General features: G+C 42.3%; 3 protein-coding genes across 4 annotated transcripts; all 3 read right to left on the bottom strand.

Annotated features, from left to right (window-relative positions):
• Positions 1-302: 302 nt before the first annotated feature.
• On the bottom strand, positions 303-20016 carry GLIPR2 (GLI pathogenesis related 2). 2 transcript variants are annotated; one of them, XM_036261462.1, is made up of 5 exons: positions 19966-20016; positions 10841-10949; positions 10404-10507; positions 8562-8639; positions 303-1787 (listed from the first exon to the last, which is right to left on the bottom strand). In XM_036261462.1, the coding sequence occupies exons 1-5, from the start codon at positions 19976-19978 to the stop codon at positions 1627-1629; spliced, it is 465 nt and encodes a 154-aa protein (XP_036117355.1). In that variant the 5' UTR covers positions 19979-20016; the 3' UTR covers positions 303-1626. The 2 variants fall into 2 exon arrangements, with proteins under 2 accessions (XP_036117355.1, XP_036117356.1); XM_036261463.1 differs by lacking the exons at positions 8562-8639; positions 10404-10507 and having other exon boundaries at positions 1721-1787.
• A 13784-nt stretch (positions 20017-33800) lies between these two features.
• RECK (reversion inducing cysteine rich protein with kazal motifs) lies at positions 33801-109336 on the bottom strand. The gene is made up of 21 exons (XM_036261847.1): positions 109183-109336; positions 94563-94621; positions 87827-87901; positions 86887-86923; positions 83845-83930; positions 82079-82126; positions 70882-70915; positions 68530-68727; positions 65633-65900; positions 62253-62432; positions 57019-57231; positions 55449-55585; positions 53416-53556; positions 51539-51730; positions 50449-50571; positions 47697-47868; positions 42397-42589; positions 39537-39747; positions 38282-38355; positions 37292-37447; positions 33801-35403 (listed from the first exon to the last, which is right to left on the bottom strand). The coding sequence occupies exons 1-21, from the start codon at positions 109280-109282 to the stop codon at positions 35185-35187; spliced, it is 2916 nt and encodes a 971-aa protein (XP_036117740.1). The 5' UTR covers positions 109283-109336; the 3' UTR covers positions 33801-35184.
• A 27730-nt stretch (positions 109337-137066) lies between these two features.
• Positions 137067-138026, bottom strand: LOC118629757 (olfactory receptor 13C7-like). Its single transcript, XM_036261374.1, has one exon. The coding sequence runs from the start codon at positions 138024-138026 to the stop codon at positions 137067-137069; it is 960 nt and encodes a 319-aa protein (XP_036117267.1).
• Positions 138027-144179: the final 6153 nt, after the last annotated feature.

A 144179-nucleotide genomic window follows, 5' to 3' on the forward strand; every position in this document is an offset into this window, starting at 1 on the left:
TTTCAGTTCTACTGGTAAATTATCTCCATATTTGTTACCAAATTCCTGGTCCACAGCCAGCCCAGAGATTGGCAGCTCTTGGATCACATGTCTACTCTAGTCCAATCAGCTGTGTGATTGTAGGTCACGTGGTTCACAACAAGGTTGCCTTAGGAGCACAGTCTACTGGGGGGAGGTGGGAGGTATTCAGAAGCTTCAGTTACAGGAACTCAGAGTTGTGGATTACCCTAGTCACTGATTCAGAATCGGGTATGAGTCACGGGAGGATAATATTACACAAAAGAAAAAGATTTTATTGTTCTCTCAGTCAATATTCCTGGGTGACATGAAGGGCACAGCATGAGATTATGTTCACAGTGCAACACAGACCTTTAGGAAACATGTTTCAAAGGCTGGCCTGCTCAGACTGGTCTTTAAGCAGGCAACCCCCTAATTCTTGCCCCTATCGTACCACCTAGAGATGCCATGATTTCAGGGACACTCAGCTTGGCATCTGGGTTGGTCCCTCCCACATGGACCATGTGAAATTGTTATTCAGAGGAACTTTGTATAGTTTGAGGCAAAACACTGGACCAAATGAGTGACTCTAAGCCCCCGCATGGATATCTCGCAGGAACATTTGGGCCTGTCACACATTCCAGGAGGGAGCAGCCGCACAGCTGCAGCCACAGCTGCCAGGAACAGCCTGGTCTCCCGCCCTGTGTCTGGGAGAGCAGGGGCTGGAGGGTTTCCTCTGGGGGCCCTGAGTGAGCTCACCCTCACCCGAACACTGACTTCATCCATCCAAGGCCGCTTGGCCAAGAGCCCAGGCAGTGTAAGGGCCTTTCTCTCACAATAGGCCCTGGGCCACCTAGTAAAGTTGGGGGAGGGGTGAGTTTCAGGCCTAGACCAGCTCCCCAGAAATCAAGGGGTACATATTGAGCTATGAAAAGCCAGGGGGTTTTAAGAAAAAAAGATGGGGAGGGGTCAAGGGGTGGTGGTGGCAGCAATACTTTGCTATTTAAAGGCAGAAAAATGCAAGGAAGTGAAGCTTTTTCTCCATTCGTTCTTTGGCAATCCTGTTAGAGAATTCCAGAAGGCATGAAGATGACTTCATGTCTCACAATTGAGAAATCTCAGTAATTCTGTGAAATGGAACCCCTGCCTGCACCATGTTTCTGATGGAAGCTGCTTTATATTTATGTGTTTAAGGCTGTGTTTTATATCACATTTAAATGAGGGTTTAATATTCTTAAATATCTACCACGAGTAGATAACAATGCATGAGGATCACAGGAAATGACATCATCACAGACATTTCAAAAAGTCCAGGGATAATATTATAAGTAAGAAAGGTACAAAAGAAGTTTGCTTTAAAAATAACAAAAACGTTTAAAAATGGATTTTTCCCAGAGTCCAAATAATTGTGGTCTAATCATCAGAGTAAAGGCTTCATTGGCTTATTCCTTTGATAAGAATGAGTTCATGCAAAACTGTATATCCAAGGGTGTGTGCAAGAGACATGCATATGCATCACACCCACAAGCACATACACCCACAAAGACAGACACACAGCTGAGCTTTTGTTGTTCTAGGCACTTCATATCCATGTTCCAAGTCTGCCACCTGCCCATAACATTTGGCAAGTTACTTCTTTGGAGGCAGGACATTTTCTTCAAAGAAACCCTGGTTGATGACATTCCCTGCTGGAAAGTATCTAGCCACCACAAAGGAGGACCCGTCACTTGCAGACGCCTTCCCCACTCCCATCTTCTTTGTATTCTTCCATATCATGGCCGTGAAGTGTCCTGTAGGGGAGCAGGCAAGGGGAGAGGGACACAGGTTAGTGAGCAAAGCCTGGAGAAGGATGCTTCAAGAGATGTTTGAGCTCCTGCACCATCTTGCCAGGCTCAAGGAAGCTTATCTTCACACACCCCAGTCAGAGAAAGGAGACCCAGAACATACCAACTGCCTGATTTTCTATAGCATCAGATCCCCTCAGTCACCACGCTGACTCTACTCACCTGACCACTTTTCAATGCCCAAAGGATTCATGGTCTTCCCAACAATTAGGATGCCACCCTACTCACACCTGCCTCCAACCATCCCCCGAACTGCACTCTTCAAAGTCACCAACGATCTCCATGTTCCTCCCCAATGGTCTTTTTTTTTACTCATCTTACTCGACATCCCAGGAACATTTAATAGGGTTGACTCCTCTCCTTTTCAGAGCACTCCCCTCTTGGTTTCCATGATTCCTCCCATCTCACTGCCTCTACCTCTTCCTCTCGATCTCACTTGTAAACATTGGAGGCCCTGCATGTCTCCAGGCTCAAATCTGGGCTCTCTTTTCTTGCTGCGCTCCTTAGGCAATTTCATTTTCCCCTGGCTCCTAATTTATTTCTCCAGCCCAACTCTCTCCTCTGTGTTCCAAACACATCTACTTGACATTTCCACTTGGATGACTCACAGGCATCTGAAATTTAACCTCATTCTTGACTTTGGTCTGCCCAAAGTTATCCCTCTCCCTACCTTCCCATTTCCTTTAACAGCACTTCTAAGCACGCGATCCTAGCGCAGGTCTGCATTCCTCCCCTACCTCATTTCCCCACAACAACCCATCATTCAATCCTCACAAATCTAACTGTAAAATACATCTGAAGCCCATCCACTCCCAAAACGTTGCTCCCAACCACAAACTTTTCTCACTTGGGCCATTGCAATAGCCCCCTGGGTGGTTCTCCAGCTTCCACTGTTGTCTCCTCCAATTCAATTTCTGCTTAAGTATACAGAGTGATCATTTTGAGACTTAAGTTGCTTCCCTGCTTAAAAATCCTTCTATTGTTTCCAATTGCACCTAGAACAAAAGTGAATGCTTTGGCCCAGTGGCCTCTTTTCCATTCCTTGAACACCCCAGGTCATTTACCAGCGCAGAGACTCTGCACACAACACGCATGGAATACAGTTCTGATGATCAATATCTTGTCCCTTAGGCCTCAGCCTTGATGTCACTTTTCAGAGATACATTTTACAGCCTCTTTGTTTTCCTGAGCACCTCCCTCCTTATCACACCTTTTCCCCCCTTCATAACATTCTTACCATTTGCAATGATAGATTTGACTACTTGCTTATTGCTTGGCTCCTTCACAAGGCTATGAGCCCCATATGGGTAGAGATAAAATTGTTTTATTCACCACAGTATACCCAGTACTCTGGCATAGCCTGCACATGCAAAGTGTAAAATAAACTTTCACTGAATGAGTGAATGAATGAAGGCATTTGAGAGAACCCTCCTGGAGTCAAGTTCTGCTCTCACTGAAAATGCAGGCCTTCTGTGTTTTGAGCTCTTTGAGACCCTAACAATGTTGAGCCTCCTTCAATTCTCTCTGCTCCAAGCCAAACAGCCAGTTCTTTCTCAAGCTACTGCCTGACCATCCAGACACTTCTGTGGCCTGCTGGATCTTCTCAGTATTGGTCTCCCACGTAGGCCGCCTGCTTCATTGATCCTTTCAAGCTGCTAACATGGCTTAACTTCCTAATTCCCTCCCATTTTGGGGTCAAAGAATTGATGCTGTAAGGTGGTCTTTACTTGATGACCATAAATTCTTCTTATCTCCTAGGAGTAAAGATCGGTAGCTCATCTCTCCCGTTTTTTCTCACAGGTGGTTAAGAAAGAAGGAGGGCAACTACTTCATACCCATTAGGATGAATTTTTTTTTTTTAAGGAAACATTTTGGTGAGGATGTAGAGAAATTAGAAAATGTATGCATTGCTTATGGGAATGTAAGTGGTGCAGCTGCTATGGAAGACAGCATGGCAGTTCCTCAAGGAGTGAACTGTGGAATTATCATATGATCCTGCATATTCCACTTCTAAGTATATGCCCAGAAGAATTAAAAGCAGGGACTTAGGTATTTGTACACCAATGTACATACCTGCATTATTCACAATAGACATAAGGGGCAAAAACCTCAATGTCCACCAGTGGGTAAGTGGATAAACAAAATGTTGTATGTGTAGACAATGGAATATTATTCGGTCTTAAAAAGGAATGAAATTCTAACATGCTACAATATGGATGAACTTGAGGACATTGTGCTGAGTGAAATAAGTTAAACACAAAAGGACAAATATGGCATGATTCCACTTAAATAAGGTTCCTAGAACAGTCAAATTCATAGAGACAGAAAATAGTTATTAGGGCTTGAAGTGGGGGGTAGGGAGTTATTGTTTAATGGGTTCAGAATTTCAATATGAAATGATGAAAAAGTTCTGGAGATGAAGAGTAGTGATGGTTGCACAACAATGTAAATGTACTTAGTCCCACTGAGCTATACACTTAAAAGTGGTTAATATAGCCCTGGCTGGTTTGGCTCAGCGGTTAGAGCATTGGCCTGTGGACCAGAGCGACCTGGGTTTGGTTCCTGCTAAGGGCATGTACCTCAGTTGCAGTTTGTCCCCCGCCCCAGTTGGGGCTGTGAGGGTGGCAGCCACTAGATGTGTCTCTCTCACATCGGTGTTTCTCTCTCTCTCTTCCTCCCTCTCTCCTTCCCACTCTATCCAAAGATAAACGCAAAAGTGTCCTCGGGTAAGGATAAAGAATAAATAAAATAAAATAAAATAAAATAAGTGGTTAATATAGTAAATTTTCTGTTAAGTATATTTACCACAAAATTAAAGCAAGAAAGTAAGAGAGAGAGAGAGAGAAAGAGACTGGTATCCACACTTTTCCAATCCTTCAGGGAAGAGGCAATGTTGATATCTCCCATGTGTATCAGATATAGTAAGGACTGAATAAATGTTTGTTGATTAAGTTGTGTTTTTCCCCCTACAGCTGAACTCCATTTTTATAATTTTTTTTTTAATAGTTTTTTCTTTATTGATTTTAGAGAGAGAGGAAGGGAGAGGGAGAGAGAGATGGAAACATCGATGAGAGAGAACATCGACTGGCCACTTCCTGTACGCCCCCCACTGGGGATCTGGCCCACAACCTGGGCATGTGCCCTGACTGGGAATTGAACTGGTGACCTCTTGGTGCATGGGTTGACACTCAACCAGTGCGCCACACCGCCTGAGAATTTTTATAATTCTTAAATTTAGGCATAGTTTATTTATTTGTCTACATCTAAAAATGATTTTCTTTCTGAAAATAACTAAACACTAATCAATAGAGTTAATGTGATACAATCAAAGCAAGAACTAAAAGAAAACAAACATTAAGTATAATTATGCATCTTTTCCACTAATCCTTAACCATTGCCCAAAAAACTCTGATTTTCACCTCCAAATAGAGGAGACACACTCCTTGCCGATTCACTCTGGTCCTTAGGTCTGAGTCACAGCTCCAGGCTTGGGCAGCTTGGCCAGGTGTCACTGCTTCTATGGGCTGTCTTTTCATTAAGGCTCGAGTCCTTTTTCATACAAGCCTTTTCTCTCAAAAGACACATGCTTTGGCCATTGACCCACCCACTCTCTCTGTCACCCAGAAAAAGAGAAAGAGCTGCTGTTTATCCACTGGTTGCCAAGTGCTTACAGACACAGTATGAGCTTCAGCAGCACGAGTGCCTGTGGGAGCCTTTCCCACACAGATGAGACTGTCATCCTTCTGATGGCGGGGAGGGTTCTGTCCGCACAGAGATGACTGAGTATGGTATTCACAGATGAAGGAAAGGACACGACTTCCTCAGCAACCATCAGATACATACTGGTTTCTAGCCCTAACCTACTAACAGCTTCCTTTTTTCTTTTTCTTTTGCTCCCAAATGGATCACATCCTCTTTCCTGCTACAGACCCAAACTTCCTAAAATATACATTTGAAAGCCACATTAAATAAGTTACAGTGTATGTTTGCAAGGGAATAATGTACAAGACTGAGAAAGAATGAGAACACTCTTTTTGTATTGATGTGGAACAATCTCTGCCAATCTGCTGTGTAAAGGAAGCCAGTGCAAAACAGATCATATATCTGACACCAGAGTGTAAAGAAAAACAAACATATTTACCCAAATGCTGGTTTAGACTCAGAACCCTACAGTGATGCACAAGGAACTGGTATCACCAGTTGGGAGGAAAAGTGCCAGAGACCAGGGATGGAAGGAAGACTTTTCACCTTATACAGCTTACAAAATTCATGTCATGTAAAAGTATTACTAATTCAGAACACATAAATGAACAAACCTGCTCATTCAAATAGAATACAACAAACGAATTGCAAGAAAACATTTCCCCCCACTCAGCACATAGCAAAGAATTGTGTTCTTCACCCCCGATGCTGCCAGGACTGGGGTGAGCGGGCAGAGATTACAGGATATTTCAAAGGCCCTTTCACCTGCAACATGAACTCGGATCAGGGGATCCCAGAACAGTGGTGCAGTGCTGGGGAGACTGAGGTGGAGAGATAGGCCTGCAGATCTTTAAGGGTCTTGCAAGCCCTGATTATAACTCCACCCAAATCTGTGCTCCCGTCTTAGGATCAGGCTCTGTCCGTCCCCAGGCACTGCCTACTGGCACTTGGTATGGCCTCGGAGCTACTTGCTCCGGGGTTTTCCTCTTTAGGGGTGGGGGGTATGGGGCAACGGGTGAGCCAGGTGGTCAGTGATCATGGAAAGCTGAGTCCCGTTCCTAGCTCTGACGCTTGCAAGATTTCTGCCTTGGAGCAGGGGCCATGGAAAGAGCATCAGATTGAGGACAGAAGGTATAAAGAAGTCTCTCCCCCTTCCAGGGGCTCAGTGTCCCCCTCTGCAAAACTAGTGCAATGAAGCCCTACCTCCAAAGGGTGTTGCAAGGCTTACGTGTCCGTGGATGGGGAGGTGCTTTGTAACGGTCAAGTGGCCTACACACAGGAGCAAAACTCATAACTTGCTCGGACACATGTCCAATTGCCCGTGAGTCTTGCTCATGGCAAAAACAGATCCAGACACTATAAAATCAAAGGTCTTCTAGACACCGATCTTTAGGAAAAGCACACCAGGTTCTGCCTACACATCCTTAATCTCTGGAAGGAAGTTGCCAGTATTCCTCCTTCACAAATCGAATTTAATTGCCACAGAACCATCAATTCTCCCTCGGGGCCCTGGCAGCAGCCTCCTCATCCCAGGCTTGAGTGCTGAGGAAGAAGCACCTCAGGGGACGTTTCTTGCCCTGCCCCATAGCCCTGCCCCATAGCCCTGCCCCATAGCCCTGCCCACGGTTGCGAGATCCCCTGCCCGAAAGGGTGAGCCGAAAACCACAGGAAACAGCGGCTCGTTCTGAGAACATGTCACTTCCTGTTTCTGAAGAACCCTCCAGAGGTTGGGAGGCCTTAGGTGGCTCCACCCATGGGTGGGATGGGGTTGGGTAGAGGGATAGGGTGGGTAGGGAATCCCTTTTTCCATTTTTCTGGTGCCTTCTGGTCAGAGAAACTCACAGCCCCTTCCAACCTATCCTGGGCTGCTCAAGGTGGATCTGAGTTGGTTCTGAGGAAAGACAGGAGCCTGGGGGGCTAGTGAGGGGCCAGAGGGAGCCCAGAGCTCCAAGCAGTTGCCTGAGACTTTAGTAAGTTTGGCATTTACTGCTCATCGTGGAGGCCTAGGAGAAAGGCCAGTGCCTCCCTGCATCTAAACGCCACCCGTCCCTATCCCTCTGGGACAGGGAAGGACGGAGCATGGACCCAACTTCACACAAACAGTAGTGGGGGTGGGGTGCTGAGGTTAGCTGCAGGCATTCTGCTTACTAAGACTATCTGAACCACAGACTGCAGCTTAAAAGTGAAGGAAGAATGCCGGGGAGGCTGGGAGGCATGGGGTACACGGCAGGAAGGAAGTGGGGTGTGAAGGGAGGAGGGAGTTGAAACCAAGAGAAGAGTGAGCTTGGCCCTTTTCCTGAAGGCCCAGGAAGCCACTGGCAGTTTAATCAGGAGAGCAACATGGGCAGAGAGGGTTTTAGAATGGCCGGGTGCTAGGGAGCAGGCTGGACCGCAGGGCAGCAAGACTAGAAGTAGATGACCCGTTCAGGTGCCGAGCCCCCGCTTCTGGGAGAAGCACTCGGCAGCTGTTAAAATCCACAGCCTCGCCCCACAGGTGCGGCTCAGTGGCTAGCGTCGACCCCTGCACCGAGAGGTCGCCAGCTCTATCCCCCGTCAGGGCGCAGCACATGCCCAGGCTGTGGGCCACATCCCCCGTGGAGGCCATGCAGGAGGCAGCCAACTGACGTTCTCTCTCATCAATGTTTCTACCTCTCTCTCCCTCTCCCTTCCTCTCTAAAATCAATAAAGAAAAAAAACTTCTTTAATAAAATAAAATCCACAGCCTCCTTATGACACACTCCAGTCAGCTGAAGAACCTGGATCTGGTGGGACAGGCATCATCAGCCTGGGAGCTCTTGGAGGGAGGGAGTGTGTGTGTGTGTGTGTGTGTGTGTGTGTGTGTCTCACACGCACTGGGGAAAGAGTTTTGCCCTTAGGGCAAAGTCAAACCAGAGGAATATGGGAGAGGTAAAACAGGAAGAAATGATTGATTTTCAGAGGGTTGGTTCCTCTCCAAAATCAGACACTCAACTGCAACACTGCCCAGGGCCAGGCAACTGGGGCAACCCTGTCACTCACCAGTGCCAGAGTTGAAGCCAGGCTGCTGGAAGTTGTAGTTCTTAATTTCACCGTACCATCTATCAGCCACCTCCTTTCCTGCATGGAAAAGACACTGTTTACAACTCAGCAGCAAAATCAACCTGCTCCCTATTCCTTCCATCTTCTCCCATTAACCCCAAACCACCGATCCCACAATTAGAAGTCTGATGAAGCACCAGTGAGCTGAAACAGAGACTTCTGCCCATGGACATAGCTGGGCTGACGAGATGGCCTTGTTGGGGGTTGGGAAGAGCCCTGGCCTGGGGTCACCTGTATTTGTGTCCCTGCCACTAACTCACTGTGAAATCCTAGGCAAGGCCTTCCCTTCGCTGGGGCTCTGAACAAGAGGGTTAAATGCAATTGTACTTCAAAGACTTCTAATGATGCTCCAAGTTTTCCAGAGACTCTGCCCTCATCCCACCCCAAGTCTGGCTCCTGAAATATCCACAAGAGGAAAGGCAATTGGGCTGGTGGGGCCTGGGTCTCCGCTGTAGGCAGAAGGGTCCTCCCTTGGAGCATCTACTGACCCAGAAGTGTTGACAGGAGGAAACGCACCGCATTTCCTCGGATGCTGCTGGTCGCAGGGTCAGAGCTCAGAGCAGACTTCGAGCTCAGAGCAGCATCTCACACTTTACTGAGTGCACGAATCACCTGGGGCTCTTACTAAAATGCAGATTCTGATTTCAGTAGATCTAGGGTGAGCCTTTGAGTCTGCATCTCTAACAAGTTCCCAGATGCCGCTGCAGGTCCGTGGACCACACTTGGAGTGGCAAGGCCTCTGAGGGCAGTGGCTACACACCGGCCCCGTTTGGGGAGCATTTAAAAATTGCTGACGCCCGGGCCTGCCACAAACTGATTGCATAGGTACCTCTGGAGGAGACCAGGCACTGATATTTTTAAAAAGCACCACAAAAGATCCCATTGTGCAGCCAATGTGGAGAACTACTGCCTTAGAGACCACTTACCCAACCCCTTCTCTGCAGAGATGGGAAAACGGGGGCCAGAGAGGTAGGGACTTGCTCAGCGCTCCATAGGGAGCCAGCGCAAGGCCGAGATGGAACCATGTCTCCTACTGGCTTTTCCCATCCCTGTCCCTCTTTCCCTGGGCCCAACAGGCCCTAAACCAGGCCTGGGGAGGCGGCTGCAGGCTGTGGACTCCTGCCTTCCCCGGGAGCATGCGCACACTTCTCCTGGAGGGCCACAGAGCTGGGAAACCAGAGGACCCCCCCCCCACCAGGAACTCCCAGGATGTGAGGCCGAGGAGGAGGAGTCATTCCAGCACGCTCCAACATTTTTCCTGAAAAGCCACGACAGGGCTGTCAGAGCCAGGAAGCTCAGGATGTCTGGTCGGGGTGGCGGGACTGCCATTCTGGGCTGAGACCTCAGATGAGGAGTTGTCTTTCCCATTATTTTCATTGTTTTCCCATGGAAAAAACTCTATTGCACTTTTCTGATGAAAAAATTAATATAGCACCACCATAAAAAATTTAGAAAAATGTGACAAAAACCAAGTTCTTCTGTAGCTGGGGATGCATGGGTGCCGGCAGGGTCAGGCTGAGGCTACACAGAGATGGTCTGGTCCCCACGCTCCTCCCCAGCTGGGAGCTCTTCCGGGCAGTCTGACTCATCTCTGTGTCCCCGGCCGGCCGGCAGAGAACCTGTGCTGCGCTGCAGTCAGCCCCCGGGGCAGGCCGAGCTCTGGGCCTGTGGCTGCCGCTCAGCTACACCACGGAGGGTGCTGGGGCCCAGGAGAGGCTTGGACGCTGGCGGCCGAGGCTCAGGCAGAAGTCAGAGAAGTCGGGAGCTGAGAAAGCGACCCACCTGTCTGATCGTAGGATGCCCAGGCCAGGTTCTCTCCGCACTGGCCGCGACTGGACTCCGGGCTGTGCTTGAGGATCCTCGTGCTGGCCAGGGCCTCGGAATACCTGCCAGAGACCAGGGTTTTTCCTCAGAGCCCAGGGAAGCCCCAAAGTGTGAGCCCTAAAGGGGTGCGGCCACACTTCCTTCCCTGGCCTCACGGAGGAAACCGGGAGCATCACACCTGCATCTTTTCTGAAACCCCCAAACACCCTACTTTGCAGAGGAGCAAACTGAGGCTCAGGAACAAAGGCACCTGCCTAGGTGAGTGGCAGAGTGGTTCTTCAAGCCTGGCTGTATCTGCCCCCAAAGTTCATGTCCCTTTAGCCACCCTAAGGCCCCTCTGACTGCAGCAGCAGCACTGAGAAGGGCCCGTCACCCCGGGGTGCTGGGGGACTCACTGCTGAGCCTCCTGGTTGAGCTTCTTGCAGAGCTTCAGCGGGGGGACGCCATGCTGCTGCCGGTACTCGTTGTGGGCCTTCAGGACCTCATTATTAAACTGTTTGGAAGCTGCAATGATTTCAAAATGGAGAATGTTTCAGTGCAGGGAAGAGACCCACCAAAAGTATGATTGATGGCAGGCTTTGGAGTAGTGCCCGGTTCACACCTCAGGCCAAATGGTCAGGCGCCCCTTCAGTACCGGAGCCAAATGGACCACTGTGACGCCCTGCCCCACGCCTCTGCTCGTCCTGTCTCTGTCCCTGATGCTGCCCTCTGCCCTCTGCCCAGCTGCACCCCATGGGCTATGCAGGGCCATCTGGGCCTCGTGGGAGATTTGGGTCTTTATCTCTTTATCCAAAGCAACAGGAAGCAACTGACTGGGAGCAGAGGAGTAAGCTGGTGAGACTGGTGTTTCTGAAAGTTCCTGCTGGCTGTGGAGAGGAGGTCGGGCCAGGGGTGCAGAGCAGATGTTTGGGCGGGGGTGAGCAATGGGACTTCTGATTGGATATCTCAGCCGGGACCTATGGTGTGTGGTGGGGACTGGAAAGGACTGGAGGTGGCGCTCAGAGGACAAGCCTGGCGGGCGTGGAGGGGTGCCCACATCGGGCTAGTGAAATCAAGAAGGCAGAGAGACAGGTGAAGAAACGAGGACCAGGGAAGGACGCACTGGGGAAGTGGAATGAGGGGAGAGAGTGGAAAAGATGGTGGTGGTGTTGGGCTCAGAGTTGCACTGAGGGATGAGGTAGAGCCTGTGCCCAGTGGGTCATGATCTTAGAAAGGGCAAGGGCAAGGGGGCTGGGGCTAGGGAGAGAATAAGTGGTGAAGCTAAGGTCAGGCACAGTCAATAGTGGACAGAAGTGACATCAATTTGGACTGAAATGGAACCCCATCCATCCAACATCCTCCACCCATCTCTCCACCATTCATTCATCCATCTGTTGATTTGTCCTCTATCCAGCAGCATCATCCACCCTCTCCCAATTCAGCCATCTGATCATGTGCTCTCTGAGCACCTCTTCTTGCTGGGTCCCACGCTGTGTGCTAGGTGCCCGGAGACAGGTCAGCCACGCCCTGTCCTCAAAGGTCTCAGACAGAGAAGGAAGCCAGCCTGTAAACAGACACTGTGGACAGTGTGCTGGGGCCAAGGTGCTCAGCACAGGTGCAAGGGGAACTTGAAAGGCAACCTAACATGGTCTAGGGAATCAGAAAGGAGGTGCCCCTCGACATGAGACCCCAAAGATGTCAGGACAGCAGCAAGCCAGGCTTAGACTGTGAATAGTTTTCTGTTTGTTTGTTTGTTTGTTTGTTTTTTTTGGTGGCACGTGCCCCTAGCGGGAGCCAAACCCGGGACTCTCTGGTCCGCAGGCTGACGTTCAACCACTGAGCCAAACTGACCAGGGCTAGGCTTAGACTGTGAAGGCATCAGCGACAGCCTTGGGAAGCTGGGAGTGTCCCTCTGTGGAAAGGGGGGAGTTGGGTGAGTAGGAGGGAGGGCTAGAGAACCCTTAAACTGAGCTGGTTCCATCCAGCAGGAGCCTGTCCCCAAGGCCTGGCCGGAAGGGTGTAAACTGGAGAAGCACCGATTCCTTCCAGTGCCCCAGGTCACAGTCACCAGCTGTTCTTCTCTGCTGTCTTTTCACCCCAGAGGCTGAGCAGGTGAGCCAGCAGGGAATCCTCGTCCCCTCTCAGCCAAACCCACCATGTCTCCTGGGTCTTCGAGTCAAATCCCACTAGGCCTCTGAAGGGACCTGAGAGGAAGAACACTAGAACGTGCCCTCAGGAGCTTTGGGCTAGATGCCAACCCAGGGGACACAAAGGTAACTGCCAGTCATGTGGTTGAGCTATCCAAGGGGTTTTTGATAAGCTGAAGAATGAGTGGTACCAACCCTGAGGACTGTGGGGCCCAGCAAGGCAGTTCAGTGAGGTCCAGTTACACTAATGTGGGCAGGACAGGGATCTGGGGGGCAGGGGATGGTGCCAGGGTGTCGGATGTTTTGGTTGACAGGAAGACATGGGGAGGCCCATACTAATGTCCCTTCCAGCTCCTATGTCCCAGGCAAGCATGGTGAGGCACCACTGGAGATGAGTGGGACTGCGTGGCATGGGCAGTGGTGACCACGGTGTATCAGGGAAGGCTCCCTGGAGGAGGTAGGTGGTGAGAAGGCAAAGTGCACAGAAAGGGGGAGGGTGGACAGGATCCAGTGTATCCCAGGGCGGCAAGGGAAGGTGAAGATAAAGGGGATAGGTGCGTAGCTAAGGCGAAGACCATTTTCAGGCACCTGAGTGCTGGGCCAGGTTGCACTGGGCCCGTAGGGCTGGAGGCCCTGCAGTCTCCTTGGCAGAGAGGGACATTTATAAAGCTGCTAAAAACTAGGTCACCGCACTCCCAGAATATGAAGTTAAGAGAAACAAAAGTGAAAGTTCCTATGCTCAACCTAAGTTTGGTGCCCAGAAGCCAAAGCCAGTCATTGTCCCCAGCAGGGCCAGTTCCCTGGGCTACAGTTCCTAGGAGGGGGTCAGGAGAACTTTTTGGTAACCAGGAGGGGAGCCCTTTCTTCTCAACCCTGCTGCGAGGCATGGGTGGGTGTGTGTGTGTGTGTGTGTGTGTGTGTGTGTGTGTGTGTGTGCTGCCACCACACTTCTGCCTGGCCCCAGGAGTCCCCTCCCACCACAGCAGCCAGTCCCAGCCCAGGTGGCTCCTCACAGCAGGGCCTCAGCCTCTGGGAGACAAGATATCACTGGTGACCGCATCCAGCAGGAGGCACACCCCACTTCTATAGAAAAACCCAAAGACAAAGATAAACATAAGGGGAAAAAAAGTCAAAGAAAACCCCCAGCCCTGCATTTGGCGGGGAGAGCCTTCACAGCCAGCCCACAAGGGGGAGAGAGGGGTTATTCCTCAGGAGGGCGGCTCAGGGTGCCAGCCTGGAGCGAGGGAGGTCTTTCCTCTGCAGGTTGGCCAGCCCTGCCGGCGCTGGCCTGTGCGTGATCTCATTTACTTCTCGCCACCTTTTGTGGGAGCTTCTACTACTGTATCCATTTCTTACAATGAGGAAACTGAGGCTCAGGAAGGGAAGTAACCTGCTCACATTCCCACACTGGCTCAGGGGTAAACTGTCCTTAACCCCATGCCACCCCCAAGGGTTGCCAGTCAAAGGAAGTCACAGAGAAGAGACAGAGGGGTTGACCAGACCTAGGAGGAGGGTCAGGCCCAGTGAGGTTGGCAACTGCCTTCAGATCTCTGAGAGGAGAGAAGAGGAAGAAGGAAGAGGAAAGAGGAGAAAAGAACTGAGTTTTCAGACCTGCCTTAGGGGCCCCACAGGAAAATCAGGGGCTGAAGGAATAGAACCTCCAGGGGCAGGTTTGGGGCTCAGGTTAGTGCAGTTAACAGGTGGAAGGAGCTGTCTGGGTGTGGCTCCCTGGGCTGAGGGGCTGAGGGGAGGCAGCAGGGCTGAGGGGCTGAGGGGCTGAAGGAAGGCAGCAGGGCTGAGGGGCTGAGGGGCTGAGGGGAGGCAGCAGGGCTGAGGGGCTGAGGGGAGGCAGCAGGGCTGAGGGGCTGAAGGAAGGCAGCGGGGCTGAGGGGAGGCAGCAGGGCTGAGGGGCTGAGGGGAGGCAGCAGGGCTGAGGGGCTGAGGGGAGGCAGCAGGGCTGAGGGGCTGAAGGGGAGGCAGCAGGGCTGAGGGGAGGCAGCAGGGCTGAGGAGCTGAGGGGAGGCAGCAGGGCTGAGGGGCTGAGGGGAGGCAGCAGGGCTGAGGAGCTGAGGGGAGGCAGCAGGGCTGAGGGGCTGAGGGGAGGCAGCAGGGCTGAGGGGCTGAGGGGAGGCAGCAGGGCTGAGGGGCTGAGGGGCGGCAGCAGGGCTGAGGGGCTGAGGGGAGGCAGCAGGGCTGAGGAGCTGAGGGGAGGCAGCAGGGCTGAGGGGCTGAGGGGAGGCAGCAGGGCTAAGCTATCTCTGCTGAGGGCACAGGCATCTGAACTGGGGCTAAACTGGGGGCTCTTGAAGGTCCTTTGGGGCCTAGGCTTCTAAATGCCAAATAAAGACTCCAAGGCGGTCTGTGCCCCTCCTCCCACCTGGCTGTTGGCTAGGACAGGCTCCTCCCTCAGCATCTGTCCCCTTCAGGGCCGCCTGGGAGAGCCCAGCCTGACTCATTTCTCTCCACACTCCCCACCAAAGAGACCAGGGCAGAATCGCGGAGGGACTCCTTCTGCCTTTTGGCAAGAAGTTGGTTTAAAAAAAAAAAAAAAAAGGGCCAAAATGGAGTCACTTTTGCTAAGCCACCTCACCAATCCAAAACTTAATAACCAACCCAATTGCAGTTTCAGCCTCTCCCGGGAGTGGAATTTTAAACCAATCAGTCAAGAATTTCCTGATCACTAGTGAGACGAACTGCCCGATAAGACCTGCTGCTTCCCTCTAAGTCTAAAGGAGGGTGACCCTGTCTAAAATAATCCACTCTTTTAACTTCTCAGTCTCGCCCTCTTCCTGTCTATGAAAACCTTCGAGTGCCCTTCTAGTTGCTTGAAGCTGTGCCTGCCATGAATTGCTGATTAAAGCCAATTAGAGCTTCAAATTTATTCAGTTGGATATTGTTCTTTACACTGAAAAGTGACCTGGTCCCACCTTTGGGGCAAAACTGGTTTATCAGGAAGAATAAAAATCTGAGAAAAGAGTAGAGCAGCTTCTGTTCTTCCAGCCTGGGTTCCAGGAAATTCAAGAGGCAGACACCAGCTCAGTCCTTGACTAGCCGTGTGATTCTGGACAAGTTGCTTAATCACGCTATGCCTCATGTCCCCCATATAGAAAAATGGGGATAACAGTATCTACTTCACAGCGTTGTTGTAAGAATTAAAAGAATTAATCTATGCCATTGCTTTAGAACAGTTCTGGAACATAGTGAACAGTTATTCAATGTCAATTATAATGATATTATTACTATTGAGCCAAGATCCTTTAGCCTCCGGCTTTGGGAGATACTGCCCTGTCAGATCCCACCCCTGATTTCCACGGGGGTGGGGCTTCTGGTATTTAAATGGATCTTTGATGACCTCTTTCAGTACCTCCTAGCTCAGATATTTGCTGAGTGAATGAGTGAGCAAATGAGGAGGGCCTTCTTCTGGATGAGGAAACTGTAGTCTGGGAGGACATGTGAATTGCACAATTTCACACAGCGAGTCCACTCTTGAGCCAGATCTAAGGACAGCCCTCCTCTGCTCCAAATTTCACATACTTTCCACTTTACATATACTCTCCTCTCCCTAAGCAAAAATGATGGTCAAAGCTAAGAGTTGCTCAACTGCCCACAGGAACAAGGATGTCTCGGAGCATATGCTCCAGGCTGACCATTTGCACACAGATAACAGTAACCTAGGGACCGAAGGAGCCAGGGCAGCCAGTGTCCATTCTCCAGCCCTGCCTGTGGCCACTCAGGCTGCCTGAAGCACTGGGCAAATCCCTGCCCCTCTGGGCAAATCCCTGCCCCTCTGGGCCCCACTTCCCCATCTGTGCGAGAAGGATGACATCTGTGGTTTTCAAAGCGGGGAAACACTTTCTTTGAACTTTTTTCTTTTCAATAAAATCAACAGATGAAAATGGAAGAGCCGGGACTGATGTGGCCCACACAGCCTCACCCTGCAGAGGTGTCAGGGCCCTGCTCAGAAGAAAATTCCTGAGCTAGCTGGTCCCTACATACTTTCTGTTCTGATGGCAGATGGGGGTGGAAGGGATGTTAAGATTCTTAGAGATAATTAGAGGGTGTGGAAAAGTCCCTACTGAGCCAGATCTAGGCTGAGAAGCAGGCAGGGAGCAGGTGACAAGTGGTAGAGGGGAAGCCCACATCTGGGAAGTCAGAGATCTGGGTTCAAATCCCTATTGTCTACTTACTGGTCAAAGTATGAGTGTGGGCATGGCACACAACCTCTATAAATCTACACAATTGATAATAACTAGCTCCAAGCCTGGCATGCATTAGGAGCCTAATAATTTGTAATCACTATATTAGGGACAAGAGGTTCCCACTGAGCCCAAGGTCATTGTCTTTCTCTGCTCCCATCACAACTGCTGCAAACTGAAGTCCATCAAGAAGACCAGGGCTGGGCGATGGACCTGGAAGTCTCTGAACACTGGGCTGAGTGTCTCCTGGAATTAAAGCTGTGTCAGTTGCGTAATAAGTTTTTTGGAAATGCCTACTACCCCAAACAGCTCTGGGGGAAATCTGAAGTTTAAGATTAAAAGAGATTGGCTCAGCCCTGGCCGGTTTGGCTCAACGGTTAGAGCGTCCGCCTGCGGTCCGGAGAGACCAGGGTTCGGTTCCTGCTAAGGGCACGTACCTCGGTTGCAGTTTGTCCCCGGCCCTGGTTGGTCGTGCGGGTGGCGGCCACTCGATGTGTCCCTTTCATGTCGATGTTTCCCTCTCTCTCTCTTCCTCTCTCTCCCTCCCACTCTGTCTGTACAAAAAGTGGAAGAATGTCCTCGGGTGAGGATAAAAAAAAAAAAAAAGAGAGATTGGCTCATATGCAGTGATGAGGAAACTAAGGCACAGAAGAGGCAGGGGCTGGCTCCTTACAACAGTCTTTATGAAACCACAGATGGCTACACGTCTGTGAGTGCTACTGGCCCTGCAGCGCAGACCTCGGGCTGGTGACCTGGAGCTTCAAGGTTGGGCCTGGGTTACCCAGAAAAGTCACTCTCTCGGAGACCCTTAGGGGAGCCAGACACTGTTCTGGGGGCTCACAGTCTTTGGGAGAGATGAATATGGCTATAAGGGAGAGAGACCTGGGCCAGCATTCTGGAAGGTCCTTGGTTGTGTGTGTATATATGTGTGTGTGTGTGTGTGTGTGGGGGGGTGATGGGGTGATGGCACCTACTCCAACCAGCTCTAACCTGCCTCCTGCCACCGTCCCCCTCCTTTGAGACCTGCTTGACTCTGTATCTTCAGCAAGATGCAGAGTCAAGCACCCAAACATACCTTTGACACTTGTCATAAGTCACCAAAGTTGGCTTGAGGTTACCATCTCCAAAACCCATCCTCTCCTCCTCTCCCATCCCTTAGATGCCTCTGTCATCTCTTGCCTGAATAACTGCAGCAACTTCTTCTTGACCCCCAACCTCCTCCTCCCCCCATATGATCCACCCTCCACCCTGGCACAACTCTGGCCCTACTACAGATTAATATATTTCAATGGCACCCCAGGTCTCAGGGATGAAGTCCAAATTCCCAAGACTCTCGGATTTGACCACCTCCTCCAGGAGCCTTCAATAAGCCCCTTTGCCAAGAGGATCTCTCCTTGCCCTGAGCCCCCACTGCTCTTCACCTGCACCTGTCTTGCGGCTCGACTCACTTCCCACCTCCTACTGAAGCCATGTGATCCTGTCTCTCATCCCCAGATTATTTGATTCATTGATTCACTTCACGATCCAAATGAACACTCCTGAGGACAGGGGCCATGCCCTCCACAGCAATGAGTCCACAGTTTGGTACAGCTGGTAGATGGTGGAATGGATGGAAGGAAAGGAGAGATGGATAGATGGATGAATGGATAGAAGAATGAGCACACAGCTGAATATTAGCAGTTCAGAAGAACTGTTTCTTAGGGGGGAAACAACTGATTAAAATGTGACTTTAGAGAATTTTTGGATTTTCTCTCATATCTGCCATGCTCTTGCCCATCACCACCTACCATCATGACTTTTAGCTTCATCACAACTCCTTATGTCACCTTTCCACACTGCGAAGGACCCTGGGGATCATATGGGCCACTCTCATTGTATAGACAGGGAAAGAACCTTGCTCAAGATCACACAGCAAGTGATTAGCACAGCCAGGGCTGAAAGCCAGATCTGTCAGCACAGGTAAGGCAGGCTAAGACCAGTGCCAGGGAAAGCCACTTACTCCCAGCACTGGGACCTCATGAGTCTGGATCTTGAGGACAGATTGAAGAAGGAACCCCGCTTCACCTTCCTCAGGTTGACAACCCAAGGTTCGCGTGAAGCAGGACTTCTGAACTCTGTTCAACAGCTGTTCTGAAGGGTTTGCTGTGAGGCAGTAACCGTGCGAGACAGTCACGGCCCCTGGCTGCCAGGAGTGAGGTGTCCATGGGGGACAGGTCTATGACTGGGTAGTGTCCCAAGCTGATGCTGGGAGGGCTGCAACCAAGAGACCTGCCATCTTTCTAGGGGAGGGGAACATAGAGGTGGTCTCCCAGCCCGGAAGTTGAGTCTAACAAGAATGGGGAAGATTTTCAACCTCAGAAAAGTGGGAGAGGGCTAGTGGTGGTGGTGAAAGGGACCCCAGGAGAAGGGACCAGCCTGCCTGCCTCAGGAGTGGAGGGGAGGGGTGGTGCCCAACTCCCAAGGACCCCTCCTCAGAGCTGCAGAATGTGTCCTCTCTCGCCTGCAGACAGTGGGATGGAAGGTGTTGGGGAGGGACAGGATAAGGTCTGCATTTTAGAAAGTTCACCTGGGACAGCCACGGTGGTGAGAATGGGCAGCCAACAGGTCAGAGCAAAAGGGGAAGCGGGAGTCTGGGCCCTGGCAGAGCCTGACAACCTGGCACACAGCCTGGCACAGAGGGGGCACTAAGTCACAGCGACAGAAGGATGCTCGAGCTCTCCTTAGGAGTTTTGGTTGGAACACGCCGCTCTGCAGTAAAGGATGCTGTCAGTTTGGTGGCTTTTTCCAACTACTGTAACGCTGTCCTCCCGAAACAAAGCAAAAGCCACGCCTGGGCCGGAGGCTGAGCACTAATCCCATCAGCGCCTGAGCCCTCTCTGACGCAATCTCTGGCTCGCGGACAGGGGGTCCCTCCCTCGGTTTCCCCTTCCCTCCCTCTATCCGGCGGCCCGACGGCCACCCCGGCTTCCTGGCGGCCCCGGAAACTGCCCCTGCGACGCCTCGGGGCGCTTCGCCGCGCGCGCCGCTCCGTCCCGCGCTCGGGGTCCCGCGTCGCAGCCGGAGTCGCGTTCCGGCGCGGAGGCGGCCGCCCCGCTCTCGGGAGACCCAGCCCGCGCCCGGGAGGGTGACGGCCAGCATCCCGGAGCCCGTGGCTCCCGAGCCATCCCGCACCCGGCCCGGCCGGCCCCGCGGTCTCACCTGACTTGCCCATGGCCGGCTCGGCACGCTCGGCTCCCGCTGCCTCCGGGCCGCGCGCCGCTGGGGTACCCAGGAGGGGCCGCGGCCGCTGCCCCGCCCCGCGCGGCCCGGCCCCCGCCTTATAAGGCAGCGGCTGCTGCGGGCCAGGCGCCTGGGGCCACCCCGCCGGCTGCCTGGAGGAGGCGCTGCGCGCCCGGCGCTCCGCGAGCCTCCCCACCGGCTCCGGAGAACTTGCCCCACGTAGGGACCCTAGCGACTGCCCAGGACCCTCGCTGTACCCTCTCGGGACTCGAAACCCCGCGCCTCCCTGCAGGTTCCTGTAGCTCCTCAGCAACCCACGCGCTGCAAGGACCGCGGTGCTCGCGGCCTTGGCGTTGAAGGAGCTCTCCTCGCCTCCTCCCACACTCTGCAGCCCTCCCTCCTCCGGTGACACCGGGCTCCGAAGGGCACGTCCGTCCTTTCCCGGGACATACCCTCTGGAGCGAATCCGGTTTGGAGTTGGAGTGCTGGCTCATCTCTGCCCGTTCAAGTCCTACCCATCCCTCAGGGCCTTTTTGTCCCTCAACTTCCGGAGGCCCCGACCTTTCCTGACCTAGGGGGCAGTGGTCAGTACACACCTGACACGGGAATCTTGGTCTCAGTTGTGGTCCCACACCTGTGAGAAGGGCACTAGCATGCAGGCATGGTCTGAGTGTGAGTCCCCAGAGTAACTCCTTTCTGGGGAAGGGGCTCAGTAAGTTCTAATTAAGGAAGCTAATTTAAAAACCTTTCAATATGTGGGCCCTGAACTGAACTGACTTGCTGATTATAGGGCAACAGTAAGGCTGAGCACTACCCTGTTTATTCCTTCACACTGTACCAGGCAAATACTAGATTTTAGCACATTTAGTGTTAGAGTGTTAGAAAGCATGGCCCATCCTGAATCAGAAGGGACTTCTGGTGGTAGGTGGGCATCTAACACCTTATATCCAATTCTCTTTCCCATTTTACCAACAAATCCCAATTGACATGACCAAATGAACCCAGTAGGAAGAATTCTGTAGGGTTGGGGGTTTGGTAGATGAACAAAATGTAACCTTGAGATATGCATTCTCCCGATAGATAAGGTTTGTCTGATGGGTAGGAACTCCACCCTGTCTGAACTGAGTGTATTGTTTATGTATATGTGAATAGATAAGGTTTGCATGTCAAAAGGTTGGAACACCACTCCAAAAGACACAATGGGCAAGAAAGCCCAGGTGTGAATGGGTTGTGTGTGTGTGTGTGTGTGTGTGTGTATCTCCTTTGATGTCTCTCCAGTGAAAAAAGGGAGAGACGAGAGAGACGGGGCTTCGCTATATGGTCAGCAGAGATGCCATCTCAAGGACTTAATTACCTAAAACACCATGTAACCTGGGGAACCACTTTGCAAATAAATTGGGCTGCATCCAGAGATCTGGGGCATTTGCTCCCTTGTGATGCTCCCTCTCGCTCCAAGCACTATCTGTTTGTAGTTCATTGTGTTGCGCCCACCCCCGGCAGGCTGGGAGAGATGGCAGAATTTCATATCATCTCCAGAATCCATGGATTCTGTTTCCATCTTAACCAAAACTTTGAGACCGTGAGGTGGAGACAGTTGAGCACAGGGGAGCCACTCACTGCACACAGAGGGAAGCCCATCAAAGGATCATCACTTACATCTCCTTGTACAGAGGTGAAGGCTGAGGCTAGAGAGGGCCTGAGAGTGGGTGGGGGACAAAATCTGAATTTAGTGGCATCCTTGGAGTCTGTAGACCTAAGAGTTGGCCTTAGCAGCAGGCACATGGAAGGGACAGTTGGCTGAATAGAGTTAGGGTAGTGCCAAAATTGCCCCCAGCAAGGGCTTTGGGCTGGTTGGATGGGGAGTCACTGGCAAGCTGGTCATAGCTGGTGCCCAGGCAGCAGACAGAAACAAGAGAAATGGCAACAAAGGTCAGTCATAAAGAATGTTTGACCCAAATTATCACTTCTTTTTGTTCTATTTTAAGAGCTCTTTACCTATTCTAAGATCATGAAAAGTTTGTTTTCTTCTAGAAGTTTTACAGTTTTAACCTTTTACATTTAGTTCTGGCTCCTACATTCATTTTGATTATGGAGAGTGGTATGAAGCCAGAGTTGTAATTCTCTCTTTCTTGTTTGGCATATGACTATCCAATTGCTCCAGTGCCATTTCTTGTAAAGATCATTCTTTTCCAATTGGCCAGATATATGTGGCTCTCTGTTCTATTTCATTGATATATATCTCTATATCTCTATCTCTATCTATCTCTATCTCTATCTCTATCTCTATCTCTGTCTCTATCTCTATAACTATATATTACACTAATACCACACTGTCTAGATCACTCCAGCTATATATAAGTCTTAAAATTATGTAGTGTAAATTCTACTTGTTTTTTTCTTTTCAAAGTTGTTTTATCTATTTTAGGTCCTTTACATTTTCATATAAATTTTAGAATCAGGTTGTCAGTTATTGTAAGACAAACAGACAAAAAGCCTGCTGGGATTTTGATTGGTATTGCCTTAAATTTATAGATAAACTTGGGGAGAACTGATCTCTTTCTAATATTGAGCTTGCTGATGAATCAGCATAGTGTATCTTTTTATTATATCTTCTTTAATCTCTCTTAGTTATGTTTTTAGAGATGTTGCTCTTTGTTTAGTTTTCTATTCTTGTAATGTCTTTTTCAGATTTAGAAATCAGGGCAATGTTGACCTTATAAAAGAAGTTGATGAGGGTTCTTTCTTCTATTTTCTGGAAGAGTTTGTACAGAATTAGTATTATTTCTTCCATAAACATTTGCTACAAATTATTAATGAAGCCATCTAGGCATGGAGGTGTTTTTGTTTTTTGGGGAGGATAGGGACTTTTAAATAACAAATTCAGCTTTATTAATAGATATAGAACCATTTACATTATCTATTTCTTCTTGAATGAGCTTTGGTAACTTGTATCTTAAAAATAATTAGTCCAGCCCTGGCCGGTTTGGTTCAGCGGTTGGAGTGTCCGCCTGCAGTACAGAGAGACCGGGGTTCGGTTCTCACTAAGGGCACGTACCTCAGTTGCAGTTTGTCCCTGGCCCTAGTTGGTCGTGCGGGTGGCAGCCACTCGATGTGTCCCTTTCACATCGATGTTTCGCTTTCTCTCTTTTCCTCCCCCCCCCCCTGCTCTATCTGAACAAAAAATGGAAAAATGTCCTCAGGTGAGGATTAAAAATAATAATAATAATAATAATAATAATAATAAGTACATTTCATTTATCTAAGTGTGGTGGGATTTATAGACATAAAGTTGTTGCTAGTATTTTGTTGTCTTTTACTGTCTGTATGATGTGTGGTAGTGCCCCTTTATCTGATCTGATATTGCTAATTTGTGTCTTCTAGAGGTTTATCAATACAGTCAATCCTCATTATTTATAGTTTCTGTATTTATGAGTTCGCCTACTTGCTTAAATTTATTTGTAACCCTAAAATCAATACTTTCAATGCTTTGACAGTCATTCAAGGACATGTGCAGAGCAGTGAAAAATTTTTGTTCAACACACTTTTCCAGGTGAGGTTGAAAAGGAAACACTCTTCAGCTCTCATACTGTGTAAACAAAAGACCTTTTCATGGACTATTTAGTGTCATGCTTTTGCATTTTTGTCTTTTTGCGTTGGTGATTTTACTATTTAAAATGGCCTGCAAGTGGCCCTGGCCGGTTTGGCTCAGCGGTTGGGGTGTCGGTCTGTGAACCAGAGTCCCGGGTTTTGCCCCTACTAGGGGCACGTACCAAAAAATAATAATAATGAAATGAAATAAAATAAAATAGCGTGCAAGTGAAGTGTTGACTCCCTTCTACACCTCTGGGTCAACTCTTCCAGATTCAGATTCTGGGACAGGAGCATCTGTTTGGCTGAGCCTGGGGCTCATGCCTCCTTCACACTAGAAAGAGAACAGAGGAATGTCGGCACCCCTTCAGTGTCCATAGTTAGATACGGATCTTCTGTACTCAAAGAGAGCTTTGTCCACATGCTGAGCAGCCAAACACAGCCAATGTCTCCCACACCTCCCTGTTCAGAGGGGGAACTTTGTGTCTGTCCTACATGTTTCCTTAGAATGTTCTATGCTCCATGACTCAGCCCTTCTCAACGTCTAAGCTCTTCCACCATTATGAATTCTTCCCCAAAGTATGGTTTAAGGTACAAACTATGCTTTAAGCCCTTCATGCTTTGTCTCTTAATCTGTAGAGGTTTTTGAAATACAAAATCCATTGTAATAGCTTAATGAGTGGAAGGTCTTGGAAACTAGAAAATCTGGAGAAAGAAAATCTTGCAGAAAATCACCAGGACAAGTCCATGGAGCTAAACTGTTAATAAGCCACTTATTATTCCCCTTCCTAAGAGAGGGGGCTTCTCTGACTCTGTCCAGATCTTAGAAACCAGGAAGGAGAGAAGCTTCATATCTAAGGGCTGAGAAAAATGTGTAGATAATGAGTTATTGTTACTTAATACTTCCTTTATTTTATTTTATTTATTTATATTTTTAATCCTCACCCAAGTATATTTTTCTATTTTATATTCAGATAGAGTGGAAGGGGGAAGGAAAGAGAGAGAGAGAAAGGGTTGGGGGGGAGAGAAACATTGATTGGTTGCCTCCCACATAACCCCGACCAGGGCAGGGGACCAAACTGCAACAGAGGTACATGCCCTTGAGCAGAATCAAACCCATGACTCTTTGGTCCGCAAGCTGATGCTCTAACAGCTGAGCCAAACCAGCCAGGGCTACTTCCTTGATTTTAAAGTGAAGGACGTAAATGAAAATTCCTTCTTATTGGTATCTGTATTGCTATAGACTGAATGTTTTTCTAAAATTTATATGTTGAAACCTAATTCCCAATGTGATGATATTTGGATGAGGGGCATTTAGGAGATGATTAGGTCATGAGGGTGGAGCACTCATGAATGAAATTAGGGCCCTAATAAAAGAGACCCCAGAGAGCTCCCTCTCCCCTTCCCCTCTATGAGGACACAACTAGAATTCAGCAGTCTGCAACCCAGAGGAGGGCTCTCACCAGAGCCCAATCGTGCTGGAATCTCTAGAACTGTGAGAAATAGATTTCTGTCCATTTATAAGCCACCCAGCCTATGATATTTTGTTATAGCAAATAAAACTAAGACATGTATCTTAGAATGCTGAACCTTACATTTACTGACTTATAATAAAAATAACCTATTACCTAATTTGTAGCCTGGAGGGAGAAGACTCTTCCCTGATCTTTGAAAAAAATGTGTATGTGTGTGGGGATATCCCTAAAATGGCCTGAAGCATGATTGATATGGTCACTATAACTTAAATATTACCATACTACTGATTTAAAAAGAGAAAAATAAACTAGGTATTAGACTAAAGGAGCTAGACAAATTGCAAAACAAAATTAAAGAAAAGAACCATAAACAGATATTAAAATCTAGTTAATAAATGTTTAGGAGTGAAATGTATTGATGCTTGCAATTTACTTTGAGATGCATAAAAAATGGATTCAAGTTACTTTGGAACACACAAAATAAGGTGGACAGATAGAAGGAGAGATGGATAAAAGTGATAAAGCAAACACAGCAAAATGTTCATTGTAAAATCTAGAGAGTGAGTATACGGATTTTCACTTTTTGTTTGTAGGTTTAAAATTTCCCATAATAAAGTGTTTAAAAATTAACTGACTAAAGAAATTAATATAAATAAAAGTAAAATATTATACTTTTGAAAACAGAATAGAATTGAAAAATATAGCCTGAGGCTGGAAGACATATTAAATAAATAAATCTCTACAAAATCAAATCAATAAAAATGTCTAGCTTTGCCCTGGCCAGTTTGACTCAGCGGTTATAGCACTGGCCCGTGGTCCAGAGAGATCTGGGTTCGGTTTCCGCTAAGGGCACATACCTTGGTTGCAGTTTGTCCCTGGCCCTGGTTGGGTCATGTGGGAGGCAGCCACTCGATGTGTCTCTTTCACATCGATGTTTCTCTCTCTCTTCTTCTTTCTCCCTCCCACTCTATCTGAACAAAAAATGAAAAAATGTCCTCAGGTGAGGATAAAAAGAAAATTCTAGCTTTGACCAGTTTTACTCAGTGGTTAGAGCATTGGCCCGCGGACTAGAGAGTCCTGGGTTCAGTGTCTGCTAAGGGCACATACCTCTGTTGCGGTTTGTCCCCGGCCCTGGTTGGGGTTGTGCAGGTGGCAACCAGTCGATGTGTCTCTCTCACATCGATGTTTCCCTCTCTCTCTCTTCCTCTCTCCCGCTCTATCTAATGATAAATGCAAAAATGTCCTTGGGTGAGGATAAAAAAAAATGTGTAAAAGGATAACAAACTCAAATGTATCACATTAGTTGCCGACTTTCTCAGCCTGCCAGGAGTCCATGCAACGCAATGAACTACAAACTGACACTGCTTGGAGTGAGAGGGAGCATTGAAGGGAGCAAATGCTCCAGATATCTGGATGCAGCTTGATTTATTTGCAAAGTGGTTCCTTGAGTTACATAGTGTTTTAGGTAATTAAGTACTTGAGATCGAGTCTCTGCTGACCTTACAGCCAAGCCTAGCATACTTCCTGTCCCAGCCTTCTCTTGCTGGTTTCAGTGGAAAGGCATAACAAACACATTCACACTTGGACGATAAGCACATCGGTGCTTTTAGGGTGGCTTTCCAAACCCAACATGCATACCTTATCTAATCTAATGAATTCTATACATTCAGGGCAGCGTTCCAGCCCTTATCATGCATACTTTGATCAATACTTACAGGGGCAGCTTTCCAGCCCAACACGCGTACCATAACTATTCACATGTATACTTTGATCCTTGGCTGGCCAGACCGCGAGAATGCATACCTCAAGGTTACATTTTTTTTTTTTTTTTTTTTTTTATCCTCACCCGAGGATATTTTTCCATTTTTTGTACAGATAGAATGGGAGGGAAAGAGAGGAAGAGAGAGAGAGAAACATCGACGTGAAGGGACACATCGAGTGGCTGCCACCCGCACGACCAACCAGGGCCGGGGACAAACTGCAACCGAAGTACGTGCCCTTAGCGGGAACCGAACCCGGGTCTCTCCAGACCGCAGGCCGACGCTCTAACCGCTGAGCCAAACTGGCCAGGGCTCAAGGTTACATTTTGTAAAACCCCCAACCCTACAATTAGTAATGAAAAGGGGATGTAATCTCTTCTTAGACATGTTCAGAAAAATATCAACAATTCTCCACTAGTAGTTTTTTTGAACTGGGCAGTTTTCTAGAAAAATACAAATTACTATGATTTATTTAAGGTGAGAAAAAATCTAAATGAACTGATATAGCCATAAAGAAAATTAAAAAGAAAAAGATCACTGCTTACCTAAATATAGCTAGACCCAGCAAGGTTTGCAGGCAAGTTCCATCAAATCTTTTGAGAGACAGAAGATTCTGGTACTATTTACATGTTCTGAAGCAGTAATTTTCCACTGGTGTGCTGCAGGAATTTTTAAAACATGCCATACCTGCCCTGGCCAGTTTGGCTCAGGCCCTGGCCAGTTTGGCTCATTGGTTAGAGTGTTGGCCTGCGGACCAAGGAGTCCCAGGTTCGATTCTGGCCAAGGGCACATATCTCAGTTGCGGTTCGTCCCCGGCCCGGTTGGGAGGCAACCAATCGATGTGTCTCTCTCACGTTAATGTTTCTTTCTCTCTCTCTCTCCCTCCCACTCTGTCTGAAGATAAATGTAAAAATATCCCCAGGTGAGGATTAAAAACAAAAACAAAAACAAAACACGCGATACTTGACTATTTACCTGACTTCTTTTTCCTCAGACTGTCAAATAAAAAAATGACAACGGTTAACAACAATAGCCATCTAGTGTGAATGAATTAAAATTAAACCCTTTTTTTGGTCAGATTGGCAAAAATATATATTTTATGGTGTGGTGCAGAATTTTAGTAATTAGTTTGTGTGCCATGAGATGAAAAAGATTGAAAATCGCTGTTCTAAAGCATAGAAAACCTCCCCTGTTCATTTCATGAAGCTGGAATGATCCTGACTAATGGCAAATACAAAAAAAGGCACAGTGCAACATCATTTATAAGTATAAATACCAAAAATCTTAAATAAAATATCAGCAAATTGAATCTAGCAGTGTATTATTCAAATAATATCTCAAGGCCAAATAAAATTTATTTCAAGGGAGTAATGGCTTAGTAAGAAATATATTCAGAACTTATTATATTAGTAAGGCAAAGAAAAAATATAATGTAAATGAATGCTAAAGGTATCTCTGATACACTTCAATATCCGTTACTGAGTTTTGTTTTGTTTTTTACTTTCCCTTAGCAAAGTAAAAAGAAGCTTCCTGAAACAAACAGTAAAACATGTCATACTGACACGTCACGCTTAACAGTAAAACAGTGGGACAGTCCCATTAAAATCAAGAACATAACAAGGTATCTTGCTATCACCACTATTATTCAACATTGTTCTGGGAGTTTTAGCCAATACCAGGACAACTCAAGGAGGGCAGGAGGGCCTGGACTCCCTCTCTAGGTCGGGAGGGGTGGGATTCTCAGGCAGCTGGGGAGAGGCTGGGAAATGTGGGCAGGAGGAAGGGCTGGGAGAGAAGAGGGAGAGGAACCACGGAGGCGGAATGAGGTCTGGAAGGAAGGAGCGGTCAGTGGGACACCTCCAAAACTGTAAACCGCGAGGCCTCCCCCGTCGTGGGCTGTGCACTGGAATGACTGGCACATCGTCACATCTCCCAGTCCTCTTACTTGGCATTGCCCTGGCCTGCTGTGCTGCTATCTTCCTTTTGCCCCACTCCCTTCCCTGAATTGACTCTCCACCCTGCTCTCTGCCCAGAAGGTTGACCTGCAGAGTCACTGCAACAGGCCCCCTTCCTTGGGTTTACACCTGGGTTCGGCAGTGGGACGAGACTCAAGGGAGGAAGGGGCAGGACACGCCTGCTCCACGCAGCGCCTCTCCTGGGGTTCTGAGCCTGCCTCGCCTCTTTGGGCTTGGGGGGGCTGGCAGCCCCGTGTTACAGCTCGCACCCTGCATCTCCTTGTGGTTCCTTACACCTGCTCGCACCTGTGTAATTAGTCCCTTTATTAAGCCTTCTTCAAATTATCCTCAGTTAGGTGGTCCACCTATTTTCCTGCCGGGCCCTGATCAACATAAACACTTACCCACAGCTCAGTAAAGCAACCACTCTCATCTCCAGCAGGTTCCGGGCTCCCACCTGTGAACCATTAGGCAGGGAAGTGCCAACCAACAGACACCCCCAGTTAGGAAACCCTGCTCCTGAACTTCCCCTCCCAGGGTACGAGGTAACTAGCTCTCCGCCAGGTGAACAGGGGGACCCTGTCCCAATTAGATACAGACAGCGGAATGAACAGAGAAGGCTCTAGTAGGATTCTGCACCCACTGGTAGAATCAGAGAGGGGAAGGCGCACTGTGGGAGACTTTTTTCTTTGTTTATACTTCCAGGTATTTGGGGGAATGCATGTGTTATTTTTATAATTAGAAAACAATATAGCTTTGGAAAAATGAAAGAGGTGGAACTGTGGCAAGGGTGTTAAGGGCGTGTGAGGCTTCCTGACTTATCTTTACCCCCACCAGCCTAATTTCCTGAGAACCTAACTCGACCTTAGACTTTACACTTGTTCTCTCTGTGCACCACTTTGCTCTGGGTCAGTGAGAGAACAGGTGAAAAGCCTGCAAGTGCTGGAGAGCTGCATCATCTACTTTATGATGCCTGTTGCTTCGGTCCTGTCTGGTGGTCAGACCCCACCCAGCAAGCCTGCCTTGTCAGTCTGTTGAGCCTATTCCACCGGCCTACCCTTGGTGTCCACCTTCGTGGGGCTCTCCTGCGAGGCTGGCTCCGTCCTTGAGAAGCACTAATCCTGCCCAGCTGCCTTGTGCCAGGGAAAGTCCAGACCTGGCTACAGATGTTGGCTTTGCCCTGACTCACTGCGGGACCTTGGGCTAGTATTTTTGCTCTCTGGGCCTGTTTCCCTCAATGGACAAAGTGGAACCCATTCCCCCCAGCTCCAAGATTGTTGGATGGGGAAGAAATTCCCTAGGAATGCTCCCTCTGCTTTCCCTTCCCCTCCACTCGAGCCCCTCAGCCGCTGAGAGAAGGGGGAAGCTCCTGGCACAGAGCCTCGGGCCCCTTTGAGAAATAGAGCACCCCTTGTGGGAGTGGGAGTTTGATGCCCACGAGCCTGCGGCTGAAGGAAAACCATTAATTAAATCAAATGAAAAATATAATGGATATTCTATGGATTTGGTGTCCAGGTCATTAGTGTTGCTGGCGGGTCTGACTTTCTTCCACAGTGGAGCTGAGACAGACCCAGGCTGACCCTGAGACCCTGAGGGTGGGGACCAGGCCCGGGGAAGCCTGGCACCCGCCTGGCTGTTTCCTCAGTAGAGTCCAGGATGCTCACAGGACAGAGGGAAAGGAAACACAGCCTGATAACAGGTTTGGTAGGTGATCAAGGTCTCTCCTGATGCTGAGGTTTGACACACACGCTTTGTGCACGCAGGGCTATCCAGGTGTTAGTATAGCTGGAAGGGCGAGGGCATCGGCTTTAGATGCCACTCTGGCCTAGCATTCAAAGCCAGCACATCTGCTCTTCCCTGTACCTCCCCTCACCACCCCTTCCCAATGGGTCAGCTCCACGGTTCTACCACTGGGGACCTGGACTCTCCTGCTTCCGAACCTTTGCTCAGGCAGGACCCTCTGCTCAAAATGCCCCTCCTCAAAGCACCTGGCAGAGCCTCCCTATTTCTACCAGGCCCAGCTCAAATCAAACCTTCTCTCAGAAGCCTTCTGTCTTCTTGAAAGACTTTCTCTCTCCTCCTCACACCTCCCACGGCACATTGTCCCGTGGCAGTTAGATCACCTTCCTCCTGCCCCGTGCAGGCACACCGTAACTGAGGCATGCCGCCCAGGAACTCAGTCAACACCAATAGCACTAGAAATGAACATCCCACGGCTTGTATTAACGACGTCCTAATGACGGTCTGAGACTGATGCCAGTAGTGACACCACAGTAAACTCACCGACTCACGGAGAAGTCAGCCTTGTCTGTGTTTGGGGCAGAGAAGACCATACCTCTCATGCCCTCTGCTGTGAGCAATTGGTCACTCATCTAGCCTCAGCTAGAGGAGGCAGAAGAGGCCTTTGCCTTGGGCATGGGGTTGAAGTTTTACAATAACCAGGAAAGAGGCCTGAGAAATGAAGGATGGCTATTTCAGTGATTAGAGGTAAGTGCTGAAGTTACGGAACCAGACAGATGTTGCGGTGGGATTCCACCACCTAGTTGGATACGGGTCCATCTAGCACAGCTGGGGGTGGTCACTGGAAAAATAAAACTGTTTTCATATTTATGCTCTAACAATTTGAGACCGTAAAAGACCTGGTTTTGTCTTAAGGCAGATGCTGTCCGTGGCCTTGGCCTTCTTACTTGCTCTTCGGACTGGGACTGGGCAGCAGTGAGTACAGGGCCTGACTGGCCAGCCTGCTCCCCGGGCCGGTGAGTGGCCTAGGGGTGAGAATATAACCTGATCCTGGCCGTGGAGCTATAAGGAGAGGGATTTCGGAGAGTTTTCTTACCCATAAGAGGCACTGGCAGCAGGAGAGCGCACAGTGGCTCTGGTCCCCTTTCCTCTTGCTTAAAACACTGTGCTGGAAGCTGAGCCAGCCTCCAGGAGGTCATGAGGACAGGGATGCGATCTCTTTGCCATGGACATAAAATGAGGATTTGGGGGCATGAACGACATGCACTGTGTCCCTGGCCTACAGAAAAATGACTCAGGGGAGACCATCCAGGCACAACTGAGTCTTAATTTTGGGTGCTCTGTCCCGGGGCCCCTGGGAAGCTCCCTGAAAGAGCTGAATGAAGCAAGATGTCCAGGAGGCAAACAGCATTCCTCAAGTTGGCCTTTGGCACTGATTTAAATTTTCCGTACTCATTAGTCTCTTCTCTCTGTTGCCATTTTTGCTCTGGGTATAACAATTACTTTATTATGTTCCTTTGAAAAATTCCCTTTTCAATAGGTCAGTCATGCAAAGCACCTCATTGGTGGTGACTGGGCTCTGGTGGCTGTTGGGTACAACACCTCTGGGTGGGAGCCCGGCCCGAGGGCAAGGCATTTGCTGTGTGCTCCCAGGTTGATTGGCACGGGGGCGGGTGGCCTGTTAGAGAGATGTGCATTCCCTAGACTCTCCGGGTAAGAGGATACATCTAGCAGAAGGCTTCTTCTACGAAGTTGTTTCCTGTGAGAAATCCATTCCATCTGGCTTAGGTGGCGCCGAAGCTCCCCTAACTTTTGTTCTCTGCCAGTCATGGTTTGCCTGCATAAGGCGGGAGGAAGGCGATCTAATTGTACAGACAAAGTGACCCATGCCAGGGCTATGACCCTCTTGGGGTCCATTCCTGCCCAATTACTTTCTGTGGACTGGACAGGGAGTGATTTCATGTTCTTCCAGCGTCTTGGGTTCATTACCCGTGGTCATAACAGCGTCTGAATCTTTCTCTGGAATCCACTTCTCAAGAAGTTACATCACCTTCTGAAATGTCCCTTCCTGAAGAACTGCTTTCTCCTGGACTTCTAGGCCCTCACTCCCAGGCCCTGGAAAAATCCTATGGCTACAGAAGCCTCATTTCTTTCTCTCCACAGCCCGTTGTCTCCCACAGGATCTTGATCCAAGGCCTCTAGCAGCCTGACATACTCGGCCGCGGGCAGAATGCCGGAGAGCTATGCAGTGGGGGCTCTCTCCTGCTCTGATGCCGGGAAGCCACTGACACGCTGCCCATAAGGGGCCTGGGTATGCCCACCACGGCAGCTGGCAAGCGAGGAGCACCTGACCTGACATGGGCTTGTGCTGCCCATAACCATCTTCAGAGTTCTCATGACTGTGTCCTCAGAGCAGGACCAACCTTTAGCTCTCTTCCTCGACACATCCAATCCTCCGAACCAAGCATCTCTCTCCTTTCTATTATTTCCTTCCCAAATCATGAAACTTCTACTGCTTTTCTAGTGAAAATTTTAATCAACCTTGGCTGTTGTCTTATCCCAGTGAGAAATAATCTCTGCGGTAGACTGTATTATTGTTCAAAATTCTCATGGTTCCTCCCCCAGCTCTTCCCTCCTCCCCCAACCACTCTCCCCGGAAGATTATACATCACTACATTCTGAACTCACAAGTGGCCATGTGATTTGCTTGGGCTACCAAGACATAGGCAGAAAAGACAGTGTCACTTTTGAGCGGAGACCTAAGGGCCAGGTGTGGGTCTCTGTCTCTTCCCTCCCCTTAGTGAGGACACTGAAATGGGTCCTGGAGTGGAGATGACACAGAGGAGTGCAGCTGACCCACGGGGGCCCTGTGACGGGAGCAAGAGGTGAGCCTCTGCTGCTGTCAGCCCTGGAGGTTAGCTTTAGCTAGATTGATAGAGCCTCTCAGGACCTGATCAATAGGCCCTCCGTCTCCACAGTCCGAAGTTCTCGCTGACCCGGGACAGACCCTGGAGCTGGAATGTCGGGCCCAAGGCAGTGGGACCAGAACTGCCTAGAGTGTTTCTGGGTCTGAAGCTTTCTTGGTCTCTGTACTTGACATTCTGCCACTGCCTGGCCTCTGCTCAGCCTGGGTCAGGCCTGACCAGCTCTGTTCCAGCTGCCCCACCTTCCCAGGGCCTTGGCGTGGAATAGTAACACTCCCACAACTTCTTATTCCAGAGCAAAGGACACAGCTTACCCAAGAGTGAGCAGTGGTTTCATTTTAAATGTCCACATGGCCTGGAAGTACACATAACCATATAAAAATTATTTTTATTAAAATAGAAGAGCTTTCCAATATACTGCACTGAAGACACTTATATAGAAAAAGCAATCAATTGCAACAAACATGCTACATCAGCACTGAGATATTCTGAAAGCTTAAGTGCCCACCTTTAAACAACATTTTGGTATAATAAGCATATCCTTATATATTTCAGAGGGTACATATAATACTGAAAAAATACTTCATATAAAGTCTAAGTTTAGGTGCATATAAAGAAGAAGCATTACATTGAATAGCTTATTTCAAACTGAAACACATTCAGAGTATTCAATTTCTTAGACAACATGCAAACATTTTAACATTTAGATTGACATTTTTAAATATATAAACCATAATTCTTTATAATTCTATATCAGAAAAGAAAGTCAGACAGAACACTTATCTACACTGTGCATGTCACAAAAAGCAAATGTATCTTCATAAACGGAAAGTACTGGGTTAACACACATGATTGTCACTTTACAATATGGCTATTCACCTTCTTCATAATAAAATAGAAAACTCATGTATTATTTACATGAACTACTAATTATTTCATTTTTTTGGCAATTATATAAGTAGCAGCAATTGGTTTAAAGATTGATGTTTAAAAAAATCTAAATTTAACTCAATGAATACCAGAGAATATACATCTGGTTAACATAAAGATGTACAATGTAAGATGCTTTGATGCAATATAGCTTCTCCCTTTCACCAAAGTCACAGACACATGTTCATGACCACTGGGAGACACGTACAGTATGTCATGTGAATGCAATTTAGTTAGCTTGCTTTTGCTTATCACAAGAGATGGGTTCCTGAATTAAGTTTCTGTAAGTTAAGTTTGCCTGATGATCCACATGATAATCCCAAAGATGCTTTCTCTCTATTTCACACTTAAATGGCAGGGGCTCTTCACTGCCCCCAGCTTCTAAACAGAGTAGGTAATTGTCTGTAAACAAATACACAAATACTAGGAGCCCCTTAACACTTACAGGAACTCTGAAAGGAAGTTTCTGTGATACAAAGCCCCCAGTATAGTGAGTTATCTTTCTAAAAAGTGATCATCTCATTTATCAGTAATATTGAATATATTTTAGAGTAAGGTACCATCTAATGATCCAAATGTAAATTGGAATGCAGTGATCCACTAGAAGGAAAAATCTCTTTTCATTAGTATTTGTAAGAACATATTTTAACATTTATAAAAAAACAAAAACCCTACTACTATTGGCAGATTAAAAAAATACTGTGTGGTGAACAGAGGTGACGAGTGCTTTTACTTGGCCACTCTTCGACTACGAACCAGCAGTCCTGCATGCCTTTCACAAGGTAGAAAATCAGACTGAGGAACATCCTGCACTTTTCACACGCAGTCAGTTATGTGTCCAGACTGCGTGCAAGGTAAGGCCTAGGCTGAGGAGGAGGCAGGAGGGCCAGGGAGGTCTGGCCCAGATGCCAGTCGATGGCACACTGCTGGAGACCTGTACCTGGGAAATGATGAGGGCAGAGAGAGGGACATGGGACGCCAGAGTAGGGCTGTCGGAGTTGATAAGGGATTCGATCTTCTCTGCTTCTCTATTGCAGGCCTCAATCTGCAAGAGGAAAATCAGATTCCTTTAACATAAAACCACAGAACCCGTGAAAAGGTCAAGTCATTTCCACATATATTCCAACATAGGAAATACTATGCTTTCACCTTTTCCTTTTCTTAGCCAAAGTAACATTTAATTATAGTCATAATTTATTACGTAAATAATAACAGCATCAATGGAAATCAAATCAGAAGTGAAATGATCTGCAGTGCCACTGCCCTTTCTTCCTTCACAACCCTTTCACTACGTAGCGACATTCAGACATCAGCTTGACGCGGTTAAACAGTCACAGGGGATGGACTTTCAACGCCTGCTTGCACATCAGGAGGAAGGCAACTAGACTGAGTGAGCTTTCTAACGACGGCAGTTCCTAGGCTGCCTGTATTCACCCCCTTCGCTTGAGCCTTCACTACAGTAAACCTCGACTTCGCAGACCTCGATTTAACACACTCTGGATCTAATGGTCAAAAATTCCAGTTCATATGTCATATGTAAAAAGTAACACCCTGTTAATTTTAAAACGCTTTTAACTGCCTGGTGGGTGTGGCTCATTGGCTGAGCGTCGACCCATGTACCAAGAGGTCGCCAGTTCGATTCCCAGTCAGGGCACATGCCCAGGTTGTGGGCCCGACTCCCAGTGGGGGGCATGCGGGAGGAGACCAATCAATGTTTTCTCTCATCGATGTTTCTATATTTCTCTCTCCCTCTCCCTTCCTCTCTCTCTCAAATCAATATAAGAAAAAAATAAAATAAAATAAAATGCTTTTAACCAAGATTTGCTTGTAATTAAATTAACAGGTTATTTTTTCTTATTAATTCACCGTTATTTTTAACAAATTTTAGCAAATAGGCCATATGTTGGAAGAAACACTGTAGTAATCTTGCCAACATAAATAAATATTACCTATCTACAACTATAGTCTACATATTTAAATCCAGGAGTCACCGCTAGTGAACAATGTTCTGCAAATGATTAGCATGTGATCCCCACATCTCATGTGGTAGTTGGTTCCAGTGTCTCCTTGTGACTTTCTACAGCGGTTTTAACTTGTGCCAGCCGGTGTTCAAGGTGTGCTAAACCGTGCCCCAGCCTTGTGCATTTGTTTACTCGTGGTGACTGGTGAATACACCCATTTACTAGACATATTCAGTATAAATTTAAAATGATAATAATACATATAGAAAACTTTTCTGTAAAACTGAACTTTTCATACATACTTAATTTTAATTACACAAATGTGTTTACATAAGTAAAAACAGGTAAACTAACTAATTTGTCAATTTTTTAACATATACATTCAGAAAACCTACTTTATTATATAACGGACTTTTGGCTTTAACGGACACCCCCTTGCCCAAATTTGTCCATCCTGTCAAGGTTTTACTGTACTTTGATGCTGAAACTTTGGATTTCCCTAACTGAGGGTCACCTCACGATTGTGAGGAAGAAAAACTGAGGTCTATAAGACCAGCTCCAGTGGGCTCTTCCTCCCGAGTGGGAGCACAGCCCTTAGGGGACAGAAGTCTATTCTGCTCTATCCCTGTGTGACCTGTGTCACTCCCTCCCCTCCCTGGCCAGCTGCCTTGTCTGTATGATGAGCAGGTGCATTTCATCTCTGCACACTTTGAGTGACAGCATTGCAACCTCTCCCCTCCCCAATTCCTTAGCATTCTGCTGTCAAATGTGTACCTGGCTTCAGCCACCTGCCAAATTGCTCACTGGTACAGCTCTGCCCCTCAGAGAGCCTGGCTTCTCCCTCCTGCCCTGCGGAAATGACTCTACTTCCTCACCACCTGATCCTCCCCATCTGGTTTGTGCTCACCCCCTGCTAAATCCACCAAACTCGAAATTGACAAGATGGCTGTACAGCTGTATGCTGAACCCCACCTGCAAAACTTTTGGATAATGATCAACAGGAATGATCAGGATCACAATTTCTGATTCAATGCTGAAGTATCCAAATACATCACACTGTGGGACAGACACATGCATGCGGATTTTCTGAAGTATATCCAGAACTGTTACTGGCTTTTTGTTCGTGACCTAGAAAGAGAAAAACATTTCTATTACCGAAAAAAAAAAAAAAAAAGAATTCCTTATTACTGCCTAAGCTACCTTGCTACCTTGCCTAAGCCAAGGAGGCTCTTTCGACCGAGGGACCCCTAGGCACAGGGCCCTGCCAGCTGAATTCTAAATCTCCACAGAGTCCATGCCAATGGGGTTTTGCCTGACATGGAGCTCTGTAGCCAAAATAAATACTCTCACCAGAAGTACTTTTTCAAAACTGACAGTTCTGAGTTGAAGGCCATATATGTAATTAAAGTCTTCCGGTGAAAATACAGGTGGTTTAATAAAAATGGAAATAATTTTTGAGGTAGTGACAAGAGTTGGCTGCTACATGTCTGGGAGCCCTGTCTCCACAGCAGTGAGCAGTAAAAGCGATGGTACAGGACAGGAAAAGAGGCAAAACCTCCACGGGACAGTGGCTGGCTCTGGAAGCAGCCCACAGAGGAATGGGACGGTGTGAGGGCTGGTGACCCTGAACCACCCGGCATCTACCAGTCTCTGGCTGCCTGGTTTTTCTCTAGCACTAACTCAGCTTACTGTGCCAGGAGGGGACCTTTCTAGAAGGGGTTGGGCTTTGATGTACAGAGCAAGGTCACCACACAGCCAGGGTGTGGAGGGAAGGAACACAGGAGCCAGACAGCCTAAGTTCAAACCCCAGTTCTACTGGTTATGAGCTGTAAGGCCTTGGGCAAGCTGCTTCTCTGCCAGTTACTTTCTTCATCTAGAAATGGGACAACACATTCTACGCTGTAGGATTACTGAGGCTTATCAATAAAGTTTCAACAATAACTAGTACACAAAGCAGTTTACCTTGGCAATAGTATCCAGTCTTTCTTTGTCAAATAAAACTCTTAACATCCCAGCACATAATGGACAACAAGCACCTGTATAACAGAACCAACCATATCACGTGTGTTCAGAATTAGAAACAAGAATACAAAATGGTGCCATTACCAACCCTTCACTTTGCGCTAAGAGAATTACAGCTGGCCTTCCCGATGACTGCCCTTTAGATATGTGCCCTGACCGACCTGGGCCCCTGCACTGTACACGTTTACCAAAATCCTTCTCCGCCCCTGCTCCACCGTCACCACTTCTCAGGGTGAGGCAGCCGGGCGAGAGGCAGCACAGAGAGAGCTGCCTTTCAGGAGACATGAGCCTAGACCTGCCTCGACACTCACTGTGTGATCCTGGGCTAGTGCTCTCCTGGGCTTTTGATGTCTACCTGCAAAACAAGGGCGCAGGTGTTTCAGGGATTCCTTGGGTGTTAACTCTAATATAATTTAAAAAGCTATTTTAACTGGTAAAAATCAACAACAGAATGTCAGAACATGGTCTCAAGGAGGACAGGGGCTTTGTTTGGCTCACTGCTGTGCCCCCAGTGCCTAGAAGAGTATCTGGAACACAGTGGAAACCCAGTAAATAACTGATGAATTCACGGGTAGAGGAATGAACTTGGTGGACTCCAGACTAATCTGTTCTGCGCAGACTCAGGATAAAGTCTCTTCTGCTGCCTCTGTTTAACTAAAGAGTAACAGACTGTAAGGTAAGCTGTTTTAAAAAACTGTTACCACTTATAATAGTCTAACAAAACTTCCTTCATTATATGCAACTAAAACAATTGAATTGGATTCTAAGGTTAATCTAAGATAACAACTATCTTGTTTCAATTTCAAATGTTTGTGTTCATCAAAATTACTTCAATTATTCATTCATTAATTACTAATTATTTATTAATTTTATGGTAATATATATATTTCAAAGTAAACATTATGCATTTGAACTAATAATCATAATTTTAGTAATTAGATACTGCTTTATCTGTTCATGTATTGGTGTTTGATATAAGACTTTGCTTGAAAAAGTTTGCCATACTGTTTTAAAACCACTGGACCAGGTGATGTCCAAAGTAATCCACAGCTTTTTAAGGTCGACCTTGAGTTATGCATCTAATCAGCACTGGGTAGAGTTAAGACTTTTTGAAAACTTTTAATAAACTAGTTCACTCTCTTGTCCTGAGTCTTCCCAATCCCACCCCTGCCCGCCCCAAATATTGCCAGCCTACCAGGCGGGATGATGGGTTTGCACTCGGCCGCCGAGAGCGCAGGACACTTCACAGCAGCACACTCGGTGACAGAACTGTGCTCTGAGAGGACCCCGACGGCCTGGCAGGGCCCATAGTAATCGACAGCCACGCGGTCCGAGTAGGCAGCGCACACGCTGCTGTAGGTCTCCCCATTGTGCCCACAGACAGGCTCCATGGCTCTGCAGAAGGACTGAGGGCAAATACATCACACTTAGCCTGGAAACCTCTAGGGTGCACTTTTCCTACCAAAAGTACGTAGTAGGTTTCCCTATTTTCAGGAATGAGAAAAGACACAGGTATAAATTCTGAGGACCCTCTTAATTAAACTCCTGAGGTGGGCTAAACATGATGGTGGGGAACAATGGGGCTGTCCCAAAATGAACTGAAGAGATTACCGGTCTCAGCCTTTCTGGGACCTGGTGCTCACTCACGTGAACCAACATGAGGTAAAATTCCCCCTCTCTCATATTTCTTTTTTTTTTTTTATCCTCATCCGAGGACATTCTTCCATTTTTTGTTCAGATAGAGTGGGAGGGAGAGAGAAGAAGAGAGTGAGAGAGAGAAACATCGACGCGAAAGGGACACATCGAGTGGCTGCCACCAACACGACCCAACCAGGGCCGGGGACAAACTGCAACCAAGGTACGTGCCCTTAGCGGGAACCGAACCCGGGTCTCTCAGGACCGCAGGCTGACGTTCTAACCGCTGAGCCAAACCAGCCAGGGCTCTTGTTGTAGCTCACTGTCCTTAGAATCCAACTTGTCTTTAAGCCGCCCTAATTAACAACCTCAGAGACAGCAAGACGAACAATGGGGAATGTTATAGAGGGCTTTAGCCCCATAAAAATTAACCAAGGTTTGACCTTCACTGGGAATTTGAAAAGCAACATCCTTCAAGAAAAGGGAGGACAGAAATGGCCCCAAGGCCAGAGTGTCCTGCATGCTCTGTAAAGAAACTGATAGGGAGAAACTGAAGCTCCCTTTACCCCATAAAACTGTAACTGTTCAACATGTGTGTATTGCACCCGACTGACCGCTGATATCCGTCTCGAATTTGTTAGTTTTTAAAACTTGGATAATGGAATGAATAGCAGGATAGATGTGTGCTGACCCAGTTCACCCAGTTCCCTTTCGCCTCAGCTCCCTCCCACCTCCGTTCCCTCCTGCTTATCGCTAACTGCCTCTGCTTCTGTACACGCAGCTTGCTTGCTCTGCTAAACTCTTGAATGACCGCTGCCCTATATAAGCAACCCTCCCCCTGAGCTCGAGGCTGCAGTTCTCCTCTGTGTAGGTTGGCTGCAGTCCCTGCGCAGGTAATAAAACATCCCCAAAAACTGAAAAATGGAGTCTGAGTGTGGTCGATCTGGGTTACAACACTCTCATATTTCTATTATTCCAGAAGTGCCTGTTTGAAGAAAACATCGGAGGTGCTATCATTTCACCCTGGGTAAGGGGTAAGGAAAAGGAAGAGTGAGGAGATCGGTGGGGCAGACGGACTCTAGCTCCATCGACAAGTAAGGCCTTTGTGAGAGAAAAATTATAGCCAGGAAGAGGGCACGAGGAGGAGGAGACTGGGAGTTCAACAATGCAATCGGAACACAGGCTGTGGGAGAAAACAAGCCTGGGGAGACAAACTGAGGGAGGGATTTTCTCACAATGAAGACCAGGAAATGAGAAGCAATTGTGTCTGGTGTTAGCCGGTTGTGGGCAGGGGATGCTGGCCCCAAAGGTGGGATTCCCTGGGAAAGGGGCCAACACACGGATCAGCGGTGTGTGTGGGAAGCCTGAGTAGGGTTGTCCTTGAGGTTATTTTTTAAACACGAATACAAATTCCACAGCCATAGAAGACCAAAAGATAAACTGATGTATAAAGATATTGTCTTAGAGAAATTTTCTATTACTTTTCAGTACTGTGATAGGGACTCTTCAATTGGAAGAGTATTTGAAAAAGAACTGTTTTCTTGGTAGTTTTAACTTGCATTGTTCCTGATTCACTTTCTAGTGAAGGCACATAGAACTACAGAAAGTGAAAATGGTGCAGATTCGCCCTGGTCCATGTAGCTCAACGGTTAGAGTGTCGGCCCACATACCAAAGGGTCTTGGGTTCAATTTCTGGTCAAGGGTACGTATCTCAGTTGCAGGTGCGATCCTTGACCCCAGTCTTTCTCATATCGATGTTTCTCTCTCTCCCTGTCTCTCCTGCTTTCCCCCTCCCTCCCTCCCTTCTACTCTCTGTAAAAAATCAACGGAAAAAATATCCTTGGGTGAAGATTAACCAAAAAAAAGTGATGCTGATTCATGCCAGTGTGTGAAACTTTAAATTCTTTTCCTATAAGAAGCCACTCTTTTTTCTTGCTTGTACGCTAGATGGGCAAAGGTACACACACTAGCAAGAAAGTCCTCCAGAGCTGGGGAAAAGCCAGTCTTGGGATGGCTCATTTTTAGTAGAGGGTTGAGTTCTCTAGACGGGACGGGATTCATTGAAGAGCCTCGAGTGGTCTTACGCTGATTCACCTGTAAAAGACCAGAAACCAGCCCTGGCCAGTTTGGCTCGGCAGTTAGAGTGTTGGCCCTCAGGTTGGATTTCCCATCAAGGGCATGTACCTGGGTTGCAGGTTCAATCCCCGGCTCCAGTCGGGTTCATGAGGGAGGCAGCCAACTGGTGTGTCTCTCTCACATCAATCTCTCTCTCTCTCTCTCCCTCCCTCCCCTACTCTACTATATCTAAAAAAAAAAAAAAAAATCAATGAAAAAATATCCTTGGGTGAGGATTAACAACAACAACAAAAAGACCAATTTTATGCTCTATGTACTTGGTCTTGTCAGCTAAACAACTGTACCTGGCACGGGCCTTTGTACAAGAGGCTTTTCCCTCTCTGGTACAAAGTGCAGAGATTGCTGTGCTCCATGTGGTTTGTGTCACAAACAGGATCACGGACCTGGTCACAGGTGAGCTGTCGTGGCAAACATTCGTATTGGCTACATCCAAATTTATCAAAAGTCGTCAGGCAGACTTGTGGTTTGGGTATGCATCTGAAAAACACCAATGTGCACCATGAGTCAGGAGGGACTATAGGGGAGGGGGCAGCAAAGCACCCACAAGGCCCAGGAGGTTGAGGAGAGAACAAGAGAGAAATTGAAAATACTTCCTGCCCTGGCCGGTTTGGCTCAGCGGTTAGAGCGTTGGCCTGCGGTCCTGAGAGACCTGGGTTCGGTTCCCGCTAAGGGCGCGTACCTCGGTTGCAGTTTGTCCCCGGCCCTGGTCGGTTGTGTGGGTGGCAGCCACTCGATGTGTTCCTTTCACATCGATGTTTCTCTCTCTCTCTGTTCCTCTCTCTCCCTCCCACTCTACCTGAACAAAAAATGGAAAAATGTCCTCGGGTGAGGATAAAAAAAAAAAAAAAAAAGAAAATACTTCCTGTCCCCAAGAGCTTGTGGAGAGAGGAGAGTCAAGCCCACACAGAGAGTAGGCTATGAGGCAGAAAAGTTCACACAAAATGCTCATGAGGATCAGTTGTTCTGACCGAGGGGCCCGGAGACGCACTGCGAGGAGTGGTCCCTGGCTGGAACCTGGAGGATAAGGGGGGCCGCCCTGGCCTGCCAGGTTGAGGAATCAGACTGCGCAAAGGTGTGCTACTTGTGACTCTGTGGTGTTGGGGAAGGGCAGGTGGTCCTGAGGACAGGCATAAAGGATGCACAGGGTAGAAATGGCATGATGTGAGGCCATCAAGTGGGTTGGGGTCTGATTCTGGAGACCTTGTAGTCAATAATAAATGAAGCATTTTCAGGGGCTTAATATTCAGTTTGGCTAATATGAGTCTATTTTAAGAGACGGCTTCACAATATGTGCTGAAAAATTCAGGTTTCTGTGCTTACAAGGCTGAGGACCTGATGCTGGCTGGTTGCGAACCACTGAGAGAATGTTACTCCATGGAGCTGGGTTTTCCTAGAAACATCTGGACCTTGCTTCATTCTCAATTCCTGAACTTCTTTAGAGGGTTAGGGATGATGATTCTTTTCTTCTTTAGACTTTTCTGCTTCCCTTATTTCTATAATAACCACTTATAAGTAACCTTCTATGGGAAGATACAGCCTATTAAAATGTTTAGCTTTCATTGGCTCTTTGAAGCAACAGGACATACAAATATTAGTCAGTAAAACAAAAGAAGAATATAGTAGCTAGCATTATTTAATTTCAAAGGAAATGACTTCTTTTCAGGGAGGAGCCTCCACCTTCATACTACTATGTATGGTTGCCTTTCCTTAGGGACCTTAAAATTAGAATGCATGTAGTTATGGTTTTAAGGAAATTTAAGACATTTGAAGAGAAATAATGGAAAAGAATATTTAGAACTCAATTATCTATTAACATGAAAGAAATGAGAATCAAGACAATCAGGAGAAATTTGGCAATTTTAGAAAGAAAAACTTTTCAATTTGAATAAAAAGAAATGAGGATCAATAGAAAAAGTTGAGAACTGGGGAGTAAATTAAACATGATCAGGACAGGACAGTCTTGCTTACTGTTGTGACCTACCATTCAGAAAGATGCCTGGTACATCGGTACATACTTTATGAATGAATACTTTTTAATTTTTAAACAATTACTTTTTTTTTTTTTTTTAATCCTCACCCAAGGACATTTTTCCATCTTTTGTACAGATAGAGTGGGAGGGAGAGAGAGGAAGAGAGAGAGAGAAACATCGACGTGAAAGGGACACATCGAGTGGCTGCCACCCGCACGACCAACCAGAGCCGGGGACAAACTGCAACCGAAGTACGTGCCCTTAGCAGGAACCGAACCCGGGTCTCTCCGGACCACAGGCCGACGCTCTAACCACTGAGCCAAACTGGCCAGGGCAACAATTACTTTTTGAACAGATAATAAAAGCCCATGGTGAAACTGAAAAAGTACAAAATGGTAAACAGTGAAAAAATAAGTCTCTCTCCTACTTTTGTGTCCCAGCCATTGAGATCTCTTCACCAGCAGCAACCACTATTACCTATTTCTTACTTATGCTTCCAGAGATTTTTATATAAAAGTAAGCATTTATATATACTGATTCAAAGGGTATGTGCATTTAAAATTTTGGTAGACTTGGCCAAAGTGTCCTCCACAGAGGATACACCAATGCTCCCTCCAACCCCCTCTTGTAAGGAAGCCCCTGTTTCTCTACCTTATATTATCAACCTTTTCATCTTTGTCAGTCAGGTAGATGGAAAATGGTACACAATGGCAGTTTTTTGTGTTTTTTTTTAATCCTCACCCGAGGACATTTTTCCATTTTTTTGTTCAGATAGAGCGGGAAAAAGAGAGAGAGAGAGAGAGAGAGAGAAACATCAATGTGAAAGGGACACATCGAGTGGCTGCCACCCACACAACCGAACTAGGGCCGGGGACAAACTGCAACCGAGGTACGTGCCCTTAGCGGGAACTGAACCGGGTCTCCCTGGACCGCAGACCAACGCTCTAACTGCTGAGCCAAACCGGCCAGGGCCACAATGGCAGTTTTAATTTAATTTACATTTCGCTCAATATGAGGAAGGTTAAGCATTATATTAGATTAGCTAGACATTCATCAAATTCATTTAATTTGGGGGGGGGGGCACCCATCTAGAATACATTTCCTAGGCTCCCTGGCAGGCAGCTGTGGCCAAGTGACTAAATTCTAGACAATGGCATGTGGCTGGAAGTAGAGATGAAAGCCACTTTCAAACCTGGCTCATAAAAGCTTCTCAGGAGCAACCTCCATCATCTCCCTTCTCTCATTTGCTGGCCTGATGCAGAAGATTCAGAGGAGGACTAGGAGGCTGTAGGAGCCCACAGAGTCACTAGATGGAAGGATCCTAAGTCTCTGAATCACCACGTGGAAAGCCACCTGCTGAACACCCAAATCAACCTTTGTTATGCTAAAGTATGATACTTTGAGGTTTGTATACAGTAGCTAGAGTTACTCACCCTAATTAATAAAAGTATCTTTTCTTTCTTTAAAAATTTGTATTTATTGATTTTAGAGAGAGAAAGAGAGAGACAGACAGACAGACAGACATTGTTTTGTTGTTTCACTTATTTATGCATTAATTGGTTGATTCTTGTATGTGCTCTGACCAGGGATTGAACCCACAACCTTGTTGCATTGGGACGAGGCCCTAACCAACTGAGCTACCTGGCCAGGGCTAAAAGCATCTTTTCAAGTGTTTAAGAACTATTTGGCCCTGGCCAGTTTGGCTTAGCGGTTAGAGTGTCGGCCTGTGGTCCAGAGAGACCCGGGTTTGGTTCCTGCTAAGGGCATGTACCTCGGTTGCAGTTTGTCCCCAGCCCTGGTTGGGTCGTGTGGGTGGTAACCACTCGATGTGTCCCTTTCACATTGATGTTTCTCTCTCTCTGTCTCTCTCCTTTCCTCTCTCCTTCCCACTCTATCTGAACAAAAAACAAAAAAATGTCCTCGGGTAAAGATTAAAAAAAAAAGAGAACCATTTGTTATTTCTTTTTCTATGTTTATGTCCTTGGTCCATTTTTGTATTAGGTTATCATTTTTTGCCTATTTTTATATTAGAATGTTGATCTTTTTCATATTGATTTGCACTGACTCGTTTTTCTTTTTTAAATCCTCACCCAAGGATATTTTTCCATTTCTCTTCAGATAGAGTGGGAGGGAGAGAGAAAGAGAAACATCGATGTCAGAGAGACACATTGATTGGTTGCCTCCTGCATGATCTCCACCAGGGACAGAGACCGAACTGCTACCAAGGTATGTGTCCTTGACCGGAATCAAACTGTGACTCTTTGGTCGGTGGGTTGATGCTTTAACCACTGAGAAAACTGGCTAGGGCCTCTTTATATTATAAGGACATCAGCCCTTTCTCTGTGATGTTCTTCTCAGTTTGTCATTTGTTTGTCACCATAAAGAAAATTTTCATTTTTATGTAGCTGCATTTTTCAATCTTTTATGTTGTTTTTAAAACTTTTTTTTAAATTGATTTTTAGAGAGAGAGGAAGGGAGAGGGAGAGAGAGATAGAAACATTGATGAGAGAGAACATTCATTGGCCGCCTCCTGCATGTCCCCTTCTGGGGATTGGGCCTACAACCTGGGCATGTGCCCTGACCGGGAATTGAACCAGTGACCTCTTGATGCGTGGGTTGATGCTCAACAACTGAGCCACACTGGCCGGACCTCCACCAGCATTTTAAGGATGGAGAGGCAATTGCTTATTTTCCACAAAATCCTTCATAAGGAAAGGACTGTGGCACTGGGATGTGTCCTGCTCGGGTTGATGAAGTAGCCAGTAAAAACCAGTCTAGAAGGCTGAAACCTCAGTCAGTAGGGCCCCACCAATCCAGCATTAAGGGTAGGTCCACTATACCCCAAGCTTATGAGGAAACTGCAGAGAAAGGAGCCCCTAAACAAATAATTTCAAATAATACTAAAGTTTCATTTTCCAGACATTTCTCATGTTCAATCCCTACAATGAGGCAGATAATTAAAAGAAAATTTCCCATTACCATTGGGCACAAATAGGTAATTATTAGAATGCATTCATCTCTCTCATCTCGTGTTATCCCTCCTTGCCTCACACTTCCTGTTTCAGTTTTACAAAAGTGCTATAGCTCCCATAGACCACGCACTCTCATGTCCATCAGTCAGATCTCTGCTCTCTCTGCCTTCACTACCAACACCATCTTTCCTCCACTGTAAGCCTTGCTTGCAATGTCCTACTCATCTTTCCAGACAAACATCACATCCTCTAGAGCAGCAGTTCTCAACCTGTGGGTTGCGACCCCTTTGGGGGTCGAACGACCCTTTCACAGGGATCACCTAAGACATAACAGTAGCAAAATTACAGTTATGAAGTAGCTACGAAAATAACTTTATGGTTGGGGGTCACCACAACATGAGGACCTGTATTAAAGGGCCGCAGCATGAGGAAGGTTGAGAACCGCTGCTCTAGAGGCTTTCCCAGACCCCCAATCACACCGCATTTACCAACCAGCTTTACGTGGTTCTTTCTCTCTAGACGCCTAACTCTTCAGGGCACAGACCTTCTGAATTCATCTTTGTATTTTCACTGTCTGGTACACACTAGATGCCTAGTAAGTGCTCGTTTTCGGTTAAAAAGATAAGGAGCCCTTTGACTTACCTTTGGTTTTTTGGGCAGGGGTTAGGATTACACGGATCCTTTGAGATGCATGATCCAAACTCAAACTGATGGTCCTGGAGGCCCACACAGCGGGCAATGCAGGCACTGGGGTAAGTGCGTCCATTCTGCCCACACACGGGGACAAACTGATCTGCACAGTTACAGGGCAGACCTGAGGAGAGGAAACAGTCTCAGTGATGTGTATTTGTACGCTTTCCTTTCCTGATATTTCCTTATTAAGGCAGAGCACTAACAATCACATGAAGGTCTCAAGTTAAAATAGAAATAAAAATTAAGTTTAACAACAGCAACAAAAAAAATCCCTCTAGCCCTGGCCGGTTTGGTTCAGCGGTTAGAGCATCGGCCTGCAGTCCAGAGAGACCCGGGTTTGGTTCCTGCTAAGGGCATGTACCTCGGTTGCTGTTTGTCCCCGCCCCAGTAGGGGTTGTGTGGGTGGCAACCAGTCGATGTGTCTCTCTTGCATTGATGTTTCTCTCTCTCTTTTCCTCCCTCTCTCCTTCCTACTCTATCTGAAATGCAAAAATGTCCTTGGGTAAAGATTAAAAAAAAAAAAAAAATCCCTCTAATCTCTGAGTGCATTTTTAAAGGCAGCAAGTCTCTAAAAAGCCATTTGTCTGAATAATGCCTTTCCTTTGTGCCATTTATTGCCAGATAATTGAGGGCCTCCAAACCTTGATGCCAGGGGTAGAGACCCCTATGAAAAAAGCTATTGGTAGAAAAAATAAAGAATGTTCTTCCCAATCTGGGGCATAAAATCTGTAATTTAGAAGTTTAAAGTCTGGCTTGGGGGATTTCTGGAATGTACCTACCTTAGACTTTAGCTAAGTAGAATATGGACCAAGAAGTACAAGAAGACAAGACAAAGTAGCAAAGGTTATAAACTCCTCATGTAGGTTCCCTCTATCTCCTTTGGGAAGGGGGAGAACAAAGTAAGTTAGGAAATTATTGTAGTTTTGAGACTTACTAATTTTTATGAACATTCCTCTGTGTGTGTGTGTGTCATGTTTGAATTGAGACACTGTCTGGGTCCCAAGAAATGTGGTATATTTTGTGGCCAGTAAAATCTCCTCTTAGAGTCTGCTAGCTAAATAGTCATTAACTTAATTTATCCTAGGACATGAGGGGCTGCACACTACAGGGAAAGGGCTCCTGCTAACTGTAAAGTTTATGTTTCAAAATCACTTTGGTGTAAGCAAATAAATAAATGTCTTCTGGCTAAATCTTTAGTTCGCTCTTCATCCCCACTGAAGTTTCATGATTTCTCTAAGCAGAATGCATTGTCCTCTTCAGAGCACAGCAGGTAAAGGATACTAATAAAGGACAACAACAAAGCAATGAACTGGTGCTTATTAGGGTGGACAGAGGCTAGGGTGGAGTTCATCTTGCCTCTCCTTCCCCATCAGTCTGCTGTTCACTTCTTACTTCTGACCTCCTTTTTATTTCCAATGTGCTGTAGACACAATGTTGGTAAACTATTCTGCTCTCCCCCACCCCACCCCAGGGGAAGAAAAATTAAGTTGCTGCAGCAGCAGCATGAAACAAGGCAAGGGCAGCTACCTGGTTTGTAATTTCCCAGAACCAATGGTACTTCAGATCTGGGAAAAAGCAGAGGCCAGTAGGTACCAGTAGACTGTGCTGTGCTGTTGACAACTATAGCTTCATCTGAAGAAAAGAGCATCTCATCTCACAGGCTTTCGCTTACTGTGAGCTTAAGACCAGTAGCAGAGAGCACAGGAAAGTCAAGAAAGTAGTATTCTTAATTGACTGTTCAGAAAAATTCTTAAGTCTCTTAATTAAAATAATTTCCCAGGTTACCTTCCTGGAGAAATCTCTAAGGAGATGAGAGTAGAAGGAACCTATGTGAGGGGTTTACAGCTTTCGTTCTTTGTCTTATTTGTGGTGTTACCCTTTAACTTTCCAGAAATCCCCCAAGCCAGACTTCAAACATCTAAATTCTAGATTTTATATACCAGACTGGGAGAAACATTGTTTACTTTTCTTACCTATAGCTTAGTTTATAGAGATCTCTACCTTACATGAACCAGTAGGTTAAGGTAGGTCAAGGAAGAAAGTGGTGAGAAAACTTTAGAACAGAAATAAATATAGAAAATATATGGACATTTTAGATTATAATTATAAGGGTAAATGGGATATTTTAGCAGGTAGAAAAGTTCCATTTAACTAAAACCATTCCGCCCTGGCCGATTTGGCTCAGCGGTTAGAGTGTCAGCCTGCGGTCCACAGAGACCCGGGTTTGGTTCCTGCTAAGGGCATGTACCTTGGCTGCAGTTTGTCCCCGGCCCTGGTTGGGTTGTGTGGGTGGCGGCCACTCGATGTGTCCCTTTCACATCGATGTTTCTCTCTCTCTCTCTCTCCCTTCCACTCTATCTGAATAAAAAATGGAAAAATGTCCTCTGGTGAGGATAAAAAAAACAAAAAGGATGATTAACTAAAACCATTCCAATCACTGACCCTGTTCTTTTTACCTGGAATTCCAGAATATTAGTTCTGGAAGGGCCCTAACAAACCATTTAGTTTTAACACCTTCAACTCACAGAAGGGAAAATAGATCCAGAGAGGGAAAGTATCTTTCTCTCATAAATATAGATTATGTATTAATTTTACTGTGTATTTCTGCAGTTAAGGCAAGACCAGAGAAGCTGCCTGGAAGGGAAAATGGGACAAAGGGGTGATGGCCTGCTGAGGACAGCCTCTGAGTGGCCACGGTTACCTGTGAAGGTGCGATGGTCATCTTCTGAACTGTGCTCACTGAGGCACAGGCGGGTAGAACACACCAAATTGCCAGCAAAACAAGAACAAACATTGCAGTCGATATTAAAGGATGTTCCATGACCTGAAGGAAAAAAAATGTTGTTCCATACCATGCATTTATAAATAATCATACATTTAAAATTTAATAGTTTAAAAAGATTTAAAATAGAAGTTCTTAAAAAATGATGTCTGAATATACAAACTAGGGAATTAAATCTGTAGTATTTATATTTTTGTCATTTGTATTTATCCACACCCTGCCCCCATGTCTCCCCAAAGCTCTAATGTGCTGGTCTCACCAGATTGCTCCCTCTTCTCTAAGAATGTTTCTGGCTGCCCTCCTGCTTGAGATGCTCCTCTCCTCTTTCTGGAACTTACTCATCTCTCCAGGACTAGCCCTGATGCCACCTTTGGATCACAGGTTCGCCCAATGCCCTGGTGGAAATGGCTTGCTTCTTGAAGAGCGCTTGGTCTGTTCCTTTTTATGGCTCAAATTCTCTTCCCTCTCATCACAGAAATCATGACCTCAATCCCTCATCTCAGTTTCAGCTCCCTAAGGCTATGCTCTTGTGTCTACAATTGGCATTAATTAGTGAAAGTTTATGGAAGGAATACACTGTTTACCCTCAGATATTTTCTGTGGTACAAAGTACCTATCTGACATTTTTTTTTTCCTTTTAGCTAAGTAGAATATGGACTAAGATATGAATACTTGAATTGCTCTAGGGTGAAAATTGGCAAGCCAAGAGTACTCTTCTTTCAAATAAGATTTCGTAGATAAAACCTAGCATAGTGCATGGTACACAGTAAAAAGTTCAGTAAGTGCTCACTATTATTAGCTATTAGTTCCTTCTTGATAAGGCTTCTAAGAGAGTTCCTTAGAAGACCTAGTGTCATTGTAGCGTATAGTTTGAAAAATACTGCCCTAAAGTATCTGATTTGTAGACTTTACTCTCTGGTGAAAGTCTATTCAATGTTCTTCCTACAAAGTTAAGATTACCAATCTCATCTTAAAAACAAAAAACAAATACATATGGTTCAAGACTTACTTTTTCTTTTTCCTCCAACAATACAAGACTTCTGAAGGTCTATACAGTGCATCTCCATGCAGTTTTCTAAGAGTCCACTATGTCCACATGAGCAAATTTTATAACAACCAACTTCTGAACCTGCAGACGATGGCACCTGGATTAGTGTCCCTTGACGGACGATGAAATCAGAGGCTTCTCCCAATTTGCAACCTGTATAAACAAAAGTTAGCTGAGAGAGATGGTATTGTTCTAGGAAACTATTTTATGCATTAGATACATTTCACATGTCTTATAGGTTCTATGTTGTTTACTAAAGATTATGTAAGATAATTTTCACCAAATTAAGTAACTGTTTTGGTTTACTGGCCAAAAACATATTCTCTCAAACAAAAATTCCATGTTCCATGAGATGGTAATGATTGAGGACCTATATACAATAGTTAGCTATATAGTTCTGTCCACAAATGCTACAAGATTTGTATTTTTTTATTTTAGGGGGTTTATCAAAACTATTTTAAAATCATAGATATTTTAAAAATAGAGTATAAAAACTGATAGTATTTTTAGAATATCTTGGTCAGAAAACTTTTAGTGATGGGATGTAAGCATATCTTATTTATTTATTTTTTATCCTTACCCAAGGACATTTTTGCATTCATCTTCAGATAGAGTGAGAGGGGGAGAGGGAGGAAGAGAGAAAGAGAAAAATCAATGTGAGAGAGACACATCAACTGGCTGCCACCCACACAACCCCAACCAGGGCTGAGGACAAACTGTAACTGAGGTACATGCCCATAGCGGGAACCGAACCTGGGTCTCTCTGGACTGCGGGCTGACGCTCTAATTGCTGAGCCAAACCGGTCAGGGCAGCATACCTTAAATTTTTTAAAAAGTTGAATAACTTGATTGGGCTTAAGGAAAACCCATTAATTTCTAATTTTAACAAGATTTGTTATGACTCTATAGCTGATATATTATGGCATTATACAATTATTATGGATGATCCTTTGAGACATCATGCTTAATGTAATCTTTTTATTTTACACACATTTTAAAATGTTGATTCTAACATGATAAAGAAACATTTTCAACTGGGACATAAATAAAAGGAAGCACAATGCTGCCACAACTATATCTAAAGGGACCCAAAAAGAGATCAAGACTATCAAAATTCTAGGGCATAAAATTTTTCAGCCTTAAAATCATATGCATTTCAGCCCTGGATGGTTTGGCTCAGCAGTTAGAGCATTGACCAGTGGACTGAAGGGTTTCGGGTTCAATTCCCTGTCAAGTGTACCTGGGTTGCACGTTCGATCCCCAGCCCCAGTTGGGGTCATTTGGGAGGCAACCAATCAATGCCTCTCTCTCTCCCTCCCTCCCTTCCACTCTATCTAAAAACCAATGGGAAAATATCCTCAGGTGAAGATTAACAACAACAACACATCATATGCATTTCAATACAACATTAAATTTATGAAATAATTACATACCCCATTGAGAATGCCATTTCTCTATATATTAAAAAGAAAGAAAGAAAAAACACAAACAACATGCAGTACTTATTCTCAAACATTGCAACATGAAAGACAAAATACAAAAAGCGGGCCCAAAGTTCTTTTTTCTTTTGTTGTCAAGAATCCTATAACTCATTATGAGAGTCTGGTTTTGGATCAATATTAGTTTATAATCTAAATGACTATTGAAAATTACATTTATCTTTGTCCTTTTCTGCTTACATAAAGAACATGTTTACTTGGAAAACCCCAAACATCATAAAAAAACATAATTTAGAAAATAAAATTCCTTGTAATCTAATTCCAAAGATAACTCCTATAAAGAAACACCAGCAACACACACCCATATTCATTCCACACCCACACCCACCTACCTCTTACCTTGAACACAAGAGTATGGAAGGCAGGGATCTCCAGATGGACACCCTTTCCGGTTTACCTCACAGAGCTCATTAGCAGGGCAAGGATTGGGGTTACAAGGATGAGTCACCTCCTCTATAATGTTACCTAAAGTACTTGGCCCTGAAAACCCAAAAACAGATCACTTTAACCCAAAAGAGTAACAGAGGTCTATAAATTATCTGAATTAATTATATCTGAAATAAATGGACAGCTGATAAGCATAAAGCAAGGCCCAATTCTAGTAAGCTATTAAAACACTCAAATTTTCTGGTCATTTGTGAATTTAGCACAAACATCCATTTATTCATTTGTTTATTTATTGGGTACATACAATAGGCCCAACAAGGTTCTAGGTACTGGAGATACAGTAGTGAATAACATAGACAAATCTATAACAGACTTTACATTCTGGCCTGGTCAGGAAATGGAGAATAAATAGTGTGTGTGTGTGTTAAATAAAAAGTCACACAGTGATAAGTAAAGTAAGGGGATGGAAAGTGACAGTATATTTTGGATAGGATGGTCAAATAGATGTTTATATTCAAGAGTAATACTTTAGCACATTTAACCATGAATAATAGTATGTTATGGTAAGATGGACTCCATACCATAATTATATTTATTATCTTGTGAAATGGTAACTGAGGAAGTCTCAATATAAAGTATATATGATATTTAAAAGAAGTATTATATTTTAGTGTGTGTGTGTATATTTCCTTCTATACACACACACACACACACACACACACACACACACGACTGCTCTAATAGAGTGAATATTGTGAACACATTCATTTTGCATACTTGATTTTAGGCCAGACTAAGTGAAGTATAAGGGCTCTTGGAGTTTATCTATCTCATCCAGCTCAATCATTTTATAACTAGGGAAGCCGAGGCTCAAAGATGTGGTCTGCTCAAAGTCACAGAGGCCTATGATTCTAGTCTAATGCTTTCTTTTTTTGCTATACTGATCACAAAAGCTAGGGGACATAGTTTGTTGGTCTTGAGAAAATACAGCAGATATTATAAGCAGTAAATCTAGCATCCACTCTCATTTTCTTGTTTACTACTAGAACTCCAATTTTACTTAGGATGGCAATGGGCCCACAGCTAAAAAGATAATCTTCCTCAGTTTCCCTTACAATTAGGGGTGGTTTTCCCTTACACAAGGATATGGTGGCTAGAATTCCAGTAGCCATGTTGTGATGATAAAGTACATAAAGTAATTTTGATGATGGAAGCCAAGCACTAAGGGTGACGGAGAAAGAAAAGGGAACCTGGATTCCTGATGAGGGAACCACCATAACAGCTCTGGACTATTTATTTCTGGGCTTTCTTTTATCTGTTGTTCTGTTATTTGCAGTGGAACTTAAGCCTATCTGACACAGGAAAACAAAGTAGGAGCTGAATTCACTCTCTCCAGACAGCACACGGCACTAACGCCCCCTGGTGGCAGCCTAAACACTCCCCTTACCCTAACCACTTGGTGTGGAGGAGTTCTACTTGGAATCCCCTGGTTTCAGCCATACAGTCAGTCACCTTCTCCCAGGAAGCTCAGATCCAGGATCCCTCGATGAGATATCAACTTATTCTTCTAGCTCTCAGCAGGAGTTTTTGGCAGAGAAAAAAGTTTCATTTTCATGTACTAACCCAGACCATCATTCCTTACTCCTTATTTGGTGGGTAAGTCCAAGCCAATGCCTGGCTCAAGGAAATTCTACTTCCTCATAAATCATGGCAAACAGACAGCAATGATATAGAGCTGGTTATCTGAGAATGCTGGCCCTTGATTTACTGCTTAGAGTTCCTGATTGCAACAGTTTTCTACCTCCTCAGACTGACATAGTTGCTTCTGTTTATATATTTTAAGATGATAATTCTTTCCAAAAAGGCCAAGCAAGTAAGATAACAGCCAACAATTGAGAAAGTACCATTAAACCACATGTTCATCCAAAGCAAACATTAAGGGCAGAGATGAAAGGGAGAAGTATTTGGAAGTTTAAAAATCTTACTGAGGTATGTATCCAAAGGTATACAACTCTCCAGGTCATCTGTAGGTGATAGAAGCTCACAAATACTTTCAGCCGTGTGGTCTTCAGGGAATTTGTTCTGGTCCCCACATTTCTTGAGAATCTCCACACAGTCTGATCTTGAAAAGGAAAATACACACAAATTTAGGCTTGAGGAACCTCCTCAGATTGTCTAGTCAATATCAATTCGGTTTCTGAGGCCTTCTAGAAAGTGAGTTTTAATAACAATGTTCCACAATTGGTTAGGTGTAAGTATGGCAGAAGAGAACAGGAGTCATAGCTTACTTTAGGTTGTACAGCAAATAATGGATTACACTATCAAAGCATCACTAACTTTTTCTTAAGAACCTGAGATCAAAGTCCTTGCTCAAATTTTATACATATACTTAGTGTTTCTACCATCGATGTGGTTTTTCACTGTTTGAAAGGAATTTCACTTAGGCCAGTCTGGTTTGCTCTTTGCGAAATGATACATCCTTTCTCTCAGAACCTTATGTGTACTTGCTTCTTTCTTCCTTCTTTTCTCTTTTAAATATCTCTTTAGCTATCAACATTAAGGTGTTTGGCCTATAACAATGAGGAAGCCCACTACTTTAAATTTTCTGTCTTCAACAAGGATTTGACTCCTATAAGTTTTCAAAGCTAAGAGTCTATAAATTTCCCACCTGTTGAATCTGGCTTGTCACCCAGTGGTTATCCCTAATCAGGTCATCCCCAAGTCATGTCAGAGGACAGATCTGGACTCTGTTTAAGGTTGAAGTAGTCCGTAATTAGTCATTAAGTGCCCAGCAGCATTGAGCCATACACCAATTTACGGGCTGGATATTAACTTGGTTTTGGAAAAGCTTTAAAAAAAAAAGTGTTTGGAGAGCAGCTGACCTTGAACACAATGTAGTTCATGCTTTTGGTTTCACCCACCACAGCAGCTTTCATCTTGACTGTGTCCTAGATCTCCTGAGCAAACCATTCACAAATGTTTACTAGGCACAGGCCCTAACGACTATATTCACTAACTCCTTCACTCATCAAACATGTATGAAATACCTACTGAAATACCTACTATGTGCCAGGATTATGCTAATCCTGAAGAGGAGAAAAAGAGGAAAGAGGATACAAGAAAACAGTAGGTGAGAAGAATAAACTCAAGGAGAGCAATGTCAAACAGAATATAACTATACAAATTGAAATATAAAAACAGACTCATGCAGTGAAGGTACTCAATATATGTTTGCTGAATCAAGTTCCATAAGAGAAGTACAAATAAAGATTGACCGAAATTGTAGTAAGGATAAGCTACTACCAGCTGGAGAAATGTGGGAAGATTCCATAAGGAAGATTGGTATTTGAGAGCGGCTAAGAAGGACAGGTAGTGGACAAACGAAGATGTGGGAAGAAATATCAAGCAGAGGAAGAAAAAGTGGGAAAGCATTTGACCTGCGGGGGTTATGGGCAAAGGAAAGTCATGGGAGAGAAAATTCTTAACAGGCTATGGGTGAAGATCATGGAGGGTCTGAACCAAAACTGTAGGGTCTTTATGATGAAAGAAACTTACTTGCAAATAATACTTCCCCGGGATTTACTATGACAAGGTTTAATCTGTAGTGAACAAGCTATTGCTTTCCACATTTCTGGTTGGCACTTTTTAATGTCAAGAACAGGTATGTTGATAAATGGCATCTTTATGCTTCCTTTTTCCCATAGTTTCATGTCATTCATGGCTCCTTGATCTGACTGAGCATTACAACTCCTGAAAAGCTCTGTTGGCCTGAAGAGAAAGAAAGGCCAGATGGCATCAAGAGACAATTTATTTTCTAGAGAGAAGTGATATGTAAAATCCTGACATACTAATCAGGAAAACCTGATTTCTTTCTTTCTTTTTTTTTTGGTATGTGCCCCGAGCAGGAACCGAACCTGGGATTCTCTGGTCTGCAGACCGATGCTCCAACCACTGAACCAAACCGGCCAGGGCAAAACCTGATTTTTTTAAAGAAGAGAGTATATACAACCCATCAAAAGATACAAGTTTCAAGTGTATGAATATTCAATGCAGACACTATCATTAAGATTCCAATGGCATGTTTTCTTTCTAACACAAATTTTTGTGAAACAGTTAAAAATTTCAAAATACTGTGGATAGGCTATCATCTCTACTCACCCACTTCTTTCATTTCATAAAATAAATAAGCCTAAATTTTATGGGTACAGTTTTATGTGATCTGACAAATGTGTACATCCATATAAACATATCCAAATCAATTCAAGAGTGTTTCTATCATGTCAGGAAGTTCCCTTGTATCCCTGTCCAGTTAGTGTCCTCCCTGCTGACCGCACCCCAGAGGCCACTACCTCTGTTCTTATATTATCATAGACTAGTTTTGCCTATTCTAGAACTTCATATAAATGGATTCATATCATATGTGCCCTTTTGAGTCTAGTGTTTTTAGCTAAAAATCTTTTTCAGATTCACTCATGCTGTTGTGTATAGAAATTGTTTTTTTCTTTTTTATTGTTGAGTAGAATTCCATTAGTAAATGTACCACAATTGCCCTGGTCAGGTAGTTCAGTTGGTTAGAGCATTGTCCTGATATGGCAAGGATATGGGTTCGATCCCCAATGAGGGCACATACAAGAATCAACCAGTGAGTGCATAAATAAGTGGAACAACAAAACCGATGTTTCTATTTCTAAAAAAACAAAAAACAAACAAACAAACCAATAAAAACATTTTAAAATAAAATAAATAAATGAACCACAATTTCTTTATCCTAGTGGTTCTCAAATTATTTGATCTCAGGACCCATTTGCACTCTCAAAATTTTGGGGTTTTCAAAAAGTTTTGTTTATATGGGTTATATCCATTAGTACCTATCACATTATAAATAAAAACTGAAAGATTTAAAAAGTAGATATTGCCCGGCCGGTGTGGCTCAGTGGACAGAGCATCGTCTCATGGACTGAGAGGTCCCAGTTCAATTCCCAGTCAAGGGTTGCAGGCTCGAACCCCAGTGGGGGATGTGCAGGAGGGGGCCAATTAATGTTTCTCTCTCACATAGATCTTTCTATCTCTCTCTCTTCCTCTCTCTCTCAAAAAAATCAATAAAAACATTAAAACAAATTTTTAAGTAGATATTAATTCATCATAAATAACAATAAATCTATTACATGTTAATATAAATAATATTTTTATAAAAATATCATTTTTAAAAAACAACAAAAATTTGTGAAGATTAAGAGTGGTTTACAGTTTTGAAAATCTCTTTAATGTGTTGCTCGATAGGAGACAGCTGGATTTGCATATCTACTCATGTGAGAGAGAGTGAGAAAGGCAAATGACAGTATTATTATAAAAAATTTTTTTAAATATGTTTTTATTGATTTTTTTAGAGAGAAGGGAAGGGACAGAGAGATAGAAACATCAATATGAAAGAGAAACATTGATTGCCTGCCTCCTGCATGCTCCACAACAGGGATGGAGCCTGAAATCCAGGCTTGTACCCTGACTGGGAATCGAACATGGGACAATGCTCAATCCACTGAGCCACACTGGCCAGGGCTATTATAATAGTATTGATCCCACTGGGTTTTGGGGACCATGAACCACACTTTGAGGAACACTGGTTTATTTACTCAGCTGTTTGTAGACATTAAGGTTGTTTCCATTTTCATGGCTGTGAATGGCACTGTTGAGTCATAACTTTCTAGAAACCACCAAACTGTTTTCTAAAGTGGTTATTCCATTTTATGCTCTCATTAGCAATGAATGAAAGTTCCAGTTGCTTTTACGTGCCGTGCTTTCAGTTTTTTACTTGTAGCTATTCTATTAAGTGTGCAGTGGTACCTTACTGGTTTTAATTTGTATTTTGTGTGACTAATATTAATAAACTTTTTCATATACTTAAATGGTTATTATGATGTCTTCTTTGGCAAAGGGTCCTTTTTTGTTGTTGTTTGACTTTTTATTATTATGAGGTAGCAGGAGTTACATATTCTGGATACAAGTCCTTTGTCAAATGTATGTGTGTGTATGTACATGTGTGACATATTGAATATTTTCTCTCAGACTGTGGTTTGCCTTTTCAAATTTTAAATGATGTCTTTCAGTAAACAAAAGTGTTTCCTGTTGAACTCTAATTCATTAATTTTTTTCTTTTATAATTAGTACATTTTGTGTCCTGTGTACAAAATTTTTGCCTATACCAAGGTTAATATCCCTTGTTTTTGTTTTTTTTAATCCTCACCTGAAGACATTTTTGCATTTATCTTCAGGTAGAGCGAAAGGATGAGGCGGGAGAGAGAGAGAAACATCAATGTGAGACACATCAAATGGTCACCACCCACATGACCCCAACCAGGGCCGGGAACAAACTGCAACCGAGGTGTGTGCCCTTAGAAGGAACTGAACCCGGGACTCTCTGGTCTGCAGGCTGACGCTCTATCCGCTGAGCCAAACCGGCCAGGGCCATCCCATGTTTTCTTCTAGAAACTTTATATTTTTAGCTTATTTAAAACATTTTTTTTCTTTATTGATCTTAGAGAGAGAGGAAGGGAAAGGGAAAGAGAGATAGAAACATCAATGAGAGAGAACATTGATTGGCTGCCTCCTGCATGCCCCCCACTGGGGATTGAGCCCGCAACCTGGGCATGTGTCCTGACCAGGAATAGAACCGGCAACCTCTTGGTGCATGGGTTGATGCTCAACCACTGAGCCATACTGGCTGGGCTATTTTTAGTTTTTATGTTTAGTTTTATGACCTATCTTGAATTTTGCAAATGGTATGAGACAGAGGTTGAGATTTTTAAAAATATGATAATTCAATTATTCCAGCATTATTGGTTGAAAGATCTTTCTTTTTGCATTGAATTGCCTTGCTGCCTTTGTTGGAAATTAGTTTACTTTGTGTGGGTCAACTCTTGCCTATTTTGTCCTATTAATCTATTTGTCCAAACTTATGCCAATATCACACTGTTGTAATTTCTGTTGTTTTACAGTAAGTCTTAAAATCAAGTACTGTAAGTTCTCAAATTTGTTCTTTTTTAAAAAGTGTGTTAGCTTTCTAGGTCCTTTGAATTTTCATATGAATTTTAAAATTATCCTGGCAATTTCTATTTTAAAAAGCCTACTGGCATTTTGATTGGGATTATACTGAATCTAGAGATAAATTTCAGGAGAATTACCATCTTAACAATACTGAGTCTTCTAATCCATGAGTGTGGTACTTCTCTCTATTTATTTGCTGTCTTTAATTTCTTTCTAAAGTTTTTTGGTTTTTAGTATAGAATTCTTGCACATCTTTTGTTAAATGTATCCCTAAGTATTTCATGTTTTTTGATGCAATCACATAAATTAGCACTTTTTACTACATTTCATTTCCCAATTATGTGTTGCTAACATACAGAAATACAATAGGCTTTTGTATGTTAACCTTGTATCCTATGGCTTTGTTAAATTCAAGGTATAAGGGGAGTTTGTATGCAGATTTTAAGGCATCTCCTTTTATGGTTCCCTCTTTTCTGGAATTTTCCACCCTGATAGCCCCAACCTTTGCTCTCTTAACTCCTCAGTCCTAGACTGCTGCGTTTTGCTTGAATTCTATATGCAATGTGAGGATACTGAGTGCCCATGAAAGAGAAACTGGATAAATGTGGCTCTCCACTCAGTGTACTTTCTGTCATACGTGAGATGTAGCCCCTCCTGCTTTTGGTCACTTTCCAGTGTCTTCAAAACAATAAGTTTCTAATATCTTATGCAGAGTTCATAGTCGGTATTGGCAGGAGTGTTAGTCTGATACAAACTATTCCACCATTATCAGAATCTAGCATTATGTGCCCAAGTCTAACTTCAAATATTTCATAGATTTCAAATTTGTTCAAGGTTATTAGCTAACATTCTATCACCAATTGTAAAGATATCTCAATTTTCTTCCTCGGAATAATAATCTGAATACTTTTAAGAGGATAGGATGTATGTTAGTTTGAGGTAAACATCCTCTGAACTTCCTTCTGACCCAACTAAATAATTCTCTTCCTTTTTGCCCTCCTGATCAGCTGCAGCTCACAAATCCAGCCTTCTCTTCTTTAGAAAATCTCTCTGTTTTCTCTGATGTGGCATTCTCTCTGCTTCTGGATGCCCCTTTTCTGTTTTCTTCACTGATTCTTCAGCCATTAATTCAGTTCTTGGCCCTTATTTTTCTTACTATACATGATATCTCTGGAAAATACTTATTCAAGTTGCTTTTGTAATTAAAATATTTTGTATGAAATAGGGATTCACTCAGTGGAAACCTCACCCAGTATGAAGGGCTTTCAAAGTAAACTGACTACAAGAGGACAATTGAATTCTAGAAGCTTGAAGTATCCCTAGATCAGAAGGAACTCTCTTATAGTGCTTTCTTTCCCAGAGAGGATTTACCACATGGAATATGGCATTTAAAGATGAGATCATAGTTGGGCTGGTGTGGCTCAGTGGTTGAGCATCGACCCATGAACCAAGAGGTCGCTGGTTCAATTCCTGGTCAGGACACATGCCCAGGTTGTGGGCCCAATCTCCAGTGTGGGGCATGCAGGAGGCAGCCAATTGATGTTCTCTCTCATCGATGTTTCTATCTCTCTCTCCCTCACCCTTGCTCTCTCTCTAAAATCAATAAAGGAAAATAAACAAATAAAGATGAAATCATAAAGAAAGACCATTTCCTTTTAACTTAGCAAAAACAAAATCAGAGTATAGTGGTCTTTTAAGATAACCAATAACAAAATATTTCCATTCCATGTACAGTAATTTGCTCCTACCTGTTGTTAAAATTAGTACAGTAAGTAAGGTTTCTACAGCCCAACTGGCAAGGTTCCCGAACATCTGCTAAACAGGTCAACATGGACACTTCCACTGGATTATATTCACAGAACCGATCAAACTCTTGCCAGCTCTGTGTATTGCCCCAGCTCATGCTATACAGTTTAGTGCACAGTTCTCTGAAACAAAAGCACAAATACAGAAACATATGGATAAGCCAAATGAATAAATATTTGATTTGCATAAAATTCAAACTCTATGAACTTTACTTTAGAATGAATATAAGTGAGAAAATAGTACAAAACCCAAAAGACTAAGATCTATCTCCTAGAATATACAGCCAGAAAAAGTGATCTTTTCCATGAAAGAGTTAACCTTCTTTTATCATCCGTCTCTTTCCTTTTTGTCATTGTTGCTAGAAAGTTCAGTGCTAAACTTAACAGTTAATTATAGTGCTTGTACATCCTTGTTTTTGGCAAAATTATTGCTCTCCAAAGTTTTGATCTCTTTTACCTTTACGTAAAGTAAGTTGAAGTATACAGTTTTAACTTACTTTGATGTATTTCACTATATTTATGTCCCAGTCACAGAAGGCAAAACTGTGACAAGGTCCTCAGACAGTATTACAGATTTAGGGTCACTAGTTTCTCCCTGAAAAACTATCCCCAAACCACTTATATTCCTGAAGATATATCAAGACAGTCTATATATAAAGGCGTATGAAGTCCCAAACTTCTATATACTATTGTAGTTAATACATGACATTCTTATTATCAGTAGTCAGTGATTACAAAGCAACTTAAATATATGTACATAGCTAAAAATAATATCAGTACTATTTCTAAAGTGCTTTTACACATTATATTCATTAGTTTACTTTTTTTAAAATTTCTAAATATAATAAAAATGTAAATACATGTAATACAAAACTTTAATACTACCAAATATGCAAACTCACAAGTAAAAATTTTCCACTCCTGGAACATTTTATTTGACTTTCATAATTACCCCAATAAGTATCTTTACTTTTGTAAGTTTGTTCATTTACTCTGTCAATGTTTATTGAGTGCCTATTTTGTATGAGGCTCTATTTTGTGGATATGCAGTGGTGAATAAGAGACAAGGTCTCTGCTCTCAATGGGGCTTACACATCATGGAGATGAGAAGGTAAGATCAAATTACATTGGGTACCCTGATCTGGAAATTAGTCCTTTCTCTAGTACTTAACATTCTGTATGACTTTGGAGAGATTGTTTAACGTCTCAGAGTTAGTTTTCTATATATAAACAGGAATTATATAAATTGAGATACCAATCATCTTACAAAATTTCATTGGGACAAAATAAGATGGAAGTGAAAGCATTCAGTAAACACAAAACCTTACATCAAGGTAAGAGAGAGCAAACAATGTTTCTTACTGAATTTCTTCTGAGACAACATAGTCATGTCAATCTCCAGTTGACTTTAGGGCATAAACTCTTTCGTGGGCATTCAAAGAATTACTCAAGATCCCTCCCATAAATACACTTATCAATTCTTTCAGCAACCCAATTTCCTTAATTACAGACCAACTTAATGTCTCTTTAAGCCCTTCTGTTAATTTCCTTTGGATATTTTCCATCTCTTGAGCAAAGTTTGATTAGCTAGTCTAGGCAGGTTTTTTTGCTAAAGGTCCACCCAATTTAGAAACCACAGGAAAGATGTTTTCATTCCTGGTATGTCAGATTCATTTCAGGATAGTCTAAAAATATATGGTCCCTTTTCGCCCAGCCAATGTGGCTCAGTGGTAAAGGTCAACCCATACACCAAGAGGTCGCTGGTTCGATTCCCAGTCAGGGCACATGCCCAGGTTGTGAGTCAAATCCCCAGTGGGGGACATGCAGGAGGTAACCAGTTGATGTTCTCTCTCATTGATGTTTCTATCTCTCTCTCCCTCTCCCATCCTCTCTCTCTAAAATCAATAAAGGAAAAAAAAACAAAAAACTAAAAATATATATATGGTCCCTTTTCACCCAAAATATCTCGAATTAAGTAAACTTCTATATCACCTGTGTTCTACCATGACCTTAGTTATCTCCATTTAGTCTTGTCTCTAGCTTGTGTCTCCTCCATCCCATATTTGTACTACTAATTTTGTACCCTTAAATGTATCACCCAAATGAATGCCTATACAGTGCTACCTAAATGTTGGTATAAGTGTGAACCCAGATTATTTACTAATATATACAAAAAGATGGTTAACTTCAAAGTTTCTTAATTCAACAAAGAGAATATCCCTTAGATGTCCTATCAAAGCATCTTCTATTGTAAGCTTACTTAATACCCTCAGGTGTAGAATCCATATTGCACCATTTAAAAATATTTATTGCCCTGCCAATGGTAATCCTCTACACCCCAAAACACAGTGCCGTTAGCACTCAATGTACAAAAACAATGTTTTGTATATAGTAGTCCCTCCTTATCTACAGGGGATACATCCCAAGACCCCCAGTGGATATCGAACCCTATACTACATTATGTTTTGCCTACACATACATACCTAAAATAAAGTTTAATTTATAAATTAGGTATAGTAAGAGATCAGTAATTAATAAAATAATTATACTATAATAAAAGTTATGTAAATGTGGTTTCTCTTAGCAAACAAATATGAATTTCTTTTTTCTTCATAATTTCACTGATGAAAGATTCATTCTTACTGTAGTCCTTAGCAATCTCAGCATTCAATTTTTTTCTTTCCTTATTAAGTCAAGAACTTCTACCTTTTCACTTAAAGGAAACTTTATGGCTTCTCTTTGGCATATCTGAATGGTCAGCATCACTACTCTTGCTTAAGTTGGAGCCAATAAGTAAAATAAGGGCTATTTGAACACAAACACTGCAATACCATGACCATTGATCTGATCACCTAGATGGCTACTAGGTGGCTAAAGGGCAGGGAGTGACCTAGATGACTACTAGGTGGCTAAAGGGCAGGGAGTGTATATAGCCCGAGATGATGGACAAAGGGATGATTCACATCCCGGACAGGACAAAGCAGAATGGACGGAGTGGATGGTGTGAGATATCATCATACTACTCAGAACAGCATACAATTTAAAACATGAATTATTTATTTCTGGAATTTTCCATTTAATATTTTCAGACCATGGTGATCCAGGGTAACTGAAACCATGAAAACCAAAACTGCAGATAAGAGGGGGACTACTGTATACATGATGCTCTATAAATATTTGCTGGATAAAAGAATGAACAATTTTGTATCTTCTATACTCAAGTCTATACAATGCAAGAATATAATAGATACTTGCTAGACTTAAAATCATTAATTAAAGTGCTACTTTCTACTGGTTTTAATAAAGGAAAATGAGATACTGACCTACATGTTGAAGTGTTTGCTTTAGAACAACAATGCAATTTAGCCCCATCAAGGCCTGTAGAGGGAGGAGGATGTAGAGTGACTCCAGGGTGAACAGACTGTGAGCTTTCCAGAAAACACTGCCAAAGAGGATCCTGAGGCAAGGGCTGGGTCTTACAACCCTCGATGAGGCCATCAACAATCTCCATTTCTGTTTTTTTAGACATCAGAATTCTCTTGCAGGCATTTTGGCAAGCATGGTCTTCAGCTCTGTCACAGCAATATAAACCTACATTTTCAGGATATAAGTAGCTTAATTAGCCTGTTTTATGTCATGTACTACTCAAAACAAAAGAACATGGTGGTGTACTGGAAACCATTACATCTCTGAGTCATATGTGAATATCTGCAGTATACAGGGCCTATCAAATTCTCTCTACATTATTTTGCAGTATAGTAAATAAAGGGATTTACTAGGTATACCTTTAGACTAGGTATCTATTACTAGAACACAGCACTATCCCCAATCATGGAATCTCTGGCACCATTCCTGCATAAATAAAAGGTTATCCGATACCTAAGAAGTCATTACATGCAAGATATTTCATGTTCCTGGAAAAGGTATTGTAGATCAAACTGGAATTATTTCATGCTAGAAATGACTTCTTAAAAGGGATTATATCTGGACACAATGAGAAAGAGATGACTAATTTAAAGGCAATAACCACAAACACCATATTTCTTCACACTCTGGGACATAAAACTTTTATATGTCTGTGCAAGTTGATCTAAGTTGTAATTTAAATAATACGACAGCAAACTCTGGCAAGATAAGGTTGTTATCGCCTTTAGTTTTTTACAAAGAATCAGAAAGTTTGCCCTGGCCGGTTTGGCTCAGCGGTTAGAGCGTTGGCCTGCAGTCCAGAGAGACCTGGGTTGGTTCCTGCTAAGGGCACGTGCCTCAGTTGTAGTTTGTCCCTGGCCCTGGTTGGGTCGTGCAAGTGGCAACCACTCGATGTGTCCCTTTCACGTCGATGTTTCTCTCTCTCTCTCTCCCTCCCACTCTATCTGAACAAAAAATGGAAAAATGTCCTTGGGTGAGGATAAAAAAAAAAAAAAAAAAAGAATCAGAAAGTCAAAGATCAATTTCAACTGGTCTGTAGAATTCAGAAGGGCTTCTTTAAAGTAATTTTCCCAGGTGTCTGACTTTTTAAGTAATCTTTTCAGGCATATATTTATAGCTTTCTTTTCTAGATTTCCTATGTATTAGCACAGACATTTGAGATGGTTGTTCTTCTACCCTTAAAAGTCTGCTTTCTTTTCTTCTTTTTTTGAGTTTCTATCAGCTCCAGCAACATCTCTGTATAGACTGTCAGTAAAGACTTTAAAATGAAAGGTTATTTGTGGCAAATGCTTTATCCTCTGATTTTCAACACACAGCCACGCCACAGAATGTCATAAGCCTCAGAGTTCTGCTTTAGATGATGGACAAATAAGGCACATAGCATTGCTTTTGAGTTTACAAAAATAAGTCTTTCAATATCCCAGTATAAATCAAAACACTGGCATCTGGGTTATATATCCTTTAAGTTTTTTGTCAGTTGGCTAATTAGTCAGCTCTTCAAACTTTGAAAACCTCTAAATGAAGAAAATGGACTATAGGATATACAAGTTGACATTTTAAAATACATCAGGGTCTGTTCTCATTTAATGATGCTTTTATTATAAAAGTAGTAACTATTTATTAGTAAATATTCAAACATTACAGATACACATAATATGGAACAAATAGGTATATAACAAAAATGTATCATACTATACATTTAGTTCTACAACTTTCTGTTTTTGCTTATTGTATCTTGAACTTCTTTCTACGTAAACATACTTCTTTCTTTATGTTAGTTGTATATTGTTGCTCTTATACAGATATATAATTTATTTAATCACTTTAATTAATTTATTTTTGTTTTTATTGAGATTTTAGAGAGAGAGGAAGGGAGAGAGAGACACATCGATGTGAGAAAGAAACATCGACCAGCCGCCTCCCGTACGCCCCCCACTAGGGATCAAGCCTGCAACCTGGGCATGCGCCCTGACTGGGAATCGAACTGGGACCTCTCAGTCCATGGAATGGTGCTCAATCCACTGAGCCACATTGGCCAGACTATTTAATCACTTTTAATCTTTTAATCAATACCCTATTGATGGATGTTTGGGTTATTTCTAATTTTTCTCTACTAATACCAGTGGTGTAGCAAAGACCCTTATACGTGTAGATAAATTTTTGCAAACTTGTAAGTTTTGTTGAAGGACAATATATATATTACTAGATTAAAAGGTATAATTGTTTGAACTCTGGCCAGTTTGGCTCAGTGGTTACAGCGTCCGCCCATGGACCAAAGGGTCTGGGTTTGATTCCCAGTCAAGGGCACATACCTGGGTTGCAGGTTCAATCCCTGTCTCTGGTTGGGGTAGTGTGAGAGGCAACCAATCAATGTATCGCTCTTGCATCAATGTTTCTCTTGCCCTCCCTCTCCCTCCCTCCTTTCCATTCTACCTAGAAATCAATGGAAAAATATTCTCAGGTGAGGATTAATAAAAACTAATTAATTAAAAGGTATAATTGTTTAAAATTCTCATGGTTGTAACCCAACTTACCGCCTGCCCCCCTCAAATATCCATACAAATAAATTCTCCCACCTCAGAACAGACTGGCTGTTTCTTCATACCCTTGCCAGCTCCATCTTTCTGGCATATTTTAGCTGTGATAATAATGTCCAATCTGTGAAATCTAAACACCAAAGGTAGTCTGGTGTTTCCCAAATGCTCTAGACTGCAGATATCTATGAGACTTTACTTCCTTTTCACAGGTATTTTACCAAAGATTGAAATGAGAGGATAAAGTCCTTTTTACTTACTATCTGTTGGGTTCCTCATTGGATAAGATTGAGTATAATTGTTCACACAGTGTATTAATTGTGGACTAATAGCGGCACAATAATTTTCCACTGCTTTGATCTGCGACGGACCAGGAGAAGAGTCTGTTCGAAAAATGGCTTGACAGTATTCTCGGCAGTTTGTGTGATGGCCTGCATAACTGCAACAAACTGAGCCCACTGAGGGGGAAAAGGAGACATTGAAATGGAAACAGCTATTTGCAAACAGTAAATCATCATCATCATGATAGAACAACATGTGTCTTTCTGAATTTGGGGAATAAAACCATGCCATAGAAGACAAGTACTTAAAATCAGCACTACTGTAAGCATGGCCACGTAGACAGTCAGGTGCTCACCAGTATAAGAAAGTCACTGTTGGTCAACTTATAGTCCAGTGGTTTTCAGCAGGAGCAATACCATCCCCCTGGGAGAATCTGAATGCATATGGAAATGTTTCTGGTTTTCATGACTTGGGGACCACTGCTGCCATTTAGTGCATGGGGGTCAGGGCTAGTAAACACACTGCAACATACAGGGCAGGCTCACACAGCCAGCGTCTTCCAAAATGCCAACAGCAGCTATGTCGAGAGCCACTGGAACAGTTCTCCACACTAGCTTTGTGGAGATTTATAAATAAAGCAAAACAAAACAAAATAAACAAAAGCAAAATAATAATAATAAAAAACGCACTAAATGTCTTACACTTATAAAATAGGATCAATAAAAACTAAGTGATATCAGGATCAATTCATAAGTTTGATAATTATATAACTGTGTATCTTGAAACAAAAGCCCAAAAGTTCTTTAGTATTTGAACATCTGCAAGAATATGCCTAAATTGAAACAGTTTTTACCTCACAACTGATATAACCTGATTCAATTTTGAAAAATAAAACCCACAGTTGATTCTGGATTTATGTATTTTTAAAAATCAAGAGGACCATTTAAGGTATCTGGGGAGAGCTAGATGAATGGCTGGGGGGTGCAGATGTGGGATTTATAATGGAAAAGAGCAAGAGACATTCACAGAGAGGTTAAGAGGTCTGTGGGAAGCAGAAGGGAGACTAGGTAAAGAGAGGTATGGCAGGAAAAGGGTAAGAGAAAGGCAGGTAGAAAATGTCTGATAATTATTAGCGATGGTTACGGAGAAACCAGAATCAGATTTCTGGCGAATTCCACAGACCAGGGAATGAGCAGGGAATTCAGACAACTTCCAGAAATAATAATAACAATGATAATGACAAAACCATATACAAATGAATTAATCTAGGACTGAATTAATGCAGGACAGGCCTCAGTTTCCTGGGCAAGGACACTGTTTCACACCTATTATGCCACATAAGTTTTTGATTTGTAATTACTACCAAACTTCCTGTGTTCACTGATGAACCATTCATTTGTACGACAAAGAACAATTATCAATGGCTACATTTATCACTATCAAAGTCAATGAGGATAAGGTAGGGGTGTATGGAGGATGCTGAGGACAGAAAAGTGAGAATAGGATAAGGATGCCTATCTTCTGATTCCCCATTATGCTGGCTTCCTCACCAGGGTGGGAAGACATAAGATTATGTGCCAGGGATTATCTGGAAGGGTAGAAGATAAAGTAGAGACAGCTAATGTTTCTTATTATACTTTGATATACCCCACTGCCAACCTAATCTGAACAACTCTTTGTTCCCCGGATGTGTTTCCTATCTCTAACTGTTCTCACTATTCCCTTCATTTGGAAGGCCCTTCCTCCAATTCTCCACTGTTCACATCTTGCCCATCCTTCAAGGCCCAGCTCAGCCACCAACTCCATGAAGTCATGTCTAAATACCCCTACAGGATGAATTGAACCTCCTTCCTCTGAACTCCCACAGCACTTTTACCAGTGATACTATCCCATATCCACCATGTCCCAGAGTTCTTTGTGTACAGGGTGTGTCCCCTGTAGATATGTATTTGCCTGCACAGAGCAACTAATCAGTGAATGTCTGCTGAACAAATGACAGGCAGACCTGGGCAAATGCAACATTGTATCACATGGGAGTGCTTAACTTCTGAAAGATTCTATTTACTCAAGTGGGGCGTGCTCTTCCTCTAACACATCTAGCACTAGTATCTGCTTTGTAAATCTACAATTAGGACATGGGAATGAATGGCCTGAAAATTCCAGAGGAAAGCACCTATCAGAATCCTGCTGGACACTTTCCTTTGGACGGTTCACTAACAGCCTAAATTAAAATGCCAGGGTCTTGGTAATATTTGTAACAGCTAAATCATATTCTGTAAACTATGTTTTGCTCTTTGCACTGCTTGTGTAACCATCAATATTATACTTACTTTCATTTCTGCTAATGCAACTGAAAAGAGCATTCTGTAAATTAAAAACAAACACAAATTAACAATCATACTGGATTTCTAATTTTATTCCACTTAATGGTTATATGGAAATCAGTATATCAAACCATTTAATTATTTTCTAAATCCAAGACTGGAGACAAAGAAGTTACGAGATGGCATCCTGGGGAAAAGGGAAATCATCTTCTAATGCATATTGGAGATCAAGATTGTCACCAGAGCCATAAACTGACCATTCTATGGCAAACCAAGTTTATGTAAAGCTGTACCAATGTGTGTATGTAGAGGAACCTACAATATATTCATCTCAATGATTTCTTGCAGGTATATAAAAAAGCTTCTAGAAAATGATATAATAAAGGACCTTTAGGGAAATATATATTCCATATAACCACGGCATTTTAGAGTTGCAAGGACCTTAGGGGTCATCTCTAATTACTCTCAAATGTGGTGGTACACTAGAATCACCTGGTTTCCTAGGCTTTACCCTAGACTACAGAATCTAAGAGTGAAGCACAAAAATCTAAATTTTAAACAAGGCTTCAAAGATGATTCTTACATAGCCATACTGGGGACAGACTTGGGGAATCCCTCTACCATTTTACAGATGAAGGACCAGTTTTCTCAGTAGGGGAGAAACTGCCTAAGGTCACAGAGCAAGTCAAAAGCAGAGCCTGAGACTCAAATTAGTGTTTATAGAGCTCTAAGAATACTGTTTAGATAATATCACACTGTGTTAAAGTCACTAAGGAAAATAAGAAGTAAAAGAAGACAAAAACAAAAAATTCCTACACAAAATCTTTTGGACATCCAGGGCTTATCGGCTATGATTAATATCACTCACAATTGGAAGAGAATGAATTCTTAAAATAAATGATATGGACATATAATAAAAGGTAAATGGAAATCAAGTGCAACCTTATTGTTGAATAGAGATGATTTTGGCTTTTAAGTTTAGCTAAATCACCAGCTGGCTATGTGATCTGGACTTGTTAAAGGACCAGCTTTACTGTTATTTAAAGCCTAGCTTCAAAAACTCCATCCAAGTGAGTGTGTGAAGCTGTACTGCATTCATGTTTTCCCAATAAATAATATTCTACTGTAGGATAAACTACATAATTTACCATTAAATTTTAAAGTAAAACAAAACAAATACCAAGGTCTTATAGATGAAGGCTAATTAATTTATCCAGTATAAATTATTTGTTAGAGATCTCATCAAGCAGTATAAGAGTAATGAAAAGTAAATATTCTTGGTGTTTTAAAATAATATTTTTATATCTCTCTTCATCCATGATTCTTTGTTTTAGTTTGACTTTTCAGTTACCCATTATAGATAGCCCCCTATTGGGTTCACTGGTTTCAGGAACACTTTCCATAAAATGATCAAAATCAATGTTAAAAAGCAATCTGTTACCAGCTTTCCAGCCCCCTTTGATTGGGTGAATACAATTTTCATTGTTCTTCTCTTTCTAATAGGCTCTTGTTCCTTTTGGTTTTGGGCTTTTTTGACCTTGTACCTGAAGAAATAAACGTGTTATTATCTTGGTGGTCATCCTGGGTTGGATAGCCTGATTTCCATTTTTGACGTTCTCCTAGTTATTCTTAAAGTCTTTAGAGCAGTGTTCTCAACCAGGGTTGACTTTGCCTCCTAGGGGATACTTGGAAACACCTTTGGTTGTCACAGCTAGGGGGAAGGTACTAGCATGCATGGGTAGAGGAGTCCAGAGATGTTGCCAAACACCCTATAATGCACAGAACAGCTCCCCACAACAAAGGATTATCCAGCCCCAAATGTCAATAGTACTAAAGTTGACAAACCCTGCTCTAGAGACTTACAAATTTGTTCAAGCTGGATTAAAAAAAAAATTGACCTTACAAATAAAAGAAATATCACTCTGGGTCAGCCTATGGGATCACTTAGCTTCAGAGAGATGTACTAAAGGACACAAAACCTGAAAAATGTCCGAGATCATCTAATCTAACTCCTTATTTGACAGAAGTCAGAGACAGGCCTAGAAAGGAGAAATACTTATAGACCCTAGCTTTTACCCACACCAAGATGGTAAAGTTTGGTAGAAAGAAACAATACAGCCTACAAGCCTAAAATATTTGTTGTATGATCCTTTACAGAAAAAGTTTGTTGACTCCTGATTTAGAAGGGCACAGCTGTCTCCCTTGATGTCATAGCCAGAGTTCAGAGATGTTCCCTAATTATCTTTCATTTCTCTTAAATTTTATTGATAAACCCTTCACAAATAGATTTACTCTAACTTGCTAAACCACAAACTTTTATATATCCACATGACAGCATCTCTACTGGTAATACTTTTTTTATATCTCTATATTTATCTTTACCAATTATAATGTTTAAAAGAGTGGTCCTTCATTCAAGTATACCAGTATTTGATGAATTCATCAGTTTTCTGTTGCTTACTTTATACTTACTCATCATGATTACACAGACTCTACTCATATCACCTTTTTTTGATAAAAGATTTCTAACTTTAAGTAACTATACCTAAGGTATAAACTACAGGTACCTCTACCTTTCACTGTTTAAACTACTGCTGATTAGTTTGACAGGGCTTAAGATATACACTTAATGAGTTACAGCATTAACTTATAGTTTCCTCATTTCTTAAGATAGCCAATTTTGAGTTCATAGTCAATTAAGTCTTTCAAATGTCTGATCGCCATCTGGTGGCAAAAGCAGGAAGTAACTGAGGGTTTATATTTGTATGTAATAAATATATTATTCTATAGTCTCTTTTGACCTTCTGCCACCAATACTATACCCAATGTGCCTTCTTATAACAGTTCCTTCACCCCACTCATTTTATTCTAGACTAGATCAAAGTTACAGTGTTACTGAGGTAAAGATCTACCATAACCTGAGAGACATGAAGAATACATCAGTATACTGGGAGTTGACAGTGTTCCAAGAGATTTTCAAATTCAAAAACTTTCACTATACAGCTGGACAACATTATTGTGCTAACAGATACAATACAGTAAGTCTTCACTTAACATCATCGATAGGTTCTGTGGCTTTCACAAAAGGATATACAGTGATATTTTACCACAGGCTAATTGATATAAACAAGAGTTAAGTTCCTACAGCATTTCTCATCAACATTATTACAAAACAATGTTGAACAAAATTATGTTATTCAAGGATGTACTATACTCATCCAAAGAATGTCTAATTTATAGACATTTATACAAGGTTTCCACATAAAAGTGCTATTTACTAAGAAAATGCAATTCAGCTGTCCAGAGTGAAAAAAAATCTGTTAAAAAACTCTATCTATAAAAATACTAACTGTAGCACCTTTTTACAGGCAAAAACTTTTTGTTTATCCTTTAAGTCTTACCTGCCCTGTGAAGATTTCCCCATTACCCTGAACAGAGATTTTTCCCTCCAGGCGCCAATATATCTTGTATAGACTTCTAGCAATGTACCTGTCACTGTACTGTAATGAACTATTTGAAGTTTTCTCTTCTCATGAACTAGACTATGAGCTTTTTGTAGATAGTAGCTAAATCCTTTCCTCTTTGTACCTTGAGAATAGCGTCTGATACAAATTCAGTCTATCAGTTTGGTGTGTATAAGTTCAGTGATTGTTGAGTAAATAAATGAATGACAGATGCAGACAACTGAGGCATAGACTCTGCCCCCAGGCACTGAAAGCGTAATATTAAAAAGTGACACGTGGCCTGGCCAGTGTGGTTGAGCTTTGACCCATGTACTAAGAGGTCGCTGGTTCGATTCCTGGTCAGGGTACATGCCCAGGTTGTAGGTCCGATCCCCAATTGGGGGCATGCAGGAGGTGACCAATCAATGTTCTCTCTCATCTATGTTTCTATCTCTCTCCCTCTCTCTTCTTCTCTCTCTAAAAATCAATAAAGAAAAATATGACAAATGCTATAAAAAAGCATGTAAAGGGTTTAGTTGTAGCAATCAATATTATGTGTGTGGAGGCAAGAGAACTGGGCAGGAAAGGTTTTAAATAGAAACCACTTAAGTAAAAATTTGAAGCAAAGGTTGCCAGTTGGATAGGGGTAGTGGTGTGCTGGGATCAGCTTTCAAGAGGGTTGGGGGAGAGTCCAGATTTGCAGTATTTGCTGATGTCTATGGCATTGATATCCCCATCATAGCTGTTTTCAAGTTAAAAACTGGTTTGCAAAATTCCTGCATATTTAACAATCAGTTCTCCCTAACTAGTAGGATGCCAGCTCCATCATATCACAAATGGGCTGTGATAGGATGGTTTCAGAAAGAGGGACTTTCATGTAGAATAAATAGGTTGTACAACTACAATTAACAAAACTCCATAATGGCTCACCTATAGGATAATGTTCATGTTCCTCAGTCTGGTTTACCAAGCTCTTCTCTATCTACTCTGACTCTTCTCTCCCTTATGTAACATAATTTCTGAGATTGACCATTTATTTTATTTAAGGGAGTGACATGACCATATTCGGTCTTTCAAGAGACCACACTAAGAGCAGTGGAAAGAGTAGATAAAAGGAGAAATTAGAGAAGGAAAGCTAGTTGGGTAGCTGTTGCAGTAGTCCAGAAAAGTGGTTTAAAGGCCTAAGCTAAGACAGTAATTGAGGATCTAGAAAATGAGACTGATTTAAGATATATCTTGAAGGCAAATTTTTAGGGCTTGATAGCCAGTTATTTATGAGAGATGGTGAGAAAGAGGAAAAAGTAGATAGTACCTCTTAGGTTTTTAGTTTTTGTGTCTGGGAGGACTGTACTGGAACAACCAAGCAAGACATGTAAAAAAATAAGGTTTGTGTGTGTGTGTGTGTGTGTGTGTGTGTGTGTGGTGTTATATAGTAGATGGGGAGAGGGAAGTGAAAAGTAGAGAAAGAAGGTAGGGAGGGTAACAATCAGTTTGATTGATTTGAAATGCCAGCTGAACGTCAAAAGTACACACACCTAGGAGTGATTCAGGAGTACATAAAAGAAGCTCACCAAGAAGATTCTGGACTTGTCATTATATAGGGGCAATAAAGTTATGAGGGAGTAGATGAGATTGTCTAAGGGGAAAAACCTGGCCATTTAGATAAAACCAGGTCATAACCTAATACAATTGATTAGATATTCCTTTTGGGATTATCTCATTCAGGTGACTTCTCAGAAGAATGGACTAGAGAGAAAATATACTAGCACTGGGAGACTCAATAGGAGTTATTCTCTTCCCCAAACTATAATACAAAATATGACAAAACAAAACAATATATAAATGGAACGTAATCAAGGTTTTATACTTTCTTAAGCCAGTACTGCAGGACCTAATAGGTTTCGCTCTTTTTGGAGCTCATCAGCTGCAGGTAACGGCTCAAATCTGTTCTGATATAGTATACTTATACAGCATTTTGCCACTTACCAAGCCTCCTACTCAGTTTTCTATTTACTATATTGTGACAATTTTCAGAGTTTCCTTAGCATTAACTAAAAGAATCTTTACATTTAGGTCCTTGAAGCCTTTTCTGGGGCAAAGTACCACATTATTTTTTTTCTAAATCCGCCCACAGCTGACTATACCCTCTATTCTTAGAACCACTGCAACAGAGATCCAACCACACTGAGGTGTAAGAGGCCTCTTGCTATCCAGAAAATCCTGCTGCTGCTGACATCCCTGTAATCCTATTTCTAAATGGAGTTATTTTTTCATCCCTTTTCTTTATGCTTCTTGTAGTAAATCTAGAATCAAGGTTAATGTGAGAGAAAATGAAACAGAATAAAATTAATACACAGATATCTTCAAAGCAGAACATTTAATTTGACATTTCTTGAGCATGCACTGTACAGCCCGTGTAGACATATATAAATATGCACTAAACACTGGCATCCGGGGGTAGGTCAAAGTGTATGGCAGGCTACCATATGTGTTACTGGGGAGGGTGGGGGGGGAGAGGAGGACTATATGTACATATTTATTTTTATATGCATAAAGTATCTCTGGTAACTTAAGGAATTGAGTGGTTACAGTACAAGAAATGAAAAAGAGACTTTTATTATAGGATATTTAGAATTCTGAACCATGTGAATAATAAAAAAATAAAATTTAACACATACCCTCACCCTTCTCTTACACATTCAGCTGCATGTTGATAGGACAATGCTGACAGATCTGAGCCTAAAACTCACAAGGCCAACCATCTTTGTTATTGCGCTTCTTAGAGCCTCTTTTTTAACATCCTGAGAGTCTTAATTTTATCTTAGTATCTCAGAGAACCATAGCTCCAGGACAGAACATTATTTTAGTTTTGTTTAGCAATTGTTTAGTTTATAATGTAAATGTCTAAAGATTCAAAATAATTTAGTCCTCACAAAAATATCTCCTACTGACTTTCCTTCACAGTTTCTCATCTTCCTTAATAAAATAACATCAAATAACTGGACTGAAGAAAGCTAGTAAAAAAAAAAAAAGGAGAGAAATGAAAATGACATTTCTGGAAAGAATATAAAGGAAAGCATAAAGAAGAATCTGTGAAAGAAGGAAGAAACAAGTAAAAATGTAAGTCTGATGATAAATTCATAGCATTATATTTCAGTGGGTCATGCAGCAAATCGAAAGGTATTTATATTCATGGCCATCATGTTAACAGAATGGCAGGTAAGGTCTGTCATAAAGGTACAAAATGGGTTTATCCACCTGAAACTAAAATTTGTCTCGTCAGCCATTGCTAGGTCCCTGGAATTCACCATCCTCAGATCATCTTGATGTTTATGATGATGTTCAAGGAAGAAAATAACTATTTGCAGACACTTAAAAATAAAATTACACTACATGTATCACACCTCATGGAAAACATGAGTTCATTTTTACTTTAGTTCTAATCAGCCAATGTGCACTAGTGTGGCTATACTGATGGTTTACAGCCTAAATGAGTTCTGATTGTTGGGCCTATGACATTCCAGTTATTAATATTTTAAGTATCATCCCTGGTTCTGGTGTCACACATTCATGAACCCAGGTGGCCTGACCAATACTTCTAGGTAAGCCAAGGACCAAGCCTATGAAAATGTATGGAAAACCTTAAAATGAGCATTATCATGGCACTTAAACATGTCCATGTCAGAGTTATCAAGCCACTGGTTGATTTTGGTGGCTCCAACCAAACAGGTGTGATTCTGAAAGAAGTACTCTTAAGTACTGAAGGAAGTACTCTTTCATAAGTCAGAATAAGAAAACTGTAGAGTTGGGAGATCATTAGTCAAATTTCCTGTGCACTGCAGAAATCCCCTCCATAATAGGCGAATCTGGTAAGCCTTTGCTTGAACATTTCCAGTAACAGGGAGTTCACTTTTTCTTGGACTATCTCATTTTATTTTGAATACAGATTTGTATTTGGCTCCTTCTCTTCTAGTTCCCTAAAGAAGCAATGTTCAAAGCCTAGCTCTCTACCTTTTTCTAAGTTTTTTTCTTTCACAGAATTTTCTTTCACTCTCAAAGTTCAAAGTTTACTTCACAGTTGACTTTGGGCATGATATCTCTCCTCTTATAGTGCTGTATTCCTAACTACCTCTGAGATATAGGTCTTTTTACAAAGACCTAACACTCAACGTACTTCAATTTCTTTAAACAACCTTCTCAATGTATATGTTATTGTCATTGTGTATTTTCTCTATTTTAAAAACCTCAAAACTACATTATTGTTTTAAACAATCTATGTTGTGACTTACCCACTTTGTACTGTCATCATTCTCTTTTTCTTTTGCATTTCCAATAATCATAACTATTTTAGAACTTCTTTTAGAGAAGGACTTCTTTCTATAAAAGGCCCAGTAATGGCAATTCTCTGTTTTTATTGTCTGAAAATATCTTAATTATGCCCTCTTTTTTGAAATTTTCTTTTTGCTGGACATGGAATTCTAGATTAATAGTTATTTTCTTTCAGAATAGTTTAGGTGTCATTCTCCTGTCTCTGGCTTCCTCTGTTGCTATTGAGAAATCAGCTATTGGTCTCATTTAAAAGTGATGTCCTCTTTTCTGACTGCTTTTAAGATCTCTGGCTATGAAATGTGTCTATAATATATAAATTTTAAAAATCCTGCTAGAGGATTTGGTGGGCTTCTTTAAACACTGAATTTGTTCCATATTTCTTTCTTCTTCCTCTAATATTCCAATTAGAAGACTTTCTCTATCTTCCATTTCCTTAAATTCTTAGCCTGTCCCTATATGCTGCTATTCCATATAATTTCTTCAGTTCTATCTCCCAATCGCTAATAATTGTTTTCTATATTTTCCTGAATATCATCTCCTATATTCAATCTATCATAACAAATTCTGTGAATGGATTCTGCCTTCAAATCTCTGATTTATTCCTGAATACTCAACTCTACTGTTATCACCCTAGTTTGGGCCTTACCTGTTTTTAGTTAAGGGCTGGGGAGATCTAAAATTCAGCCTGCTCACAACTTACACTGCTTTCTAAAATATTGGACTTGTTTTTGTTATGTTGGTCTCCTATTACAGAATCTTCATCATCTCTCTCTACTTAAAAAGGAATTGAGCCCCAAAATATCATCTTTCTAGGATCTGGTCCAACTTTGCCTATATAAGCAGATTCTCAGCCCCAAATAGGTCCATCTTCTTTTTGTCCCCCACCCCCACCCCACCCAAGCCGTGTATATTTTTGCTTACATGATATTGATCCAAATTATACCGATCTGTTCAGGCTGCTCTTTTGCAAAATTTTCCCTGATAATTCCCAACATGCTTACTTTACTTTCTGATTTTCCTGTACCCTGTGTGAATAGTATATATTTTAATTATCTTGACTCAATAGACACTTTAATATGTAAAGCTAAGCTTCAGAATTCTAACCTATGTCTGACTTCAAAGTTTGTGCCTCTCCGTAGTCAATAAATATTTATTGATTTGCACAAGAAACCAGATGCTGTAAAAACAGACATAATAATATCTTACATTTAACTGATTTATCTTAGCTTCACTGGGAAAGAAAACAAAAATATTAAATGGCATTAACATTTTTAATCTTTATTCACGTAAGTAAATTTCTTAGGAAATCCCCACAAAAGGAATTCCGCATCAGCTTACCAGTTAAAGTAAACATTAGCTCCTTTGAATATAATTATTCACTCTCTGAATCTCTAATCAAACTACACAAAATCATCCTTTAGGGTAAATACTAATCCCTATAATAGTAAGCCTAAAGGAATAGTTTACACATCTAGAAGTTCACCCCAGGGACCACTCTAGTATTAAACAAAATATTCTAATAGCCTAGTTTTATAAATCATTCTAATGTTGATAAATAACCAACCCAGTTAAAATAGGTTGCACAATACCGAATTTACCTAATTCACTTTACAATACCCATTACCTCTAGACTAAATTTCAACAATCATCAGAATGACTGTTATTTGGGATTTATAATGCAGAACCCTCTTTCTGTATTAAAGTGCTCTTGTCTCTCTTTTTATTTCTAAATAACATATAAGAAGTCAAACTGAGTCTTGAATCATCTTGAGTAATTTGTAGTTTCAACTTTTTATGTATATAAAATAACCCTCTTTGCATTTTTTTTGAAAATAGGTTCTAATTCTAAGCCAAGTAAGAGAGGATAGACTGAAAAAGTAAACTACTCTTAGTATTTCTCTCATAGGACAGTATTTATCTCTCTTACCTTTCCTGTCCCGTCCTTCATCAAACATACTGGCAGACTTCCTAGGGCAATGCAGAAATCCAGACAAGAGAAGGAAGCACACTAAAGTAATGGAGGACAGGCTACAGAAGATGGACAGTGTCAGACATCATGTGGGAGAAAAGAAGGAATTATCATAGTTAGCCACTTTGTTCAAGAAAAACTAAAACTAGTTATTTCAAAGGTAGAGAAATAAGAAAAAAAAAGATCTTTTACTTTTTCAATAAGAACAGAGGAGAGGTGTAGTTAATTTGGAAGTTTGTCTTCAGAGGACAGATATAAGTTAGCAAACAGTACAAAGAGATGTAAGATAAATAAGATTCTCCAATTTAAAAATATTATATATAATTATAATATATATAATTATAATTATATATAATTATAAGCTTTGAGAAAAGAAAAATTGTATCAGGGCTATAATCTAGAAGCAGTTAAGATTAAGTTGTTCTAGCTTTCTTGTCCAAGAGAACACAGACTATTAAAAGCAACAGGGCTCCAGCCGGGTGGCTCAGTTGGTTGGAGTGCTCTCCCATACACCAAAAGGTTGTGGGTTTGATTCCCAGTCAGGGCACATACGTAGGTTATGGGTTCAATCCCTGGTGGGGGCATGTATAGGAGGCAACCAACTGAAGTCTCTCTCTCACTCTCCCCCTCCTTCCCACCCTCCTTTTCTCTCTCTAAAATCAATGAACATATCCTTGGGTGAAGATTAAAAAAAAAAAAAAAAGCAATAGGAATTCCATTGTTTATATATACAAATGATGAAGTATATACACTTAGGCATCCTTAATTACATGGTCTTATACTACGAAAAACAATAATACCATCACATTTAACCATGGAGTTCTAGAAACAGAACAAAGTAGTCCCAGTGAGAAATCTTTTCACATCAGGAACAATCTTTTGTACATATTTGCATGATATGAAACACCTGACCTACCCCTGACCTAACAGCCTCTCCATCCAGACACCACAGTGCTGGAAGTACCACCATGGGGAGATAGAGTCCTTCAGATTTAATACAGCCTTTGTAGTTAGTACTTTCCCCCTCCAAATGCAAGATTCTAGGAAATTTTGAAGCTATTCACACTAGTGATATGATTTTGTTTCTTTGATTAGAGGTGATTTATAAAAATGGATACCTAGATGGGTAAAGCATAGGAAAAAGGGGAAAAAGAATATGGAACCTAAGAAAAACTATTTTACAACTTTGGATACAACTAGTTTCTTTGTTAAGAAAACATTATAGGTTAAATCCTCTGTATGTGTGATTTAGGCATTTATTTAAATTAATGCTTAATTTCAACAAAAGTCAATTAAAGTCATAACATTTCTAAACAAGTAGATGATTGTTTGTCAAGGCTATAGTTTCTGTAAAGTAAAAATCAATTTATGTAAGAATGAATTCATTTTAAAATTTAAGTGATACTATCCATTTTGATAACATCTGAAGAGTCTATCCAAATTTGTTAAATAAAATACATACCTCATATTCTTTTCTGCAAACTTTGGAAATATCATTTTTTGAAGATGCCTAAATTAGACAACAAATTTCTCTATTAATTGTATTACGCATACTATTCAGCACAGAATAAAAAAGAACAGAAAAATCTTATGCTCAAATATTTGAAAGTTCCTTATATACAACAAACACATTGCATACAATTTCTTTAAAACAACATCAGCCCCAGAACTGGATATGCTAGAACTCCAATCTAACTTTGTACGGCTTTAATCTCACATAATAACACAGTCCTTTTGTTATTTCAGAAACTAGATAACTTTGAAGGAAATGTAAATCAGAAGACTTTTTTTTAAGCTGAATTCCATTCTGCAGCAAATTTTCCTGTGAAGCTCTGCCAGGGTATTTATATTTTGCTTTTTATTTAACTTTTCATATTATAAGTCCTCATACTGACTTTTCCTCAGAAAAAGATCCATATGTAACAGAAGGGGCAACTAAAGAGGGAAAGGCTATGCCTGGCAATTAACAAAAGTTATTTTTATGTAATTCTCTTAATAAGTTAATGGAGATATTTCTCCTTTACAGACAAAGAATCTGATGCTCAGAGACATAGCAAGTTTTGGACACATTTAAGTATGTACTTTCTGTATAAAACAAGCCAAAACAAATCTGCTGAGGGATGGTTATTCTTCCACATGTATCAGTCTCTATTTGGAGATGTAGTTATAGAGTCATGGGCTCTGGTCCCTTGTTCTATTTCCTCCTGTTCTATCACCTAATGAGGCTGGGGAAAGCAGAAGCAGAAGAGCAGGCAACTATTTCATGTCCCCCAGATCTATTACAGTTCCAATCCTCTGCAACTCAGCTTAATCTTAATGCCTTAGAGGACAGCAGCAGATAGCTAGGCTGTATACTACCCAAAGAGTGTTGCAGTGGTATGTATGAAAGAAATGGTGACACTGTATCACATACCCCTGTCCAGAGGACAGTCACTAGAAGAAGAAATGAGAGAAGGCTTTCCAGCTGTGGTTTCAGGTCCACTTAAACTTCCCAGTTAAAGTTTACTCCTACCACTTAGAGTATGAGGAACCAGACCAGTTTTCTGACAAGACTGTGAGGAACCACCATGAAAATACACATAATGAGAAATAACCTAGGAGCCTAACCTGAACTGAACTAGAGATATAACAAATAAAAAAGAAGTCATATTCACTGTAGGAGTCATGCTCACCTTAGGAGTAAAGAAGGGATATAAGAACATGCTCAGGGTAAACCCAGAATGAAAGACAGAAGGAAAGATGAAAGCAAAATAGGCTGACTGTATCAATTGCTCTCATCCACCCCAAATTCATATGACCATTTGGAGTCATTCAGCACTGACTAAGCATGATCATAGGCAAAGTACAAAAGGCCTCAATTCCTATAATATTCTTTTTTTTCCTTTAATAATTTTTTTTTTCAATTACAGTTGATATACAACATTATATCAGTTTCAGGTATAATACAACATAGTGATTATACATTTATATAACTTACGAATATTCTTTCTTTGTGTGGCAGAGAGAAGTTGAGAAAGAATAAGAGAGGGCTAAGGGTCTTACATGCAGCAGACATAACTGAAAAAGTAGCAAGTCTAAAAGGAAGTGTTCTATGCAAGAAATACTAAATTTGCAGCTTTTATGGGTCACCTCTCCAAAGGTACAAGGTGGGCAAGGTTCAAAACATATACACAGCTACAACCCAAACTGCACTCCATGCTTTTTAAGAGCCTGATTGTCCAGTATTACCTGCTTGCATGCCTGTCGACACTCCAAGGTAATAGCCAGTTCACAGCAGCCTAAGCCAACCCAGCCATCAGATTTCTTAAACACACCTTAAAAACAAAATGTTCAAATGTTTTGGTCACAAGCAGTGACAAACATAACAGCATGTCAAATTAGTTCATGGATACCACTAAAAATCAAAGTGGGTGTCTACAGAAAAACTAGCTTAGACACAAGAGCTTCAAAATTATTAAGCCCCTCCCCCTAACCTTATTCCTAATGCTATCAGTCTTCTGAGGGTCCCTCACAGCATAATGATCAGGTCATTTGTTTTTTCTCTCATCTCCCTGCCCACCCTAAATCCTTTAGTCATTTTCACTCTTGGGTTGGTAGCATCTTTAGAGGACATACAGGTTCAGGAAAGCAAGGAGAGGCCTTCCTTACCTTTAGACTGTGAAGAGAGGCAAAGATTCCAATTTAAGTTAACAAACAAACAAAAAAGGGCACAAGTAGTATTGAATTCAAACATATTAAATACCTACGGTAGTGTGAAACTCATGATGCCATTTAAAAACGAATACTTAGTAAACAGCCAGGATCATCTCCTGTGAGCCGGCACTAGCTTTGATGGGTTCACTTCATCATGGGGCACAATGACTCTGCTGGTTCAATTTATGTAAAGCAGCTATTTCTCCATCCAAATCACTGTGATACCAAGAGGTATTAGTATCACCTTTTAATAAAATTATAAAAAGCGTTTTAATGTATTTTTAGATCCCTTTTTGCAATCAAATGCCAATGAATAAAATTAGGAGATACAAGCAATAATTATAAAAAGAATAAAAATATTTATGCTTCTAGGGATGCTGTAAATTCCTTATTTCTTTTTAAAAATGTTTTATGCTGCGTCCACACAATACATGGGTCTTCAAACCCACTTATACATTAAATTAGATTATTATTTACACTTGACAAAAATGTCAGGAATTCAAGGCAATGGGTAACATAGTCTCCAAATAAAACTAGGACTTAATACAATAAATAGAAGCATTCTGCTAAAAAACAAAACAAACAAACAAAAGCAAACAAGTGGCCCACAGATAGACAAAGCTCTAAAAATACATGGTGGGGCAAAAGTAGGTTTATAGTAGTGAGTACACAACCTACAGAGTTTATTGTTATATTATTATTTATTAATGATTGTATTATTTTCCATACAAACAACTGTAAACCTACTTTTGCCCAACCCTATATAAACCACCCCAATTGTTACATTTGGCTAAAAATACTGAATATCATAAGCCTCTGTATCCCTACATGTTTTAAGAGTAAAAAGGGCAACAGACTCACCTCTAGCCCCATTGCCTAGTACAGTTTCCTTTAAATCTTTGCTGTTTGCTATTCAGAATATCACTCATATTTTAGATATAATTTTGAATGAAATCAATGTAGGTCATAAACTCTAAATTTTTATAAATAATGCCATATATTGATGTTTCCACATACCCAGTGGTCTCTTAGAAAATATTAAATTGTTTGCCCTGGCCGGTTTGGCTCAGTGGTTGGAGCGCCGGCCTGGACCAGAGAGTTCTGGGTTCGGTTCCCACTAGGGGCACGTGCCAAAAAAAAAAGAAAATATTAAATTGTTTGATAAGCATTTACATTTGCTGAGTCTCTACTATGTACAAGACACTCTATTAGATAGTCTATGGATTATGAAATAGATAAAATATATGATTTATCCCATTATAGAGATTACAGTTCGGTAAAAATGTGTATGTATATGTATGTGTATATAATTTTATATATATTAAATTCCAGAACATTAGATAGAAGAATTAGAAAAACAGGTAAGAATGTGGGCAATTCAGGAAGACAAATGTTTGAAATGCAAACTTCACACTGTGTAACAGCCTTTAAAGTTCAGAGATGCATATGATATGCTTCTGTTTTTCAAGGCACTGGCTTTAACTAGGACTGGAAAGTAAGCTTTAATCCTAGGAGACCATGAATGCCAGGCCAGGAAGTTTGGCTTTTATTCCAATGGAAATGAACAAACCTTGAGGGATTTTTTTTAAAGGCTCAGGAAGATAGCTGTGATGTGTTAAAATACCAGTTACAAGTTTATTACAATATTCTATCCCAATAATGTAGTAAGAAAGGCTTGAACTAGGAATAGTGAAGACAGATGCAAGATTTTACAAGTACAAAGTTATGGAGCTAAAAAGAAAAAGCAGTCAAAGATAACCTGGTTTCCAGTAGTGTCATTTACAAGAGGCAATTATAAGATGAGTTTGGTTTTGGATTTGCACTTCAGATAACACCTGGATGCAGAGATCCAGGTAGAGATGTCTAGAAGTCACAAACAGTGATTTGAATTTAAAAGTTACCTTCCCAGAGCTGATTAGTTAGCGGGGTGAGTGTGGAGAAAGAACGGAATAACCAGTCCTTGGGCAGTGTTGGATGGCGGGAAACGGGAGTTGGTGTTAAGAGGAGAAAAGTAGACTGGCTGGTATGGCCCAGTAGACTGAGCATCGCCCCAGGGACTGAGAGGTCCTGGTTTGATTCTTGGTCAAGGCACATGCCCAGATTGCGGGCTCAATCCCAATAGGGGGCATGCAGGAGGCAGCCGATTGATGCTTCTCTCTCACATCGATATTTATCTCTCTCTCTCTAAAAAAATCAAAACATTTTTTTTTTTTTAAAGGAGAAAGGTAAAAAAGGGTAAGGTGAAGCCACAAGGAGGGAGCAGTCAATAATATCAAATGTCACCGGGAAGTCAAAGAGAGCAAGTACTGAGAAAAAGCTGTAAGATTTAGGAACTAAGATCCTGGTGATCTTTCAAAAACCAGTTTCAATAGAATGGTAGAAGTAGAGACAAGAGTACAAAGTTAAGTACTGAGTGAATGAGAATAAAGTATACATTTGAAAATTTGAGTGCCTATGGGAAGGAGAGGATAAAAACTCAAGGGTATATACATTATGTTATAGGGCTATGACACAGACTTTACAATCACAGTAAGTTTTTAAAAATAAAGTGCTAAATGTTACACTTCTATTACTTACCTGGCAAAGATGAATTCATACAACTCCAAATTTCAACCTAAAATTGTAATCACCAAAAGGCTTTTATGTAGATAACCAGTTCCTAAATACAACACCTAATTTCTACAGAAATTATGTACAGCTGATTTGATAACAGTCAATGTTCTAGGACTATGAGTATCAACCAGCTAATTAGTGGGGAAAAATAAAACAGATGCAAAATACTGGTTGCTCTTTTCCCATATTCCCATCTAAGAGCACTAAAGATCAGTCTGCTTACTCAGTCTGCTTACTGGAATCACTGTTTCTAAGTACAAAGACAAACGTATACAGTGACTAAAGCAAAATGTATCAGAACTGTGTGATCGCCATCTTTCCCCCATCGCATAATGCAAGCTACCATATCTAAGGAGAGAGTCACTTATGTCAAGCTCAGACATTTTTAGCCTAGTTTACAAGCATCTTAAACACTGAGGATGACCCTAGCATTAGAGACATTTTAAGTTACATGATTCAGTCAGGCAAGCAATATATCTACTGTATACCAGAAAATGGGAAGACAGGAATAATGAAAACTCACACATTTTCCCTTATCACAAATACAACTTTTCAAAATCAAAATAAATATAAAATCTAGTTAATATAATTTTCATAAAATTGTCAAAATATAATAAGCAAAACTCCAAATTCCAAATAAACTATTATAATGAAATTTAAAGACTAAAATAAATTTGTATTTAATATTGTTTTCAACCTATATCATAGAATAAACAATAAAAATAAAAAACATACTCTATCAAACAATTTGTGTAAAGATCTTTTCAAAGTATCTAGATAAATCTAACATTTTACTTTGACCACAAACCCCATTCACATTGAAAATGTTGTTAAATCTAAAGGGAACTCATTAGATGACTTCATTTAAATAAAAGCTTCCATAGTTAAGTTAAACAAGACCTACCATTGTTTCAGGGCAATAATCTGGGGCTCGCTGCAACAGATGTTTTAGTCGGGATTCACTTTTTGAGGAGAATATCTATTTGACGAAAGGAAAAAGTTTTTGTGGCGTTTTTCATAAGAAATGAGAAGAGGTAAAATGTATTACCTTCTAGACTTATCTGATATTTAGAATATCTTTTAACTTCCTTTTATAAATGGAAAACCTTTGGAAGTATCTAAATGAAAATGACATAACATTTCTTAGAAGGTTGGTTAGTTTGGCAAATAACCAAGAAAGTCCAAATATAGCAAGTCTTGACCCTATTTTCTAATGACCCAAAATGGAGAAAATTAGGCTACCAAACTGTAGCCTGGGAGAAAAAAAAAGAAGAAGAAAACAAAAACAAAAACAAAAAAATGTATTATAAACTGTTCTACAAACTGCTTAAAGTCAACTGACCACAATAAAAAACAGACTACATTATACCTTGATATTGGTGAAGAACACATTTGTGAATAGCATTATGGCATAAACTTCTCTGCAAAATGCCATAAAACAGAAACAAAGCCATTTTTATTTTTATTTTATTTTATTTTTTTTTATCCTCAGCCGAGGACATTTTTCCATTTTTTGTTCAGATAGAGTAGGAGGGAGAGAGAGGAGAAGAGAGAGAGAGAGAAACATCGATATGAAAGGGACACATTGAGTGGCTGCCACCGGCTTGACCAACCAGGGCCGGGGACAAACCGCAACCGAGGTACATGCCCTTAGCGGGAACCGAACCCGGGTCTCTCTGGACCGCAGGCTGACGCTCTAACGGCCAAGCCAAACCGGCCAGGGCACAAAGCCATTTTTAAAATATAGATGCTGAGGAGCTGACAGTTCAGTCACAAGGCTACCTTGCTTACTTCCAAACAGAACTTTAGTTAATGAAATTAACAATTTGATGTCTCAATTATAAATCATACCATATATCAGACAGATTTTCATGATTACCTATAAACAGTTAAGACTGTAAAATCTATAAATGCTAAGGACAATGACAAAGGATTAATCTCCAGTTAGTTTGAGTTGCCATTTTCCTCCTGAACTACCAACTATAATTAGTAAGTGAAGAAAGCTAGAATATCACCATTTTATAACCTGTAGTAAATTAATGCATTTAGGCAATTATCAACAATGACTGATAACATTACAAAGAGACAATCAGACACAATACCATTTATGAGGAAGACTTAACCAACAAAATCTAACCTGAATCTGATCAAGCCTCTAGATTTGTTTCATAGGGTAGCTGTTAGCCATGTATGGCTATTTAAAGTTAAGCTGAAATCATTAAAATAAAATAAAAATAAAAATTCAGTTCCTCAATCTCTTTAATCACATTTCAAGTGTTCACATGTGGCTAGAGGCTACTGAACTGGATTACAGATATTTTCTTTTTTTAATCCTCACCCAAGAATATTTTTCCATTTATCTTCAGATAAGAGTGGGAGGGAGGCAGGGAGGCAGGGAGGGGGAGGGAGATAGAAAGAGAAACACTGATGTGAGAGAGACACATCAATTGGTCACCTCCTACATGACCCTGACCAGGGCCAGGGACGAACCGTAACCGAGGTACATGCCCTTGGCCAAAATCAAACCCTCAACTCTTTGGTCCCTGGGCTAATGCTCTAACCACTGACCCAAATTGTCTAGGGCTAGAATATTTTTATTACTGTACACATTTTTATTGAACAGCTCTGCTCTAAATCTACCTACTAATTACTAATAAATATAGAGAAAAGAGGAACACATTAAAAAGACACAATGGGGATGTGGACAACATAATTCAGACTGTGGGAAACTCTAGAGAATAAATGACCAATTTTGTTCATTAAATAAACTGTAATGCCCGGCTGGTGTGGCTCAGTGGTTGAGCGTTGACCCATGCACCAAGAGGTTGCAGGTTTGATTCCTGGTCACGGCACATGCCCAGGTTGTGGGCCAAATCCCCATTGTGGAGCATGCAGGACTGGGCCCATTGATGTTCTCTCTCATTGATGTTTCTCTCTCTCTTCCTCTCCCTTCCTCCCTCTTTAAATCAATAAAGAAAATAAACAAACTAATAAATTGTGAGAAGAAACCCATATACCAAAAGATATTCAAAGATGCATAACAAATTATATTGCATATATTTCACTTGGATCCTGATTCAAACTGTCCCTGGCCCTGACTGGGTTCATGAGGGAGGCAACCACTAGACGTGTCCCTCTCACATCGATGTTTCTCTCTCTCTCTTCTTCTCTCTCCCTCCAACTCTATCTGAACAAAAATGGAAAAATATCCTCAAGTGAGGATTCAAGAAAAAAATAATAATAGCCCTGGTCAGTTTTGCTCAGTGGTTAGAGCGTCAGCCTGCGGTCTGGAGAGGCCTGGATTCGTTTCCCGCTAAGGGCGCGTACCTCAGTTGCAGTTTGTCCCCGGCCGGCCCTGGTTGGGTCATGCAGGTGGCAACCACTCAATGTGTCCCTTTCACGTCGATGTTTCTCTCTCTCTCTCCCACTCTATCTAAACAAAAAATGGAAAAATGTCCTTGAGTGAAGATAAAAATAATAATAATAATAATGATAATAAAAAAATAAAAAACTTATGATATAAGAAACCTGAAAAATAACTATATATTTGAATACCGTATTTGGAAAGAAGTGATAACAGTGTTTTCATTTTTATACCACATTAATGAGTCCTTATACAAATTGAAAATTTATGGATCAGATGATATGATCACTGGGATTTGCTTCAATATAAATCTGTCTCGATATAATTGGTGGGAAGGAGTGGATGGAGGTATAAAATACAACTGACCTTGACTTAATAATGCTGAAGCTGAAAAGGGGGGGGGCAGGTATTACACTTTTATTTACCTTTGTGTATATATGAAAATTCCCATGATAAAAAGAAAAATAGAAAAAGAAAGATAACAATGAAAGGCAAGGAAGAATAAAAAAGAGGTAGAAAAAAGGAAAGAAAAGCAAGCAAGCATATGACATTGGTAGGGAATGGGAAGAAGTACAGAGAAAGCTATGTTTCCACTAATCCTCTTTTGCCTCAACTCCATCTCTTCACAAAACAGAAACAAAACAAAACAAAAACAAAGCAAAGGACCTACAATACTTGAAACAGTTTAGAATAGCAGAAAGAATAATGAACTAGCGACCTATTCGGCCTTAGCCTAGTGGCTAAGAGCATGGACTTGTAATCAAACACACACTTGGGTTTCAGCCTATGCTCCCCAAGTTATTTCCTTAGAGACCTTGGTAAGTTATTTAACTTTTCTATACCTCAGTTTCCACATCTATAAAATGCAGACAATAACATTATCTCCCTTGAGGACTTAGTATGAGAATTAAATGACATAATGCATGTAAAGAACCTGGCACAGAGGGAAAAGATTTTTTTTTAATCTGCTACTGGGTTTCAGTTTTTTAAACAGCTAACAAGCAAAATTAAGAAGTTAGACAATCACCCTGGTGGGTGTGGCTCAGTTGGTTGGAGTGTTGTCCCATACACTGAAAGGTGGCAGGCTTGATTCCTGGTCAGGGCACCTGCCTGGGTTGCGGGCTTGATCCCTGGTAGGAGGCATGCAGGAGGCAGTCGATCAATGTATCTCTCTCACATCGATGTTTCTCTCACTCTCTCCTCACTCTCTCCCCCTTCCTCCCTCTCTAAATAATCAATTTTAAAAAACATATTTTTTTAAAAAAGAGTTAAAAAACTAATAATATTAGGAATATAAATAAGTTAAATAACTAATTTAGCTTAAAAAAGGCAATTTGTACATACTTTTAGATAAGGCAGATTTGAACAGAAGCAGTTACTTTTCTCACCAAACTTATAATCACACTTAAAAAGAAAGATGAATACTTACCCAGTATATCAGAATATGTATTATGATTAAACAAATTATCTCAGAGCAAAAATCTTAATAATCTAACCTGTACCCCATTTACGGCAGAAATAATCAGACTGTAGAGTTTACAGTCCTGATCTTGAGAGGTTTTTAACTCATACTCATCTCCTCCCTCTCTCATAACTCATACTCATCGCCTTCCTCTCTCATAACTCATTTTCGCTTTGTCTTCAAACAAGCAAAGGTCTCCCTTCTTGAAACAAACCTTGACTTACTGATTTCTCCAAAGAACATCCTACATTTTCCTTTCATTGCATCCATTTCTTCACCAAACAACTCACAAACATTCATTGACCAACTTCCTTAAGCAAGGGTATGATATGAGTACATGAATAAGATACAATCTCTATATTCAAAGAATGTATAATATAGTTGGGAAGATATGATATACTTAAAAACTGAATACATTTTTTGCAAGTTTGAAATATTATATAATAAATTTAAAATTTAAAAATGTTTAAAATCTCTGCATTATGACTTTTAGCCCCACCACCCCAGTCAATCAAAAATATTTGAGAGTTTTTCATGTGAGGCAGTATTCTAAGCAGTGAGGGATTCAGCATAAACAAAGCAAACAAAATCCCCTCTCCAGAGTATCTCCTGACAGTCTTCTTTTAAAAACTAAGGGCCTTTTTGTCAGATCTCAAACTCCTTGACTTTTCTTTGGCATTTGACACTTATTTCATTGACTATTATAAAACACCAGCCCTGACTTATCTAAATTCAAATTCTATAGTTTTAATTCCTAATCTCCAACTGTCTTCATACAGTGGTTTTCAATGGTAATTTAGCAACTCACCTTCCCCTCCAAAACAAATCTTTTCCCAATTTCCATAACCATCAGAGATACTATTATACACTCCAACTCAAAACCTAAATGCCATCAGGACTCCACCCTTTCTCCATTCTCTACTGAAGAAATAAATATTCCTCACTCCTGGAATTCCCTTTCATTTTGAGTGAACTCTGCTAGTTTTAGCAGCCTGCCTCTCTCCACATGGCTCACTCACTCACTCACTCACTCACTCACTCACTCACTCACTCTTCCAGTGACTGTAAAGACTGACTGTCTTATCTAACTGTTGACTTTGGTAGGAGAAAGTGAACATATGTAATCCAGAGTTTACTTCTCCTCTGGGAGTAAATCTAATTCTGTAGTTTAGTGCATATCTGGAGATAAAAGTTACACTCAACATTTGTGTAACTAGCAATAAGAGTAATATCTGGGGTCCAATTTGCCTTATTTCTCAAAGAACTAGGTCAGGGAGGAATGTTCTATATTAGGGTAACTGTAATCACTAAATTTTCTAAGTTATAGAATTTCTAACTTTTCTGAATTTAAGAAATTAGACCTTGCCTGCTGCAGATGCTTCACAAAAATCATTCACCCTATTGAACACCTAGTGGGGGGAAAAAAAAGAAACAAAGCCAAGTCAGGAAAGCAATGTTGCCAAAAGTAGCAGAGCTACTTCAAAAGTTCCCTTATAGTAACAACATCAAGGGGCCACTTTTGCTTTTAAAAGCTATTTTTCTGGCAAAAAATTTGCAGAAAACTTAATTTCTGTAGTGTTTTGACATGAATTCTGAGGCAGCTATTTAGATGAGCTGAGTCACCATCTTATTTTAGAATCAGAAAGTATCTTGCAAATCTTTCTATAGTCATAATATTGTTTGAGAGAACTTTTAATCCCAGTTAGATACCTTTCTTAGTTTTAGGCAGTGACAAAATCCAAGTAATTACTTGAAAACTCCTCCAAAAGATGATTGAGACCATTACTTCTCAAGCACTAAAGCTAGAACTACACAATCAGGATGATGAAAGAAAGACTTTAAGACTTTAGGTATTGTCTCAGTAGAACTTGCCTGAAAAGGCTCAACAAGAAAAATTCAAACCCACAGAAAAGTTTCAAAAGTAGTACAATGAACACCCAGTCTTCATCTAAATTAACATTTTTCAACATTTGCTTTAATTCTGCATAAACACATTTTATTGTTATTTTTTATTTTGGTGAAACATTTTAGAATTCATTATAGACACAATATTCATTTCTAAATTCTAGCATGTACCTCCTAAGAATGACACCAACCTACCTGATAATACAACAACCAAATTCAGGATTACCATACTGATACAATATTATTATAGTCAATATTCAAATGTCACTAATTTATCCCAATAATGTCCTTTTCATAGCAATCTTTTAATTCTAGGATCCAATCCAGGATTACACATGGCATTTAGTTGTCATGTTTCTTTAGTTTCCTTTAACTTGGAAGTTTCTTTTTTTAAAATATGTTTTTATTGATATTTTTTTGAGAGAAAAGAAGGAGAGATAGGAACATGAATGTGAGAGAGAAATACTGATTGGCTGCCACCTGCACGCCCCTTATTAGAGACTGAGCCTGCAACCCAGGCATGTGCCCTGACTGGGAAATTGAACTAAGACCTCTCAATGTTTGTGACGACGCTCAGTCCACTGAGCCACACCAGCTGGATTGGAAGTTTCTTATAGCATGTTTTTATGACAGAGATACCTTTTTGAAGTTACAGGCTATTTTCTTGAGCAAAAGGGTTTGCCCTATTGTTTCTTCATAATCAGGTTATATATTTTTGGCAGAAATTCTACATGAGATACTGTGCTTTTTCAGTGCATTATGTCAGCAGACACGTTAATTTGTTCCATTACTGGTGATGCGAACTCTGTTCACTTGGTTAAGGTGCAGCCCAACAAATCTCTCCAAAATCGTTCTACTTAATAAACAGTTACATAACTAATACCCTCTAAAATTATTATGTAAGCTTACCTGTTCACACACATCACGGCACATCTGGTTATCCTTTGAATGATCACAACACAATGCACCTAAGAAGAAAAAATAAACACTTGATCTTGCTCACTTTTTTCGCTGAGCCAAACTGGCCAGGGCAATCTTGCTCACTTTTTAAAAATTTTATTAGTATTATTTTTTTAATCCTCACCCGAGGATATTTTTTTCCACTGATTTTTTGAGCTAGTGGAAGGGAGGAAGAGAGGGAAGGAGACAGAGAGAGAAACATTGACATTAAAGAGACACACTGTCTCCTGTACACATGCTGACCAGGGCTGGGGATCGAACCTGCAACCCAGATATGTGCCCTTGACCAGAACTGAACCCTTGACCCTTTGGTTCATGGGCTGACATTTTAACTATGGAGCCACACTTGCCAGGGTTGTTGTCTACTTTAAATAAACAAGATGGTTAAGCTAAACTGAATGGTTACACAAGCCATTTATTCAACAGATTATTATTATTTTTAATCCTCACCTGAGGATATTTTTCCATTTATTTTCAGACAGAATGGGAAAGAGAGAGAGAAACATCCATGTGAGAGAGACACATTGATTGGTTGCCTCCTACACGACCTCGACGAGGGCCCAGGACTGAACAACAGAATATTAGTATTATTCATTTTAATTCAATAAACCTTTACTGTGTATCTAGTAGAACCCAAGGACATACTAGGTTGGTTCTTGCCCTCAAAAAGCTTGTAGTCTAATAGGAGAGACTGTGGTGTATTATAGTTAATATATACTTTCCATGTGCCAGAATTTTACTAAGTTTGCTTTATGCATTATCTTATTCAACCCTTACAAATGCCCTATGGACTCTGTTCTGCTACTATATCTACAATGTAAAGTTAAATTTTTTAAAAAGTGAATTTTGTTTTGGACATGTTAAATTTAAGATTCCTATAGGATATACAGATGGAAATTTCAGTAAAGTCAGAAATCCAAGGCTAGATCGCAGGTAAAGCCAAGTCTAAAGATCCAAATTTGGAATCACCGGCATAAAGAAGATATATGGAACCCTGGCTGGTTTTGCACAGTGGTTAGAGCATTGGCCTACAGATCTAAGGGTCTCTGGTTCAATTCCCAGTCAAGAGCACATGCCTGGGCTTCAGATTCGATCTCCAGCCCAGGTCAGTGGTCATGCGGGAGGCAGCTGATTTCACAGGGATGTTTCTCTCTCTCTCCCTCCCTCTCTTCCACTTTCTCTACAAATCAATCATCAGGTGAGGATTAACCAAAAGAAAAAGAAAAAGTTATACGGAAATTAATGACATTGCCAAGGGGAAGTTCTAGTGAGAAGTAAACACATCACCAAATCCTAAAGAACAGCAATATCTGAGACATGGGAAGAAACAAAGCAAGAGATTGAGGTGGAATAGTAAGAAGGTGGCATCACAGAAGAGGGAGTAGCTAGTATTGTACACCACGACAGTCAGTTTAGATTGAAGACTCAAAAAAAGAAATGGATTTACTAATTAGGAGGCCCCTTAGTGACCCTCACAATGTACTTTCTGTGGAGTTGGTGGAAGTGAATGATATTAAAGAGTAAACCAGAGGTGAGGAAGTATAAACAGCAAATAAAGTTAGCTCTCAAGAAGTCTAGCAGTAATGGAAGGGAAAAAGAGAGTGGTGGTTACAGGAGGATGCAGGATCAAGGGAAGATTTTTTCTTTTTAAAAACATTTTTTTTCGCCCTGGCCGGTTTGGCTCAGCGGTTAGAGCGTCGGCCTGCGGTCTGGAGAGACCCGGGTTCGGTTCCCGCTAAAGGCACGTACTTCGGTTGCAGTTTGTCCCCGGCCCTGGTCGGTCGTGTGGGTGGCAGCCACTCGATGTGTTCCTTTCACATCGATGTTTCTCTCTCTCTCTCTCTTCCTCTCTCTCCCTCCCACTCTACCTGAACAAAAAATTGAAAAAAAAAAAAAAAAAAACAAAAAAAAAAAAACAAAACATTTTTTTTCTTTATTAAATTTTAGAGAGGAAGGGAGAGGGAAAGATAGAAATATCCATGAGACAGCGATTGGCCACCTCCTGCACACCCCCCACTGGGGATTGGGCCAACCTGGGAATGTGCCCTGACCATGACCTCTTGGTGCATGGGTCGAAACTCTACCACTGAGCCACACAGGGTGGAAGATTTTTCCATTGTTTTAGAGTGGCCTTTGTCTGAGGTTCCTGGAAGGTTCTAAATCCCTGGAATTTCCTGAGTAATAGGAATGTCTTTGTTATGCTAATGAGGCGACCCAAGGTCTCACTTAGGTATCTTCAGGGCCAGGATAGGCCATGTCAAAAAGGTCAGCCACATAAGAGGGTTGCAGTTTTGAGCACTAGATATCACCTCAATCTCCCAATCTCCAGGGGGATTGGAGATTGAATTCAATCACATGACGGAATCCTAATAAAGCTCTAGAAACCTAAGCTCAGTGGACTTTTCCTAGCCGGTGAATACAATGTTGTGCTAGGAGGACAATGTACACTGATTCCATGAGGAAAGGACACAGAAGCTCTGCATTTCCTCCCAGATCTCACCCTGTATGTCTCTTCACTTGACTGGTCCTCCTAATTTGTATCCTTTATAATTAAACTGTAACAATAACTACAGTGCTTCCCTGAGTTCTACAAATCATTCCAGTAAATCACTCATTCTGAGAGGGTCATGGGAGATCTGGATTTATAGCCAATTGGTCAGAAGCGTGGGTTGCCTGGGGACCCCCAAAGTGTGGCTGGTGTCTGAAGTAAGGGTAGTATTGTTGAGGCCCATGCCCTTTAACTTGTGGGGTCTGTTCTAACTGTGTGGTCAGTGCAGAATTGAATTACTGTATACCCAGCTGTGGACAAAACAGAATATAAGATGTGGGGCTAGGGATACAATAGTGAATAAATGTTACACTCTCTGACTTCATCCAAGTTACATTCTGATGGTAGAACAAAGTCTAGACAAGATGAAAAGATATAAGGGCATTCATAAATAAAGAGGTAATTTGACAGCCTCCATTTTCTCAATGAAATAGAGCTTAGGTCTGAAAACCAAAAGGGCTGAGATGGGGTTGGGGGCTTGGGCTGAAATTGTAGAGTTCTGAAACAGCTGCGCTGAAGAACAGAAAGAAGGCAACTGCAGATATGTTTCTCAAACTTGTGGTCTATTAAACAGTTTCATGAGTTGTTAATATCTATCCTCCAAGAGAAAAATGTTTCATATACAAATAAATTTGGAAATGATAAAAGTATTCTTTACTACAGGATTTCATGAGTCCTTTCATATGCTAATATTCATTATTAATCTCCTATAAAGGGATCTACATAGATTGATTTCTCATAGCACAGAACACTTTTTCATGCCAATTATTAACATTTCAGTGTCAGTTTGAGAAAATATCAAATAAGAGAAAAGAAACAATGTTGCTGAGCAGCATTATGGAACCAAAAAAACTCATAAATTGGCTACAGAAATAATCAGGAGGAGCCCGGCCAGTGTGGCTCAGTGGATTGAGTGCTGTCCCATGGATTTGAGGAGTCCTGGTTCAATTCCAGGTCAGGACACATGCCTGGGTTGCTGGCTTGATCCCCAGTAGGGGGCGTGTAGGAGGCAGCCGATTGATGTTTCTCTCTCACACAGATGTTTCTAGCTCTCTCTCTCTAAAATATCAATAAAAACATTAAAAAAAAATAATCAGGAGGGGAATGTTACTATTCTAGAGCAGTGATTTTCAATGTTTTTCATGTCATGGCACACATAAACTAATTACTAAAATTCTGCAGCACACCAAAAATTGTATTTTTTGCTGATCTGACCAAAAAAGGTATAATTTTTTTTTTTTTTTTAATCCTCATCCGAGGACATTTTTCCATTTTTTGTACAGACAGAGTGGGAGGGAGAGAGAGGAAGAGAGAGAGAGGGAAACATCGATGTGAAAGGGACACATCGAGTGGCTGCCACCCGCACGACCAACCAGGGCCGGGGACAAACTGCAACCGAGGTACATGCCCTTAGCGGGAACCGAACCCGGGTCTCTCCGGACCGCAGGCGGACGCTCTAACCGCTGAGCCAAACCGGCCAGGGCAAAAAAAGGTATAATTTTTAAAAAAGATTTTTAAAATTGATTTTTAGAGAGAGAGGAAGGAAGTGCAGGAGAGAGGAACATCATAGGGAGAGTGAAACGTTGATTGGCTGCCTCCCGAACACTCCCTATTGGGAAACATGCCCATAACCCAAGCATGTGCCCTGAATGACCAGGAATCTAACCAGCAACCCTTGGGACAATGCCCAACCAAGCCTCACCGGCCAGGATGGTATAATTTTGATTCATTCACACCAGACAATTATTGTTGTGTTGGCTGTTGTCATTTTTTTATTTGACAATCTAAGGGAAAAGAGGTCAGTGGCCCTGATTAAAAATTCTTGCTGCTGAACACCAATTGAAAGTTCCTGCTCTAACACAAAGGTCATACAAGGGCAGAAAATCCAGCTCATCAAGAGCAAAGATAACCCAGGATAACATATGGTCCCAATAAGCAGAGGCTTAGCAAAAAGTAAACAATTAGGCAGGCAAAAGTCTGATTTGGGCCTAGAGATTTTTAAAAAACTTTCTTGGAGCAAAGGTCTACTTAGAACAGGAACATAAAATGTGTTATAATTCAAACTTCAACAACAATGGAAGGTTTTATTAAAAATATAAATATAAAAAGCCAATTTTTTTTCCTATTTAATGGTGAAGGTTAAATTTATAGTGGAATGAACCCCCTCAGGTTAAATTTTGAAATAATTCTTTTTTCTTTCATTAAGAAAATAAAGAGTCCTGGCTGGGTAGCTCAGCTGGTTGGAGGGTCATCCTGTACACAAAAAGATTTCGGGTTCAATTACCAGTCATACCTAGGTTGCTGTTTGGGTCACTGCTCAGGGTCAGGATAGGAAGCAACTAATCGATCTCTCTCTCTTTTACCCCTCTTCTTCTTTTTCTAAAATCAGTAAAAACATATCCTCAGGTAAGAACTAATTAAAAAGAAAGAGCCCTGGCCAATTTGGCTCAGCAGTTAGAGCGTTGGCTCGAGGACCAAAGAGTCGTGGGTTTGATTCCAGCCAAGGGCCTCTCTCATATTGATGTTTCTCTCTCTCTCTCCCTCCCACACTATCAGAAGATAAATGGAAAAATGTCTTTGGGTGAGGACTGAAAAAAAAGAAAGAAAGAAAACAAGAAGAAAAATGACCTATGCTCTCACTGTCCTGCCAGAACCTGTGTTGACATTTTGACATATTTCCTTCTAGTCTTTCCAAATGCCTGATATTTCTGAAAAAATGGGATTAAAGAGAACAGCCTAAAGTCTTCTGGCAATAACTCCCTTCTCCCTCACAACCAAGCATTCCTCTGTAATAGCACATTTCCTCCCTGGAGAAAACCGCCACCCTCCGTTGAACAGGCTCTATTCTTTAACTTTAGCCATTATTATATTGGTACACATCTTTCTTCCTTTAGAACAAGAAGAAATTATTAGAATCTTTAACAATGCATATTTTTCAAAAAATAAATGTCTATAAATAGGTATCAATTCATATGTCTTCATTAAGAATGGGGAGAAGGGTTTCAAATGCAATTAATGTGGCAGTGAAAGTTCTTTATCTTTTTTAGAACTATTAAAATGGATTAATTGAGTCAGTCAAATAGTATAGTGCAAAAAAATTCTATAAGGCCTAACATTTTATACAAGACAATGAATTTTAGAAATTTGTTTTTATAATTTGATTCTAATCTAATTTCTTGTTTTTAAAGAAAAACTATTCTCATAAAGTGGAATTGAACAAATAAAGGTAAATTAGTTCAAAATAAAAATGGATGCCCTGGCCAGTTGCTCAATGGTTAGAGCATCAGTCCTCAGACCAAAGAGCTGAGGGTTCAATTCCGGTCACATACCTCAGTAGTGTCTCGGTCCCCATCCCTGGTCGAGGTCGTGCGGGAGGCAACCAATTGATACGTCTCTCTCACATCGGTGTTTCTCTCTATCTCACTCTCTCCCTCCCACTCTATCTGAAAATAAATGGAAAAATATCCTTGGGTGAGGATTAAAAAAAACATATAGATACTGACATAATGAAAATAAAAAGCACAAGTGTTATTCTCATTTAAAAAATTAGACTAAATGTCCTATTTTTCTTTTTGTTTTTTTTTAATCCTCACCCGAGGATATTTTTCCATTTATCTTCAGACAGAGTGGGAGGGGAAGAGAGGGACTGAAAAGGAGAGAGAGAGAAACATGGATGTGAGAGGGGCACATCAACTGGTTGCTTCCCAGACGACCCCGACCAGGGTTGGGATGAACCACAACTGAGGTACATGCCTTTGGCCGGAATCAAACACAAGACTCATTGGTCCAAAGGCCACCGCTCTACTGCTGAGCCAAACTGGCCAGGGCAAAATGTCCTATTTTTCATTGTTATTCCAAGAGTCTGTAATTATAAAATTAATAAAAACCAAAAACTGATTACTAAAGGCCATGTATGTTGCGTTTAAGAAGGTATTAGTTTAACCTAGAACTATGCAGGCAGAATTATCCAATAATTAGAAACATCAAGGTTTGGCTGCTGGTTTGGGCCACATGTGTACTAAAGATAGGCAAGTAAGCAGGAAGCACATGCTCCAGCCACAAGGAAAAAAATGCAACTTCTAAGACCAACCAGCATTTAAAAAAATAAATACACACCCTAATTTAAACTAAAATATTCATAGAATTATAGGATTTTTGAAGTTAAAAGGGATTTTGCCATAGAAGCCTCCCAAACGCTATAATTCAATTGGGTTAATGAAAAGCTATTTTTGTTTTCTTTTCTAAAGAAAATAAAGATACCCTCTAATTAATGACTTCCTAAAGAATTACTAAAACAGAACATGTATGTCCCAAACCACTGATGGAGAAAAACTAAACCAGAGCTAATACTGGAAAAAAGTCATTCTAAATAAAAAAGACATGTTAATAAAAAAATCTGATTTTACTTTTAGTCAAATTTTTATTTTCAAAACAGTCTGGAAATTGACAATCACTTGAAATGTTTAAATGACAACTGCAACTTTAATTTATAAATGCATTCTTGCAATTGTTACATTTATCCCTTTAAAATATGTTTGTTTGTGTGTGTGTGTGTGTGTTTGTGTGTATACTATATCATTGGCCAATGACAAGTCACAGTAAAATGATTATCCATTCATATAACCCAACCACCTGGGTTCAATATTGCTAACATCTTGTCACCTTGTCATACTGCTTTACCTATCTATCTGGACAGCCATATATATATATTTTTTTCCCCCTGAATCATTTGCAAGTTACAGATATCCTTCTCCATTGCTTGCCTCATACTGCACTACTGCAACAATCAATTATATTCATTTGATTCTATTACCAATATGACTGCCAGATTAATTTTTTAATAGCCCTTTCATAATATCACTCATTTGATCAAGGGCCTACAATGGCTTCCTGCTATTCTTATTCTAAATTTTCCAAATCTTCTAACCTTCCCTTCCCTGACATTCCATTATTTGTTAACAAGGAAGGCCTACATTTACCTTGAACACAGCTTTCTGCCTGAAATGCTCAGTGCCCTCTCCTGCTGACCAGATCTCACCTCAACTCTTAGTAAGACTTTCTTCTCCAATAACTCCAAGCCATGTTGGTTTTTCTTTCCTTTTTTTTGTTTGTTATTTAAGGCCTTACTATTCTAGTCAGGATTGGAGACTTTAACACTTAACTCTTCTCTTATCATTTCATGTCTATACTTATGGTATCCCCAGACTGGCTGTAAACTTCTTATACCCATTTGACACAGTGCTCAACTCAAAGATTTTTTATGACTGACTAGTAAGTAATACTTTCCTAGTTATACTATGCCTTTTTATAAGGAAAAAAAAGTACAAAAAATTGTATTTCCCTTACTATACCACTTCAGTACCATATTTCATATGGTGATCAACCCATAATTTAACAAACATCATATGAGTTTTTGGCTTCGGTCAAAAGATAAATTGGTCCCAATTATATATCATGCACAGAGATATGCAACCAGTTGGTGGTAGGCTCTGCACCTATAAGGTCAAGAAGAGCTGGGGCAGGGAAAATTGAAGTTTTATGGTGGTGCAAACATCCTGAATTAAAAGAGGAAGCTCATTGGTGGAGAGTGGGAACAAACGAGATGCACAAGAGAGAACCAACTGGAGGTAGACAGAGACTGTCTCCAAAAGTAGTCTTAGTTGCTCTGGCCAGTTTGGCTCAGTGGTTAGAGCATTGGCCTGTGGTCCAGAGAGACCTGGGTTCCCGCTAAGGACATGTACCTCAGTTGCAGTTTGTGCCCGGCCCTGAATGGGTTGTGCGGGTGGCAGCCACTCGATGTGTCCCTTTCACGTCGATGTTTCTCTCTCTCCCTCACACTCTATCTGAACAAAAAATAGAAAAATGTCCTCGGGTGAGGATTAAAAAAAAAAAAGTAGTCTTAGTTCCTGGAAGCTTTGCATTCCCCATAATTGTTCCTGAAGTATGTTGTGCTGAATTTCCCACCCTAGGATTTCTTTTTTATTTTATTTTATTTATTTTATCCTCACCCGAGGACATTTTTCCATTTTTTGTTCAGGTAGAGTGGGAGGGAGAGAAAGGAACAGATAGAGAGAAACATCGATGTGAAAGGAACACACCGAGTGGCTGCCACCCGCACGACCCACCAGGGCGGGGGACAACCTGCAACCCAGGTATGTGCCCTCAGCGGGAACTGAACCCGGGTCTCTCAGGACCACAGGCTGACGCTCCAACCGCTGAGCCAAACCGGTCAGGGCTCCCACCCTAGGATTTCTATGTGCTCCCCTGTTAGATGCTATATAACTAGCCCCCTAATCTTGAGCCACCTTGGTTTCTGTTCCTTTGGGGGTCAAAAGAACCTTAACCCAGATAGACATCATTATGAAACAACTAAAGCAAATGACTCTCTTACGGTCTTCTCCCCAGATACTACTAATAGCTAGTATTCTTGGGTAATTCTCTGCCTACTCTATGCTGCAGGCCTCCAATTTACATCTAAAAATATGAATGCAAAAAATAATAAATAAATAAGAGTGCGAATGTCTGGCTTCCAGTGATATAGTCCATGGTCAGAATGTTTCTCTCAATACTATCCTTTCCTTGAAGTCTTCTTTGTGTTATCTATGTGCTTTACAACATCCATCACATTATGTGATATATACCTGACTAAATCACATGATTTTTCCTCTAATATATTCTTCAGATTTAGAATATAAGTGGATATGTACTAATATAACCACATAATATTAGCAATGTAGTTATACATTTTTGGTGATATTTAATGTCTGAATTTCCCACTAAATCATAAACCCCATGAAAACAGAGACCATGCTGTTTTCAACTACCACTTTATACTTAGTGCCTATCATGGTGTCTGGCACTATTACCAGCTTAACAAATATTTGCTGAATGGATTACTGACAGGTATGAACTTTAGCTTAATAAGCAATGGACCGGGGAGAGTTATTCCTAATATCCATCTTAAACATGTTAAAAAATGGACCTTTGATTATCTTCCTAGCTAACCTGCCAACCTCTTCCAATCAGCTCCTCCCCATCTTCCTGACAACAAATGGTATCATTTCTTACTTAGTTGTACAAGGTAAAAGTCCATGAGTAATCTTTAATTCCTCCTTTCCTCACTTCCTACATCCAATCCATCAGCAATATACCTTGAGTATCTCTTCTACCTTTACCACCCTCTGCTCTAAGTAACCATTATCTCCTGCATCAACTGCAATGGGCTTCTCTAGTCACCCTATTTTTACTTCTACCCACTATAATTGCTTTTTTTTTTAATTTTAGAGGAAGGAAGAGGGAGGGAGGGAAGGAGACAGACACAGAGAAACACTGATGTGAGGGAGAAACATGGATCGGTTGCCTTCTGTAAGTGCCCCAGCTGAGGATCAAATCCACAACTTAGGTATGTGCCCTAATGGGTAATTGAACCTGAAACCTTTTGGTATATGGGATGATGCTCCAACCAACTAAGCCACCCGGCCAGGACTCATTGTTTTATTTTTTAATTCAGCAGGCAAGGTAATCTAAAATATAAATCAAAACACACATCTCTTACTTAAGAGTCTATTGGTTTTTATCTATACACAAAATAAGATCCACAAATCCATTTGTGGCTTTTTGCAAGGCTCAGAACCATTTAGCCCTAGCCTACTGCCTAGTTCATTTTGTTGCAACCATACTGACTGCTCCTTCTTGCCTTAGGGCCTCTGCACTTTCTGGTCCCTACTCACCTTTCCTAAGGACAGATCTTGGTTCTGAACTTTACCTTCTGAACTCTCATCACTATGTAAAGAACCACTCTCCCTCAACTCACACAATTTTCTATGTTATCATCTGGTTTCCTTCATAGCATACTTATCACTACCAGAAATCATTTTACTTATGTTTACTGTCTATTTCTCCTTTATTAGACTGTAAGCTCCTCAAGAGCATCAATCCTACACCTAGAATAGTACCTGATATATAGTAAGCAATCAATAAATACTATTTTTGAATAAACACTTCTAGTATCTGTTGTGCTCTTTTAAAAACCACATTTTTAATATATAAAAACCACCTCTTGACATTACTCCACTTTCTTCCAGAAGTGGCACGTGGGGAAAAGTATGATTAATGAACGATTGCTTGAATCTATGGATATAAGACAGGGACTTTTAGCAGCACATCAGAATAAACGGTCATATCTGGTCTATCACCAATCCTAGTTGTTTCTGCAGTGTGTGGGCCAAGATACTTCTTTGGAAATGAAATCTGCTTCTTATTACTTTCTTCTAGATAGGCATTTGCTTTTTCTAACTTAAAATTTATTACATTCTTTTTCAAGATTCTGGGCTGACTATTACATAATTCCTTAAATGTCAACTTATTGAAACCTAGCCCTTAATTTTACATCTTTTCCTCTTTTGTACTATTACAAAACATCTTAAATAGAAACAGAGCTATTATCAGGTGCCATGACAGATCCAGTACAGCTTAAGTTTCCATCCCAGCCTTCAAAGGGAACAGAAGTGTGTGCTGGGATTGGGGAGGATGGGGGTGGAATTGGAAAGTACACTGGAATAAGAAGTGTGGCATTATTCCAATGCAGAGAGTGTGACCAAGCTTCTCAAGAGATAATAATCATTGAGCCAGTAATATCACTCCTTTACCTCCACCTTTCCATCTCCCCTGAATAGGAATGAAAATCTCTAGGTCAGAACAGATAAGACTTGTAAAGTCTTGCCCTGGCTGGTTTGGCTCAGCGGTTAGAGCGTCGGCCTGCGGTCCAGAAAGACCGGGGTTTGGTTCCTGCTAGGGGCACGTACCTCGGTTGTGGTTTGTCCCCGGCCCTGGTTGGGTTGTGTGGGTGGCAACCACTTGATGTGTCCCTTTCACGTCGATGTCCCCCCACCCCCCAACAAAATATCGAAAAGTGTCCTCGGGTGAGGATAAAAAAAAAAGACTTGTAAAGTCTTACACCAAAGGAGACAAGTGTACCCAACTTTGAACAGGGTAAAGACGGGAACGAAGACTGTCTGAGCAGGAATACAAACTCAGCCTTCATTGAAATGCAATTTAATATTGTGCTCTCAATTTCTGTTTAGGATTGAAGAACATTTTCCACTCTTTCTACAGATATACAGTGGAAGCTTTTGTCCAGTGTATTACTCAATAGCCTTTATGTAAAGAAACAGGTAATAAATACTTCCTAGAATTTAGTACAAGGGACAAATCTCACATTTAGATCAAACTAGAATTTTTCTTTTTATCAAATAATGCAAACTACATGCTGTCATGGACTTTTAGAGCTAAAAGGGCCTTTACAAATCATCTAGCCCAGCGTTTTCTAAAGTGTGCTTTAGGTGCTATAAAGGAAAAAGAGTTCTGTAAGCAAACAAGTTTCTATCTTTCTATAATAAATTTTTGATATAAATCATGTTAAATTAATTCAACAGGGAGGCCATTAGACTGAGGTGGCTTTTGTGCCGTCCTTAATGGTCCACCTAAGCAAACCAAAACCTAAGCCTATAATACGTTACAGTTAAGAAATTGAAACGTAAAGACAACCCATCACAAACAGCTGTCTAAGCTTTCCCAAATAAGATCCACTTAAACTACAGCCAATCAAATAATTTGCTTTGTTTCCACCTCTTCTCTATAAAGCCTTTCTCTGAGCTCCTGTCACTTCCTCTTTGGATCAATTGTTGCTCAACTAAACTCTTAAATTTTTAATATGCCTCAGTTTATATATTAATAATTACCTAATACAAAATTCATCCTTTTGCCCTGGCCAGTGTGATTCAGTGGTTAGAGCATCGGCCCAAGGACCAAAGGGTCTTGGGTTTGATTTCCAGTCAAGGGCACATTGAACCTGGGTTGCAGGTTCGATCTCTGGCCCTGGTTGGGATGCATATAAGAGACAAACAATTGATATGTCTCTCTCACATCAATGTTTCTCTCTTTGTCTCCCTCCCTCTCTTCCACTCTCTCTAAAAATCAATGGAAAAAATATCCTCAGGTGAGGATTAAAAAAAAATTCATCCTTTTAAATTGTACAATTCAGTTGTTTTAGTATATTCATGAAGTTCTCCAACCAGCACCACAATCTAACCTTAGAACATTTTCATCACCCTAAAAAGAAACCCCATACCCATTAGCAGTCATTTCCCCGTTCCCCCAGCAAATAAGTTTCTTTACCACAGGAATCCTTGGACCGTTTATTGGGAATCTAATCTGTTTTGTTTGTTTGTTTGTTTTTTTAATTTATAAGAAAGGGGTACAATGTACAGTGTTTCCCAAACTTATTTAAAAGCTACCATCTAGTGTTTACTATGTGCTATTCTAAATGCCATATATATGGTGTGGATAATAGAGCACAAAGAGACTAAGGCTAAGTAACCTGTTCAAGTATTCTTAACTACTATCATCCACAGAACTAACTAGTTGTGAGATGAGAATGAACAACTAGTATTCAATGGACCATAACTTTGGAAATGCTTTAGTTCAATATCTTTAACTTAATGAGACAAATGGGGCCCAGAAAGGTAAGCTGATTTAGCTAAGAATACAAAGCTATTTCTTCTCTCTCCCACTCCTTTGATTTCCATCTTATTGACAGCTAAATTTAGAACCCAAATCAATTAATTAATCCCAGGTTCCTGATATAATTCTCTCCCTTCTTCAAAGACTTTCTGTTCTTAAAAACAAGCAGACAAACAAAATTTTTTTTTATCCTCACCCCGAGGACATTTTTCTATTTTCAGATAAAGTAGGAGGGGGAGAGAGAGAGAGAGAGAAACGTCGACGTGAAAGGGACACATCGAGTGGCTGCCACCCGCACAACCCAACTAGGGCCGGGGACAAACTGCAACCAAGGTACATGCCCTTAGTGGGAACCGAACCCGGGTCTCTCTGGACCGCAGGCCAATTCTCTAACCGCTGAGCCAAACTGGCCAGGGCCAAACAAAAAATTTTAACATTGTAAGCTACCTAAAAAACCTGTTGGGGTTAAAAGAAACCAAAAACACCTGTTGGGGTTGGTTTTGCTCTTTCTAGGTGTAAGTTCTTTCAGTAAACAATGCACTGCTCCACCGCTTTTGCATGTCCAAATCTCAGCCATCTTTTAATGTCTAGTGCAGTTGGGGAATCACTCAATTTTCCTTCCACCCGAGGCGGACGTCATCTCTCTCCCTCTGTGGACCCCCAGCCCATCATCTCCTCTGGACACTCCTGCCTTGACTTCCAGCAGCCTGTGTCCTGTTGTACCCCACTTCCTAGCCAGAACGCTGCTGGAGGGCAGGAAATCGCACCAACTCCTAAAGCCCGGCATGGGAGAGACGCTCCATAAGTACTGAACACGTTGCTATCCCCTCTCGGTTTAATTCCTCTGGAGCAAGAACAAAACTCTCCTCGAGCCTGCCAGCCCTCGGAGCGCGGGGCTGACTGGTTTTTAATGTCTCTCGCCGGAGCCCTGCGCTGCCTCCGACACACAGGCACCCACGGCGAACCGCAGCGCAATCGGACCGGGAAGGCTGGGCCCATTCTCTTCTGGGACTTGAACCTGGCAGGCTGTGGGGCCCGTCAATGCTCGTCCCGAGGCTGGCCTTTCTGAACCCAGCGAGGGTCAAGTAACAATAACTGGTCAGGGCGGCGGTGGGGTGGCTGCACCTCCGAAACCCATCCAACCCTCGCGACGATCCTGGGCAAAGGCATTTCACCCTTTTCTGACACCGACCCGAGTCTGGTAAGATCAGGGACGAGCTGGGTGCCCAGTCCGGTGGGTGACAGAGCAAGGCCTCGAACGTGGGTCACAGCTCCCCGTTCAGCAGCTCTTCGGGGCGGGGAGAGCGAGGGTGGAGGGATGTCCTCGCTCGTCCCGCCTCGGCACCCCTCCCCGCATGCCCGGACCTCCGGCTCCCGGGTCACCGGACGTGGGCCGGGTCCGGGGGTCGCGCGTCCCCCCGCCCCCAGCCCCGCGCCATCTTGGAGCGCTGAGGCGGCCGCTCCGGACCGCCCCGAACCGCTGCTCCAGCAGTTCCTCACCCGCACTGCCCGGGGGCAGGCCCCCTGCCACCTCCGCGACCCCCGCCACGGCCAGGAGAAGGAGCAGCGCAACTCGCGGAGAGGTCCGGACGGTCGCCATGTCCGGGCCGGGAGGTCCGGGGCCGCGGGATGCTCGGACCCAGCCTGGCCGCCGCCGCTGCTTGCGGAGGCCCCGCCCCGGCGCCCTGGACCTTTGGCGATTGGCGGCGGCGCGCTCAAGCCCCGCCCCCAGCCTCAAGGAGTGTCCTAAACCTGCTGGGGGCGGGAACGTGCCGGCGACCCTGGCTCTTTGTTGTGGCCCAGCTGTGAGTCGGCTGCCGCAGCCAAGACCCCCTGCCAGCGTTCTCCAAGGGAGGAGTCGGAATGTCAGACCTGGAAGGGCCCTTAGAACCTCCCGCGGTTTGCAGATCAGGCCCTTGAGGCTCAGAGAGGGGACACACCTGCCTAAGATCACACCGCAAATTCGCCTGAGAACTAAGACGAAGTTCTTAGTTGAACCAAAGTGACTTGTCCCTTTCGTGTACCCTCGGTAGTCCTCTTAATATCCTTTCTGTTCCGACGGAGCCTCACACCCAAAGAAGGCGAGTCACCCGGGACAACTCGGTCTCCCCTAAAGTCTGAGGGGCTCTGCTGCAGACACAGTCCCCTGACAAGGGCCTGAGACACAGATTCACCCCCAAAGTTCTTTGGCATACGTCACTTCAATGTGTCATGGATGTATTATTAAGCACCTAATCCTATCGGGAAAAGGTTGGGGGAGGAATGCTGATGTATCTAGATATGGAGAGTATTGAATGTCAGGGTTAGACTTTAAGAGACAGTTTGAAGGTGGGTTCCCACTCCACCCCTTACTCCTCCCCACCCCCCGCCGCTACTGTGGGTACGTTTTAGACGGTACAGTGGCTAGCAAAGCACTCACTCTCTCGCTCTCTCCTTGCTGGTCTTCCTCTCTCTGTCCCTGAATTAATGAATACCTTTTCCCTCTCTCTTCCCTTAAAAAAGAAAGGAAGGAATGAAGGAAAAAGAAAGAAAAGCATAACCAGAGTTAATTTTTAAAAATTACTTAATATCATTAAATATGCAGTGTTTACTTTTCTCTTATGTCTCATAATTTCCTTTTACAGTTTTTCAGGTTCCAAACAAAGCCCATATATGAAGTTGGTTTGCATGTCTTTTAGGTCTTTTTAAACCTATTCTCTCTCTTTCAAGTTTACAAAAGGAAACCATGAATAAGTTATGATAATCTTTCTAAAACACTGCTCTGATGACAACTCTCTTGCTTCAAATTCTCTGAGAGGCCATCTTTTTTCTTACGGGATAGAATGAGTACAATTATTTAACATGGTGTCAGAGGTTCTTAGCAATTGGACCCAAACAGCTTTTTCAGCTTCATTTCCACACGCTCCCTGTACTCCTGCCATCATCCTTTCAGACCCTCTTATCTTGTTCCAGACCTCTTGATTGCTTTCACCCCTCTTTCACAACATGTATCTCCTCTGCCCCAAATTTTCCAATTATTGTGGTAACTTGGCTTAGGTGAGGGAACTAAGAGGGTTGCTCTGGGCCCAATTAGGCCCTAGGACATGAGCAGGAAGAGGGCTCTATGTAAAGTGACTGACACATCTTGCTTTACCTGGGACTGTCCTGATTTCAAAACTGAAGTCCCACGTCCCTGGAACCTCATTAGTCCCAGGTAAAATGGGACAGTTGATCTCCTTAGTTCTGTACACTTCAGAAAATGTCATAAGGAAACCTGTAAGGGGATTTCCATATGGAAAAATGGGGTCATACAAGTAATTGATACCACTCCCAAGGTCATTCAGTAGGTGGACTGATTGCTATAAGCCATGAAGATGGGTCATTAGACCACTGAATCTCTGTATTAGTTTCCTAGGCTGCCGTTATAGAGTACCACAAACTGGGTGGTTCAAACAACAGAAATTTATGTCTCAGAGTTCTTGAAGCCAGAAGAGTGAGATCAAAGTGTTGACAGGGTTGGTTCCTTTGAGAGTTGTGAGGAAATATCTGATTCATTGGTTTGCTGGCAACCTTGACTTATGGAGATATCATCTTGATCTCTGTCTTCATGTTCGCGTGGAATCCTCTTGTATGAGCGTGTCCATCTGTATTTCTACTTTTATAAGGACACTAGTCATGTTGATTTAGCAGGCCACCCTACTCCAGTATGACTGCATTTTAACTAAATACATCTACAATAATCCCTATTTCTAAAAAGGGTCACATTTTGAGGAACTAGGGGTTAGGACTTAAACATACGGGTTTGGGGAGCGAGGGCATACAATTCAACCCATAACAGTAGCAAATGAAAGATGATCCACCCACCTCCCAGAAATCATTGACTCTGAAGGAGAGGCTGAAGAAGTGGGGAAAGGATAAAGGATTGGCCAGTTGTTGCTCAAAGATTCTAAGTCCCCAATAACAGGAATGGTTGAGCTCGCCTCGGTTGACTCACAGAGGTGATAACAGGTCTTATGAACCAAGAGAATGCTTGAATACCTGGAGATCTCTTAGTTATAGAATCAGAAATGACTTTACTTCCAAATAACTCCCATGAGATATGACAGCAAAGTTGCTCTGGATGAATAAATCAATGTAATTATGCTAGTAAAGCTGAGGGGCTCTGATAGTAGAGACAGTTTCTCTACTACCAAAATGTGTAATTGGGACAGACATGTTAGAAGAATGGCTAAATGTTAATTGTGATAATGAGCCACTAAGTGGAAGCTGCTTGAGATCCTCCTACCCAGAAAGATGGCTAACCAGCTACTGCATACTGTAGGAAATCAGAAAACAGGGAGACTGAGACCCTTCTTGACCAAGCAGTCTTTGATCCACTACTGGATCATTAACCCTCCTATGAAGGGAGCCCAATAAGCAGAAGGGAACTGGAGTCTCTATTGACTATTATTGCCCATTGAGGGAAATGGTTGGACAAGGGCCTCAGGCATGATTAGTAGGCTAGAACAAATAGCACATCCATTTTAGATTACCTTGCTGTTTTGTGATTAAACCAATAGCTTATTGCCAGTTTCCCTCCATTCAGACCATCAGAAGCAGTTAGTTTTCCCATGAGACAGAAAGTAGCCATGTAATCTAGTGGAAAGAGCAGGGCTTAAGACGTACCTGAGTCCAAATTGCACTCTGCCACTAACTAGCTGGGTTACCCTGGGCAAAGTCTTTTAACTTCTCTTTCCTTTACTTTTATCTTTGACTTCTTGAGAAAATTAAAGAAGACATTGTAAATGTAAGAATTTACATTCCAGTAAAACTGGAATACTAAAACTTGACATACCAACAAATTTACTCAATATTGATGTAACTACACAAAATTTTACATGCAACATGTGGACTTTAATATGACAGAATCTGGCCTTTATAAACTAGCTTACACATAAAGTTACTCTTTGCTTATCTCACATTTACAAATATTGAGGTAGCTTAAAGAACCTAAAATGAGGTTTAAATAGTATTGAGCACTATCTTGCTACCGTTAATTGTATCCAGATTCTAGGATACTGGAAGTTGGGGGAAAAACGACATTATATTTAAAATGTCTAACACAGTGCTTGATAGACAGTGAATGATGTTAAACATTCTAGAACTGCAATGAGACATAGGGACAACCTTCAACTTGAGCCACGGGACTGACTGGCTGAATTTACTCCCAACTTACTCTCTGACTCCTCCCAAGAGAGGAGTCAATGAGTTTCAAGTTGCACTGTCTAATATGGGAGCCACTAACCACATGTGGCTCTTGAGTACTTGAAATGTAGTAAGTCCAAATTGAAATGTGCTGAAACCAGATTTTATTTTATATATTTATTTATTTATTTTATTATTTTATTTATTTTTGTTATAGATGTTTCTCCTTTTTCCCCTATTGACACCCCCCTCCACCCTGTCCCCAGCTTTGTTGTCCATGTCCATTGGTTTTGCATACATGCATATAAGCTATGTGGTTTATCTCTCTCCCACCCCCACCCCCTCTTCTGGGGATTGTTAGTCTGTACCCTACTTCCATGTCTCTGGGACTACCCTGTTCTTCAGACTGTTATGTTCATCATATTCCACAAATAAGTGAGCTCATATGATACTTATCTTTCTCTGGTTAGCTTGTTTCACTTAGGGTAATACTTTCCAGGTTCTTCCATGTCGTCTCAAAGGATAAGAGCTCTTTCTTTCTTACAGCTGCATAGTACTCCATTGTGTATATGTACCACTGCTTTTTTATCCTTTCGTCTACTGATGGACATTTGGGCTATTTTCAGGTCTTAGCCATTGTAAATAGTGCTGCTACAAACATGGGGGTACATATATTCTTTCTGATTGGTGTTTCAGGCTTCTTAGGGTATATTCCTATAAGTGGGATCACTGGGTCAAATGGCAATTCAATTTTTAACTTTTTGAGGAAACACCATACAGTTTTCCATAGTGGCTGCACCAGTCCGCATTCCCATCAGTAATGTACTAGAGTCCACTTTTCTCCACACCCTCGCCAATGCTTGTTGTTTGATGATTTGTTGATGGCGGCCATTCTGACAAGTGTGAGGTGATACCTCATTGCTGTTTTAATTTGCATTTCTCTGATGATTAGTGATGTTGAGCATTTCTTCATATGTCTCTTAGCCATTTGTATGTTCTGTTTTGAGAGGTGTCTATTTAGTTTCTCTGCCCATTTTTTTTTTTTTTAATCCTCACTCAAGGACATTTTTTGATATTTTGTTCAGATAGAGTGGAGGTGGGGGAGAGAGAGAGAGAGAAACATCGACGTGAACAGGACACATCGAGTGGCTGCCACCCACACAACCCAATCAGGGCCGGGGACAAACTGCAACCGAGGTACGTGCCCTTAGCGGGAACCGAACCCGGGTCTCTCCAGACTGCAGGCCAACGCTCTAACCGCTGAGCCAAACCGTCCAGGGCTCTGCCCATTTTTTAATTGGGTTCTTTGTCTTTCTTTTGTTGATTTGTATGAGCACTCTATATATATTAAAAATTAACCCCTTATCTGATGTATCATTGGTAATTATGCTCTCCCATAGAGCGGTTGCCTTTCCATTTGGGTGGTTGTTTCTTTTGCTGCGCAGAAGCTTTTGAGTTTGATGTAGTCCCATGTGTTCATTTTCTCTTTTGTTTCTGTTGCCTTAGGTGATGTATCAGTGAAAATTCTGCTGCGTATGATGTCTGAAATTTTGTTGCCTACATTTTCTTCTAGGATTTTTATGGATTCACGAATCGCATTTAAGTCTTGTATTCATTTTGAGTTTATTCTTGTATATGGTGTAAGTTGATGGTCCAGTTTCATTTTTTTGCATGTAGCTGTCCAATTTTCCCAACTCCATTTATTAAAGAGACTGTCTTTACCCTATTGTATGCTCTTGCCCCCTTTGTCAAATATTAATTGAGCATAATGTCTTGGGTTCATTTCTGGGTTCTCTGTTCTATTCCATTGATCTATGTGCCTGTTCTTGTGCCAATACCAGCCTGTTTTGATTACAGTAGCTTTGTAGTATAACCTGATATTCGGTATTGTGATCCCGCCTACTTTGTCCTTCTTTTTTAAGATTGCTGTGGCTATTCGAGGTCTTTTGTGTGTGTGTGTGTCTGTGTGTGTATGTGTGTGTGTTTTGGTGGTACGTTCCCCTAGCGGGAACCGAACCCAGGAGTCTCTGGTCCGCAGGCTGACACTCAACCACTGAGCCAAACTGACCAGGGCTCAGGGTGTTTTTTGGTTTCATATGAACTTTTGAAGTATTTGTTCTAGTTCTGTGAAGTATGTCGTTGGTATTTTGATGGGGATTGCATTGAATCTATAGATTGCTTTGGGTAGTATGGACATTTTAATGATGTTAATTCTCCCAATCCATGAACAAGGTATGTGTTTCCACTTTTATATCTTCCTCTATTTCTTTTTTCAATATCCTGTAGTTTTCTGCAAATAGGTCCTTTACTTCTTTGGTTAAGTTTATTCCTAGGTATCTTAATTTTTTTTTGCTGTGATGGTAAATGGGATTGTTTTTTTAGTTTCTCTTTCTGTGAGTTCATCATTGGTGTATAAGAATGCCGTCGATTTCTGAAACCAGATTTTAAAGACTTGGTATGAAACCAAGAAAGTAAAACATTATTAAAATTAATTTTTTCCCAGCTAGTGTGGCTCACTGGTTGAGCGTTGACCCATGCACCAAAAGGTTGCCCGTTCGATTCCCAGTCAGGGCACGTGCCCAGGTTGTGGGCCAAATCCCCAGTGGGGGGCATGCAGGAGGCGGCTAATCAGTGTTCTCTGTCATCAGTGTTTCTATCTCTCTCTAAAATCAATAAAGAAAAAATAATAATTTCACTTGTTTCTTTTTGTTGTTGTTTTAAATAGGCTCTTTTTTTTTTTTTAAAGAGCTGTTTTAGATTTATAGCAAAATTGAGCAGAAGGTACAGAGATTTCCCATATACCCCCTGCCCTAGTATAGGCACAGGCTCCTCCACTGTCAACATCCTACACCAGAGTGGTATCTTTGTTACAATCAGTGAACCTGCACTAACACATCGCTATCACCCAGAGTCCATAGTTTACATTAGGGTTCATTCTTGGTGTTACACATTCTATGGGTTTTTGATAAATGTGTAATGTCATTTATCCACCATTTTTCTCTTTACTTTTTAAAAATGTGGCTATTAGAAAACTTAAAATTACATATATGGTTCACTTTGGGGCTTACACAGTTCTGTTCCATAGGGCTGGTATAATTATCTTTCTGTTAATGCTTACAGAGCAGTATGGCACTTTAGACATGTTACTCACCAGTGGTTTTGTCCTGAACTCAAAAGCATCTTTCTGTATTTTAGATAAATAAAACCCATCAAACCTTATGATTTGTGTTTATGTGGTATAGTTTCCCTATTATTTTACTTCTAAGCTGCCTTTTAAAAAATTTTTAAGTAGGTTTCTTGTGGAAATCATATCATTGGTTACTTAAAAAAAATTAATCTGACAACATCTGTCTTTTAATTGGTGTGTTTAGGTCATTTAGATTTAATATAATTATTGATGTGATTGAATTTAAATCTGCTGTCTTGCTATTTTTCTATTTGCTCCATTTGTTCTTTTTTATTTTCCAACTTTTTTTCCCCTACCTTCTTTTGCAATAATAGAGACTTTGGAGTGTTTTTATAATTTAATTTTATCTTCTCTATTGGCTTATTAGCTCTACCTCTTAGCTTTATTTTTCAGTAGATGTCCTAGGGTTTATAGTATACATTTTAATTTATTATCATCTACCTTCGAATAATGTTTTATTTAAACATTTGTGGGGCTCTTCATTCCTTTAGGTAGACCCAAATGTCTCTCTGGTACTGAAGGAAGAGAAACTTTTTATTAAGAATGTGGCAAGTTTTGTTGATTTTAAATACTAGGACCTAAAATATTATTTTCTGCATAATAATGTCCTGAAGTTAATCTTTTTTTAAACTTATCTTTATTCTTGGATGTATTACAAATGTCTCCCCTTTTTCCCCTATTGACTTTCTCCTCCCTGCTTCTGCCCCTCTCCTGCCTTCCCCACACTATTGTGTCCATTGATTATGCATATATACATATAAGTTCTTTGGTTTCTCTCTTACTGCCCTCTTCTCCTTCCCTTTGAAGTTTGTCAGTCTAACAACCAATCTTTACTTCTTAATCCCTTCACCTTTTTATCCCATCCACCCAACCCCCTTCCCATCTGTCAACAAACAAAAAGTTCTCTGTATCTATGAGTCTGTTTTTGTTCTGCTTATTCATTTTGTTTGTAGATTTAATTGTTGATAGATATGTATTCGTTGCCATTTTCTTGTTCATATTTTTTATCTTTTTCTTCAAGTAGACCCTTCTATATTTCATATAATACTGGTTTGGTGATGATGAACTCCTTTAGCTTTTTCTTGTCTGGGAAACTATATGTCCAACAATTATAAATGAGAGCTTTGCAGGATAGAGTAATCTTGGTTGTAGGTCTTTGCTTTTCATCACTTTGAATATTTCTTGCCATTCCCTTCTGACCTGCAAAGTTTCTTTTGAAAAATCAGCTGACAGTCTTAGGGGTGCTCCCTTGTAGGTAACTAACTGCTTTTCTCTTGCTGCTTTTAAGATTCTCTTTCTCTTTAACTTTTTTCATTTTGATGATGATGTGTCTTGGTGTGGACCTCTTTGGGTTCATCTTGTTTGGGACTCTCTGTGCTTCCTGAACATGTTTGTCTGTTTCCTTCACCAAGTTAGGGAAGTTTTCTGTCATTATTTTTTCAAATAGGTTTTCTTTTTATTTTTTTATTTTTTTTATCCTCACCCGAGGACATTTTTCGATATTTTGTTCAGAGAGAGAGAGAGAGAAACATCGACGTGAAAGTGACACATCGAGTGGTTGCCACCCACACGACCCTACCAGGGCCGGGGACAAACTGCAACCAAGGTACGTGCCCCTAGCGGGAACCGAACCCGGGTCTCTCCGGACCGCAGGCCGACGCTCTTACCGCTGAGCCAAACCGGCCAGGGCCAAATAGGTTTTCAATTACTTGCTCTCTCTCTTCTACTTCTGGTATCCCCATGATGTGAATGTTGGTATGCTTGACGTTGTCTGAGAGGTTCCTTACACTATCCTCATTTTTTAAAATTCTTTTTTCTTTTTGTTGTTCTTATTAGGTGTTTTTGTTTCCTTATATTTCAAATCAATGGTTTGCTTCTTGGCTTCACCTACTGTACTATTGATTCCTTATAAATTATTCTCTTTTTTTATCCTCATGCGAGGACATTTTTGCATTAATCTTCAGATAGAGTGGGAGGGAGAGAGGGAGGGAGAGAGAGAGAGAGAGAAACATCGATGCATGAGAGACACATCTACTGGTTGCCGCCCACATGACCCCAACTGGGGCTGGGGACATACTGCAACCGAGGTATGCACCCTTAGCGGGAACCAAACTTGGGACTCTCTAGTCTGCAGTCCGGCATTCTAACTGCTAAGCCAAACCAGCCAGGGCTGTAAATTAATCTTTATTTCAGTTAGTGCATCCTTCATTTCTGATAAGTCTTTTTTATGCTCTTGAGGCCCTCACTAAGTTCACTGAGCATCCTTATAAGCAGTGTTTTGAACTCTGCATCTGCTAGATTGCTTATCTCTGTTTCGTTTAGTTCTTTTCCTAGAGTTTTGTTCTGTTCTTTCATTTGAGACATGTTTCTTTGTCTTCTCATTTTGGCTGCCTCCCTGTGTTTGTTTCTATGTATGTCTCCTAGGCTTCCTAAGGTGGCCTATTATAGTAGGTGCCCTGTAGGGTCCAATGGCACAGCCTCCCTGATCACCCCAGTTGTACCCTCAAGGTATACCCTCATGTAGACTGTACACCCTTCTGTTGTAATTGAATCTTGATTGCTGTTGGCACGTCAACAGCAGGTTTATCAGGCTTATCAGCTGCAAGGACTGGCTGTGCCCACTGACCACTGACCTCTGACTACCTTGGAGGACCAGCTGTGCAGGGGCCCACCACATAGAGCAAGACTTACCTCAGTAGGGTACTGGTACCCATTGAGTCCACTCCTTGAGTGTGTTGCTTCTGGAGGTGGTTGGGTGGTGGTGCTTTGATGTGTTCTGAAGCTGTTCACTGGGTGTGCTGGCTCTGGGGCAAGGTCATCCACTGCCTGTGTTCTACACTGGGCCACTAGGCATAAGCTACAAAACGATCTGCAGAAGGTTGCTTCTTGTGCTGGGCTTGGAGGTGCCCAGGCAAAGCCAAGCTGTGAACCAAGGATGGCTGCTTCTAGTGCCAGGCCTGGGGCCACTTAGCAAGAGGTATGGGGCTCACTGAGACCAGATGCTGCTTGTTTGAGAGAATTTAGGAAAACCTGAAGCAGGATCCAAGACAGGCCATTCCTATGGTAAAGCCACTGAAACAACTTAGGTGGGCCTGAAAGTTGGGTGGAGCAGGGCCTCGGGGAATCACCAGGGCAGGGCAAACAGTGTGAGCCAGGTGGCTGGAGTCCCATGTATGGTGGCTGTCTGCCTGCCCTGTGGGGCAAGGGCTGACCAAAGGAACAATGACCTTCGCCAGCACATCTGTCCTAGAGAAAGCTGCCCCTCCAGCTCTCACTGGTTGCCAAACAACTCAGTTCTTCCCTGTATGTCTCTGGTACCTTTCAAGCTGCCTCTCACATGCTGGAGCCTGGAGGGTGTGAATCCGAGTAAATCCATGGGCGAGCCCTTTAAGAGGAGCTGCCTGACACTCCAGCGGCCTCAGCCTCCCTGAGCCGCAGTTCCCGCTGGTGTTTCCAGCCAGAAGTTACGGGGACTTCTCTTCCTGGCACTGGAACCCTGACCGGGGTGGGATGGGGACCCCTCATTCCTCAGGGAGGACCTTCCCAGCTGAGGTGTCCTCCTGATTTTTATCTGCTACATGTGGGTGTGGGACTAGACCGTCCACCTCCGCCCCTCCTACCAGTCTGGATGTGGCTGCTGCTTTAATTCCATAGTTGTAGGACTTCCATTCTGCTTGATTTCAGGTGGTTCTAAATGTTGATTGTTCTGTAGTTTAGTTGTAACTTTGACGTGGTTGTGGGAGGAGGCAATAACACGTTTACCTACGCCACCGTCTTGACCGAAGTCCTGAAGTTACTCTTTAATGGAAATAATTTTTCTGGGTTTGTTTAGCCTAAACATATTTTAGCCCTGGCCGGTTTGGCTCAGCGGTTAGAGTGTCAGCCTGCGGTCCGGAGAGACCCGGGTTCGGTTCCCGCTAAGGGCACGTGCTTCGGCTGCAGTTTGTCCCCGGCCCTGGTTGGTCGTGCGGGTGGCAGCCACTCGATGTGTTCCTTTCACATCGATGTTTCTCTCTCTCTCTCTGTTCCTCTCTCTCCCTCCCACTCTATCTGAACAAAAAATGGAAAAATGTCCTCAGGTGAGGATAAAAAAAAAACAAAAAAACATATTTTATTATCATGAATTGACCTATCTTGATAAGGAAGTAGTCCATTTTAAATTCTTTAAGATTTTATATCTGGCTTTATATGTGTATAATGGGCCAATTTTTAAAATATTAATATATTTTTATTCCCAGCAATTCTCTCACTAGAACTAAAACATGAGGATAAGGCATTCTTTTCTTCAGGGATGATTATCAGAGTAGAAAAGTAGACAAAAGGGAATTTTCTAATGTTTTGTTTTAAAAAAGACATTTGAAATTCTAGGCGGAGACTATGGTTTTAAAAATACAAGTTTTTGGCCCTGGCTGGTTTGACTCAGCGGTTAGAGCATCGGACCGCAGACCAGAGAGTCCTGTGTTTGGTTCCCACTAAGGACACGTACCTCGGTTGCAGTTTGTCCCCGGCCCTGGTTGGGGTCGTGTGAGTAGCAACCACTCGATGTGTCTCTCTCACATAGATATTTCTCTCTCTCTCTTCCTCCCTCTCTCCCTCCTGCTCTATCTGAAGATAAGTACAAAACTGTCCTCAGGTGAGGATAAAAAAAAGAGTAAATTTTTTGGCCTTGGCTGTGTAGCTCAGATGGTTAGAACGTCATTTCAATACGCCAACATTGTAGGTTCACTCCCTGGTTAGGTCACATACAAGAATCAACCAATGAATGTATAAATAAGTGGAACAACAAATAAATCTCTCTCTCTCCCTCCCTTTCTCTCTCTCTGAAAATCAATAAAAATATAAAAAAAGAGAGCAAAAGGTTTTGACATATCAGAACCTAACCTGAAATGCATAAAATACTTGTATGAATAGACTTAGCAGAATACTGTTATCAGTCAGATACAATTCCAACAACTTGACTCATTCTGATGGGGGAGGAGGAGATCCACTAGGGAGAAGGGGACCCTTGTGGGGGGCTGCAGGAGGGTGGGACTAGAACCCCAGAAAGGCTTAAGAATATGAGGTAAGAGGGGATCTGAGCCTCTCTTCTCATGGAGCTCAGGGAAGTTGACACACCTCACAAACTTCCTGTACACTCAGCATGATGTAAGTGTAGAGTACATGTAAGCTAGTATGTCCTGTTTCTTGCTTCCCACCTAGAAGTGCCACAGAAAAGTAGCTGAATGTTTCCTATGCCCTTGGAGAGGGGCAAGGCAGGAGTTGAGAGAAAGCCGAGTGCCGGAAGAGGCCTCAAGGTTAGAATAAGGAGGCTGTAGCTGTTATTTGCATGGCCTATACAACTGGATACCAGATGAAAATGCAGGTGCCAGCAGAGATTGATGACAACTGAGGACCAGATGTCCTGCCTTCTTCCCCAGTCCCAATTGGGGGGATTAGTTCTAGCTATTCCTCTTAGAACTAAGGAGGGGGTTGGGAAGAGACCTTGACTAAACTGAGGTCCCACGGAATTAATTGAGATTAAGTTTTAGTCATTCAGCAGGAAGGGGAGTTGCAGAGACAACCAGCTGTACATCAAAGATCTGTACAATCCTGCCCTGGCCAGTTGCTCAGTGGTTAGAGCGACAGCCTGCGGTCCAGAGGGACCCTGGTTTGGTTCTCGCCGGGGGCGCGTACCTCAGTTGCAGTTTGTCCCCAGCCCTGGTTGGTCGTGCGGGTGGCAGCCACTCAATGTGTCCTTTTCACATCGATGTTTCTCTCTCTCTCTCTCTTCCTCTCTCTCCCTCCCACTCTATCTGAACAAAAAATGGAAAAATGTCCTCGGCTGAGGATTAAAAAAAAAAAAAAAAAAGATCTGTGCAATCCTTCTAGGAGTTATTGCTTGGAAGCAACTTCCAAGCCAGAAAAACGTTTTCTAACTGCTGTCATGTTCACTGTTAATTTAATAACTGGAGTATAACCTTGGAGAGCAAAGGATCCCTGTGCCTTGGAGCAGAATCCGTATATCTGACATTCTTATTGGCCCCTATATTGAAATCTCACAGGAGCAAAATAAGTCCCCCCAAGGCATCCAACACCAACATGTTATAAAATTTAGCATTGCAGCCCTCAGCCTGAGATGGTGGTACAATATCCTGCCAGCCTTCAATGAACCCTCTATAGACATGAACCTGTGAAAATATGTGTCTCCATTCTCTACTTTCCTTTCCTGTTTCTTTCAGTAATTTTCAAACTTAAAAATGTTATTTTTATTTTTTGACAGTGGGATTTTTTACAACAAAATCTTGTAAAACCTTGATACAAAAACAGAATAAAAGCTGTGTTTTATTGCTATATTTATATAAGTTCAAATTTATAACAATTACTTGGTTCAAAGATAATGAATGAGATTTTGATGAACACAAAAACTTGATATCTGTAATTATGGATGATAGTTGTAGTCACACCAGTTTCAGCTTCCAATTTATTTCTGTATTTTGTTTTGGTTGCCTGCTGTAGAGAAAATCCTAATTCATAGGTTGCAAAGGGTTATGGTTTTTGAAATAGCTCACCCTGACATCTCAGACTACTCGTTATTTAAATTAAGATGGTACCTTGAAAAAGAAGTACTGAGAAATTTTTGTTTTTAAATATTGACTCATGAAAATTTATGTCCATACTGAAACCTGCACACAGGTGTTTATAGTGGCTCTATTAATAATTTCCAAAATCTGGAAGCAACCAAGACGTCCTCCAGTAGGTAAGAGGATAAATAGTGTTGTATCCATACTATGGAATATGATTCAGTGCTAAAAATAAATGAGCTATCAAGCTGTGTAAAAACATGGAGGAAACTTAAAAAGCATATTACTAAGCAAAACAGCCAATCTGAAAAGGTTACATACTGCATAACTCCAATTATGACATTCTAGAAAAGGCAAAATTATGAAGACAGTAAAAAGATTAGTGGTTGCCAGGGGTTGTGGGGAGGGAGGGATGAAGAAGCAGAGTGCAGAGGATTTTTAGGGCTGTAAATTGTACACTGTGATGGTGGACACACATCATTACACATTTGTCCAAACTCATAGAATGTACAACACCAAGAGTGAACCCTAATGTAAACTATGAACTCTAGGTGGTGATGTGTTAATTTTGTTCATTGATTGTGACTAAGATACCACTCTAGTGCAGGATGTTGACAGTGGGGGAGGTCATGTGTGTGGGAGCACAGGCCATATAGGGGAACTCTCTGTACTTTCTGTTCAACTTGGCTGTGAACCTAAAACTTCTCTAAAAAAAAACCCTAAGTTTAGCCTGGCCAGTGCGGCTCAGTGGTTGAGCATTGACCCATGCACCAAGAGGTTGCCGGTTTGATTCCCAGTCAGGGCACATGCCCAGGTTGTGGGCCTGATCCCTAGTGGGGGGCATGTAGGAGGCGGCCAGTCGATGTTCTCTCTCGTCGATGTTTCTCTCTCTCCCTTTCTCTCCTGAAGAAAAAAATAAACAAATACTAAGTTTATTAATTAAAAATTCCAGTTAGACATTAAAAATCAGAAAAAGTAATGATTCACTAATAAAGTTGCATAACTGCTCAAATTCTTTATCATAAATGCAAAGTCAGAGAAGCATCACCCCAAGTTTATGGCTCATTTCAATATATTTATATTGTGACATTATGACTGTGTGGCCAGTAACATGTTCACTTGTTATTGTGCAGTGGGTTATGACACCATGAGAAGAACATGCACCAAGCAGATGATTCTGAGCTCCACCCAACACCTAACTGAGAACAGTGCACATGTGTGCTCCCAGGTACAATTATGCATAAGCAGATGTGCATAGGCTTGGATTAAAGAAAAGATTAGCGCAGAACTACTTTTCCTAATCAAGGACACATTTAAAGGAGATAAAATAAATGCACAGAAATGGCATAAAAAGATTTATTCTGAGACCTAGTTAAAAGGAAGTCACTTCTTGCCCTGGCTGGTTTGGGTCAGTGGTTAGAGCGACGGCCTTCTGACTGAAGGGTTGCAGGTTTGATGCCTGGCCAGTTGGGGTCATGCCAGAGGCAACCCCCCCCCCCCTTTCCCACTCTATCAAAATAATCAATGGAAAAGTATCCTTGGGTGAGGATAAAAAAAAAAAAAGGCAGTCACTTCAACAACACACATAGTAATATGGTAGTGACCTCTAGAGTGTCAAAAATCAAAACATAAGTTTGCGTGTATCTGTTGTCTTACTACATATTAAAAGTTATCTAGAATATATATACAATAAACTCAAATCAAATACTTGAGAAACCTCCATTTGGGAAGTTTGATTCTTGTTTGATCAGATTATATTATTCAAGAGATTTTTTACAATGTATGTTTGAACATGTCTTTTTAAATTCTGATACCTTCTTTCACGCTCTCTTCCACAGCTGAAGTAAATATGGCATTCTGTTCTTTTTTAGCTTCTTGTAATCATGATGATGTTTTATGTTTAATTCTAATTCATCCGAAGTTTATGGCAGCATATGGTGTGATGTATGGATCAAAGGCAAACCTTTATTCAATTGAATATTGTTGCTGTCCTACTATTCATTAAAATGTGTTTCCTTCTTTGTGCTATTAATTTTGATCTAACATATACGTAGTAAATTTGTATAGTTGGAGTTAATTTTCTGGTATCTCTGATACCACTGATTTTACAAAACTTAAAAACAAAAAACAAAAAAAACCAGTGGTGTATAGTGCAGTAATTGTTACTTTGTAATAAGATCAAATTTGATGGGAAGAAGCTAACAGCTGTTACCTTCAAAAGATCCTTGTATTGTTCAGTTGTTCTTAACTAGTAATTTCTGTAGTTCAGTAGAGTCTTTCTGGGGATTAAAAACACTGGATAACTATGTTTCTAAACCCAGGTTTCCTATTGGCCTTACCTCAGACATAGCAAAATTCAAATTTTTGGGGGTAGAGCCCAAGAGTATGCATGTTAAAGAAGTTCTTCTATTTGTTACAATTTGAGAACTTCCCCTGTAGAAACTGAGGTCATTTTGATTGTAGTTTTTCTTCTCCCAAGCCCTGGTCAATCACTCTGCCTTCCTTTATACTCACATAACACTTTTTTTGAAAAAAATTGATTCAGTCTATCATGTCTGGAATTGTGTTTGTTCCCAATTCTTTGATACTTGTTACTACTTACTATAAATATGCTATTATTCCTGTTTTGTTGTTGTTTTCTGTCTATTGACGGTATGTAGAAACACAACTGATTTTTTTATTTTTATTTTATTCTTTTCAATCCTCTCCTGAGGACATTTTTCCATTTTTTGTTCAGATAGAGTGGGAGGGAGAGAGAGGAAGAGAGAGAGAGAGAGAGAGAAACATCGATGTGAAGGGACACATCGAGTGGCTGCCACCCGCACGACCAACCAGGGCTGGGGACAAACTGCAACCAAGGTACGTGCCCTTAGCGGGAATCGAACCCGGATCTCTCGGGACCGCAGGCCGACACTCTAACCGCTGAGCCAAACCGGCCAGGGCACAACTGATTTTTTTAAATGGATAGTTTTATTTCATGAAGATACTGAAACAAAAATTAGGGAGCATTAAACCTATGCAGTAAAGGGAAATACCACATACACACAAAAAGGTGAGTTCATGAAATTCAAAGACAAATTGAAGCTCCTTGTACTGGAAGACTTTTGATAGACTCACACAGCTCAGTTGAGAACACTCTTCTTTTTAATTATGCTGTTATTTATCTATTATTTTATTTTATTTTGTTGTTGTTGAAAGTATTACAGATGTCCCCCTATTTTCCTCATTGACCCCCTCCTTCCCATTCCCACCCCTTCCTGCCTTCCCCAGCCTAGTGTCAATTGGTTGCGCATATATGCATATAAGTTCTTTGGTTTATCTCTTTCCACCCATTCCTCTGAGGTTTGTCAGTCTATTCCCTACTTCCATGATTCTGGATCTCTCTTGGTTAACAGCTTATTTTGTTCATTATGTTCCACAAATAAGTGAGATCATGTGTTACTTGTCTTTCTCTGACTGGCTTATTTCACTTAGCATAATACTCTCCATGTCCCTCCATGTTGTCTCAAAGGGTAAGAGATCTTTCTTTCTTACAGCTGTATAGTATTCCATTGTGTAAATGTACCATAGCTTTTTTTTATCCACTCATCTATTGATGGACACTTGGGCTGTTTCCAGATCTTAGGTATTGTGAATAGCACTGCTATGAACATAGGGGTGCATATATTCTTCCTGATTGGTGTTTTAGGCTTCTTAGGATATATTCCAAGAAGTAGGATCACTGGGTCAAATGGCAGTTCCATTTTTAATTTTTTGAGGTAACACCATATTGTTTTCCATAGTGGCTCCAGCAGTCTGCATTCCCACCAGCAGTGTACTAGAGTCCTCTTTTCTCTACACCCTCACCAGTATTTGCTGTTTGATGATTTGTTGATGGGGGCCATTCTGGCAGGTGTGAGGTGATATCTCAGTCATTTTCATTTGCATCTCTCTGATGATTAGAGATGTTGAGCATTTTTTCATAGGTCTCCTGGCCATTTGTATGGCCTGTTTGGAGAACTGTCTATTCAGGTTTCTAGTCTAGCATGTAAGAAGCTTGAAGTCACTACTCTGTACTAGTAAGCAAAAGGATGAACATGTCGATAAAGCAACAATTTCGTAAGAGAAGTGAGGCCACAGGGCAAACTGCTGCCCAAACTGGAGAGACCAGGCTGAGCTGCTGATGCCAGAGGACGTGGCACACAGCAGGAGACTTCCATACGTGAATTGCTGCCCTGCTTCTTCCAAGGCTTCTAGAGCCTGCTGCTCAAAGTGTGGCCTGCAGAGCAGCAGCCTAGGCATCACCTGGTTTGTCAAAGATGTAGAATCTCAGACCCTGCCCTGCCCTGCCCAGTTTGGCTCAGCGGTTAGAGCATTAGCCTGCGAACCAGAGTCCCAGGTTCGGTTCCCGCTAAGGGCACGTACCTCGGTTGCAGTTTGTCCCCAGCCCTGGTTGGGGTTGGTGGCAACCAGTCGATGTGTCTCTCTCACATGGATGTTTCTCTCTCTCTTCCTCCCTCTCTCCCTCCTGCTCTATCTGAAGATAAATGCAAAGGTGTCCTCAGGTGAGAATAAAATAAATAAATAAGTAAAATAGAATCTCAGATTCACTGCATCTGAATCTGCATTTTCATAGCATCCTCAGGTGACTCATGAGCATGTTAAATAAAGTTCAAGAAGCTCTGATCTCAGGCGCTTGCAGAAATGTCCAACAGATGGCGCGTTTGCAGCAGGCACCAGTAGCAGAGCCACAGTCAGGCACTCCTCTCCTTCAACTAGTGCGCCAGGGGCACCAGACATTTGGAGCCATTGCCCTGAACTGTGGAAAGCAGGAATGGGAGAGCAAGCCCAGAGGAGACCCCTATTTAATGAGTGGCAGGTTGTGGCATGTGAGCCATGAATTCTCCTTCACTGGCTTCCCCCAGTTATTTTCACATTCATTGTTTAATGAGAGAGATGGGGTAATACACTCATTTTTTAAAAGTATGTTTTAATTGATTTTTTAGAAAGAGAGGAAGGGAGAGAAATAGAAACTTTGATGTGAGAGAAAAACATTGATCAGCAGCCTCCTGCACGCCCCCTACTGGGGATCGAGCCCGCAATCCGGGCATGTGCCCTGACCCGGAATCGAATTGGGACCTCTTAGTCCCTGGGATGACACTCAGTCCACTGAGTCACACCTGCTGGGCTACACTCTCATTTTACAGAAAAGGAGATTAAGGCCCAGAGAGGGATAGAAACTCAGCCAAGCGCTCACTAGTGGCAAATGGTGCTGGAGACAATTGGAAGGCAGGTCTCTGGCTGCCTGGCCTAAGCTGAGAGCACCTCTGGAGGGACAGGGCAGGGAGCACTCAAACCCAGTCAATGTTGACCTAAGCCACCTACCTACCCCACTCCTGATCTTCCCCTACCCAGCTGCTCTTTGAACAGTATCTTTTTTTTTTTTTTAATCCTCACCCTAGGACATTTTTGCATTTATCTTCAGATAGAGCGGGAGGGGCAGAGGGAGAAAAAGAGAGAGAAACATCGATGTGCGAGAGACACATCAAGTGGTTGCCACCGACATGACCCCAACCGGGGCCGGGGACAAACTGCAACTGAGGTATGTGCCGTTAGTGGGAACCGAACCCGAGACTCTCTGTTCTGTGGGCCAACACTCTAACTGATGAGCCAAACCGGCCAGGGCACTATAGCTTTATAATATAGTTTGAAATCAGAAGATGTGACGTCCCCAGCTTCATTCTTCCTCAAGATTGCCTTGGCTATTTGGGGTTTTTGTTGTTCCATACAAATTTTAAGATTTTATATTTATTTCTGTGAGAAATGTGAAAAATGTCATCGGCATTTTGATAAGGATTGCATTGAATCTATAGATGGCTTTGGGTGACCCATTAAAAACTGCTTCTTGGACCATGTTGGTCTAGGACACACCCAGCCCTTAGAAACCCACTGATCCTAACACTAAACTGTAGAGATGAGGACAGTGGCCAGGATGGAAGAAGAGCTAAACCACAGTAAAAGATCTTTTCTGTTGCCATATAATAAAAGGATAAGAGTTTCAGCTCAGAGAGCAGAAGGACTTCTGTTAAGAGGAGGCTCCCATAAAAAGTCCTCAAGGCGGCTAATATTAGATTAACAATTATGACTTTCAGCTGAAGAAATTGAGTTGCTTCCCCCTTAAAAATGGGTTATTAGGTTTCCTTTTATTTCTTTCATAAGCATTTTATAATTTAGCAAAGACCTGTATACGAATGTTCATGCAGCTTTGTATATAATAACCCCAAACCAGAAATAACCCCAAACCAAATGTTTTTCAATGAGTGAATGGTTAGACAAACGGTGGTATAGTCACACCATGGAATACAACTCAGCGATGACAAAAACTCTGGAGACATGCAAAAAATTTGAAGAAATCTCAAGGAAAATACACTGAGTAAAAAAGTTCATCTTCCAAGGTAATATATTGTATGATTCTATTTACACAACATATCCAAAATAACAAAATCACAGACATAGACAACAGATTAGTGATTGCCACAGGATAGGGGTTATGGAAGGAGAAAGAAACAACATAAAAGACCCTGCTTCTTTGTTTGGTATAGTGCTGTGGGACTCTTGGGGGCAGGCCCCTTGGCTATCAGAACTAGGTCATTCGGGGCCTGTCCGTTCCTCAAATGACAGTCTTGAGGTGCTTGCCCTGGCCGGTTTGGCTCAGCGGTTAGAGCATCGGCCTGCGGACCGGAGGGTCCTGGGTTCAGTTCCTACTGAGGGCTCATACCTTGGTTGTGGTTTGTCCCCGCCCCAGTTGGGGTTGTGTGGGTGGCAGTCGATGTGTCTCTCTCACATCAATGTTTCTCTCTCTCTCTTCCCCCCTCTCTCCCTCCCACTCTATCTGAAGATAAATGCAAACATGTCCTCAGGTGAGGATTAAAAAATTGGGGTCCTGGATGTGTGGTCCAAACCCTTCAGTCCTCACAAGTAGTAAAATCACCTCCTTTTTTTTTTTTTTGTTTTTTGTTTTATTAATCCTCACTCAAAGATACTTTTTCATTCATTTTTATAGAGAGTGAAGTCGGGGGTGGGAGAGAGAGATATCAGTGTGAGAGAGACACAACAATTGGTGCCTTTGAACGCAGATCCAGCTTGCAACCCAGGTACATGTCCTTGACTGGGAGGGAAATGAGAGAGAGAGAGAGAGAGAGAGAGAGAGAGAGAGAGAAACATCGATATGAGAAAGACATATCAACTGGCTGTCTCTCATATGACCCCAATCAGGGCTGGGGACTGAACTGAAACTGAGGTACATGCCCTTAACTAGAATTGAGCCCACAACCCTGTGGTCTGCGGACTGATGCTCAGAGCCAAACTGGCCAGGGCTGCAAAGTATCTTATTTTCTTTGGGAGTTCTAGAAACAGCTGTTGTAATAATTCTGTTTTGGAATGTTAGTGGGTTTTCCACAATATTAAGGGTTCTGGACTTCACCTCCAAGGGAACAAAGCATCAGGTGTAATTTGGAACAAACAGGACCAGCTCTGGTCCCCAGAGTCCTCTGGGAATTTTGATGGTCCCTGAGTCTATGGCCAGTACCAGCTGTGAGCCTCCCAACCTATTTATGTTTGCTCTTTTTCATTATAAGAATGAAGATTCACTTGCATGAGCTCAAGTAAATTTTTTCTCTTATTTTTTTTTCTAAGTAAGAATTCATTTGTATTGATTTTGGAAATTACATAGATTTCAAGAATAGAAGTATCAATTGAGGCTTATTGAGCCTGAACAATGTGTGCCCAGACTACAAGGACATTTAAAAAATATTTTTGGGCCCTGACCGGATGGCTCAGTTGGTTGGAGAGTCATCCCGTTCCCAAAACGTTGCAGGTTTGATTCTCAGCCAAAGTACATATAGGAGGCAACCAATCAATGTTTCTCTCAATCAATCAATCAATGAAAGCATAACTTTGGGTGAAGACTTAAAAAAAATGGTGGGGGAAGCCAAGGGTTATAAAAAGCCTCATTTCTACCTCTGTCATTAACCATTAATAAGACTTGCTCTAATCACATTATTAACACAGAGAATTTGATGAGGTAAATGCAGAGACAGCACAGAGATTAGGTGAGAAGCAGAGACCTCAACAAAAAGCCCCAGATGCTCACTGTGCCCTGTTGCTCACCTCCTCCTGGGGTGCAACCACTTTCCTCTTCACAGCAGAGGCCCCGCTCACCTCTGGGTAGTGAGGACATTGGCATTGTGGTCAATTCAGTAAGAGTAGGATCCTCATTTTACAGATTTCCAGGGAGGGAGGTTCCGACAGATCCCCTCACCATCCCCAAGCCCAAAGAGAAGTTCGGTAGAGCTTGGCTTTCTCTTTCCGCTCTCTTCCTAGAAAGTCCACAGAGTCTACTCCGCATGGAGTCTGGCAGTCTGCGAGCGACCCTGCCACAGTCCAGAATCTGACACTGAGCACTCTTTCCGGCACAGACATATATTTGGGGTGTCTGTGACAAAGGACTTGAGATCTGCTCACAGAAGTTTGTATTCAGGTAAATATAATTACATCTGTAGAAATGTTTATAATCACTGTCTCCTGTATATGTCATTAAGTCCAGGGGATGCAGAGCAAGGATGCTCCAGGGACCATGACACTGGCAGGTGACTTTTACATAGTCCCATTTCTTCATCCCTAGACTCATACCAGGCCTGGGGCCTTGGAAGGTCAGCCTTGAAAGGACCTCAGGACCATTCAGTCCCAAACTAACTTGCAGCAGTGGAGAGAGACAGCGAGGCCCAGAAAAAGAAGCTGTGAGGGGCCACAACCCCCAACAGCCAGCCTGCTGCCACGTTTTGTCATTAGTTCATTTATTTGTTTGCTTGCTTACTTGTTGCATTGTTTGCTTTTTTGGTCTTTTAATTATGCCTGACACCATCCCACAAAGGATTCAAAGTAATCCAAAAATACATCCGAGACATCAAATTTACAACTAAACTACAGAACAACCATTATTCAAAACCGCCTGAAATCAAGCAGAATGGAAGTCCTACAACTACGGAATTAAAGCAGCTGCCACAGTGAGACTGGTAGGAGGGGCGGAGGCGGATGGGCTGGTCCCACACCCACATGTGGCGGATAAAAATCAGGAGGCTACCTTGGCTGGGAAGGTCCTCCCTGAGAACTGAGGGGTCCCCGTCCCACACCAGGTGCCCCGCTCAGGGTTCCAGTGCCAGGAAGAGAAGTCCTCATAACTTCTGGCTGGAAAAACCAGCAGGAACTGAGGCTCAGGGAGGCTGAGGGGGCTGGAGCCCCAGGCAGCTCCTTAAAGGGCCCGCGCACGGACCTATCGGATTCACTCCCTCTAAGCTTGGAGGGGAGGCAGCTCAAGGGGCGCCAGAGACAAACAGGGAAGAACTGAGCTGTTTGGCACTGGAGCAAGGGCTGGAGAGGGGGCTTTCTCCGGGACAGACATGCTGTCAGAGGCCTTTGTTCCTTTGGTGAGCCCTTCCCTGGGGCGGCAGACAGCTGCCATATCTGGGACTCCAGCAACCTGGCTCACACTGGTAGCCCCGCCCTGGTGACTCCCTGAGGCCCTGCCCCGCCCCACCCAACTTTCAGGCCCACCGAAGCCTGTTGCCAGTTGCTTAACCATAGGATTGGCCTGTCTTGGATCCTGCTTCAGGTTTTCCTAAATTCTCTCAAAAAAAGCAGTATCTGGTCTCAGATAGCCCCATACCTCTCATTAAGTAATACACAGAAACACACACAGGGAGGCAGCCAAAATGAGGAGACAAAGAAACAGGTCCCAAATAAAAGAACAGAACAAAACACCGGGAAAAGAACTAAGCGAAATGGAGATAAGCAACCTAACAGATGCTGAGTTCAAAATACTGCTTATAAGGATGCTCAATGAACTTAGTGAGAACCTCAGTGAACTTAGTGAGGACCTCAAGAGCATTAAAAAGGACCAGTCAGAAATTAAGGAGGCACTAACTGAAATAAAGAATTTACACAGATTCGATAGTAGAGTAGGTAAAGCCAAGAATCAAACCATCGATTTGGAATCTAAGGAAGCAAAAAACACCCAATCAGAACAGCAAAAAGAAAAAAGAATCCAAAAAAATGAGGATAGTGTAAGGAGCCTCTGAGACAACTTCAAGCGTGCCAACATTCACATCTTGGGGGTGCCAGAAGGAGAAGAGAGAGAACAAGAAATCAAAAACCTATTTGAAACAATAATGGCAGAAGACTTCCCTAACTTGGTGAAGGAAACAGACACACAAGTCCAGGAAGCACAGAGAGTCCCAAACAAGATGAACCTCAAGAGGCCCACACCAAGACGCATCATCATCAAAATGCAAAAGGTTCAAGACAAAGAGAGAATCTTAAAAGCACCAAGAGAAAAGCAGCTAGTTACCTACAAGGGAGTTCCCATAAGACTGTCAGCTGATTTCTCAACAGAAACTTTGCAGGCCAGAAGGGAGTGGCAAGAAATATTTAGAGTGATGAAAAACAAGAACCTACAACCAAGATTACTCTATCCTGCAAAGCTGTCATTTAGAATCGGTGGCCATATAAAGAGTTCCCCAGACAAGAAAAAGTTAAAGGAGTTCATCACCACCAAACTGTTATATGAAATGATGAAGGGTCTTTTTGAAGAAAAAGATAAAATATATGAACAAATGAAATGACAATGAATACATATCTATTGACAATTGAATCTACAAACAAAATGGACAGAACAGAAACATTCTCACAGATACAGAGAACATTTTGTTGGTTGCCAGATGGGAGGGGTGTTGGGGGAATGGATGAAAAAGGTGAAGGGATTAAGAAGTACAAATTGGTTGCTAGAATGACAAACCTGAAAGGGAAGGGGGTTCGGGAGTGGGAAGAAATAAACCAAAGAACTTATATGCATAACCAATGGTCACAGACAACAGTGTCGGAAAAGGCGGGAGGGAGGGAGGTGGGAGTGGAGAGAAGGGGGTCAATGGAGGAAAAATGAGGAACATCTGTAATACATTCAACAATAAATATAAAAAACAAACAAAAACAAAAATACATCCGAGGCCATAAAATTAAAATTAGGTGAAGAAATGGGGTAAAGGGAAATTAAAAGTAGAAAAATTATAAAATTACAAAGCCAGGAAGGGGTAGGAATCACCTCAAAATACAGGCCATCCCTGCCTGATTAGTGTGACTCAGTGGTTGAACGTCGATCCATGCACCAAGAGGTCGCCAGTTTGATTCCTGGTCAGGGCATGTGCCCAGGTTGTGGGTCCGATCCCCAGTGGCAGGTATGCAGGAGGCGGCCAATTGATGTTCTCTCTCATCAATGTTTCTACCTCTCTCTCCCTCTCCCTTCCTTTCTCTCAAAAATTAATAAAGAAAAAAAAAAATACAGGCCATCCCAGATACAGAGTTGAGATGTGATACAACACACCCAGAGCAGGTTTGAATCTAAGACACAAACTCAGATGTAAAAGAAATATTCACGTATTTATCTGACATCATGACTCCATCTGACCAGGCTGATGATAACATTCTGCCTCAATCACTAACAGGCACACTACCCTCCTAGGGATTTCCCAGAGTCAGGCCCCCCATAACTTTCATTCAATACAGAACATTCCACCCTAAAGCGGCAGAATATACATTCTTTTCAAGCGCACATGGAACGTTCTCCAAAATAGATCACGTTAGGTTATAAAACAAGTCATAACAAATTTAAGTATGAATGAATTCATACCAAGTATCTTTTCTGACCACATTGGAATGAAACTAAAAAGTCAATAGCAGAAGGAAAACTGGAAGATTCACAAATATGTGGAAATTAAACAACACATTCATGAAGCACCCATTGGGTCAAAGAAGAAATCAAAAAGAAAATCAGAAAATACATTGAGGCAAACCAATGAAAAAAACACATACACCCAACAATACACCAAAACGTATGGGATGCCGCAAAGGCAGTATGAAGAGATGGGGCTGGGGAGCGATTGGTTGTATTGAGTAACAACTGATCTCCAAAGATCCTAGAAACAGTATTTCGGTTAACTCAAGGAAAGTATAAGGAATTTGGATGCTCTTTCAAGTGCATGTTTCTAAAACTTCGTGGTATGAGTGATAAAGTCAGACAAAGCAGTAAAAGAGGAGAACTCTCTGCGTGTGAAGAGCAAAGGGAAAGCTGGAGGAACCTGTGACCGTGATGTGAACTATGTGGATTCTGTGTGAAGTGTGGAGCAGAGGAACAGGGAAGCACACGCTGACTGTGAGGCAGCACCAAAGAAACGGTATGTCCGGGATTGTAATGACCAAGACTGGTAAAAAAAAAAACACCCAGAATGAAGGATGGAATAGGACTGTTGTCCTTTCTGTCATAATGTTTATGTAAATGGAAGAAGGACATTGAAGTTGGCTGGGTGAAAAAAAAGGGATCAGAACGACAGCCACAACTGACATGCTGACAATAAGGGTCTTATTGTCATCTTTGACTAATCAGAGCTAGATTAAAACTTCCTCAGATTACTTAGCCACGGGGTACACAAATGTACTGGGGTAAATAAAAACAAGGGAAGCAATTTAAAATCTTTCCTGTTTTAATAGTGGTTATGTAGTGTGGTGCCAATGGGCTCCTTTTGTAGAGAGAAGATATTGGAAAGCATTTTTGGATACTAGTTTATCAGACATAGTTGTGAGAGATTTTGGTTTATTCATGTATTTTTTTTCACAACAGGAAGTCAAAACATGGGAAATGACTGACTGGAATAAAGGTCTGTGTACAGGAAGTAGCTGAGTTATATTAGTAAAATGTGGGAGAAAGCTAACGCAGGCAGCCATAAATCAACGCATTGTTAATTTTCCCATTCCGATTATGAAACCACACACAGACACAGATGTGCACCCACATATGCACAGGGTGGGGCAAAAGTAGGTGTATAGTCATTTGTACAGAAAATAATACAATAATTAATAAATAATAATACAAGAATAAACTCTGTGTTTTGTGTACTCACAACTGTAAACCCCATCCTGTACACCATTCTTTTTTTTTTTTCTTTATTGATTTTAGAGAAAGAGAAAGGAAGAGGGAGAGAGAGAGAAACATTGATGAGAGAGAACATCGATTGGCTGCCTCCTACCTGCCCCCCACTGGAGATCAGGCCCACAACCTGGGCATGTGCCCTGACCAGGAATTGAACCGGAGACCTCTTGGTGCATGGGTGAGCTCAACCACTGAGCCATACCGGCCGGGCCTGTACACCATTCTTATAAGAGTTTTTTTTTCTGATATTTTAGATTATATTAGTAGGTAATATGGATTTCAAACTTCTATTTTTCTTTTAAATTCAAATAGGTTTTAAATATATAGACTTTACACAGCAATAGAAAATGAATACAACTTTGGAGGCAACTATTAACCAGTAAGGGGAGGGAGCTGATTTAACGTGGGGATGAGGAAGGAAGAGGGAGGAAAGAAAAAGAGAAAACAACCTGCTATCTACTAATAATAGTTAAAGGACTAAAGCTTGGTAATAACTGACTTTTACAAATATAAATTTAAGAGGTTTAAAAATAAGCTCTATAATACAGTAAACACTATTTCAATATGTTCCTTGAGTGTAGGAGAAAGTTGAGGACTTAGAGCTCTGGGAGCTACATTGTTCCCGTGGCCAATCTGACCTGTGCTACTGGTGGTAGGGAGTCACTGTTCCTGCTGGCCTCTTATCCGTTGTAGAAGGAAGAATGATTTTTGCATTTGCTTCCCCATAGTCTTTTTGGGGTTTCATCATAGTGTGGGCATATTCATGGAGTGTGTGTGGGTGTATGTAACTGCTATCCATGTGCCACTTCGGTTGCATGGATGAAAGTTTGGGAGCTGCTGGTGCTGTCATGCAGCACTCTACTGACTGGCGTAGTGAGGTGGCATGTCTGCCTCTGAGCTTTCCTGCAATTAAGAGGAGAATATGTTGAATGATGAGATTCCATTCGATCAAAACGAAGCAGCTGTTCAAGGTAAGTTCCACTATTTCTAGTGCTAATATGTGAGTGGCATTCCTGCCATGGTGCTAATGATCACTGTTATATGTTGAGGCAAATTACATTTTCCAGGTGTGCCCGGTATCATATAGACTATAGAGCAAAGGTCTTTGGGATGAGACCAGAGCAGAACAGAGTAAAGCCGCAGTTCTACACAGGGAAAGACTATATACTCGAAGGACCCGTACCATTCAAAGTTTTGTTTGTTTCTTTTGGCCACATCTGTAACTCTTTATAGATATTCGTCAAGTTTGGGTATCAAAGGATTTAAGATTTGGGCAGCAAAATATAGCTATGGCATGATACAGTGTAGTTTTGGATAAAGCCAACGAACTAATCAGCAGTGCCAGAAACGAAAAGGCGCTCGCACTGATAGCCCAAGAACCTCCCCGGGTTACCATTCCCCACAAGTACAGTGAGAGTTCGGAGGTCCTGCGTTCTGACAGTCTGGAAATCTGTGACAGTTATTTAGTTAGGTGTTTCTGATGTACCAGGTTCCTCACAGCAGCCTTCACATCCTTGTTCCTCAGGCTGTAGATGATGGGGTTGAGCATGGGGGTCACCACCCCATAGAAGAGAGAGACGAGCTTGTCTGAAAGGTCCTGTTTGTCTGCTCCCAATGGGTCCTTGGATTTGGGTTTCCCATACATGAAGAGGATGGTCCCGTAGAAGATGACCACAACTGTGAGGTGGGCAGAGCAGGTGGAGAAGGCCTTTTTCCTCCCCTCAGCTGAGGGGATCCTCAGGATGGTAGCAATGATGAACACATAGGAGACAAAAATGAACAGGACTGGGATGCCCAGGAGAATCATGTTGGCCACAGCCATGCTGATCACGTTGATGGAGATGTCAGCACAGGCTAACTTCAGGACAGCTAGGATCTCACAGGTAAAGTGGTTGATGACGTTATCCCCGCAGAAGGGCAGCCTCATGGCCTGGGATGTCTGAACTACTGAGCTGGTGATGCCAGCTGCCCAGGAACCAGCAGCCATGGACACATAGACAGCCCTGCTCATGACCACAGGGTATCTAAGGGGGTTGCAGATGGCCATGTAGCGATCAAACGCCATCATACTCAGGAGCACGCACTCTGTGGCTCCCATGGCAAAGGAGAGAAACATCTGCCCAAAACAGGCTGAGAGTAAGATGGTTTTCTTGGGGGTCAGGAAGCTGTCAAGAATGAGAGGGACGGAGGAGGTTGTGTAGCAGATGTCCAGGAAGGAGAGGTTCCCCAGGAAGAAGTACATAGGTATGTGCAGGCGGGAGTCAAGGATGGTCACCAGGATGAGGACCCCATTGCCCAGCAGAATCACCAGGTACATCAACAAGATGAGCACAAAGAATGTTTTTTCCAGCTTTGGGTGGGCTGAGAGGCCCAGGAGCATGAACACCACTGTGGTGGAGGTCCAGTTGGACTTGTCCATGTTGTATCTACTCTGTCACTTGCAGTAACTCAGAAGGTCAACCTCAGCACACTCTGACTCCAAATGTGCCTGGGCAGCCAGGCAAAATCCCCACCCTGCTGAGCAACTGGAGAATAGCTCTGACAATTCGGTTATCTCTCTAGGATTCTAGGGAAAATGTAGCAAAGATCAATATTTAACTTCTGCTTCCAATAAGAACAAATGAGTTAATTTGCACTAACTGTCCTGCAGATGGCAATTATAAACACTGGACAAATTACATAATACATCTGTGTGAAGCTTTGGCAAGGTAATAAAACAACAGGGAATCATAGGGTCTTAATTCTGGGGTAAAATAGGAACTCAGAGAAGTAAGACCAGCATTTGAGGCTATGCTCCAACGGGGGCCTTTGCAGCTTCTGGAGGTGGTCACTGAGAGGCCGCGAAGCAGCACCGACAGCCGCTCGGAGGTGGGGTACAGGTTCGAAGTGCAAGCCCCACCGTGAAGTTGTTCCTAACTAAACTTCCTTCTGTTGGGAGGGGAGCCCCCTCACTCCAGAGCAACACCATAAGAATAAGCATGTGAATCAGAAGGAAACACACACTTACAGGTTTTTTAAAAAAAATATTTCTATTAATGTTTTAGAGAGAGGAAGGGAGAGAGAGATAGAAACATCAATGTGAGAGAGATACATCCATCTGCTGCCTCCTGCACACGCCCTACTGGGGATTGAGCCTGAAACCTGGGCATGTGCCCCTGACTGGGAATCGAACTCGGATCTCTCAGTCCACGATGCTCAATCCACGAGCCACACTGGCCAGGCAGTTTTGTAGCTGGCTTTAAATCTTCCCAAGCCCTGAATTTGGATCGAGGTTGTCCCAGATTTTTGGTGCTCCCAAATATCTAACAGAAGCAGACATAAATCCACTCTGAAGGAAAATAATATCACTGCAGTCTCTAAATCATTTGCACAAGTAATTTTGCCAATACAATACCTGGTATATATTTTTTAAAAGATAAGGCACATAGGCAACAAGACAACATAAATGAAAATCAACAGGGTGACTCGAACCGTAGCTCGAGCTTGTGAAGGTTAGCATTCTCGTGGCCACCACTGCGCCATGTGTGGGCCGTGGAGCACTGCATTGGGGGCCCCCCCCCATTATTTGCAGTGGTCAAGACATGGAAACAACTGATGTGTCTTTCGACAGATGATTGGATAAAGAAGATGTGGTACGTACATACAATGGAACACTACTCAGCCATAAGAAAAGATGAAATACCGCCATTTGCGGCAACATGGATGGATTTTGAGAATATCATCCTAAAGCAGCAAAATAAGTCAGACAGAAAAAAATCAAGAACCATATGATTTCACTCATATGTGGGTTATAAAACTGAGCAACAACTGAGCAAACAGGACAAACAAACAAAAGCTCGTAGACGCAGACAGCAGTATGGTGGTTACCAGAGGGAAAGTGGGAGGAGGAGGCAGTGCAGGGTAAAGGGGGTCATGTGCGGTGACAGGAGATGTGGCTTTGGCTGGTAAACACACAATGTAACATGCAGGTGATGTATTATATAACTGTACACTTGAAACCTATATAATTTGTATTAACCAATGTCACTCTGATCAATTTAATTACATTATTTTTTAAAGAACAAAAAAGAAAACAGGAAAAAAAACCGTAAAACTCAAGTGTCCCTTCCTTTAGGGCCAGTGGGAGCCAAGGTACCTCTGCCGTTGAGAGAATGAGCCCAGTACCAAGGTCTGAACACGCTGTTGCTCCTTTTGTACACTGAGGGCAGCAGGCTGGCCTCGTGTGCACTGTGGCTAAGCTGAAGGAGAGCTCTGACTGGACATCCCTGCTTCTCCCTTCTCCGTCCGCCTGTCCTGGAGGCACCGGCTTCTCCCCAGACCGTTCACAGAGCCTGGAGTCCTGCTCTGTCAGCTCTTCTTTGTGGGAAGCTTGAATGTCTCCTCAGACTGCTAAATGTTCCCCAGACTGGGATTTATTCTGGACCAGTAGAAAACTTGTAGGTTGCCCTGGCCGGTTTGGCTCAGTGGTTGGAGTGTCGGCCTGCGGTCCAGAGAGACCCGGGTTCGGTTCCCGCTAAGGGCACGTACCTCCGTTGCAGTTTGTCCCCGGCCCTGGTTGGTCGTGCTGGTGGCAGCCACTCGATGTGTCCCTTTCACATCAATGTTTCTCTCTCTCTCTTCCTCTCTCTCCCTCCCGCTCTATCTGAACAAAAAATGGAAAAATGTCCTCGGGTGGGGATAAAAAAACAAACAAACAAACAAAAAAAACTTGTAGGCAACATTGAGGGTATTGAATATTAAGTTTTATTTGCTCTGTATCTAAAATACTCAAATTCTCAGATGTCCGTAGTTCCAAGTGTTCTCAGTCATCTGGCCCCCTCCTGGGTGTGTATGCAAGGGCACTTCCTTCTTGGGGAGCTGAGACGCGCCCCTGTTGGTGCTTGGCATTATAGCTGTTTCCAAGTCAGTCATAACAATTCCATCCAGATTGACAGATAAATATTGAGCATCTGCTCTGGGCCAGGCAGAATTCTAGGTGCCGGGATCACTGCAATGAAAGGCATAGCTCCTGACTCAAAGAGCTCAAAATCTAGCAGGGGTAGGGGAGTGGTGATCACCATAATTAATTACATAAGTAATTACATGATCATCATTGTCATTGTCACCATCACCATCATCGACTGTAATAATCGCTCTAACAACACTGACAAGAGACCTTAGGGTCTATTTAGCAATCTGCTCCCTTTCCAATGTAGAAAGCCCTTTATTGCATTCCTCACAGTCCTTCAGCTTGGCCTGCCTCCTTGAAGATGTGGGTTGTTATGATTAACTTTCTGGTGAGGCTCCTTTCACTTGGAAATAGTTTCCCTTTGATACTGAGCTAAAATCTGCTCCTTTGCAGCTTTAATCCCTCTCCCACAGAAAGCCCTCCAAATACCCAGGAACAGTGTGGTTTCAGCATGAACATAAACAAGAGTAGTGTCTGTTTTTCTCCAGGGCCTTAAAAATATCAACATATCTCTCAGAGGCACATGTACCATCTAGGAATTGACTACAAAAGCTGGTCAGTACTGAGACAGCCCCCAGCTAGACTCTCTAGTTGCCCAAGACACACTGCTACCAGTGATGAATGTTCTGGGGCAATAGTCAGTCCCAGGTCCGGTTTTCACACCGGCAGCCAGCCCTCCAGCCTCTCCCAAGAACCTGGATCATGTAAGGAAAAGATTGCCTCTGTGTCTTCATCATCAGATCCAGAAACATGGCTCCTTATTAAAAAATTTTTTTTCTTTATTGATTTTCTAGAGAGAGAGTAAGTGAGAGGGAGAGAGAGAGAGAAACATAGATGAGAAAGAATATCGACTGGCTGCCTCCTGCATGCCCCCCACTGGGGATTGGGCCCACAACCTGGGCATGTGCCCTGACCAGGAATCAAACCAGCTGGCTCCTTATTATTGCTGAAAGGAGTGTGAAAGGAGAAAGAACCCTCATTAAATATATATATATATTTATATATAAAAAATATATGTACATATAATAAAAAATATAAAATATACATACACACATATATACACACATACATACATACATATATGATTTTTCTTTTTTTTATCCTCACCCAAGGACATTTTTGCAATTATCTTCAGATAAAGCGGGATGAAGAGAGGGAGGAAGAGAGAAAGAAAAACATCGATGTGAGAGAGACACATCAAGAGGTCGCCACCCACACAACCCCAACCAGGGCCGGGGACAAACTGTAACTGAGGTACGTGCCCTTAGCAGGAACCGAACCCAGGACTCTCCGGTCCACAGGCCGACGCTCTAACCTCTGAGCCAAACTGGCCAAGGCAACATATATAATTTTTCTTCACTGATCCCAAAGAGAGAGGAAAGGAGAGGGAGAGAGACAGAGACATTGATGAAAGAGAACATCGATTGGCCACCTGCTGCACACCCCCCACTGGAGGTCAGCCCACAACCTGGGCATGTGCCCTGACTGGGAATCGAACCAGTGACCTCTTGGTGCATGTGTCGACGCTCAACCACTGAGCCACACCAGTGAGGTGAAAGAACCCCCATTTTTAATCAAGAAGGGACAACTGCAAGAGAAGAAGGCTATGAGCTATGGGGTCTGCTCAAAGCAGGGTGAGGCCAGGTGACCTGAGAGACTCCTGCAGTTTGATGCGTCTATTTGACTCCATGAGACTAACATCATACCGGTGAAAGAGCTTCCGATCTCCCCTTCTCAAGCCCCCTTTCTATTACAACAAAGTCTGATGGCAGAAACGCAGCTGCGTTGATGAAAATTTTGGTATGATCGAAATCTGCACTTACCTTTATGAGAAAAAATGGTGAGCAACAGTGATTTGGTTCCTAAGGGCTGGGAAGAGGCCACATGTCAGACATGGTGGCACTAGGTCTGAAGCTCCAGGGTGAGAGTCCAGAATGTGTGACAGGTGAAGGGTCCAGCCAGCCCTCTCCCCTCCACCTGCCTTGTGTGCTTGAGGCACATTCTCTAAAGGCCTGGACAGTGCTCTTAGAAGATAATTTAAATTCCAGTCTGTTCTTTGGGACCATTTTAGTCCCTAAAGTCATTTAAAGTTTGGAAAGTGAGTTGTACTCAGTTGAGAAAGTTTGTATTCTTCTGGGATAATATCCCCAAGATCCAATTATGATGAAGGCACTGCAGAAGTTTTGTTGCCTGCTTCCTCTCTCCCTCCCTCCTCTTCTCTCTCTCCTTCCCTTCATCCCTTTTCTCTGGATGCTATAATCCCATTAGCAGGGTCCAGCAGCCTGCTGCTCAGTGATTCCATGACTCATCCAGACCCCCCTGTCTTTTCAGTTGTGTTGTAGCCAAGCTTCACCACTCCAAGTCTGTGCTTATACAGTGCTTTTTAGAAGGTCTGAGTGAAAGATATACTTTCCCTTTAAATTTTCAACTCATTGGATTAGGCCCTTGAAGCAATCTGCCCGGTTTTTCCTCAGTCTTCACTTGACATCCATCTCAATCATTGTCCTTTCAACTTCCTGTCATTTGTGCATGTGCTCCAAGACCTTATGGGAGTCACTGATAGAATGTGATCCAGAACAGGGAGGGGTCCAGAGAATGGGTCCATTCCTTTATTCAGTGAGTGATTATTGCATAAAAGGCAGTCCTGTTCTGCCTTCCAGAGTGCACCCTCTAGTGGCGAGAGGGAGGCCCAGGAAAAGGCGATGACCAAACAGGGTAGGAAGTGCAGGGCAAGGCGAGTGCCCTGGCTGCTGTGAAAGCCTGGAGGGAGGCAGGAGCCAGGTTTCCTGCGGTGATCCAGGTCCGCGGTGTGCCAGAGCTGGCTCACCAGTTGTGCAGTCCCTTCCCAACTTCCGTTCATGATGTCGTTGGTAGTTTGAAATGGTACCTCGTGGGAGTGTTTACACCACAGAAATCAGCACACGATCCAGATCAGGGATTTTTCCGTTCTGGAGATCCAGTTGTTCAACATTTTCCAGCACACCACTGGGATGGCTGAGTGGCGGTTTTCCCGATGCAGGGGTGTGGGGAAGAGCCCCAGGCAGAAGGGGCCGTGGAAACACAGGCACAGACGTGAGGAAGAGCCCACAGGTGGGGAGCAATGGGCAGTGCAGTGTTGCTGGAGCAAGAAGGGGCAGGTGCTGCTGATGGGGAGGAAGGCTGGGCCGGACCTGTGGTTGGTCTTTGGGGGCATCCCGGGGAGTTAGGACTTTCTCTTGCAGGGGAAGAGGAGGCACGTTTTAAGTAATGGTCTGACATGATCACATTTGCATCTTAGGTTGATCCTTCTGGGCACAATGTGGAGGGAAGAGTGAGGGCAGGAGCACAGGACTAAGGAGACAGGGAAACCCCTTTCACAAGTGAAGGTAAGGACAGTAGTGATTGAGGGGTGGAGAAGACAAGGATATTCAAGACGTATTTGGTAGACATAAAATATAATATTAGCATTTGGTTGGACATGGCAGCAAGGAATGAGAATAAAGTCAATATTTGTAGCTCAGATGATGGGTGGATGATGAAATAGTCTCTACTTTCAAGGTGACACCATGAAAGTAGAGAATATTCACCAAGTTGCTGGTTTTAGGGGAAAGATTAATTAAGTTTGGGGCATAGTGTGTGTGAAGA

The sequence above is a fragment of the Molossus molossus genome, unplaced genomic scaffold, assembly GCF_014108415.1.
Source record: "Molossus molossus isolate mMolMol1 unplaced genomic scaffold, mMolMol1.p scaffold_m16_p_14, whole genome shotgun sequence".
Lineage (NCBI taxonomy): Eukaryota > Metazoa > Chordata > Mammalia > Chiroptera > Molossidae > Molossus > Molossus molossus.

What these genes read in the sequence shown, in the direction of transcription:
- LOC118629757 (XM_036261374.1), bottom strand. Translation starts at nt 138,026, where the DNA reads ATGGACAAGTCCAACTGGACCTCCACCACAGTGGTGTTCATGCTCCTG.
- GLIPR2 (XM_036261462.1), bottom strand. An exon ending in CTCAACCAGGAGGCTCAGCA is followed by an intron (nt 10,508 to 10,840) that starts GTGAGTCCCCCA and finishes GGTCTCTGGCAG; the next exon opens with GTATTCCGAGGCCCTGGCCA. An exon ending in GGCATCCTACGATCAGACAG is followed by an intron (nt 8,640 to 10,403) that starts GTGGGTCGCTTT and finishes TTTTCCATGCAG; the next exon opens with GAAAGGAGGTGGCTGATAGA.
- RECK (XM_036261847.1), bottom strand. Translation starts at nt 109,282, where the DNA reads ATGGCGACCGTCCGGACCTCTCCGCGAGTTGCGCTGCTCCTTCTCCTG. An exon ending in CCTGCCCCCGGGCAGTGCGG is followed by an intron (nt 94,622 to 109,182) that starts GTGAGGAACTGC and finishes TTTTCTTCTTAG; the next exon opens with GTGCATTGTGTTGTGATCAT. An exon ending in GCAAACACTTCAACATGTAG is followed by an intron (nt 62,433 to 65,632) that starts GTCAGTATCTCA and finishes CTTTTGTTTCAG; the next exon opens with AGAACTGTGCACTAAACTGT.